The sequence below is a fragment of the Oncorhynchus mykiss genome, chromosome 1 (genome assembly GCF_013265735.2).
Source record: "Oncorhynchus mykiss isolate Arlee chromosome 1, USDA_OmykA_1.1, whole genome shotgun sequence".
NCBI lineage: Eukaryota > Metazoa > Chordata > Actinopteri > Salmoniformes > Salmonidae > Oncorhynchus > Oncorhynchus mykiss.
In genome coordinates, this window is record NC_048565.1 from 18,844,134 (window position 1) to 18,988,312 (window position 144,179).

Consider the following 144,179-nt stretch of genomic DNA (forward strand, 5'->3'; position numbering starts at 1 on the left):
GTCCCCACAAGGATTGAAGAACGAAATGTGTGTGTGTGAATTGTAGGTCCCCACAAGGATTGAAGAACGAAATGTGTGTGTGTGTGAATTGTAGGTCCCCACAAGGATGGAAGAACAAAATGTGTGTGTGTGTGTGTGACAGGGTTGGGCTCAATAGATTAACATGGCGAGGCATTGCTTAACATGACCACGCCCCTGAGTAGGGTACAGATGTGGGGTACTCCCTTTACTCCAATGTTTAATTGTCTACTTTACTCAGAACCTGACTGGCTGTATTATTAGTTGTTTTATCATTACAAACTCAACAAAAATAGAAACGTCCTCTCACTGTCAACAGCGTTTATTTTCAGCAAACTTAACGGTGTGTAAATATTTGTATCAACATAAGGTTCAACAACTGAGACACACTGAGCAAGTTCCACAGACATATCACTAACAGAAATAGAATAATGTGGAATAATGTGTCCCTGAACAAAGGGGGGTCAAAATAAAAAATAACAGTCAGTAGCTGGTGTGGCCAACAGCTGCAGTAAGTACTGCAGTGCATCTCCTCCTCATGGACTGCACCAGATTTGCCAGTTCTTGCTGTGAGATGTTACCCCAATCTTCCACCAAGGCACCTGCAAGTTCCCGGACATTTCTGGGGGGAATGGCCCTAGCCCTCACCCTCCGATCCAACAGGTCCCAGACGTGCTCAATGGGATTGCGATCCCTGATTTTATAACTAGGATGCCAAACATTTCTTGCACACTGTTTTGTTTGAACAATAGTAGGAGAAAGACCACCAAATCAACCCTTACAAAAAAAGATAGCCTGTTTGTAACTGTAGCTGACTGGGGTATTTTGGATGCAGTAATTGCAGTATAACTGCAGTTATTCTGCACTCTAACAGCAATCTTTTTTTGTAAGAAAAGTTTAAACTGCCCAAGGCCTAGGTTAAACGAACCTCTTGGTTTCAGGCTATATGCCGCGATGATGATGATGATGATGATGGAAATATGTGGGCTCTGGTTACTCAATACATTTGTGTGTTCGAAGGACTTAATTCACAGTAAATCGCTAGCTAACACTTCTTTGTAGCTATGTGTATTGCCTGTGTAAACCTGGAAATTCCACCAAGTTGGTGTAGATTTTGCCATAGGCTACTTTGGGCCATTTGGTAGGGTTGTCTGCACAGCTGGTCTCAGGCAAGTGGAAAGTACATATAGGAAGTCCTAAATGCATAAACCGTTCAAGGGCAGGCAAAGACTGGAAGTAGTTACGCGGCATATGTAAGACTAGCGATTATGATCTAGATTAACTTATTTCGCAAGCCAGCCAGTTAACGTCAATTAACCTGAGAAAAAGCTAGATTTAAACAAATGGTGACGTACAGTACCAGTCAAAGGTTTGGACACACCTACTCATTCAAGAGTTTTTCTTTATTTTTACTTTTGTAGAATAATAGTGAAGACATAAAAACTATGAAATAATACACAGAATCATGTAGTAACCAACAAAGTGTTAAACAAATCAAAATATATTTGAGATTCTTCAAATAGCCTTGATGACCGCTTTACAAACTCTTGGCATTCTCTCAACCAGCTTCAGGAGGTAGTTACCTGAAATTCGTTTAAATTAACAGGTGTGCCTTAAGTGAATTTGGGGAATTCCTTTCTTTTCTTAATGCGTTCGAGCCAAGCAGTTGTGTTGTGACAAGGTAGGGGTGGTATACAGAAGATGGCCCTATTTAGTAAAAGACCAAGTCCATATTATGGCAAGAACAGCTCAAATAAGCAAAGAGAAACGACAGTCCATCATTACTTTAAGCCAATAACTTAGAAAGTTTCTTCAAGTGCAGTCGCAAAAACCATCGAGCGCTATAATAAACTGGCTGTCATGAGGACGGCCACATGGAAGGAAGACCCAGAGTTACCTCTGCTGCAGAGGAAAGGTTCATTAGAGTTACCAGCCTCAGAAATTGCAGCCCAAATAAATGCTTAAATGTTCAGAGGAGACTGCGTGAATCAGGCCATCATGGTCGAATTGAAGGACACCAATAATAAGAAGATTTGCTTGGGCCAAAAAACACGAGCAATAGACATTAGACCGGTGGAAATCTGTCCTTTGGTCTGATTAGTCCAAATGTATTTATTTTTTATTCCAACCGCTGTGTCTTTGAGACACAGAGTGGGTGAATGGATGATCTTCGCATGTGTAGTTCCCACCGTGAAGCATGGAGGAAGAGGTGTGGGGCTGGTGGCACTATGTAATTTATTTAGAATTCAAGGCACACTTAACCAGCATGGCCAACGCAGCATTCTGCAGTGATGCACCATCCCACCTGGTTTAGCCTTAGTCCCACTATCATTTGTTTTTCAACAGGACAATGATCCACGCAGCCTGGAGGTATGTTAAAGGCTATTTGAAGGAAGAAGGAGAGTGATAGTGCTGCATCAGATGACCTGGCCTCCACAATCACCCAACCTCAACCCATTGAGATGGTTTGGGATGAGTTGGACCGCAGAGTGAAGGAAAAGCAGCCAGCAAGTGCTCAGTGTATGTGGGAACTCCTTCAAGACTGTTGGAAAAGCCTTCCAGGTGAAGCTGGTTGAGAGAATGCCAAGAGTGTGCAAAGCTGTCATCAAGGCAAAGATGCCTACTTTTGAATCTAAAACATTTTGATTTAACATTTTTTGGGGTTACTACATGATTCTATAGTTTTGATATCTTCACTATTATTTTACAATTTAGAAAATAGTAGAAATAAAGAAAAACCCTTGAATGAGAAGGTGTTAACTTTTGACGGGTACTGTAAGTATAATGCAACAGCTTTACTGTCTGTGTTTGCTGGTCGGGTAACACCTTAGTGGCAGAATACATATCAGGCAAATCATTTGTTGTGACAGCCAAGTATGTTAATAACAACATGTGAAAACGTTTATTGAAACGACAAAGTGTCTGTTTGTTTAGGATGACGCCAAATTTAGGCTAATTACATGGGAGTGATGGGAGGACCCTATGTCTGTACCCTACTCGGGGGTGTAGTCATGTTAATCCACACCTCGCCATGTGTCTCTCTTCCAAATTTTGGAATTTACTCCCATTCAACCATAGATACTCATGAGTTAAAATTTGAATTGACCACACCCACAGGATTCTGTGTTTGAGAGGTAGGATGTAGTGCTATTCAAAGAAATTCCACTCAATCATAGATGGGTTAGCTGTTAACGTCACCAAAGCAATGCTTCCATGGGGAAGTCCATTGGAAGTTGTGATTCTGGATGGCCAGATGGCTGGCTAACAATGACAAACTGCCATGTGGCGAATCATAAGTTGCTCGAATCAGCTAGTTTTATCTTGTTCTTGATACTATGTCCTGTTTTGACTGATTTCATGTCAATGCTAAAATTTGCTAGCTAACCAACAACTGTAACGAACAATGTATTTGAGAGACAACAAGTGCTCATTTTGAAATGTATTTATTTCAATATGCATTGGAGACAAAATATAGTTTACATGTTCTTAAGTCTAAGCCAACCCTGTCTGTTTTGCCCCATAGTTGCGCATGTGTCGGTTTTGTTGCTTAACAACCAACCCGTCTATAGAACATGAGTTTCATTGAATCTAACAGGTCACACTTCCAAAGAATATATAACTTTTCTCAGGAAGCAATGTTCATATACTTTTAACCTTAGTGCTTAGAATATTTGTCCATTTGTCCATCTTTTTGAAGGCTTCAAGGTCAACTTGAGGGTTAAACTAATGCATTCTGAGATGTAGTATTTTTCCCATATTTAATGAAATTTAAAAACTTAGAATTTGCATAAGGTTGTTTTTCTTGATCATTCTTTTTAAGTTAAAACAATATTTTCTATGCTTGTATATAACGTGTTTTTTATGTACAAGATGCACAGTATATTTGTATAGACAGCACCTAATATATACTATAAGAGGCATTTTACTATATTCCATTTCCTTTTTAATTCAAATTGCAATTCTGGATTCTGTTTACTACTTAAATTAGAATTTTATTGAAATTTGAGGCATTTTCAATTCTGAATTGAGCCCACACGTGTGTGTGTGTGTGTGTGTGTGTGAGAGAGGTGTGTGTCTTTGATCGCTTATCTGTCGGTCAATAAAACACTTTTTGATGTGAAACTCCTTTGTAGGCATGCCATGTTTCCTCAAAGTCCATGTGGTGGTGCCATTGTCAAAAACTGATAACAGACGAGTTAGTCATCCACAAGTCATCTACCTTTATCTATGGGTCTATTGTTTTAAACTGGTTTCAGCTTGTATTTACTTTCAACCTACTCAATATTATGTTAATGCTATGTCATGTCTATGACAAGGATACCATTGCTGCATCACAGCTGTACATTTCATTTTATAGTTGCACATACAGTTGGCTAACAACGAGGGCTCACTATCCATTCACATTTGTCATAATATTTTCCACCATTTGTCCCTGATGTTGTTTGACCCCTCAGCCAGGTCCCACATTTCCTGGTTCACCTGTGGCATCAATCTCTTACCCTGGTCTATTTTTTTTCAAATTGGTCATATTAATTATTAATCTGTGATCCATTTAATGCTGCCACGTTAATTATTAATCCCACAGCGGGCTCTTTCAGATCTGAGAAGACAGTAAAAAAGGGACGGTCTCCCCCTTAGGCACTGTGCACAACCCCTGATACTGTGTGGGAGGATGATAGAGCGACACACACACACACACACTGACACACGCATCACAGCCATACAAAACTGAGTTCCCAGCACTCATCAGCGCCTCCACTGTTATGCAACAGCTCAAGAGTAGGAGAGATTAGAGGACAGTAGGAGAGTAAGAGAGAGGAGTAAAAACTACACTTGATGAAATTGTAGTAGGCAGTAATCCTAATTGATCCTGTTCATTACCAGACAGAAGAAATGTTTCATGTGAAGAGCTGATTGTGAGGTGATCAGTTCAGACCCAACACAAAGCACGGATACATTTTACATAACCATTGTGCATTGTCTCTTATTGTAGATAAGGATGACGTCATACATTTCTGTAAATCTAAGTTCCTGAGACATGTTACAGTACTAAAGAAATGTGTGGGGATTTTCCCCCTATTTTGAATTAATATTATACATGTAGGGTAGGCTATGCAATTGGAATTATAAGCAAGCCACACAGCCTAAAACATATTCACTCTTGAATAATATAAACTCTTGTTCAAAGTTATATAGTTACAGTATTTCCAGACATGCTTGCTTAGTTATTCTACCTTTTGATATTTTGAAGTAGTTTCACAGAAATGTCTATACAGATTTCTGCCAGCCAGTCTAGTTTTGAGTTGGGGGAGCAGTATTGAGAATGGGTGGGGATTCATATCATCTTCCCTGAGGCTTAGGAGTGGGGGGGGGGGGGGGGGGGGCTGCGGCAGAGTGGACAGGAAAGGGAGCTCCAGATGTATCCAATCATTGGTCCTCTCTCACCTGACCCAATCATACTAGCCTGACAGACTTTCGGACACATGTTTGGCCATCAAACCTCCACAGGCCACTTTTCACCTGCAGGAAGGTAAGTGCTTTTGGGGACGCTGGCCAGGCAGAGTCCCTGGCTGCCAAAGAGGCCCAGGGTCGGGTTTCATTTCCATGAGTCATGTTTACCTACCTGTTCTACTTTGACTGAGGTCTTGTTTTGTTAAACTATATAGTTTAAGCACTCTGGATTACACTGCACTGATGTTGGTTTAAGTAAATCCAGTTGATACGCCAGCACTTTGTCTCTCATTCCAGAGTGCCTGTCCAACTCAAAGAGAACCTGTTGCTCTGTTGTATGTGGGAGATATATTGGCTGAACACAGTAATGTTGTCACTGTCATGTTTCGTTCTGTTTTCAATCCATTCCAGCAGTGCCTGTATAAATAGTGCTGAGATGGAATCCAAGCTTTCCCTGCCTGGGCCCAGTTCACACAGCAGCTTATATTTGGCCATAACTCCCACTGCACAGTTACAAGGCAGGAGTCCTTGATAGAAAAATGTTTCATCATTCTAAGCGCTTGTCCTTTCATGAAGCCTTGTGAGAGAGACGGCGAGAGAGGATCTACCTACATTTGTGATTGCCAGCTCCAGGAAGAATTTGTTGTCTTTTCTTTGGCTTTGACTAAAACTACAGACGCTCCTGAGTATCCATCACATCTGAAGTTAAGTGTTTGGATTCACTGTGGTGAAAGACAAATACAGGCTTTTTACTTCTTCACGGCAGTATTAGTCATCACAGCCACTGACTCATTCAAGTTATTCTCTTTGACAGGAGAGAAATTTAATGAGCCCCCTGAAAATCACTTCACTCTCCAGGCTCTGAAAGGTTTCTTTTTAATCCACTGAATCTGTTTTTTCATACTTCCAGCAGAGAGAGGCTTGTGAACTTTGATTTCTTTGTGCAGTGTCGCAAGCTGTACTTTTCTCTATCCTCAAAGAATCTGTTCAGATTCTCATTGACACATTGTGATTGAATGTAGCAGGCAAAGTGGTGGTGGTGTTTTTTTTTTTTTTTTTTTTTTTTTTACATCCCTCTGACAATGTTGCAGGGAGAGCTTGTCTTTGGTTTCTGACGTGGGTACTCCCTTGGAAGAAAAAGTGTCCCGCTGACACTCAAAGGAGACCAATTGGTATTCTTGGAGAGACAATGCGGATTGGAGTGGAATCTCATGAGTCACATAGCAGGCACATTTTCATTCTGCAGTCAGTCAGCTGCGTTACAGTAATAATACTTAGCAGATATTACTGTTGGTAAATATGAGGATTTGTATTAGCGTCTAGTCACATTTAGGATTTTAATAAAGGTTTTATGTTTTAATCTTGGAGGGAGTAATGATTGCTATGCTATGCTAGAGATGTGTACAGATCTAGGCTCAGCTTACCTTCCCTAACTTATAACTTTAGCCTTTGGGGGGTAAAATGAGCCGCTGACCTTGGACCCGTCTCGAGGTAACCTCATCCTACTTCCTTAGGGATTAAGACAGGCTGAACCTGAACCTGTCATTCCTGGGTTCTTGTTAAGAAGCTACTGCAGTACTGTCGGGCCCTGGACCGGGCTCATCTGGCTGAGGAAATGCAAAAGATATGAAAGCCTGTGGCCCCCTGACCCATTGTTTATGAGCTGCCACAATGTGTTGAGGCTTCCTCTGAGTCATTGTGGTTTGGCAGGCAACACCCACAGCTTGGAGCTAGCCTCCACAAATGTGCACACGTACGCTATAGCCCATCCTCACATAAACCTCTTGTTTTCTAAATGTGGATTCAGCCGGTAGCTGCAGAGACAGTCCTATCATTGGCTGCTTTGCAGAACTGCAGTGAGTCTCATCACTCCTACATGATGTCATTATTGTATCATGTCACTGGTATCTTAAAGACCCCGTCACCAATTAAAATAGAATCGATGTCCCGTGACATCATAGTTATACTAAGGGATTGCACACCGGTAGCAAGACTCTTCAATGCCTTCATTCAGATGAGAAAATGAAATAATGAAATGTGATAATTTGCATAAAACAGTTCATTGTCTGTCTGCAGTATGTTTTATTATTTCTGCATGATCTGCTGGTGCTAGAAATGCAAAAGGCAAATATGGGTTTCCCATATGTTGTCAGGAATGCATCCAAATAAACATCTGTTATTTCCTCTCTGTACAGTATATAATTAAGAAGGAAGAAAATCCACCATCTGGTTTCAGTGAGTGTGCATCTGTATGACCCAAATCTCTTTTCTCCGTCCCTCTCTCTCGCCCTCCAGACGTCATTATGGACTCCTTCAGTACTAAGAGCCTGGCCCTTCAGGCCCAGAAGAAGCTGATGAGCAAGATGGCCACCAAGAGCATGGCTAACCTCTTCATTGACGACACCAGCAGTGAGGTGCTGGACGAGCTCTACCGCGTTACGAAGGAGTACACGCACAACCGCAAGGAGGCCCAGAAGATCATCAAGAACCTTATCAAGATGGTGGTGAAGCTGGGAGTCCTCTACCGCAACAACCAGTTCAGCGGGGAGGAGCTGGTGCTGGTTGAGAGCTTCAGGTTGATTATGCTATATGATTATATTATGGCTGTAGAGAGCATTAACAGGGTTATAATGGCCTTTGATTAAGGGTTGACAGCCATGGTTGTTGAGGGCTAATTTGCACAGGTTTTTATTCCAGCCCTGATAAAAATAATCATTGTGTTGGGCTTGAACAAAAGCTGTGGTCCTCAGAGAAATTGCATGTGGTTTGCCAGCTACTGTAGTTAAGCCATCATGCATAACAACTCTACTGCGTCCCCTTTCCAGGAAGAAGGTCCACACACTGGCTATGACGGCTGTCAGCTTTCACCAGATCGAGTTCACGTTCGACCGGCGCGTGATGAGCGCCATCCTGAATGAGTGCCGCGAGTTGCTGCACCAGGCCATCAACCGCCACCTGACGGCCAAGAGCCACTCGCGGGTCAACCACGTGTTCAACCACTTTGCCGACTGTGACTTCCTCGCGGCGCTCTACGGGCCGTCTGAGGTGTACCGCGGCCACCTGCAAAGGATCTGTGACGGCGTCAACAAGATGCTGGACGAGGGCAACCTTTGACCTCTCCCCAGGACCTTTTGACCCCTCCCCCTTTAACCTTTTGAGGCATTACCTGGTAGTGTGAAATCCACCACAGGGTTGCCTTATTGGCTTGCATTGTTGTTTTTAAGAGACTGACGTTATGCATATTGTATGTGGACATTTACAGTTGATGTCGGAAGTTTACATACACTTAGGTTGGAGTCATTAAAACTTGTTTTTCAACCGCTCCACAAATTTCTTGTTAACAAATTATAGTTTTGGCAAGTCGGTTAGGACATCTAAGTAATTTTTCCAACAATTGTTTACCGACAGATTATCACTTATAATTCACTGTATCACAATTTCTGTGGGTCAAAAGTTTACATACACTGAGTTGACTGTGCCTTTAAACAGCTTGGACAATTCCAGAAAATGATGTTATGGCTTTAGAAGCTTCTGAATGACTAATTGCCATCATTTGAGTCAATTGGAGGTGCACCTGTGGATGTATTTCAAGGCCTACCTTCAAACTCAGTGCTGCTTTGCTTGACATCATGGGAAAATCAAAAGAAATCAACCAAGACCTCAGGAAAAAGGTTGTGGTTCATCATTGGGAGCAATTTCCAAACGCCTGAAGGTACCACGTTCATCTGTACAAACAATAGTATGCAAGTATAAACACTATGGGACCACGCAGCCATCATATCGCTCAGGAAGGAGACTCGTTCTGTCTCCTAGAGATTAATGTACTTTGGTGCGAAAAGTGCTGTTTGGTCATAATGACCATCGTTATGTTTGGAGGAAAAATGGGGCGCTTGCAAGCTGAAGAACACCATCCAACCGTGAAGCACGGGGGTGGCAGCATCATGTTGTGGGTGTGCTTTGCTGCAGGAGGGACTGGTGCACTTCACAAAATAGATGGTATCATGAGGAGGAAAATTATGTGCGTATGTTGATATTCAACATCTCAAGACCTCAGTCAGGAAGTTAAAGCTTGGTCGCAAAAGGGTCTTCCAAATGGACAATGACCCCAAGCATACTTCCAAAGTTGTGGCAAACTGGTTTAAGGACAAAGTTTAGGTATTGGAGTGGCCATCACAAAGCCCTGACCTCAATCCTATAGAGAATTTGTGGGAAGAACTGAAAAAGTGTGTGAGAGCAAAGAGGCCTACAAACCTGATTCAATTGCACCAGCTCTGTCAGGAGGAATGGGCCAAAATTCATACAACTTATTGTGGGAAGGCTACCCGTAACGTTTGACCCAAGTTAAACAATTTAAAGGCAATGCTACCAAATACTAATTGATTGCATGTAAACTTCTGACCCACTGGGACTGTGATGAAAGAAATAGACGCTGAAATCATTCTCTACTATTATTCTGACATTTCACGTTCTCAAAATAAAGTGGTGATCCTACCTGATCTAAAACAGATTTTTTACCAGGATTAAATGTCAGGAATTGTGATAAACTGAGTTTAAATGTATTTGGCTAAGGTGTATGTTAACTTCCGACTTCAACTGTACTTACTTTTGTGTTTTCTCGTGTGTCCTTCCAACATTACTGTACAACACTGAAGGATGCTTTAGTTAGTCCGAAGTTTCTTCTAGCTTCTTTCTTTAAAGGAAAAACATGGACCTCTCCAGTGAATGTAGAACACAAGCTCTTGTCAATCATTTCTGGACCGAGGACTTCACCAGTGCCTTGGCAATGTCTTTTTTTCCTATATAGACCAAGGGGTGTCTGTTCCCCCTGGCAACAAGGCATGATTCCAACCACAGCGTAAAGGTCGTATGTGTGAGTGGTGAATTGAATGGGCTGAAATGCTTTTAGAGCAAAAGAAAGAGGACAATTATAGATTTTAACCTACTTCAGGACAACTATAAGGGACTCTGTATTTAGAAACAGGAGTGCTACTTGAGGTTAAACAAGCACTGTAGTTTGTTTGTTTGTAATAATAAACATTCTAGTAAAAAATCATGAGCTGATGAACACCCAAAAATATTTGTAGAGGTGCAGAGGTGTTACTTATTTTTATGTAACAGTTCACATAACAGACCAATAATCCAGATTCAGTATCCACATGGCCTCTATATCCTAAGGAAGTCTGTACTGTGTTTGGAACAAAATACCTGTATTGCCTGCTTTGGCCCCAATGACCTGTGTCATTGAGCTGCTGACTCATCAGCTCGTTAACCTCATCTGAGCTGTACTGAACCCACCGCCCAGCAAATACTTTGATTTCTGTAAATGATGTCTCTGCACAGGTGAGAGACTCCATGTACAGTCATGTTAATGACTGGAGGATATGGGAAAGGGAAGTAGCTTCCTACATGAGGTTCTCTTTGTTGGTGAGATCCAGGCTGTTTCGTCACATAGCATAGGGAGAGACCGGGTATTATAGATTAGAGCAGAGACCTAAACAATACCTGATTGTACCTTCCATGATTCCATATAATTAATCCCCTACTCTGTGCCAATAATACAGATAATCCACTTCGCTCCAACACCCCATCCCCCTTTAATGTGATTGAGATCCCCATCTCTGCTTGATGCAAGTCCTATTTGGGGTGAATTTTTTTGTATTTTTTATGAACAATTTAAATTGTTATTTAGAATTATATCCTACTATCCTGCACATAATGTATGTTATGTTTGTTTATCTAGACCTATCTCTGCGTGTTTGTATGGCTGAGCCTGTCTAGGAGACTGTTTGTGCTGTGGCCTCATTTAGTATTCTCAGTGACCGTGTATACCTGTGAGGAGCAGCAGCAGAGTTGTAATGAGCACTGTGTCCTCCAGGATCTACTCTGTCACGGAAACCCTCTTCTGTACTGTAGCAGCTTTGCCAAAGAGGAAAGCAATCTCACAATTGTGAAAATGATATTTTCTAAAGGAACATTACTAAGGAAAACCATATGCACAAGATGATGAATGTCATGTTTTCAAATTTTACATTCCGTTTTTTCCGTACCTTTTGTGTTGTCTCCATTTTGACTTAATTGTTATTTGTTATATCCACCTACGTCTGGGGGAGTTGCAGTAAGTGAATGCTCACAGGACTAGAACATTGAAGTCCCAGAATATTTGAGCTAGTTTAGAACTTAAATGTCAAAGATTCCATTCTTCCCAATATCAACACTTCTCAGGGTTAAGTCTTAGAGAGCTTGTACTCATGAAAAACTTAATGAAACAATTTTACCAATTTGTCTTCATACATTTCAGATAAGCTCACGATTCTTAAGTCATGTTGTATTTTTACCGATGGATTGTGAAATTGGATTGTGATGTATATATTGTTTTAGTGTCCCTTCTCTTTACTAGATATGAGAAATATGTAAATGAATACTCCTTTTTTTTTAAATCAATAAATTCTTTGTCTTTTCTTGATTAAAGCACCAGTCTCTTTCCAGCTCAATGCTAAATTTCAGCAGCTAGATCAGAATGTAATCTGTGTGCGTCTGACCTGGATTGGGTCAGCCAAATCCCTTCCGCCTGGTCAGGACATTGTTAGCCATGTTCCTAAAGTAAACACAAGCCTAACTTCCTGACAAACAATTTTGTTTTTGTGTATTTTTTTTCTTGAACTTAATTTCCAAACGGAAGTGCCCAGGTCAAAGGTAAAGGTGGAGGCCAATAGCGTAGAAATTAAGCGTTTCCACTCAGAATTGACATGGCTACAGTAATTCTTTATATTGGTCAGGATTCAGGAAATGTTCTATCCGCTTGTGAATGGAAAGGTCAAAGCTCAAATCAAGCTCAAATGCCAGCTGTGTGAATTCATTTGTAGCTATTGGTTTTGATCATTTCTGAAAGACAGTGTCAGGATAGATTATCCGATCTAGCTATTTTTGACAAAGAAAGAAATGATTGTAAAGACTTAAATGTACTGGTAAGTGGCCAATCATTTTCTGAATCATCATGATAAGATACATAATGGTCTCTTCGGGGTGGACAGAGGAGATATCGAAGCCTCACAGAAAATGGGTGGCACACACTTCTAAAAGTTTCTATAATACTTGTTTATTTTGTTCAGTCCAGTTGATAATTTTTCTCCCCAGTGTGGCTTGCTTCAATGGTGAGGCTACATTTTTTACTTTGGAACTGCCAGTCCCTGACTTGTTTATCAAAGTGGATATTAATGTAAACTTTAATACATTTTTGTATGAAGCCGCCTTCCATTGGGGCATGACTATAATGTTTACATAATGAGCCAACTACGAAGGAGAAGTGCTGCATCTTAAACAGGAGGCAAGCTGAACACAGGAGGTTGGTGGCACCTTAATTGGGGAGGACGGGCTTGTAGAAATGGCTGGAGCGGAATGTGTGGAATGGTGCCATTCCATTTGTTCCAGAGATTATCATGAGCCATCCTCCCCACAGCAGCCCCTGCTGAACAGTGCAGGCCTGTGAAGACATTAGTCAGTCCACTCACATTCACTCAATCCATGTGTTAAAGAGTCTATCCCAACCCTGTCCCAATTACCAGACACACCACAGGTTGGCATCCATAAAGATAGGTTTTTAAAGGTCCACATCACTCCAAATAATGTTTTCAGACCTCAAAATTGGTTCAATGTGGTGATCATGTCCCACACCATCTGTGATGTAGATCCAGCTATGCCTCAACATCAAATGAATGTGAAAGATGGGCAGCGTCTAATTTTACAGATTTATTCAGTGCTTATTGTTTCTATTTATGGATCAGAATGTGGTATCATTAATCCAGAAAATGGTTTTGCACCAGCAGTATTGTCTCTTATACAGTATACAGGCGAATCTCAGAAATCCACAAAGCTCTTTACTTGATTTTAATGTATTAGGTAAATGGCACAATACACTGTATGGCAACGTTCCAGTTCATTTGCTGAATTGTTCTTGAGTTTCATCTGTTTTTGCACAAATAAAATGAAATATAAATGTACGTAATAATTTCCTTTTTCAGAATCAGACCTGCCTAATTCTAATTTACAACATTTGTTTTTGTGTTTAATCGGCTAAATTACACATTCTGTTAACATATGACCTTGCAATTTGTAGTCTGACATTTCAGATTTACATATTAAGTAGTTTGGTAGTAGTGGACTACTTTTTCAAAGTATATTTTTCTTAAGGGTAGCTTAACTTCTTCCGGTGTAAAGTAATTGGTAGCTCGGTAAACTACAGTGCCTTGCGAAAGTATTCGGCCCACTTGAACTTTGCGACCTTTTGCCACATTTCAGGCTTCAAACATAAAGATATAAAACTGTATTTTTTTGTGAAGAATCAACAACAAGTGGGACACAATCATGAAGTGGAACGACATTTATTGGATATTTCAAACTTTTTTAACAAATCAAAAACTGAAAAATTGGGCGTGCAAAATTATTCAGCCCCCTTAAGTTAATACTTTGTAGCGCCACCTTTTGCTGCGATTACAGCTGTAAGTCGCTTGGGGTATGTCTCTATCAGTTTTTCCCATCGAGAGACTGACATTTTTTCCCATTCCTCCTTTCAAAACAGCTCGAGCTCAGTGAGGTTGGATGGAGAGCATTTGTGAACAGCAGTTTTCAGTTCTTTCCACAGATTCTCGATTGGATTCAGGTCTGGACTTTGACTTGGCCATTCTAACACCTGGATATGTTTATTTTTGAACCATTCCATTGTAGATTTTGCTTTATGTTTTGGATCATTGTCTTGTTGGAAGACAAATCTCCGTCCCAGTCTCAGGTCTTTTGCAGACTCCATCAGGTTTTCTTCCAGAATGGTCCTGTATTTGGCTCCATCCATCTTCCCATCAATTTTAACCATCTTCCCTGTCCCTGCTGAAGAAAAGCAGGCCCAAACCATGATGCTGCCACCACCATGTTTGACAGTGGGGATGGTGTTTTCAGTGTGATGAGCCATGTTGCTTTTACGCCAAACATAACGTTTTGCATTGTTGCCAAAAAGTTCAATTTTGGTTTCATCTGACCAGAGCACCTTCTTCCACATGTTTGGTGTGTCTCCCAGGTGGCTTGTGGCAAACTTTAAACAACACTTTTTATGGGTATCTTTAAGAAATGGCTTTCTTCTTGCCACTCTTCCATAAAGGCCAGATTTGTGCAATATACAACTGATTGTTGTCCTATGGACAGAGTCTCCCACCTCAGCTGTAGATCTCTGCAGTTCATCCAGAGTGATCATGGGCCTCTTGGCTGCATCTCTGATCAGTCTTCTCCTTGTATGAGCTGAAAGTTTAGAGGGACGGCCAGGTCTTGGTAGATTTGCAGTGGTCTGATACTCCTTCCATTTTAATGTTATCGCTTGCACAGTGCTCCTTGGGATGTTTAAAGCTTGGGAAATCTTTTTGTATCCAAATCCGGCTTTAAACTTCTTCACAACAGTATCTCGGACCTGCCTGGTGTGTTCCTTGTTCTTCATGATGCTCTCTGCGCTTTTAACGGACCTCTGAGACTATCACAGTGCAGGTGCATTTATACGGAGACTTGATTACACACAGGTGGATTGTATTTATCATCATTAGTCATTTAGGTCAACATTGGATCATTCAGAGATCCTCACTGAACTCCCGGAGAGAGTTTGCTGCACTGAAAGTAAAGGGGCTGAATAATTTTGCACGCCCAATTTTTCAGTTTTTGATTTGTTAAAAAAGTTTGAAATATCCAATAAATGTCGTTCCACTTCATGATTGTGTCCCACTTGTTGTTGATTCTTCACAAAAAAATACAGTTTTATATCTTTATGTTTGAAGCCTGAAATGTGGCAAAAGGTCGCAAAGTTCAAGGGGGCCGAATACTTTCGCAAGGCACTGTATATATTTTTTAGAGTAGCTTCCCCATCACTGAGTTTCATACATGCTTGAGTTTCTTTTGTCAGTAGATCCAGGGTTAGAAAAGTGCTATATTTGTCATTCATTTGTATTCCCTTCACATCCACAACTCTTTGCCTCATCCTGTATGCTTAAAGAGGCTCTCCCCTCTGGCAAGTGGAGCTATGACAGTTACCTGGGACTTGAAGTCTTTCAAACCCTCTTTTCTCTTGCTCTGGTGAATCCTCTGAGTGCACCTGACTGACGTGTTATTTCAAAGATGAAAGCCGAAAGACATCAAAAGGGAAAACAATGTAAGAAATACACAAGAACAGACTGAAGCATGCTGTTCTTTTACACGGTGGTAAGACCTCATGCTGGACTCAGGAATGCCAGTACTTTAATGAGAATTGAGGGAGTTGACTCACAATGTTTTTTTCCTGCAATGTAGTCAGTCATTCTCTAAGACAGCAAAAAAAATATGTATTTCAATATACTGTATTGCACTTGAAGCATCTCTGCTGTTTAAATGGCTATAGTTCTAAAGTTACCAAAATGCCCTTAGGGGCTTCAGACTGTGACAATACCTTTTTTCACAGAGCTTTGACAACATATGGGGTCTTTCCAGAGGACAATCTCCGCCACACGCTTACATAACGCTGCTTCTGCTTCTCTCTGGCGCTGTGCTGTGTAGACAGAGACAGAAGCTCCACCAGGATATATAGCTAGTCTACTGTGGCTCTGTTACTGTGTAGTGCCTGTAAAGTTGTGGTGGCTCTATAAGGACAGACATTACCATAATGTAATGGATGGAGTGAAGGTCTCCAACTGGGCTCCACCGTACGTCGACTGCTGTTAGACGAGCAACAGCGACAGGTACTTATTATTCCACATTGACTTTCAAATGAGCTACCATTGTGCATTTTCGCAGCCTGGACGTTATTTATGATCCACACACAGTGGGAGGGTGATTGGTTGAAAGCAGAGAGTTTTAGCCAGAGGTATGATGAGTAAAGTCCAGCAAATGAGAGCCCGACAATTCAGGTGTGTGTGTGTCTGTGTGGGAGTGGGGTGGTCAACATCTGAGGACAAAACATATTTTTGGGGATCTGTTTACGTTCACATGAGTGACCTTGGGAACAATAGGGAATGGAGTGATTGTGCAGCAGAAGTGTTCACTGAAACAAAGGAAACAGTCATTGGAAACAGCTGGGGTATTGGAGAGCGTAAGCCATGTTCAAGTAGAGCTTTGGATGGATTAATACAGCCTCCTCTATTACTTCCAGGGTTAGTTGTTATCCACAAAGCAGTGGTCAGCTAAGCACAGGCACTCGAGTTTGAGAAGGAATCTTCTTACCCTGAAATGGGGATTACCCCCCCCCCCCATCACTTTGAGTACATGTATCTATTAGAATATGTCATGGTCTTTCTGCAGTATTTCTCCATTCATTTTCCTATTTTCACTAAAGGGGATTTCTCAGAAGTAGTTTGTTGTGCTGAGTAAGCTCATGGCAAATACTGAAACTGTTCTTCCTGAATGACAGACACTATCAGCGTTCTCAGTGACTGCCATTGTCTCGTTTAGGGTGCATCCAAGGAGGGAGTCGCACAGTGAGTCAAAAGACCCCTAGGAGACATCTCTGGGTTTGTCAGACACATCACAACTAATCCAGACAGTTGCCAAGCCAAGATGGGATTTGAATCAAGCTTCAAATAGCATCTGCCACTGCATAACTGGAACAAATAGAAGTCATAGAAGCAGAAAATAACATGAAACAACAAGAGGTGCCTCAGCTCCATAGGTGACAATACTGTAGTTAACGGGCCGGGACAGGTGTGTTACAGATTGTATCTGCTCAGGGCTTTTATGTCTGTGTAGCTAACTGCTGTATGCTATGGGTGCAGTGTTGTGCACCCACCCCACCCCCTCCTTATCCCCTTCTCGCCCCTTCTGGTATCCCAAGCTGAACAGGAGTAATCAGATGAGAGGCGGAGTGGGGAGGCTCACGTGGGGACACAGCGTCTACCAGGGATTAAAAAACTAAAATCTTGATTGAAGTTCCACTAGTCTCACTCTACAAGCGGGTTAAATGGGAGAGAAAGAGACAGACATACAGAGAGAGAGAGGGGAAGAGGGAGAAAGGTACAGAGGGAGGTACAGCAGTGAGAAGGAGTGGGAGGAATAAAGAGCGAGAAAGGGAGACAGCGCAGTGCTGGGCGGCAGGGGGAATGAGTGTGTGAGAGAGAGAGAGAGAGAGAGGGGGGGGGGGGAAGACAGGAAGCGTGCCACAGCCACTGAGCCAGAGACGCAGGGAGAGGAAGACAGAGAGGCCATGAGCAGCAGAGAGGGCAACAGGGGGAAGCAGTAAGGATCACAGCGTGCGAAGACGGAGAGTGAGGGGGGAGGACCGGGAAGAGAAAGAGAGAAAAAACAAAGGGATACAATCAGAAACAGGCTTGGACAGGAAAGGGGAGCGGGTGGGTGGGGGTCTGATGAGAAATAAGCGGAAGAAAGTTTTCGAGAGAGAGGAAAAGAGCGGGAGAGGGAGAAGTCAATGAGAAAAACATTCCATGTGAATGTCAAGGGCGGGAAGCTGGAGGGACAAAGCTAATTCTTTAAGGAGTCTTCCTCTGTGGCTGCTGGACTGCTTCCGTCATGTTCTCAGACACCAGAGCGCCTGGGGAGCACAGAGGCTTTCAGCACAGCAACCCTCATCTCAACCTCTGGCTCCACAATAGATTCAGGGCCCATCACAGTGACATGGGACTCAATGGGCAGCGCAGGCGGACTGATGCCAACCTTACCTATCCCAACAGAGCCAAAGAGGTAGGCTTTAAATCACAAGAGGTTATCAACAATATACATGGGAAGGAAAGGATGGGTGCCCATTTGAATGGACTGGGATTGGAGGAGCTAGATTTAAGAAGCCAAGTTGGCAGTCCTTCCAGGTGGAGCCAGGTCCCTTCTCCAGAGCCAGGCCTGAGACACAGCGCATCTGTCAGGAACCACTACACAGAACGCTCCTTTGTTTGGAACCACCGCCAGACGTTACCACACCCCTCAGTCAGGAACTACGTTACACCCCCCGCTCCACCAACACAGTTCAAAGGTCAAGACGGCTGTAAAGTGCCTGTTTGTTTGGAGGACCAGCTTTGGGGTTACCCCAGACAGACCTGTCAGAGAAACCTTCATAAATCCAGCTGGGTGGATACAACCACAGCCACACAGGGCTTACCCAGACACCAGAGTTTCGGTTCTACCTTGAGTTCCACCCCAAAAAAAGTCAGAAACATCCAGAGAGACTTGACTAGACCAGTAGGCGGACCAGAGACCAGAAGAGACCAGAAATACTTGACTAAACCTGTGGAGGGTTACAATGGACCCAGCTCTCTGCATGAAGTCATATTCTCTACAGAGGTTCCTCAGAGAAATATGGGAGGTCCCACTCTCCGACCCCAGCAGAGCCCCAGTAAGCCCTGTCCCACCCCAGAGGATGTCCAGACCAGGCCCACCAGCGGCCACCATGGCTCCAGGAGAGGGCCAGGGCTGACTGGGTCGAAGAGGAGCCACCGGAAGGTGGTCCGGGATCAGATCCGGAGAGTGGTGGAGAACCTGGAGGAGGTTCTAGGAGGCCTGAAGGACATCCATCAGGAGATGAAGGAGGTAAAGATGTTTCTGTTTGCCTATAAGTTACAGATAGGGTCTATCTTTGATGGGAGGATTTAAAGCTGTTTCTCGTGCAGAGCTGTGGTGTAGTGGTAACACAGCAGTTCAACACAAACAACACAGAGTTACACATGGATAAACAAACATACAGTCATTAATACAGTAGAAAAAGTCTATATACAGTGCGTGCAAATGAGGTAGAATAAGGGAGGTAAGGCAATAAATAGGCCACAATGGCGAAGTAATTACAATATACCAATTAAACACTGGAATGGTAGATGTGCAGAAGATGAATGTAAAAACAGAGATACTGTGGTGCAAAGGAGTAAGATAAATAAATAAATACAGTATGTGTATCGGCCGTCGTCGGTGGAATAAGGTGAGGACCAATGCGCAGCGTTGTACGTGTTCATCTATTTAATAATGTAAACTGAACAAATCAAATTTATTTATATAGCCCTTCGTACATCAGCTGATATCTCAAAGTGCTGTACAGAAACCCAGCCTAAAACCCCAAACAGCAAGCAATGCAGGTGTAGAAGCACGGTGGCTAGGAAAAACTCCCTAGAAAGGCCAAAACCTAGGAAGAAACCTAGAGAGGAACCAGACTATGTGGGGTGGCCAGTCCTCTTCTGGCTGTGCCGGGTGTAGATTATAACAGAACATGGCCAAGATGTTCAAATGTTCATAAATGACCAGCATTGTAGATGACCTGGAGCCAGTGGGTTTGGCGACAAGTATGAAGAGAGGGCCAGCCAACGAGAGCGTACAGGTCGCAGTGGTGGGTAGTATATGGGGCTTTGGTGACAAAACGGATGGCACTGTGATAGACTACATCCAATTTGTTGAGCCTATTTTAGAAATGTCATTGCCGAAGTCGAGGATCGGTAGGATGGTCAGTTTTACGAGGGTATGTTTGGCAGCATGAGTGAAGGATGCTTTGTTGCGGAATAGGAAGCCAATTCTAGATGTCATTTTGGATTGGAGATGCTTTTTTGGATTGGAGAGTTTACAGTCTAACTAGACGCCTGGGTATTTGTAGTTGTCTACATATTCTAAGTCAGAACCGTCCAGAGTAGTGATGCTGGACGGGCGGGCAGGTGCGGGCAGTGTTCGATTGAAGAGCATGCATTTAGTTTTACTTGCATTTATTACTTGCAATGAAGCTCGTCTGGAGGTTAGTTAACACAGTGTCCAAAGAAGGGCCAGAAGTATAAAGAATGGTGTCATCTGCGTAGAGGTGGATCAGTGAATCACCAGCAGCAAGAGCAACATCATTGAAGTATACAGAGAATAGAGTCGGCCTGAGAATTGAACCATGTGGCACCCCCATAGAGACTGCCAGAGGTCCGGACAACAGGCCCTCCGATTTGACACACTGAACTCTATCAGAGAAGTGAACCAGGCGAGGCAATCATTTGAGAAACCAAGGCTGTCGAGTCTGCCAATAAGAATGTGGTGATTGACTGAGTCGAAAGCCTTGGCCAGGTCGATGAATACGGCTGCACAGTAATGTCTCTCATTGATTGCAGTTATGATATCATTTAGGACCTTGAGCATCGTTGAGGTGCACCCATGACCAGCTCTGAAACCAGATTGCATAGCAGAGAAGGTACGTTGGGATTAAAAAATGGTCAATGATCTGTTTGTTAACTTGGCTTTCGAAGGCAGGGTAGGATAGATGTAGGTCTGTAGCAATTTGGGTCTAGAGTGTCTCCCCTTTGAAGAGGGGGATGACCGCGGCAGCTTTCCAATCTTTGGGGATCTCAGACGATATGAAAGAGGGGTTGAACAAGCTAGTAATAGGGGTTGCAACAATTTCGGCGGCTAGTTTTAGGAAGAGAGGATCCAGATTGTCTAGCCCTGCTGATTTGTAGGGGTCCAGATTTTGCAGCTCTTTCAGAACATCAGCTATCTGGATGTGGGTGAAGGAGAAATGGGGGAGGCTTGGGCAAGTTGCAGTGAGGGGTGCAGGGCTGTTGACCGGGGTAAGGGTAACCAGGTGGAAAGCATGGCCAGCCGTAGAGAAATGCTTATTGAAATTCTCAATTATCGCAGATTTATCGGTGGTGACAGTGTTTCCAAGCCTCAGTGCAGTGGGCAGTTGGGAGGAGGTGCTCTTGTTCTCCATGGACTTTACAGTGTCCCAGAACATTTTGGAGTTAGTGCTACAGGATACAAATTTCTGTTTGAAAAAGCTAGCCTTTGCTTTCCTAACTGCCTGTGTATATTGGTTCCTAACTTCCCTGAAAAGTTGCATGTCGCGGGGGCTATTCGATGCTAATGCAGTACGCCACAGGATGTTTTTGTGCTGGTCGAGGGCAGTGAGGTCTGGAGTGAACCAAGGGCTATATCTGTTCCTGGTTCTACATTTTCTGAAAGGGGCATGCTTATTTAAGATGGCGAGGAAAGCACTTTTAAAGAATAACCAGGCATCCTGTACTGACGGAATGTCAATGTCCTTCTAGGATTCCCAGACCAGGTCGATTAGAAAGGTCTGCTCGTTTAAGTGTTTTAGGGAGCGTTTGACAGTGATGAGGGGTGGTTGTTTGACTGCGGACCCATTACGGACGCAGGCAATGAGGCAGTGATTGCTGAGATCCTGGTTATTCTTTAAAGGTGCTTTCAGCAGAGGTGTATTTGGAGGGCAGGTTGGTTAGGATGATGTTTGCACCTGGTAGATTTGGTGTTGCACCTGGTAGATTCATTGATCATTTGTGTGAGATTGAGAGCATCAAGCTTAGATTGTTGGATGGCCGGGGTATTAAGCATGTCCCAGTTTAGGTCACCTAACAGCACGAGCTCTGAAGATAGATGGGGGGCAATCAGTTTGCATATTCTGTCCACAGAACAGCTGGACAAATGCTATTTGTCACTTGCTTCGAAACAACAGGTTTGGACTAACAGTGAAATGCTTCCGGGCCCTTCCCAACAATGCAGAGAGAAAGAAAATAGAGAAATAATTGAAAAGTAAAACATGTAATAATAAAAGTAGTAATAGATACATAATGAGTAACGATAATATACAAGGAGCATCAGTACCAAGTCGATGTGCAGGTGTACCTTTTGTTCACCTTTTGTTGCCTTACAGCCTGAAATGAAAACACATAAAATCAGACTTTTTATTTACAGACAGTAACCCACAATATCCAAGTGAGAAAAATGAACCCACAATTAAAACAGTAAAATACCCTATTTGGATAAGTGAACACCCCCCTGAGTTAATACTTGGTGGAACCACCTTCTGCTTGAATTACAGCCAAAAGTCTTTTGGAATACGTCTCTAATAACTTTGCACACCTAGACTGTGCAATAGTTGCCCATTCTTCCTTGCAGAATTGTTCAAGCTCAGTCAAATTGCATAGTGACCGCTCTCTTTAAGTCATTCCACAGATTCTCAATGGGATTTAGGTCGGGGCTCTGACTAGGCCACTCAAGGACATTCACCTTCTTGTCCTTCAGCCACTGTACAATTACTTTGGCGGTGTGCTTTGGGTCATTGTCATGTTGAAACGTGAACCACCTTCCCATTTTTAACTTCCTGGCAGAGGGCTGCATGTTCTCAAAAATCTGTTGGTATTTTGCACTGTCCATTTCCCCTTCTATCCCGACAAATGCTCCCTGCTGAAGAGAAACACCCCCTCAACAGGATGCTGCTGTCACGTGTGCTCCCTCTCCGGCCTCTAGGTCACCAGGCTGCTCGTTATGGAGCACACCTGTCAACATCGTTACGCGCATGACACTCACCTGCACTCCATCGCCTCCTTGATTACCTGCCCTTTACATGTCACTCCTTTGGTTCCTTCCCCAGGCGCCATTGTTTCTGTGTCATGTCTGTGCGTTGCCCATGTTTCTTATTTGGTATTATGTTGTGTTTCTTTATTAAAACACATACTCCCCGAACTTGCTTCCCGACTCTCAGAGCACATCGTTACCACTGCCACCACCATGCTTTACTATAGACTTGGTGTTCCTTGGGTGGAACGATGTATTGGGTTTTCGCCAGATATATAGTTTTGCATTCAGGCCAAAAAGTTTAATTTGGTCTCATCTCCCTTTTTTTGAGGAGTGTTTTCTTTCTTGCCACCCTCCCATAGAGGCCAGATTTGTGGAGCTCTTGTGGTATTGTGGTCACATACACACATTGACCAATATTTGCCATAAAGGCCTGAAGCTCCTTCAAAGTCACTATTGGCTTCTTGGTAGCATCTGATCAGTCTCCTCCTTGCCAGGTCATCCAGTTTGGAGGGACGGCCTGATCTCTGCAGGGTCTGGGTGGTGCCATACGCCTTCCACTTCGTAATAATGGTCTTACCTGTGCTCCGAGGGATAGACAAAGCCTTTGAAAGCTTTTCATATCCATCCCCTGACTTGTGCTTTCCACAACTTAATCTCATAGATCTTTTGAAAGTACCGCCCATAATGGATTATTTGCTATGAATTGCACTACTAAGCAGTGGAGTCCTCTATGAACAACTGCTTTTATTCTGAACTAATCAAAGTCACTACAACTGATCACAGATGGAAGCCAATTAGCTTGATTTGTAGTTGGTTATACCTCAGCAAGTTTTCAATTTAAATTCTAAGGGGGGGTTGACTTATCCAAGTAGGGCATTTTACTGTTTTGGGGATTGTTTTTTTCCTATTGATATTGTGGGTTACTGTGTGTAAATAAAGCTGGAAAAAGTATAATTTTATGTATTTTCATTTCAGGCTGTAAGGCAACAAAAGGTGAACATTTTGAAAAGGTGCGGTGACTTTCTATACCCACTGTATAACTAGGAATAAAGTGCTAGATAGTAAACGGTAGGAGCACGGATGTGATGAGTCAAAAAAGTTAGTGCAAAAAGGGTCAATGCAGATAGTCCAGGTAGATATTTGGTTAACTATTTAACTAACTATTTAGCAGTCTTATAGCTTGAGGGTAGAGGCTGTTCAGGGTCCTGTTGGTTCCAGACTTGGTGCATCGGTACCGTTGCCGTGTGATAGCAGAGAGAACAGTCTATGACTTGGGTGGCTGGAGTCTGTGACAATTTTTATGGCTTTCCTCTGACATCGCCTGGTATAGAGGTCCTAGATGACAGGGAGCTCAACAATGATGTACTGGGCTGCCCACACTATCCTCTGTAAAGCCTTGCGGTCGGAAGACGAATCAGTTGCCATACCAAGCGGTGATGTAGCTAGTCAAGATGCTCTCAATGGTGCAGCTGTATAACTTTTTGAGGATCTGAGGGCCCATGACAAATCTTTACAGCCTACTAAGGGAGAAGAGGCGTTGTTGTGCCCTCTTCACAACCGTGTTGGTGTATTTGGACCATGATAGATCCATAGTGATGTGGATGGGGGCGTACTTGGCCATCCGTTTCCTGTAGTCCATGATCAGCTCCTTTGACTTTCTGACGTTGAGGGAAAGGTTGTTGTCCTGGCACGACACTGCCAGGTCTGACCTCCTCCCTATAGGCTGTCTCATCGTCGTCGGTGATCAGGCCTACCACCGTTGTGTTGTCAGCAAACTTAATAATGGGGTTGGAGTCATGCGTAGCCATGTGGTCGTGGGTGAACAGGGAGTACAGGAGGGGACTAAGCACGCACCCCTGAGTGGCCCCCGCGGTGAGTGTCAGTGTGGCGGATGGGTTGTTGCCTACCCTCACCGCTTGGGGGAATCCCATCAGGAAGTCCAGGATCCAGTTACAGAGGGAGGTGTTCAGTCCCAGGGTCTTACTCTTAGTGATGAGCTTGTAGAGCACTATGGTGTTGAATGCTGAGCTGTAGTCAATGAACAGCATTCTCACGTAGGTCTTCCTTTTGTTCAAGTGGGAAACGGCAGTGTGGAGTGCCATACAGATTGCATCATCTGTGGATCTGTTGAGGAGGTATGCGAATTTTAGTGGGTCCAGGGTGTCTGGGATGACGGTGTTGATGTGAGCCTTGACCAGCCTTTCAAAGAATTTCATGATTACAGGTGTGAGTGCTAAGGGGTTATAGTCATTTAGACAGGTTCCCTTGGCATTCTTTAGCACAGGGACTATGGTGGTCTGCTTGAAACATGTATTTATTACAGACTGGGTTAGGGAGATGCTGAAAATATCAGTGAAGACACTTGCCAGCTAGTCGGTGCATGATCTGAGTATGCGTCCTGGTAATCCATTTGGCCCTGCGGCCTTGTGAATGTTAACCTGTTTAAAGTTCTTACATCGGCTACGTAGAGCGTGATCACACAGTCATCCGGGAACAGCTTGTGCTCTTACGCATTGTTCAGTGTTGCGTGCCTCTAAGCGAGCATAGAAAGCATTTAACTTGTCTGGTAGGCTGGCGTCACTGGGCAGCTTGCAGCGGAGTTTCCCTTTGTAACCCGTTTGCAACACTGCCACATCCAACGAGCGTCAGAGTGTGGAGGAAAGGTGATCTAGAGTTATTTTGTCTCTAGTTGCACTGGTGACATGCTAGTAGAAATGAGGTAAGACGGATTTCAGTTTTCCTGCATTAAAATCACCGACCACCAAGAGCGCCACCTCTGGATGAACATTTTCTTGTTTGCTTATGGCCTTATACAGCTCGTTGAGTGCAGTCTTAGTGCCAGGCTCAGTTTGTGGTGGTAAATAAACAGCTACGTAAAATATGGTAAATATTTGGTAAATATTATGGTATACAGCTTATCATGAGGTGTTCTAACTCAGGCAAGCAGAACCTTGAAACCTAATATTAGAGATTGAGCACCAACTACTAATTAACAAAGAGACACACCATCACCCTTGAGTTTACCTTACACTACTGTTCTGTCCTGTCGATACATAGAAAACCAGAGAATATTATCCATGTCCTTGTTCAGCCAAGTTTCCGAGAAACATGGGATTTACAGTTCTTCAGGTTCCGTTGATAGGATAGTCTCGAACGGAGCTTGTCCAGTACCTTCTCCAGTGATTATACATTCGCCAATAGAACAGAGGGTAGAGGTGGATTATTTACTTGTCCGTAGTCAGGGTACCCCGCAAATCAGCCTCTATATTGTCGTCTCTTTCTCTTCCGAGTGTCGGGATTACGGCCTGGTCCGGGGTGAGCAGTATGCCCTCTGCCGCCAACTCATTGAAGTAGAAATCTTCATCCAAATCGAGGTTAGTGATCGCTGTTCTGATGTACAGAAGTTATTTTCGGTCATAGGAAATGATGGTGGGAACATAATGTATAAAAAAGTTACGATCAGCGCAAAGAAACATACAAAATAGCAGAGTTGGTCAGGAGCCCGTAAAATGGCCTTTATACATTCCAACACCATTCTCTTTTGTTGGCAAACAAACTGAAAGGAATACATTCTGCCACTTGTAGTGTGTTGTTTGAACAGGTATAAAGCCAACATTGCCGATTTACTGCCACCTGCAGTTATGGAATTTCTTCTCAAGAGTATATTCATTGGCTGATCCCTCCTGATGACCCGGATGGAATCATATGATCCTTCCTTAACCCATTGGACGTCCCACCCACTTGACTACTTCAAAATGGTGAAAGTCCTCAATCGTGCTGCCCATGCTAATACAGGCTTTTGGCTAGTAGAGGCCTCTATCATTCTCTATGGTTCCATCAAATGAGAAAACCTTCTGGGTAGTGTAACTTCGTCCATTTTTCCCCCCATCTCATTTTAACATTCTGTTATAAAGAGCACATGTTAAACTTAATGAAAAACAAGTTTCCCATCTCAAGAAGTTAATTAAATACAAAAATGAAGTTCCAAATAAAGTTACAGGGTTGACGATTTCTCTATGGAAGCTTGCTGTATGCAACAGGGAGGGGTAATTGAATGCAAACTTTACAAAATGAAATTGTTGAAACATTTCTAGCCTGTCTATCTGTTGGTAACAGGGTTAATGTGCTGTGCTTGATCCGCTCAGTTTCCCATCATCAAAACACCAAACAATGGCCAAAAAGAGTAGAACCAGCTCACTGCTTTTACACTAGGATTTGACTATTAAATGTCCAATGTTTATTTTGAAATAAATATTAAAGCAAAAGTTCAGTTCACGTAACAGGGAGTTTTTTGTATTTTATTTTATTAATCACTAATCACATGAAATAAATAATCATCTTCAGAAATGACCTTGTCAAATCAACAAAATAACTAGGGCTTTACAATGATGGGGAAAACGTTTTTAGGGTTCAGTGGGTTAGAATCTTCTTAGAAGCGGTGAACAGAGGGACATGTTAAAATACTGGATTTGGGCACTTTAGCAAGACTTAATTCATAAAAAAAAAATCTGATGTATTAAATTGACCATGTGGTCTATATTAAAGGGCACAATTTCTATTGGTGCACAATTTCTGCTTAAAATATCAAAGGTACGCAAACAGGCGCTCTTTTCGTGGAACGACCCTGCTATGCTCCATTTACCTAATGTATGCAATGTTTTAAAGTGATGCTTAGCAGCGGTACCCTCTCCTCTCCAGTCCTTCCACCACCAGATGCTGACAGAGGAGCAGCTGGAACCATGCTTTTAATCAATTTATGGAAACGCCTGAGCCCTGGCTCATATTCTCATCCCATAAAAGTGACATGTAAATCGGCCCCTCTCACGTTATCTTGTTGCATTACAGTACTGTATATGGCACTCCTGCCGTGCCAGGGGGAAAGTTCCGCATAAGTGCAGTCCGAGCGCAAGGGTATTCCACAGGGGTATTGCAAATGATAGTAGAACGTTAAATAAATGTATGGAGTAACATCCAGCGATGCTGCTCTTATAGTGTGGTGCAAGGAAAATCTCTTACTGGACCAGGTGGTCAGGGACCTGAAGGAAGACACCAGAGAACTTGAGTAGTTAAGTGAGAAAAACAATTTGCCTAGCAACAGTACGGCCACACACAGCAAAGGCTGAGGCAGATCAAACATTTTCTCCATCTCATTTTCTCGCATCTCTCCAGCCCCATCTCTGACGTGTATCTTAATCTCTTTCACAGGTGGTGCAGCAGATTGAGCTGCTGACCTCGTCCATTGACCTGAGTGAAGGGGAAGCCAGCCCCAGCCTGCCCAGCGACAGTAGCTCCACCTCCAGTGGAGTCGCGATGGGCAGTAGCCATCAGAGGCCAAGAGGCCCAGGGGGTGAGGAGGCCAGACAGGGGGACGCAGCTCTGTCCTCCCTCATCAGGACTAACTCACCCCAGCGTCACAACCCTGCCTCCAGCCCGGTCCGCCTTCCCCACCAACTTGCTCCCAGGCCTCACAGGAGTAGCCCTGTTCGCCCTCCCACCTCTGGTCTGTCCCCCATCAGTACCAACCCACCTCACCCCAACACCCATGATCCCTCAGTCAAGAGCAAGAGTTTACATTACCCCCTCAACCATGCCTCTAACTCTGCTCTCTTTCACATCCTTGGACTTTCCCCCCATGAAATAAGTCCTCCTCCTCACCCCTCTGCTCTCAGTCCTTCTGTCACCTTAGAAACCCAAATAGGGTCACCCATGAGGTCACCTCTCCCTGTCAGCCCACCCAGAGCCCGTAAGACCCAGACCATGGTGGAGGGAGTGAGGACAACATCTGCTAAATCACTGGGGCTAACGCAGGGCCAGACAGTCCCACACGGCCCAGGGAGAGTTCCAGGGCCCAAGGGCCGCAAGCCGCCTCCTTACCCGCACGATGGGCACTTTGATCGGGGGGCAAGTAAAGGCAAGGACCCCAAGAAGGCTCCCCCGTATCCTGTAAAGAGAAGACTGCTCTCAACCACGGTGTGAGAGGGAGGTGGTTGGATTAATGGAGCAACTACCACAGAGCTGAGGGAGCAGAGGGTGATTTAAGGCTCATCAACTTGAGCAGAGCCCACGTTTCCAAGGTGATGAGAGGTGTCTCAGGGTAGGTATATGTCAGCAGAGTTCTGCTGCATTTGTCCTGACACCCTTTCCACCTTTCTGGCTTGGCTCTGACCAAGGATAAGAGACAGGATAAGAGACAGCAACACCTGGCTCGGCGCACTTGTAACTACTAGGGCCCGATGCAGATGCCCACTTAGCAGAATGATGACACAACCAAATAGGGTGAGAGCATCTCTTTGGCGTAGCATGTCTCTTGGCTGACTTGGTCACCCAGTGCTTGGAAGTGTGTCTGGGGGAGATAGGGGAGAGGGGGACAGAGACAGTGGGGCAGCTGGCCATTAGTCCTACCCTTCAAAGGGCCCTTGGTGGTGATTCCTAACCTAACCCTCCTCATCCACAAGCTCCATCTGTTCCCTGTAAATGTCAATCAGGAAATACAGAGGAAGAGAGAGAGAGAGATGGGGGAACGCAGTTCAAACTGGCCGAGAGCATTCACAAGAGAGAAATGATGACGCACTCATCGGGTCGTATCATGGTGCCCATAGTTCAGAATCAATCTGCCTGTATCACAATGGTTGTAACGTGCCATTGCATGTTGTAGATAATTTGTATTTTTAGTTAATTTGATGCCATCTTGTGGACTTGACATGTACTTCAGCAGATACATTTGTACTGGAAACTTAGGGATCTTAGGAATACCTTCCAATGCAATTTTTAGACAAAGTTGGCTATGTTTTCTGATGGGAAGTTAAAGTCAACAGTTATAGTAGTAACAGATGGCCAATAGTAACGACCTGTTCATAAACTGAACAAAAAGATAAATGCAACAATGCAACAATTTCAAAGATTTTACTGAGTTACAGTTCATATAAGGAATTCAGTCGATTGAAATGAATTCATTAGGCCCTAATCTATGGATTTCACATTACTGGGAATGCAGAACTTGGGAGACACATACATCCTTTTTTTTTTCTCAGACAATTTTGTCAACAGATAAAACTAAACCAACCTCATCTTAAAGGTGTTGGTCACAGATACACAACATGAACAAAAGTATGTGGACACCTGTTCGCCGAACGTGTCATTCCAAAATCATGGGCATTAATATGAAGTTGGTCCCCCCTTTGCTGCTAAAACAGCCTCCACTCTTATGGGAAGGCTTTCCACTAGATGTTGGAACAGTGCTGCGGGGGCTTGCTTCCATTCAGCCACAAGAGCATTAGTGAGGTCGGGCACTGATGTTGGGCGATTAGGCCTGGCTCGCAGTCGGCGTTCCAATTCATCCCAATTCATCTGTGCAGGCCAGTTAAGTTCTTCCACACCGATATTGACAAACCATTTCTGTATTGACCTCGCTTTGTGCACGGGGGTAGTGTCATGCTGAAACAGGAAAGGGCCTTTCCCCGAGTTCCCAGTTGTCTTGAACTCATTGAAGTCAGATTTCCCAGTCCAAGTTAAGTTGTTTTGAGCGCAGCACAAATCATGCTTCATTGACAGCATGGCCAATGTTGAATGTTTATCATTTTAAGCTTGGATAAGAGACCCTGAAACCCAGACTTGGGACCACACAGTCACTCCACTGAATAGCAGGCTAGTGATTGCTTTGCAATGCTTGCAGTTAGCCACTGATTCCTTCCAAACCACTCATTGTTGAATTTGCAACTTCCGACTTGTTGTGTAATGTTGATGTCCAATGGTCGATGAGCACCGATACGTTTTATCTATAAATTCTCTTCATTATTTCCCTTCATATGACAAGGATTAAAAAAGATTTGCCAGTAGATTGTCAACTTGATTCAGGATGATGACTGCGAGCTAAGATTTTGAAAGTATGATGTTGACATGATCAGTCCAATCAAAGGTACTGTAGATATAACATGATTTGATGTAATTTTATCTGTGGCCAATGACCTTGAGCCTTCTTGGATGGGCTCTTCTAATGTAACTCTATGGCAGCACACAAGGGGCTTGAATTTTCGAGCTCTACCCTTAGACTCCCCATGAGTGACAGAACACTGAGCCAATCACTACCAACCCCTACGCTACGTAAACTCAGCAAAAAAAGAAACGTCCTCTCACTGTCAACTGTGTTAATTTTCAGCAACCTTAACATGTGTAAATATTTGTATGAACATAACAAGATTCAACAACTGAGACATAAACTGAACAAGTTCCACAGACATGTGACTAACAGAAATGGAATAATGTGTCCCTGAACAAAGGGGGGTCAAAATCAAAAGTAACATTCAGTATCTGGTGTGGCCACGAGCTGCATTAAGTACTGCAGTGCATCTCCTCCTCATGGACTGCACCAGATTTGCCAGTTCTTGCTGTGAGATGTTACCCCACTCTTCCACCAAGGCACCTGCAAGTTCCCAGACATTTCTGGGGGCAATGGCTCTAGCCCTCACCCTCTGATCCAACAGGTCCCAGACGTGCCCAATGGGATTGAGATTAGGGCTCTTCGCTGGCCATGGCAGAATACTGACATTCCTGTCTTGCAGGAAATCACGCACAGAATGAGCAGTATGGCTGGTGGCATTGTCATGCTGGAGGGTCATGTCAGGATGAGCCTGCAGGAAGGGTACCCCATGAGGCAGGAGGATGTCTTCCCTGTAATGCACAGCGTTGAGATTGCCTGCAATGACAACAAGCTCAGTCCGATGATGCTGTGATACACCGCCCCAGACCATGATGGACCATCCACCTCCAAATCGATCCCGCTCCAGAGTACAGGCCTCGGTGTAAACGCTTATTCCTTCGACGATAAACGCGAATCAAACCAACACCCCTGGTGACACAAAACTGCGACTAGTCAGTGAAGAGCACTTTTTGCCAGTCCTGTCTGGTCCAGCGACAGTGGGTTTGTACCCATAGGCGACGTTGTTGCCAGTGATGTCTGGTGAGGACCTGCCTTACAACAGGCCTACAAGCCCTCAGTCCAGCCTCTCTCAGCCTATTGCGGACAGTCTGAGCACTGATGGAGGGATTGTGGTGTAATTCCTGGTGTAACTCGGGCAGTTGTGGTTGCCATCCTGGACTTGTCCCGCAGGTGTGATGTTCGGATGTACCGATCCTGTGCAGGTGCTGTTACACGTGGTCTGCCACTGCAAGGACGATCAGCTTTCTGTCCTGTCTCCCTGTGCGCTGTCTTAGGCGTCTCACAGTACGGACATTGCAATTTATTGCCCTGGCCACATCTGCAGACCTCATGCCTCCTTGTAGCATGCCTAAGGCAGGTTCACACATATGAGCAGGGACCCTGGGCATCTTTCTTTGGTGTTTTTCAGTCAGTAGAAATACCTCTTTAGTGTTCTAAGTTTTCATAACTGTGACCTTAATTGCCTACCGTCTGTAAGCTGTTAGTGTCTTAACGACCTTCCACAGGTGCATGTTCATTAATTGTTTATGGTTCATTGAACAAGCATGGGAAACAGTGTTTAAACCCTTTACAATGAAGATCTGTGAAGTTATTTGGATTTTTACGAATTATCTTTGAAAGACAGGATCCTGAAAAAGGGAGTTTGTTTTCCGCTGAATGCCCCACCACCACAGAAAGCACTGAGCTAGGCTGAAACACCTGCATTTTGGAGCTGCCTTACTCAAGAAAGCAAAAAAGAGACCATGTTTGTATTCGGCTTTATTAACTCAACGATTTTATCATTCTTTTTTTTTACATTGTTTGCAAACGGTCCAAAAACATTATGCACATCGAATTTCGTCTGTGTTATAGCTACATTTTCATATGAAACGTAATAATGTTGGAATCTGCTGGACTGAAAATGTGTGTCCTAATAATATAAAAAAAAGAGCATGAGATCAGCACACAGAACTCTGAAAGTAATCCAAGCTGAAAAGCATCAAACCTGAGCATGGACAGCAGTGTGACATCTTAGCAAGGACATTCTGATCAATTAGCTGTGTCAAAACAAATGAGAACACACATTTCACATTCCCAGACAATATGACTTTTATTGGAGCATCAGTTGCACATTGTGATTTAGAAATCCAAGAAGTAGAAAATAAAATATAAAACAAAACAAGTGCCCGGTGGTATTTCCTTTTGGGAGCCAAGGGACTCCACTATCAACGCTGAGTGAGGGCCTCCTCTAGACAGACAGGGATGAACCTGGTATGTGCTGGCAAGCTAACTATCCTCTACATCAAGGCAATATGTCTCTAATCCTGGTAGGCCAAATAAGCATCTGTTCTAAAGCTCCACCTAGCTTCATTAAGACTGTTGGTAGGAGTGAGAGAGGAGGGAGAAAAACTAAATCAACTGCATTGAATGATGATTGGTTGGTTGAATCAGGTGCTCTATCTAGATCAAAAGAACATAGAAACTGGGGCTCCATGCTCTACATTATCTGTACTAACCATTCACTTGCTTAGAGAAGCAGATTGGAAAAATGTATATATCTTAACGTGCGCACGATGAAGACAAATGATTACTCACATTTCCCTGGCTTAGCATAAGACCAATAAATCCTCTGAACCTATATCTCTCTACACCCGTTAAGATCAGACATCCCAATATGCATTCTCATACAGTATGGAACATAATGAATTTTCCATGTAAAGCCATAATACTCCAAATAAAAAACAATACATTTATTCAACAGCATATTTGTAGACCACCAAGGTCTAAGGCTGTCACTCATTACTGTATCGTCCTTCGTGCTTGAATATCGTCCTTCAATTGCCACTGTTGTCGACATTAGAGCACAATGGCCTGCCTTGAGAGCACGCCTGGATGTCACCATTTGATGATATTACAACAGTCATTCGGATTTCCAGCCAATCAAAGCTCATCGCGTTGTGTCCGGCCAATAATAGTCAGTTTGGAGAGCTCAGCGCGGAACTTCCCATCTTTGTGGGTCACTGGAAGGGTGATGGGAGAGGAAACTAGTTACTACAACATCATAACACAAGTACAACATTCAATGAAAAAACAACATTCAGTAGTAGACAGTGGCATACCATAGCATTGATGATGAATCTATCTACTTTTGTCGCAAACACTTCATTCCAGACAAATAGGTAAAAAACAAGAATAGTTTTGATCTGTTGTGACAGACATATGGGAATGGAGCTCAGTAGTAAGCAGACTAGTCATCTCACCTGTAGAATCCCCCACAGTGAATTCATCTTCCTTCAAAGTCACATCCCTCTGTCCTCCCGCCACAGTCTGGGACTGTGGAGACGATGACGGGGAGAGATGGGAGCAGGGGATTGACGAGAAAAGGGATAACAAACAAGGGGATGAAAGTGTGAATGGAAAAGAGAGAAACTCATCACGACAGAGGCAAGGAGAGTTATAGTGGAGTGACAAGGTCGAGGAGATGTTCTGCTTCTCAGGAGTGCTGGTTATTTTTATCCCAATGTTTAGTGAGTGTTGTTTTTTTCTCTGTCTTTTCACAGGGGACAGTGCCGTCAGGAGGAGAGGTTGAACGGTTCTGTTCTGACGACAGCGTCTGTCTGAGGCTTTGTCCTTGCGAGGGAGGATGGTCAAGAGGCCTGTGGGAGAGCAGTGTATGTGCGGCGATGTGCAAAGCCTCCTCGTCTGACAGACTCCTCAGAACAGTGTTTCCCTGTATGGTGTTTTGGTAAACACTGGTGGGTTGCCATTGATTTGTGTGAAGATGTGGCAATAAACTGCGTCATGACTACAAACATCAGTCTAGTTTACAAAGTAGATCAGAGGGAGATATAAAAAACTTATGGTGGGACAGACACAGCACAGACCGGTTTAGGAACCACTGCCTTAGAACTGTGTGCAACTTACATGTGATGTGACACTAGTCTGAGAGTTGTTTGTACTCTGAACACAGCAGCATTCACTTGGGAGAATAATACATGGTTAAATCTGAATGCAACATGGGTAACAATGTACTCTCTGACTGCAATATAATGTTCTCTCAAATACCTACAGTACCAGTCAAAAGTTTGGACACACCTACTCATTCAAGGTTTTTCTTTATTTTGACTATTTTCTACATTCTACAATAATAGTGAAGACATCAAAACCAAGAAATAACACATATGGAATCATGTAGTGACCAAAACAGTGTTAAACAAATATAAATATATTTTATATTTGAGATTCTTCAAAGTAGCCACCCTTTGCCTTGACAGATTTTGTGCACTCTTGGCATTCTCTCAACCAGCTTCATGAGGTAGTCACCTGGAATGCATTTCAATTAACACGTGTGCCTTGTTAAGTTAATTTGTGGAATTTCTTTCCTTCTTACTGCGTTAGAGCTAAATAGTTGTGTTGTGACAAGGTAGGGGTGGTATACAGAATAGCCCTATTTGGTAAAAGACCAAGTTAATATTATGGCAAGAACAGCTCAAATAAGCAAAGACAAAAGACAGTCCATCATTACTTTAAGACATGAAGGTCAGTCAATTCGGAAAATTTAAATAACTTTCAAAGTTTCTTCAAATGCAGTTGCAAAAACCATCAAGCGCTATGATGAAACTGGCTCTCATGAGGACCGCCACAAGAAAGGAAGACCCAGGGTTACCTCTGCTGCAGAGGATAAGTTCATCAGAGTTACCAGACTCAGAAATTGCAGCTCAAATAAATGCTTCAGAGTTCATGTAACAGAAACATCTCTACATCAACTGTTCAGAGGAGACTGCGTGAATCAGGCCTTCATGGTCAAATTGCTGCAAAGAAACCACTACTAAAGGACACCAATAAGAAGAAGACTTGCTTGGGTCAAGAAACATGAGCAATGGACATTAGACCGGTGGAAATCTCTCTTTTGGTCGGATGAGTCCAAATTTGAAATTTTTGGATCCAACCACTATCGTTGTGAGACGCAGAGTAGGTGAACGGATGATCACCGCATGTGTGGTTCCCACCGCGAAGCATGGAGGAGGTCTGATGGTGTGGGGGTGCTTTGCTGGTGACACTGTCTGTGATATACAGTGTGGCAAAAAAGTATTTAGTCAGCCACCAATTGTGCATGTTCTCCCACTTAAAAATATGAGAAAGGCCTGTACTTTTCATCGTAGGTACACTTCAACTATGACAGACAAAATTAGAATTTTTTTTCCAGAAAATCACATTGTAGGATTTTTAATGAATTTATTTGCAAATGTTGGTGGAAAATAAGTATTTGGTCAATAACAAAAGTTTATCTCAATACTTTGTTGGCAATCAATACTTTGTTGGCAATGACAGAGGTCAAACGTTTTCTGTAAGTCTTTACAAGGTTTTCACACACTGTTGCTGGTATTTTGGCCCATTCCTCCATGCAGATCTCCTCTAGAGCAGTGATGTTTTGGGGCTGTTGCTGGGCAACACGGACTTTCAACTCCCTCCAAAGATTTTCTATGGGGTTGAGATCTGGAGACTGGCTAGGCCACTCCAGGACCTTGAAATGCTTCTTACGAAGCCACTCCTTCGTTGACCGTGCGGTGTGTTTGGGATCATTGTCCTGATGAAAGACCCAGCCACGTTTCATCTTCAATGCCCTTGCTGATGGAAGGAGGTTTTCACTCAAAATCTCACGATACATGGCACCATTCATTCTTTCCTTTACACGGATCAGTCGTCCTGGTCCCTTTGCAGAAAAACAGCCCCAAATCATGATGTTTCCACCCCCATGCTTCACAGTAGGTATGGTGCTCTTTGGATGCAACTCAGCATTCTTTGACCTCCAAACACAACGAGTTGAGTTTTTACCAAAAAGTTATATTTTGGTTTCATCTGACCATATGACATTCTCCCAATCTTCTTCTGGATCATCCAAATGCTCTCTAGCAAACTTCAGACGGGCCTGGACATGTACTGGCTTAAGCAGGGGGACACGTCTGGCACTGCAGGATTTGAGTCGCCGGCGGCATAGTGTGTTACTGATGGTAGGCTTTGTTACTTTGGTCCCAGCTCTCTGCAGGTCATTCACTAGGTCCCCCCGTGTGGTTCTGGGATTTTTGCTCACCGTTCTTGTGATCATTTTGACCCCACGGGGTGAGATCTTGCGTGGAGCCCCAGATCGAGGGAGATTATCTGTGGTCTTGTATGTCTACCATTTCCTAATAATTGCTCCCACAGTTGATTTCTTCAAACCAAGCTGCTTACCTATTGCAGATTCAGTCTTCCCAGCCTGGTGCAGGTCTACAATTTTGTTTCTGGTGTCCTTTGACAGCTCTTCGGTCTTGGCCATAGTGGAGTTTGGAGTGTGACTGTTTGAGGTTGTGGACAGGTGTCTTTTATACTGATAACAAGTTCAAACAGGTGCCATTAATACAGGTAACGAGTGGAGGACAGAGGAGCCTCTTAAAGAAGAAGCTACAGGTCTGTGAGAGCCAGAAATCTTGCTTGTTTGTAGGTGACCAAATACTTATTTTCCACCATAATTTGCAAATAAATTCATTAAAAATCCTACAATGTGATTTTCTGGATTTTTCTTCTAATTTTGTCTGTCATAGTTGAAGTGTACCTATGATGAAAATTACAGGCCTCTCTCATCTTTTTAAGTGGGAGAACTTGCACAATTGGTGGCTGACTAAATACTTTTTTGCCCCACAGTATTTAGAATTCAAGGCACACTTAACCAGCATGGCTACCACAGCATTCTGCAGCGATAAGCCATCCCATCTGGTTTGCGCTTAGTGGGACTATCATTTGTTTTTAAACAGGACAATGACCCAACACACCTCCAGGCTATGTAAGGGCTATTTGAACACGAAGGAGAGTGATGGAGTGCTGCATCAGATGACCTGGCCTCCACAATCACCCAACCTCGACCCAATTGAGATGGTTCGGGATGAGTTGGACCACAGAGTGAAGGAAAAACAGCCAACAAGTGCTCAGCCTATGTGGGAACTCCTTCAAGACAATTGGAAAAGCATTCCAGGTGAAGCTGGTTGACAGAATGTCAAGAGTGTGCAAAGCTGTCGTCAAGGCAAGGGGTAGCTGCTTCAAAGAATATAAAATATATTTTGATTTGTTTAGCACTTTTTTGTTTCTACATGATTCCAGATATGTTATTTCATAGTTTTAATATATTCACTATTATTCTACAATGTAGAAAATAGTTAAAATTAAGAAAAACCTTTGAATGAGTAGCTGTGTCCAAACTTTTGACTGGTACTGTGTGTTGCCATGACAATCTATTTTATCATCTCTACCCATATAAAGCCCTATATTAGCTTTGATTTACAGTTGAAGTCGGAGGTTTACACACACCAAATACATTTAAACTCAGTTTTTCACAATTCCTGACATTTAATCCTAGTAAAAAATTCCCTGTCTTTAGGTCAGGTAGGATCACCACTTTATTTTAAGAATGTGAAATGTCAGAATAATAGCAGAGAGAATGATTTATTTCAGCTTTTATTTATTTCATCACAGTCCCAGTGGGTGAGAAGTTTACATACACTCAATTAGTATTTGGTAGCATTGCCTTTAAATTGTTTAACTTGGGTCAAATGTTTTGGGTAGCCTTACACAAGCTTCCCACAATAGGTTGGGTGAATTTGGGCCCATTTCTCCTGACAGAGCTGGTGTAACTGAGTCAGGTTTGTAGGCCTCATTGCTCACACATGCTTTTTCAGTTCTGCCCAAAAATGTTCTATGGGATTGAGGTCAGAGCTTTGTGATGGCCACTCCAATACCTCGACTTTGTTGTCCTTAAGCCATTTTGCCACAACTTTGGAAGTATGCTTGGGGTCATTGTTCGTTTGGAAGCCCATTTGCGACCAAGCTTTAATTTCCTGACTGATGTCTTGAGATGTTGCTTCAATATATCCACAGAATTTTCTTTCCTCATGATGCCATCTATTTGTGAAGTGAACCAGTCCCTCCTGCAGCAAAGCACCCCCACAACATGATGCTGCCGCCATCCCCTGTGCTTCACTGTTGGGATGGTGTTCTTCGGCTTGCATGCTTCCCCCTTTTTCCTACAAACATAACGATGGTCATTATGGCCAAACAGTTCTATTTTTGTTTCATCAAACCAGAGGACATTTCTCCAAAAAGTACGATCTTTGTCCCATGTGCAGTTGCAAACCGTAGTCTGGCTTTTTTATGGCGGTTTTGGAGCACTGGCTTCTTCCTTGCTGAGTGGCCTTTCAGGTTATGTCAATATAGGACTCGTTTTACTGTGGATATAGATACTTTTGTACCTGTTTCCTTCAGCATCTTCACAAGGTCCTTTGCTGTTGTTCTGGGATTGATTTGCACTTTTTGCACTAAAGTACGTTAATCTCTAGAAGAGAGAACGCGTCTCCTTCAAGAGTCGTGTGACGGCTGCGTGGTCCCAAGGTGTTTATACTTGCGTACTATTGTTTGTACAGATGAACGTGGTACCTTCAAGCGTTTTGGAAATTGTTCCCAAGGATGAACCAGACTTGTGGAGGTCTACAATTTTTTTCTGAGGTCTTGTCTAATTTCTTTTGATTTTGCCATGATGTCAAGGAAAGAGGCACTGAGTTTGAAGGTAGGCCTTGAAATACATCCACAGGTACACCCCCAATTGACTCAAATTATGTAAATTATCTTATCAGAAGCTTCTAAAGCCATGACATACTTTTCTGGAATTTTCCAAGCTGTTTAAAGACACAGTCAACTTAGTGTATGTAAACTTCTGACCCACTGGAATTGTGATACAGTGAATTATAAGTTTAATAATCTGTCTGTAAACAATTGTTGGAAAAATGACTTGTGTCATGCACAAAGTAGATGTCCTAACCAACTTGCCAAAACTATAGTTTGTTAACAAGAAATGTATGGAGTGATTGAAAAACGAGTTTTAATGACTCCAACCTAAGTGTATGTAAACTTCCGTCTTCAACTGTAGCTTGCCAGTTAATCAGGATAAAAACAGACCAAAGTCTAAAAATGTGTAGGTAGGTACATACAGTCAATGTAGAAGACATGTTTTCATTGGGATATGCAGTTCTACATCATTATCACTGAGACAGACAGAAGCGCACTTGAACCAGGAGACCAGCGGAGAAGACGTATGCTGACATTGGACATATACCTTATCTACTTTACACCACAAAACATGTTAGCAAAGATTGTGCTCCAATGCATTATTATGTAGAAATGCTGATAGGAGAGCAAATTACATGACCCATCTGTATATGGTGGATACTTACATATGCACTGGCATACTCAATCTTAGCTCCTTTCAGCTCAGCCTTGAACTGTGTGAAAAACAGGTAGGACTTCCCTTGGGGTCTATCAACAAAGAGGAAGAGAGAAATCAACACAAATGAAGATAGGGATTAAATCACCACTGATGTTTTTATTAGATTTTTTTTATTTCACCTTTATTTAACCAGGTAGGCCAGTTGAGAACAAGTTCTCATTTACAACTGTGACATGGCCAAGATAAAGCACAATTGTTGACTCTGCTGTTAGTTATTCACTAGGCAAAGCCAAGATGAAAAACTGGAACTGATTGACCTGAGATATCTCAGGTGAATGACCACCAAGTGACAGTTGAATGAATAAGTCATTCAGTGTACATGGAAATGTCTGCAGTCTAACTTCGATTGTTCAGTGTGACCTCACACCAGGGATTACAGTTTACCTCCACAAAGAGCAGGAGAACAGACTGTCGTCGTCGCTCAGGCCCACACTCATCAGCCATTGCTGTTAAAACAACATAACATGAAAACATGTTATATTATTATTTTGATTATGTATTCTTTAGGTATGTGAGTAGCATGGCACAGGTTAAAATGTACTTTCTGTTGATCTACTTTGGAATGTACTTTTAAACTGCACACTAGAACCTATGAATCAGTTTACTGCAGGTAGCATATGTTTCAACTCTAGACTAGAATGAAGTGTCCTATTTATTAGGTTGAAACAACCTACACTTAGATCAGGATACAACCTACCTCGTTGGTTCCCCCTTGTGATGCATACGTGAATGAACATTCATATTCTCTCTGTGAAAGTAGGAGGAATTAGTAATCTGCACATTTTTCTTGATGATTAAATTGAGACTGGAATGATCATTAAAAGACAAAACACATTATTTATTTGTAAGCCTAAGTATTTGGAAGTCAAATCGGGTGTTTGGGAGACAAACAATTTATAGCTCATTATTATTTCAAACATCTGCAATTTGTAATACAACGGGGCACTTTATTTTCAATATTTGTGATTTAACATAAAGACAACATGGATTGCGTCTCTGTCGGAAAATGTGGATATATTCTAGACCAATGGTACCTTGTGGTACTCCGGTACTGACGTGTCAACATATCAGAGGTCGTTTCCTCATCATCATGCGACGACCAGAGACTTCAGAAAAAATGTTTTATCTACATAGAGTTTCAATTTGTGAGCGGTGCCATCATGTTTTTGGTTGTTATTTGAATTGGCTACCATATGTGAACAAACAGCAAAATAGTTTGCAGGGAATTATAACGTTACTCGGCAATTCGTATGCATATTTGTGCCACTTACAACCTTACAATGCAACATACACGACTTCACTAGCTGTCTAGTAGTACAATGCTGTTTGTTGGCTGGATGTTGTGGCTAGCTATATTGCTTACCATTTTCTCAGAGAACGTGTGCACCATTCCGCCGGGTTTTACGTTGAATTCCACAGTTTTCGTTTGTTCATCGGCACTAGCCAATGTAACTGTTGACGTTACAACCAACAAAGCAAGAAATGCAAAGTTATTTTGTGCCATTTTGGTCTGCTGCTACTTACCGATAACTCATGCGAGTGCTCTGCCGAGTGTCGTCACAGGGAACTGTGATGAGGGAATTCGTGAAAAACACGTTTTTGCTCTCAAATACGCGAAACTTCCTGATGTTTTCAAATACAAACACATATGTGGTTAAACAGTTTAATTTATTGTTATTTTTCACCCTGCAGAAATCTAAATATCCAATCAGTATCTCTCTGCGATAGTTCATTTTCACCACACGAGGGCGCAATTTTCTAAAAATACTGAGGCTGTTTTCTTGTCTCATCTTGCACTGGTGACTAAGTTGATTGTTCTGAAGTTCATCTACAGGAGAACACACACGTTTCAACCTTTTTGTTTATGGTTATTTATCTATTTTACTTGATTGTTTGTTATTTGATCTCATTGAGATAAAATATTATTGTATTTTAGTGTTTACAAGTCATCGAGAAAACCAAAACACAGTCCACAGGTCAATTATGAATAATTCAACGGTCTTTGCAAGAATTCTACCACTTTTAATATAAACAAATATTTTAAAGTGTTAATGTAAAGAAAATGTTAAAACCAATATTGTGAAAGTAGACTATTCAACATTATGAACCCATCTGCCCTGGTTCTATAGTAATAGGAAATAACAGTGGTATAGCAGTTGACTGTATGTATTTCTGGATCTGCACTGGCCAGCGTCTCTGTTTATTTAAGTCTTGTCTGAGACTTTCATACACTCACCCCTACAAGCCCCTCTCCCTCCACTCTATAGAAGGCCAGCCCGTTTCAGGTTCCTCACGTGCACTGGCTGAAACTGCACTGCTAATTCAGGGATACTTCACTGTGATCTTTGTCCATGATTCATGTGGTGATGACGTATGGCGAGGGCCATAGGATGTGACAGAATGAACGGCAAGAATACAATGCACACTGTGCTTAAGGGTGTAGAAGAACAGTCACTTTCTTATTGCTTTCAAAAGCTAACAATTAGGGTATTTCTAAACAAGTGTATTCCTGTCCAAGCTCAATAACAAACCTGCGTGTCTTCTTCAGCACCCTGCTATGTCTGAGAGAGAGCAAGAGAATGAGCAAGACACAAGGGCAGCACTCACCTGACTCTATGGCCCTCTTCATTGAGCGTATTAGACAGATGGGAGACTTCTTGGCAGACGCTCATTTGTATGCTATAAATGTGGAACAACACTAGTATTTAGGACTGTATATAAACTAAAAATAACAGGATCCTTAGTTTCAGTTCAGTTTGAAGAATTCCCCACCAGCCCCAGCCCCATCCTGCTGGTCTCCCCACCCATCTCCTCTTCCCTGCCCAAAAATAATAGAATAACAGGATTTCACCACGGTAAAAATGACTATAAATGACCCTGATGGCATATTGACTCTTTGGTATTTGCACAGGGACTCTGAAGGAAAAGTACAGGGACATTAATAAGTGCACATTTTTCTATTTCAAACAGGCTACTTGTTAAACTATATTGATGTGCAAATGGGTTTAACCAATAGAATCCCTTGTTCTGCCCAAGTAAACACTCTCTTTTTGAAGCATAAGACACTCAGCTGTTTAACTCTAAAGAAACAAATAAGAAACATTTATTACATTTAAAAATACCATGAGTTCCCAATGTTCCATGTTTTCTAGATATTCTACAAAAAGGTGCAATTCTTTTATTTTTATATTCTTACTGATATGAGTAATAGCCTATTGAAAGCCCAAGCCTATCATAGGTACTGTATACCCATTTAGCCCAAGCCCAAATATTGATTATTTATCTTTGAGGATGTTGTCTGTACATTGACAGTATAGTAACCACTACTGTATGTTTGACCAATGTCTCCCCCAGGTCTGGTCTGCTCTGGGATGGCTGTGTACAGTAAAGTACGTGAAGGATGGATCAGTCCTGCTGCTGATCTCAGCAGTTATCTGGCCTGATTCCTGGCTGACACTGTAGCCGTGAAATTTCTCTGCTCCTCGCCATTACCCAAAGGGCAGGCTGGAACATCCAAACTGTAGCACATTACTGAGACTTAGCACGTTGGGCTCCCTGGGCAAACAACCGGCACCATCGCTCTCTCTCTCTCTGACATTCTGTCACACTTCAATTCACATCAGCACCTCTGTTTTTAGCAAAGATGGCGTGAGCTACAACTGAGAGGCCATTTTTGGATGGAAGATGACAGAAATATCCCTCTGGTGGTTTGTGGACGGAGTTCAAGCATACAGTTAGTTTCCCTATGTACCCATCGAGAGTGAGTAACCCTTATACTTATTCATGTGTTTCTTGAAGGATGGTTTGTTACAAAATAGGGTTAATGATAAAAATAAGTAGCTTTTCACTGTTTCACTAAGGATATGGGGTGATACTAGATGTACTCTGTGACCTCCACATCTTTGAAAGAAGGTTATCATAAATACTACAGAGGTATTTCCTCTTGTCAAGTTCTTAAAGGGGATGTGTTTATTGGTTTTTCATGGTGCAGGTCTTTTCATGGAGCAAGTTAAGCAGTGGCAACAGAGCCATTCCATAGACCATTTGCCTTTAATAAATGAGCTCCATCCAGCTGAACAAATCGGAGCCTCTTTTATTTCCATGGCATGTTTAAGATGACAAGGACATGAGGCAATGTGCTTAACGTGTAGTCCTTTCAATTTAACTCATGCTCAGTATTCCCCTGTTATAAACTCAAGAACAGGCACGACCTGTTACATTACCTCACCCAAATTGTTATCATTAATAATTCTTAGGGTATTCGGAACTCGTTAAACCTTTTCCATTCCTGAATGGGACCCATCAGACAGAGGCTCTGGTTAACACTGCGGCTGAATGTAAACACATTTCAAGAAGCACTTGACATGGAGTTGACACCAGGGGAGTGGGTCCTCTAGACAGCTTTAATGACATACTGACATGGCAAAACACAAGCAAGAGCAGCTTCCACGCTCAAGCCTTTCATTTTTCTTACCCTTTCCAAGAAACACAATGTGCTAAGTTAGATAATTTCATACATTTCTGAGGCATGCCGTGTTTTCTTAAATAATTTAAGAAATCAACTTCTCTGCCCTCAAATGGTTTTGAGCTCAGCTTGAGTTAAACGCACTCCTGCCACCATCATTACGCACACCTGCTTCCCTCATCACACACAACAGTGAATCATTGGACTCACCTGGACTCAATCACCTGTTCTGACGCTGTTCCTGTCCTGTTCCATGTCTGTGCTAATTAAATGTTCACTCTCCATTCCGCGTCTTTCTTTTTCCCAATGCAGTTAAGTCAAAACCACACCCTGTTATTCAGAGGGGCATTCTACAACGCTTTAAGTGCTCTTCAAGTCCAGAAGTGAGTATCACCTGGTGCGAAATTTCAGTCACTGATTAATAACATTTGCCCTGGTATTTCAAGATTGAAAAATATAATAACAATATCTTGGACCAAGCTAGCCATTAATGTTCGTTAACACTCAAAGACAGATTCAATGGCTGTAGCATAGCATATTCACCTGAATGATTAGCTAATAAATATTTGAGGAATTAGGAATAATATGTATATGCTTTTACCTGATAATAGACTACTAATGATAATATAACAACTTCAAATACCTAGCTAGTAATATTAAGTAGCCTACGTTAACTTAGCTGACCTTCAATTTAGGCAATTCAGCAGAGTTCTCTGAGGCATTTTTACAACTCATTGAAACTCTGAAGAAAAAAAAATGGGCAAATGTTACCAAACATGATAATAATAGGCCTGCGTTATGGTAGGCAAATAATTGTTAAATTACACTTTCCATCCTTACCTTGGAAGGTCACTGTCTCTGCGCTGATCGCCTGTGAGTGAGACAACGCTAGCTAGCCAATGGGAACGTAGTAGAACGCCTCTCTGAATAACGGAGCGTGGTTTTGGCTTAACTGCGTTGGTAAAAAGAAAGACTCCGGAGACGTACCTGCTTCTCATCATCAGCGTTGGTTCTTATAAAAGAAACGTTCTCTCACTGTCAACTGTGTTCATTTTCAGCAAACTTAACATGTGTAAATATTTGTATGAACATAACAAGATTCAACAACTGAGACATAAACTGAACAAGTTCCACAGACATGTGACTAACAGAAATGGAATAATGTGTCCCTGAACAAAGGGGGGGTGGGGGTTCAAAATCAAAAGTAACATTCACTATCTGGTGTGGACACGAGCTGTATTAAGTACTGCAGTGCATCTCCTCCTCATGGACTGCACCAGATTTGCCAGTTCTTGCTGTGAGATGTTACCCCACTCTTCCACCAAGGCACCTGCAAGTTCCCGGACATTTCTGGGGGGAATGGCCCTAGCCCTCACCCTCCGATCCAACAGGTCCCAGACGTGCTCAATGGGATTGAGATCCGGGCTCTTTGCTGGCCATGTCAGAACACTGACATTCCTGGCTTGCAGGAATTCACGCACAGAACGAGCAGTATGGCTGGTGGCATTGTCATGCTGGAGGGTCATGTCAGGATGAGCCTGCAGGAAGGGTACCACATGAGGCAGGAGGATGTCTTCCCTGTAACGCACAGCGTTGAGATTGCCTGCAATGACAACAAGCTCAGTACGATGATGCTGTGACACAACGCCCCAGACCATGATGGACCCTCCACCTCCAAATCGGTCCCGCTTCAGAGTACAGGCCTCGATGTAACGCTCATTCCTTCGACAATGAACGCGAATCCGACCATCACCCCTGGTGAAACAAAACCACGACTCGTCAGAAAAGAGCACTTTTTGCCAGTCCTGTCTGGTACATCTGGCCACATCTGCAGTCCTCATGCCTCCTTGCAGCATGCCTAAGGCAGGTTCACGCAGATGAGCAGGGACCCTGGGGATCTTTCTTTGGTGTTTTTCAGAGTCAGCAGAAAGGCCTCTTTAGTGTCCTAAGTTTTCATAACTGTGACCTTAATTGCCTACTGTCTGTAAGCTGTTAGTGTCTTAACGACCGGTCCACAGGTGCATGTTCATGGTTCATTGAACAAGCATAGGAAACAGTGTTTAAACCCTTTACAATGAAGATGTGTTTTGTTATTTGGATTTTTAAGAATTATCTTTTAAAGACAGGGTCCTGAAAAAAAAATGTTTTGTTGTTGTTGCTGAGTTTAGAATAAGGCTCCAGTCATATTTGATATTTTTCAACATTTTTAGGCAAACTTTATTACAAAAGACAAATTCTCAAACTAAGAACTGCTGAAAAACATACAGTATCAATTTTCATTACAAAATAACCAAATATACTGTATATATTTTTAAACCCAGTATATACACTGTTTGACAGTAGCAGTTAGTGTTCTTATGCCTGTTTTAGTAGTTTGAATCTATAAAGGAATGCAAAGAAATCCATGCATTTTATTATCCATCCATAGGAATATATTGTACATATAATCACAAAAATAAAGTACATACGTGTGGCTCATTTCAATAAGCATAAACTTTAGGGTCAGTGCCTGGTTTACTGCATTTATTCTCCATCAAAATAGAAATGGCCTAAAGGAGACAAGAGCACCATTGACTTTCTTGGAATAACCGTCAACTTGGGACACAAAACAAACACATTTGTTTGATTTGAAATGGCCTTTCGAAGACTTCTGTCTATGTTTGCACAGCACCATAGTATACACTTTAGCTTAGCATTATACTACTGTAACTTTGACATACTGTATACAACCTCCGCTGCTTTCATGCAGAACGTGCATGTCTTTATTACAAAGAGGATAACTTGTTTAATACTTACTGTAGCTAAGTACATCACAGCTCACACCTAAGAACATATGCATTGGATGATTTTAAAAAGCCAGAAAGTGCTTAAGGAAAGACAGGTGTCAATACTGACTTCAACAAAAAATATTGATACAAATCCATACATGTTACTCGTCTGGCTTGGTTATCATTGGCAGGCATATGGTAGCAGAAAATGGTCCCCTCCATCAGAGCAATTTAGGGTTAACTCCTGTAGAATCAACACAAACCAATGATAAACAAACACATATTTCACATTCTCACTAATTAAATGTGTATATCAATTATATACAGAAAGTCTTTGTGACTTACCCAGTGATCCTACAGTTCCTGGCATGGACATAGCTTCCTGTGTACCTGATGTCACACTTCACTATGTTGTTTGAGAAATCTGACTCCTGCACTTGCATAGCTGGGTTTACCGTCACCTGAGATACATTGTGAGACAAGACGGGTCAATGACATGTTGCTAGTTTTGCTATATGTTTTGAACAACTGAAAAATGCCAGTGACAAAGAGCTGTATCTATCTGGTTTACAGTGAGCTCCAAAAGTATTGGGACAGTGACACATATTTGTTGTTGTTTTGGCTATGTACTCCAGCACTTTGGATTTGCAATGACACAATAAATATGAGCTTAAAGTGCAGATGGTCAGCTTTAATTTAAGGGTATTTTCCTCAATTTCGGGTGAAACGTTTAGAAATTACAGCACTTTGTGTACATAGTCCACCCATTTAGGAGACCAATATTATGGGGACAAATTCACTTATGTGTATTAAAGTAGTCAAAAGTTTAGTATTTAGTCCCATGTTTCTAGCTCGTAATGATTACATTAAGCTTGTAACCCTACAAACTTGTTGGATGCATTTGCTGTTTGTTTTGGTTGTGTTTCAGATTATTTTGTGCACAATGGAAATGAATGTTGTCACAATATGGGTGTCGTGGGTGTGAAGTCAGGCGCAGGAAACAGAGAGTTCAAGGTAGTGCTCTTTAATGCACACACGGCGAACATGGGCCACCCCACAAAACACTGGGCGCTAAAAAACAAATGCCCCAAACACGGGGACTAAAACAGTCCAGCAAAAACCCACGAACAGGAACAAACACGGGGACTAAAACAGTCCAGCAAAAACCCACGAACAGGAACAGACACGGGGACTAAAACAGTCCAGAAAAAACCCACGAACAGGAACAAACACGTTCGTCTCCAACATACACAAATGTTACAACAAACAATCCCGCACAAAGAAACAGGTGGGCCGGCTGACTAATAAAGGACATCTAATCACCACAAATGCATAACAGGTGTAACCAATAAACAGACAAGGAGGGGGAGGAAAGAATCAGTGGCAGCTAGTAGGCCTGCGACAACGACCACCGAGCGCCACCCGAACGGGAAGAGGAGTCCTGACAAATGTGAAATAATGTATTGTGTCATTTTGTAGTCACTTTTATTGTAAAATAAGAATAGAATATGTTTCTAAACACTTCTACACTAATGTGGATGCTACCATGATTACAGATAGTCATGAATTAATTCTGAATAATGATGACAGACACACAAATATCATAACGCCCAAAAATGCTTACCTCCCCTGTTATTGTAATGGTTAGAGGTTAGCAGGTCTTGGGGGTATGATATTGTGCGTCTGTAACTTTCTCAATCATTATTCACGATTAATTCAGGACTATCCGAATACTAAACTTTTGACTATTTTACTACACATATAAGTGGATTTCCCCCAATACTTTTGGTCCCCTAAAATGAAGGGACTATGTACAAAAAGTGATGTAATTTCTAAACGGTTCACCTGATATGTATGAAAATACCCTCAAATTAAAGCTGACAGTCTGCACTGTAACCTCATAGTCATTGTATCATTTCAAATCCAAAGTGCTGGAGTACAGAGCCAATACTGCCCCAATACTTTTGTAGCGCACTGTATATCTGTCTCTTCCTTAAAGTGGCTATAGTGTTACCTTGAGAATATAGTTTCCTGGTGGCACGTCTGTGATGTCAATCCACTGACAATCAATGTTGGCATTGTAGGTGTCATAGCAACCAGGACCCAATCCCTGTACCAAACATGTGATTAAAAACATATAACAAACTGATTGGTTGATCGATTGATCAATTAAACTATCAGAACCTGTGTGTGTGCTGTGCAGGCGAAGCGTCGGCGGACTCCCGGGTCACAGCTCGTGTCCTCCAGACAGAAGCTGGCCTTGTGTCCCTCTGCCACCTTCCTGCCTGTGATGACATCCAGCAGGTCATAGTTACTGAAGGCCTCCATGCTGTGGTAGTGCTGGTGGCAGCTGTGCCATTCCCATTGGTGTCTGGGTTTGACTGGGAGGAAGTCGGCAGTCCCCTGGTTCTTCACCCTCTGAGGAAACCTCAGTAGAGTCCTGTAGTCGATGTCTCTGACACCTGGTCGATACGCTGACCTTGGGGGAGAGAAATTAAAAATACAAATAACAGACTGTACATAATGACTAGGGTCAGGAGTTTTTCCTGACAATGTCACCTGACCATAACTTTCTTGGTCAGAAAAAACTCCTGGCCCCAATTATTACAGGTAAGAGCATGGACCGTCATTTGAATTATCATTAATGACAGCTTGATAACAAGTTAGTAACAGTTCACGTATTATGCTTTAGAAGACACTGAGGAGGAGGCTTGAGGTGTATTTGGGACAGTTTAACGTTCACCTCAGGAATCCACAGCCTTTCATTTTAAGTTTATTTTACTTGGCAGAGCAGAGATACAGAGGGAAAAATCGAGGTCGGCTGCCAGATTGTATGGTACTGTCATCATACTGTTATTTCCAAATGGGCCAGTGCCAAGGAAGTCTGGTCGACACAACCTGCCTGATGTCTAACACTAATCAAACAAATGACTGTATATGTCAAATATTATTAATTTGTGTAATAATACATTGATGATGCCAATATAAATGTTTTAGTGGTATTGATCTTACACAGTGATATGTGTAATCAATAATAAAACATGAACTCCTACCGTGACAGACAGTTTTCCTCCCCTGCACATCTCAGGGCATACATCTGTACCCGTTGAATATAGGAAGCAGCTTGGATATAGTAGGGGTCAGGGACAAGGTCTGGGAGACCTGGGGAAAAGGAATCACAATCCATCCGTGTTAGCTGTATGATTTACAAGGGTGTGTGAGGGTTGTTGTAACCTACCACATTGTATTTTTATCAACAAGAGAGTCTGAAGTGTTTTATGTTTTGTTTGTAATATTCTGTACTTTTATCTGGATGTAAAAATATGTCTGCATAATGCAATGGCAAATAGCCCTGGGTAAAATAGAACACCCTACTATATAAGATATAGAAAAGCTAGCCTAATTTTCACATACTGTCTACCTTACCGTTCTGAAATAATCTGGTGCCATAGCCTGTTCCCGGTGGAAGACGCACAGGTTCTCTGGTTCTTCCGTTATAAAAAACAGAATTTTGGTGGTTTTTATTTGGGTCCGTGGGATCATCATAATCACCTATCATATTATTACTTTCAACCCTCCTCGGTTGCTGGGGCAGCGAGCGAGTGATGTGCGCCTCCACGCCATTGTTAGAAAGCGCACTCAGCGCAGTTGGAGATGTATTTGATTCTGGAGCTGGAATGCGTCTGGATGAGGGAATAGAATCCGCTGCTTGGGCAATGCGCTGGGCGCGTTGTCTGTTGTCTGCATCCTCGGAATTATTCACGTAGCCAGATGTGGGTGGGTGGGCTGATGCTTCTGGGGTCTCATTTCGCGCTTGGCTCGTGCCCTGATCATGCGCCTTCTCTGCGCTTCTGACCGGTGACACAGAGACCTGTCGCCGAACCGGCAGGCTGACATCAACCCGAGTAGTGTTTCGTCCTCCCCTCGGTATCCCACTGCCTGAGAACTCCTGGAGAGCCCCGGAATCAGTACCGTTGGAAGTGGAACCGGTGCCTCCTTGGGGAGGGGGACGCGCTCCTGGGTATCCCGCCACCGGCACCGTGTCCCTCGGGGTAGGTGGGTGACGTATATAGAAATCATTATTGGTGGTCAGATAGAGCTGAGCAGGTAGTTTCCTCGCCTGTGCCGGTGCGAGATATTCAGACCCCGTGCTGAGTAAACTATACATCCGACCGTTGTTCTCCCATTGGATTCTGTGTCTCCATGGCCCCATTCGCGCACGTAAATGGTGCTGTCCAGTGCTTAAACTAACCAGAACATAAAGCAGGCAAAAAAGTAGAAAATAAAACCTCTCCATGGCAAAAAGTATCGCAACTACACAAAACACTTCGTAAATTTGTCACTTCAGTAAAAATGTAATCTAAGTGATGCTGGGGTACGGGTGATGTTTTGTACACACTTGATTCTGTCAGGGAGTTGCGCACCACATCTCCATAGTGAAATTCAGGTGAACTACTTGGAGTGGTAATGTAGGCACTCACTTTCATATAATTAGTTTGTCTACGCATGCACAGAGAGGGGCAAGGGCTTATTTTACAGACACCATGTTTAACTTAACCGTTTCGTCACCATATCGGGCGTGCTATTACAACTAAGCTATTTGTTCAGTAGGCCTATAAGTACATTTTCCGCATAAGCGGTAGCCCTTTCTCAGAGCACGTTGAGATTTTTTTGCTGAAAATGCAAGATTACATTTTTTTTTTAATTAAGTGGTTTTAGTACAAACAAATGTGTCCCTGATTAGTCATCCAACTTTTTTGTCTATTTATTTTGCGTCATGACGCAATGACCTCTTGGCAATTGGGAACTTCACAACAACTGACTGATAGTCATCATAAGCAATACGTTCTATACGTGGATTAAATTGAAACCTTCATAATAGGGGAATAGAATATGTGTTTTATAATAGGTGCTATTTGCATCATGAAAATAAGCACACATGCAGGTGGCGCGCGCTGCTGCTGCATGGCTCTTTGAGATCCATTCACCCTGTTTATTTTAACGGTAAATGCCACATTGGAAAAGCACACAGTGGGGCGGGCCTTGTATTACCTCACACCACCTCTCTGAAATACAGAACCATGCAGCTGAGGGATAAGAATAGGGGTTATCGAGTTCTGTTTCTCTTTGACTCTCCACTCTGGTCCCCCGATTACCTCACGTCTGCCACCTGATGGCAGTGGGCCTATAGGGAAAGTATTTACTGAGTTTAAAAAACACATTGCGCCTGACCTGGTTAAGGAAAACTACACAATTCCTGCCATACGACCTATCGTCAAGTCTACCGCAGTGTCATTCTAAAGAAGGCTGCATCCGTTGTATAAAAGCAACAGACCACGTTGTTCAACTGGTCACCAGTTATTCTACCTCGAGTTGAATACGAAATAAAGTAGTAAGTAATTAAATAAATAAAGTTTTGTGGTCTATCAAAACACATGCAAACATGTAAAACAAATGTTTTTATTGGCACACTAGATAAAAAGTAGGCATACATGCCTTCAGGTCAAACCAAGTATTTAAAGGTCACAGCAGAGATTTGTAATACAAACATCTGACCATGTAACTTACCTCAACTATGTAGTTTACTTTTTGTGGTTACCATACCTTTCACTTTTTATGTCGTGTTCTTCTGTGCACTCCAATGAAGGATAACAGAGGTGATGTCCGCTGCTCCGAGGACTAATTAAAAAGCGTTGCAAAACCTCCCTTGTACTTCATCCAAACTTGATTTGTTTTCTTTGGAAAGGAAACTACTGGTAAACTCTACAATACATGCGGCTACCAACGTCAGGTGTAGTTCAGCATTAAAGCGCATTGGGACACCAAACCCATCATGGATATACACACAATGGAGTGGCTATACACAAATGCAAGGTGAAGTACATCTCAAATAAAGCTCTATCTTTCGATCTCAATCCATAATGGATTTTATTAACCTTATAATTAACAATCTTATTACTCAACAATAATCCAAACAGCAGGCTAATATTCTACAATTAACTACTAATCCCAATGACAGAACTTGGTTCCAATGTTGCTCATATGAAATGGAACTAACCTACAGTCACATCTTATCAAGCAGCCAAGTAAAAATGGCAAGATAATTATTTATCAATTTTCAAGGGAGTATTGCAAATTGTGCAGAGTAGGGACTCATTTACTTCCAAATGATAATGCCAATGCCAGTCTTTCAGATGGCCAATGCCTATGCTTAAGGTTTTAAATACATGACTTTACCCAGACGTGAACTGTGGTTACATAAGACCGTGAAACTGATTGGTATCTTACTCAATGGCTCATGATGATTTGCCATACACTACATGACCTAACGTATGTGGACACCTACTCGTCGAACATCTCATTCAAAAATCATGGACATTAATATGGAGTTGGTCCCCCATTTGCTGCTATAACAGCCTCCACTCTCATGGGAAGGCTTTCCACTAGATGTTGGACCATTGCTGCAGGGACTTTATTCCATTCAGCCACAAGAGCATTAGTGAGGTTGTTCGCTGATGTTGGTTGATTAGACCTGGCTCGCAGTCGGCGTTCCAATTCATCCCAAAGGTTTTTGATGGGGATGAGGTCAGGGCTCTGTGCAGGCCAGTCAAGTTCTTCCATACCAATCTCGACAAACCATTTCTGTATTGACCTTCTTTGTGCACGGTGGCAATGTCATGCTGAAACAGGAAAGGGCCTTCCCCCGACTGTTGACATAAAGTTGGAAGCACAGAATCGTCTAGCATGTCAGTGTATGCTGTAGCGTTAAGATTTCCCTTCACTGGAAGTAAGGGGCCTAGCCTGAACCATGAAAAACAGACCCTGACCATTATTCCTCCTCCACCAAGTTTACAGTTGGGACTATGCATTGGGGCAGGTAGCATTCTCCTGGCATCCTACAAACCCAGATTTGTCTTTCAGACTGCCAGATGGTGAAGAGTAATTCATCACTCCAGAGTACGCGTTTCCAATGCTACAGAGTCCAATGGCGGCAAGCTTTACACCACTCCAGTTGACACTTGGCATTGAACATAGTGATCTTAGGCTGTGAGTGGCTGCTCGGCCATGGAAACCCTTTTCATGAAGCTCCCGACGAACAGTTTTTGTGCTGACGTTGCTTCGGGAGGCAGGTTGAATTTGCTAGTGAGATTTTTACGCTCTTCACGCTTCAGCGGTCCCATTTTGTGAGCTTGTGTGGCCTACCACTTCAAGGCTGAGCGGTTGTTGCTCCTAGACCCTTCCACTTCACAATAACAGCACTTACAGTTGACTGGGGAAACTCTAGCAGGGCAGAAATTTGACGAACTGACTTGTTGGAAAGGTGGCATCCTTTTATGGTGCCACGTTGAAAGTCACTGAGCTCTTCAGTAAGGCCATTCTACTGCCAATGTTTGTCTATGGCGATTGCGTGGCGGTGTGCTCAATTTTATACACATGTCAGCAACGGGTGTGGCTGAAATAGTCGAATCCACTCATTTGAACGGGTGTCCACATACTTTTGTATATATAGTTTATATCACCATGGAAGTCTTGGATGCTGTCGAACAGTGTGGACTCTTCCTGCCTCAGAGATCTGTTACTGTACACGTCAGATCTGTTACATGAAGCCTTCACGTCAGATCTGTTACAGTGCAGAAATCTTAGAATAGTCTGCAGTGAAGAGTGCTAATTGGCCCTGTCCCATGGTGGTATACAGTTCAGTAAAATACAGTATGAATGCCTGTGTGATATGAATTGCAAGATGAATAGCAAGATGATTATGTAAGCTATTGCACGTGTGCTTACAATGACTCCATGACCACTTCTGTGTGATACTATTTATTAAACAGCTCAGTGTCAATATAACTCATATATCATATGTTGTGCAAGGTGACAGAGGATAGGGACAATAGGTTACCATACCATACGTTTCCATGGAAAGGCAAGTGGGTTATTGTGCGTAATTGTTTCCACTCATTATATACTTAATTGAAAGAGTGTAAAGTGGCTTCATTAGAGCCTCCCCTTCCCCTGCTTTGTCCTCCTCTGATGCATTGTGGCTGGACAAGAGGCAGGCTAGGGAGCTACCTGTCAGTCAGGAGGGTAGCTTCGGGCAACAGGTCAGTTATGCTGTGGATAAGAGCATGGGGGTGTCCATCTTTGTAAAAGTAATATATCTCCTCCCCTGACATTGCGTGAATCCCAGCTCATTATAAACACACAGCCTGCCTATGTCCAGAAGCACTCAGAGCCTTCCAGCAATGTGTCTGTCTTCCAGAGGGCAACCATTGCAGGGTCAGCTGGCTACAACTGGATGCGTGTCAACAGGTTGTTACTACGTAGGTCTCCTACAGGTTCCTCACAGCCCTTCCCTCTGTCAACAGGTTTTATTTAAGGTCATGGTGTCACACCCTGATCTGTTTCACCTGTCTTTGTGATTGTCTCCACCCCCCTCCAGTTGTCACCCATCTTCCCAATTATCCCCTGTGTATTTATACCTGTGTTTTCTGTTCGTCTGTTGCCAGTTTGTCTTGTTTGTCAAGTCAACCAGTGGTTTTGTGTCTCAGCTCCTGATTTTCCCAGTCTCTCTTTTCTCGCCCTCCGGTTTTGACTCTTGCCTGTCCTGACTCTGAGCCCGCCTGCCTGACCACTCTGCCTGCCCCTGAGCCTGCCTGCCTGACCACTCTGCCTGCCCTTGACCCTGAGCCTGCCTGCCGACCACTCTGCCTGACTCTGAGCCCGCCTGCCTGACCACTCTGCCTGCCCCTGAGCCTGCCTGCCTGACCACTCTGCCTGCCCCTGACCCTGAGCCTGCCTGCCGACCACTCTGCCTGACCCTGAGCCTGCCTGCCGACCACTCTGCCTGACTCTGAGCCCGCCTGCCTGACCACTCTGCCTGCCCCTGAGCCTGCCTGCCTGACCACTCTGCCTGCCCCTGACCCTGAGCCTGCCTGCCGACCACTCTGCCTGCCCCTGAGCCTGCCTGCCTGACCACTCTGCCTGCCCCTGAGCCTGCCTGCCGACCTGTACCTTTGCCCCACCTCTGGTTTACTTACCCCTGCCTGCCTTAACCTATATTGCCGGCCCCTGTTAGATTATTAAACCATTGTTAATTCGACGTTGTCTGCATCTGGGTCTTACCTTCATACCTGATACATGGGCTTCAATAGGGCACAGGTTACAGGTAGCATAGCAGGTATAACTCAGGAATGTCACTTTGTTAGATGTGAGAAGTTGCTATAAGAAACTATACTATTACCATGTTCTTACCACTTTATTCTGTGTTGTAAAGTGTTACCATAAATTAAACAAATGATGAAACCAGACAATATTCTATGCAAACAGCTCCTCTTGTCATCTGTAATCAGATATTTACATTTATTTCAAACAAGGTGCAGGTTAACCATTTGTTCAGAATTTTTTTGGGGTACTTCATTGTGGTATAATAACAATGGCTGTTATAATTGTTGACAAGCTTGGTAGCTATAAATGATGATCCGTCTAGAATAAAAATAAACGCACACCTGTTAAGACGAGGTGCTGGCTAGCGGAGTAGAAGTAGAGTCGCACACTCTAGGAGCTCAGATGCAATAATTTAATTACCAACGTTTCGACAGCCAAGCTGTCTTCATCAGGGTATCAAATGATAAATTAATGATGATCCGACCATGGTCATGTAGTGACATTATTAAAACTATACAACTGTCTGTATTGGTGCTTCAATAGCTTAACCATATGCCAAACATCATACCACAAACTATTGGCATGCAGTTTCCCCTTGATTTAATACAGAATGTTGTGTACTGTAGATGCTATTCAGGCACGCATAGAATGATGGATGTACAACAGAGTTTATACACTTTTCCCTCTGAAAAGTTCCTCCAGGAAATTGTCTAGACAGGATTTGTTGTTGCTTAGGTTAAGATTTAATATAGACCTCACTGTAAAGCAGCTTTGAATAATTCAAGCACTGTTACTGTAGGGTGTGTGTGTGGAAACGCTGATTAAAGCTGGCTTATGTACCATGGACATGTGTATATTTCCATGAGATCGGTAGAAATCTTAGCAGGGTCCATGTTGGTGTTGAGAGTACAGTTCACACAACGACACCTATCACGTCCTCACGGTATGGTCTCCAGGTTACACAACACTGCAAGACACTTGGTACGTATTCATATAGGGGACATAACACAACACAAATAGTGTCGTGTCTTTAGTATAATTAAAGGTGAAGACTGTTATTTTATCAAATCAATTCTCTGTAATTATTATTAAGTGATTAAATTAATCATGTAAATGTAATTAACTAGGAAATCGGGCCACCACGAAAAATCTTCAGATTACAAATTTAGAATTTTCCGAATATAACTCTTCAGATATTTTAATATCTGATCAATTACTCTTCTATTAATGAATTATTATTACCTTCCGTCAGTCTAATTTCAAAGAATTCTTGGTTATCTGTACGAATCCAGCCTAAACCATGAATCATCCATACACCAATTGGCTTAATCATTTATTTACTAACTAACTAAATAATCACAAATGAATAAACAAACAAACAGTAGATATTGGTTACTAACAATGATAGTGAAGATTCCCTAGTGGGCTAAACCGATATGACGTCTTGGTGGACAAAGGAAAGGGGGTGTAGACCGATAAAGGAGCGGGAAAGACAAAATGGCTTCACTACACAGTGGATCATTATATTCATTGAAATGCTAATCCTTTGCACATGAACGCTCGCTCATTCGGGAATAATTCTAATAAATATATTTACGCTCATATGTCATTGTTGTCTTCTCTGTTGGAATCGTTGGTTCGTCTGCTGGAGAGTCAGTTCATCAGAGAGTGGATGAAGGTCTATCGGCGGCTCCTGATAGTGTCTGTTGTAATGGGTACGTCAGGCGTCCATTTTTCTTAGAATAGATGTTTCGGCGGTTGCCGGTATTTGCATCCCAGGTTTACATCATTTCTAGCTGCAGACTAGTAATTAGTATCTAAGATTTGCTCTTATTCTGTAGGGATCGATAGTCTCAGAGTTGAACCATTGCCAGCCGTGTAGCCAATGCACCACGTGGTATGGTTTTCTAGTCTCGGTACTCAACTATTTGCAATCACAGCTCACGCTGTGGGTTTGCTTAGTTTGAAGAGGATTTCCTCAGGATGGGTTTTTATTCGTAACAATAGAAAAGGGCGGTTCCATGACGCCTGATCATGTCTGTGCTCATGGGGGCATGGCTGCTGACTAGTGAAACTACAGAGAATTCAATTCTCTCAAATTAAAAGGTTAACATCACGTGACATCATTTCACAAATAGTTTCATCTTTACTCATTGATTTTATAGAAGAATTAGATGCAAACTCCATAATTGAGAAAAGTACACATTCAGAGATATAGTTATGTGTGTTTCCTCTCCTCCATGAAGTCAGTGAGAGAGGGGGAAGCCACGACCTACACTCAGAAAGGGCCACGTCATGACAGTCCCCCCCTGGTGGTTTGGATCTTGTGATTATCCTGCAAGTTACAAATCAACATAAAAATAATGACCATGTGATGTCCTGTTTGTAGATCATCGTTGCAGTCCCCCTCTGGTGGTTGAACTTGGTAGGCTTTCTGAAAGCGGAGCAGTCCACCACAATGATGTCCAGTTGGTGATCGCTGTTGCGGACCCACTCTAGTGGTTTACCTTGGTGGGTTTCCTGGAAGTTGCAAAGTACCACAGGAATGCCAGGGGATGTCCTGGTTGATGATCACCGTTGCGGTTCCCCCCTCTGGTGGTTTACCTTGGTAGGATTTCTGCAAATGGAACAGGCCGCCACAAGGATGGGCAGCGGGTGTCCGGATTGTGATAGCCGTTCCAGAACCGTCGTCTGGTCGTCCAGACTGGAAGATCTGGGCAGTAACAGGCAGATGTTAACAACGCACACACACTCACTAAATATATAATTACATTAATTCCCCAATGAATGGCGTTGTGGCACTAAGTGGTTGTTGTATGGGGACTTTGTTTATGGCTCTATCATTTCTTAAATGTCAAAGGAACTGAACTGACAAGGAATGAAAGCATAAACAAAAAATGTACCAAATATAGTTATTACACCTTAAAAAGTTTTTTTTTCATTTTTACTATTTTTTACATTGTAGAATAATAGTGAAGACATCAAAACTATGAAATAACACGTATGAATCATGTAGTAACCAAAAAAGTGTTAAACAAATCCAAATGTATTACATATTTGAGATTCTTCCCTTTGCCTTGATGACAGCTTTGCACACTCTTGGCATTCTCTCCATCAGCTTCATGAGGAATGTTTTTCCAACAGTTTTGAAGTAGTTCCCACATATGCTGAGCACTTGCTGGCTGCTTTTCCTTCACTCTGCGGTCCAACTCATCCCAAACCATCTCAATTGGGTTGAGGTCGTGTGATTGTGGAAGCCAGGTCATCTGATGCAGCACTCCATCACTCTCCTTCTTCGTTAAATAGCACTTACACAGCCTGGAGGAGTGTTGGGTCATTGTCCTGTTGAAAAACAAATGATAGTCCCACTAAGCGCAAACCGGATGGGATGGCGTATCAATGCAGAATGCTGTGGGAGCCATGCTGGTTAAGTGTGCCTTGAATTCTAAATAAATCACTGACAGTGTTACCAGCAAGGCACCATCACACCTCCTCCATGTTTCATGGTGGGAACCACACACACAGAAATCCACCGTTAATCTACTCTGCGTCTCACAAAGACACGGTGGTTGGAAACAAAAATCTCAAATTTGGACTCATCAGACCAAAGGACAGACTTCCGACGAATGTCCATTGCTCGTGTCAAAAGTTTGGACACACCTAGTCATTCCAGAGTTTTTCTTTATTTTGACTATTTTTCTACATTGTAGACATCAAAACATCAAAACTATGGAACAACACATATAGAATAATGTAGTAACCAAAAAAGTGTTAAACAAATCAAAATATATTTCATATTTGAGATTCTTCAAACTAGCCACCCTTTGCCTTGATGACAGCTTTGCACACTCTTGGCATTCTCTCAACCAGCTTCACCTGGAATGCACTTCCAACAGTCTTGAAGGAGTTCCCACCAAAGGGTGGCTACTTTGAATAATCTAAAATGTAAAATATAATTAGATTTATTTAACACTTTTTTGGTTTCATAGTTTTGATGTCTTCACTATTATTCTACAGTATATAAAATAGTACAAATAAAGAAAAACCCTTGAATGAGTAGAAGTCCAAACATTTGACAGGTACTGTAAATCAAAACATTCAGAACAAAATGTATTGTACCAGTCTTTCATGTAGAAAAAAAATCTGTATTCCATTCTCCACATATGATAGCCTACCAAGGCCATTGCATATGCGTTAGTTCAAAACACCACAATACTTCTCACTACTATGAGTAAACAGATACAGTATTTGTGTTGCGAGTCATACGTGACTGCAATTGTTTTGATAGGACAATGTAATTGGCTGCACTATGTCATTTGCTGAAGGCCATTCTTAATTTAGATCCATGTGTGTGACTGACCAGTGACCAACTCTGCCTCTGTCACTAATACAGCTAAGCTGATGTAACTGACCGTTTTTTTTTTTAACAGAGCCGGGAGGCTCATGTGATACTCGTTAGAGTGGATGTGGACGTGTGTGTCACGACTGTGTATTAATAGCTTTACTTGAACCCCAACAAGCACCTGTTCGGGAAGTCCAGCATTGCTTCAAGTCAACTCAGTGAACACCTGGACACCCTTACTTTTATGGTAATGCAAATGTAACTGTAATTTTCTCAACAAGTTTGATTCAAGTGAAAGCTATCCATACATTCTGAATGTGTGAAATATATGCATTACAGCAATTTGTCAATTAGAAATTGAAGAATACAGGTCACAGAGAGATTGTTGGGTGGAACATTTAATTTTTTTATTTACATGGAAGAATTTACCATCACAATCTAAAGAACAAGGCTAATCTTTGATCCCCATTTTAAGCTTTGCATTTTTTATTTTAAATAAACTACATACAGTATGCTAGCAGACAAATTACCCACTGATCTCTTTCAAATCATCCAGTGTAATAACATATTGTGCTTTTAAAGACTGAAAATATGATTCATATCCTTTTTTGGATGCTCAGGGGTTGCTATCCATGGAGAACATTTACCAAAACAAAATACACTACTGTCAACAAAATCAGTTTACTACCAATGACTTGGAAAAAGTCCCAGTAGTCAACTAAGTGTTAAGAGAATATATTTGTACATTCCACATCATAGTTTTCTGTGTAGAATTTGGTTGAAAGATAGATAGGCACTCAGAAGAACTGACATTCCTTAGAAAAGGGCACAATCCCCAGCAACATTGGGAGACTACAGAAGAACTCCTGCAATTATGTGCCTTGTTTAGGCCTACCTTTTGGTGGGATAGGTATTTCAAAGGCAAAATAAACGTTCCAGTGTTCGGAATGTTTCGTAAACTTTTCTGAAGACATTTTCTTACTCTGTCCTTTGAATATCGGTAACCTCTAGTCCAGCCCATGATCATCTGCACAATACCAGTCCACAGAAAATGTCTATCTTCAATTTTACATGAATCAATGTACAGTAACATTTTGATGGTGGATGGCTTTTCAGAAACATCTAGACATTTCTCATCGTCATACTTGCTATAGAGGTGCATGCCTAGACAGGTAACCAAAAATGCATGAAATTGTACATACTAAATGCACAAAAATGTCAACAGCACACAAAAATCCATCTTGAGTTACATACAGTATTAGGAAGCCAACCTGTCCCCAAATTTACACAGATAGATTCTATGCTAACCATTTAATGACAATCAAATTCAATAGTGCAAAACAACACTTACATTACACTGGCAAAACATCATGTATGTAATTCTTACAAAAATAAAAACTCTAACACTACCTCCCCTTTACCATCCATTAGGTGAGTATCCAATAGAAGATTTACAGCTAGTCTATTGTCTTATAGGACATCTGAAGGGACATTACAGGCTGGCAACATGTTGACATGCTTTGACTGTACCAAAAACAAAGCACAATGGAAAAATTATGTGATTAAATCAAAACATGAATGACTAAAGTAATTTAAACTAAATGCTGTCCTCTTGAAAAAACAGCAAATATCTTGTTGGTCTTACTTTCAGTGTGCCTTCATATTCATGTAAAGACATCATTTGTGCGGCACATCAGAATGTAAGGTACATGGGTTGGTTGGGTACTGAATGATCCACAGATCAATCTAGTAATATGGAACAATGGCATCAAAATGATTCATGCAACGCAGCAGATTAAAAATAAGGCCTGTTTTAGGAGACATTCTGAGGCAAAAACAAAGCAAAGGTGAAGGCATCTGATGTCTCGCAAAGCCTTCTGGTCTACACAAGGAGTAGCATTGCACTAGTGGGTGAAATATAGTTTATTATGCCACAGCATACACCATTGCTGAGCTCTCTGGGAAGCATTGCTTGACTCTCTCTTCCCTCTTCTTCTCCTCTATGATCATATCCTCCTCTCAGCATACACTACATCCTCAAGTCTAGCCTACCATGGTCCCCGCAAGAGCCTCCAACACATCAAACAGGTCTGGTTACCAGCCTGCCTGCTACTGACAGCTTACACCAGTTACAATATGTCCCGTGGAAAATGTTCTACAATATTCCTGTTTTCTTACATGTCCTGTGGAACATTTTCTTCAATATTCTTGTACGTTTTCCTTACATCTTGACTAATGCAAATGGATTTCAATGTCACACTGGTATCTATATTTGAAATGGATACAAAACTCATGGTGGGAACCTGGGGGTTCAAAAGTAACTGCTTCAAGCAGTCGTAAAAATGAAGTAACATATGCAGTCGTACAGTCTTTGTAACAGCGAGAGTACCTGTCGGGACTTTGCCTTCCTTGGAATGTCCTGATGGAACCAGTTGCAACCTAAGATCTTCAGAGGAGTATGTGTGTGTGTGCTGGGGGTCAGGTCAGTTCACATCACGATGGGAAAATCATCATTCTTTCTTCAGCTTGATATTGATAAATTAGGAAGTATTCTTAGACTTGTTGGCCTTCCTCTTGCTTCTTATAAAACATTGTTTTCATGCTCCAAACTTCTTTCAGCAACTGCACAGATTAAAAATGACACTGTCATTAAGAAGGAGGCTAATGATTTAAACTTGTACAAGAACACACTTTTCAACACGGCAGACTAGATTCACTGAGCAGTTCATTCAATACAGCTGGCCTTATTGAAAAATGAGTGGGGCTGCAACATGCATGACCCCTTAACCCCTGAAAGTCCCATGATGACACAGTGAGACACACACACTCTTCACACGTCCACTCATTAGACCTGGCTGTATGCACTTGATAGGTCATTCCTTTATAATAGCATTGTGGGCTGACAGGGTTTGATTCTTAAAAAACTGAGCAAGTGGACATTACGTAACAGTAGACGTTCAAATGGTGCTGGTGGTTAACATCTGTTTAAGTGGTTTAACGACCGCAGAATTATATCTTAGAACTAATTTAATAGGATATCTATGAGCCTGGCTCCTGCCAAAGGCTGCCAGTGGATACCATATGCACAATGTACAGTGTATTTATGAATGCAATGCCCCCTTGTGGTCCCTATGAGAGGAGCAGTGGAGTGTTATGTATTTACCATGAGATGAACATAGAGGAAGAGGTCCTTTTCAGATTCCTTGCTCTGCGATCATTGACTTGGGCCTGCAAATTACATGACTATGAATAAACATGTCTCTGTAACATTGTTTCCCCATCATTCCCTTCTATATTGCTAGTGACAGGAAATATTGCTTGACCATATGGACATGTTGACTACTGCTTGGTCTATACCAGGGATCTCCAACCTTGGTCCCGGAGAGTTACTGGGTATCCAGGCTGAAGAGGGAGTTAAAGATCCCTGGTCTATACGATATTATAAACTGGGAGGTTCAAGCCCTGAATGCTGATTGTCTGACAGCCGTGATATATCAGACCATATACCACGGGTATGACAAAACCTTTATTTTTACTGCTCTAATTACGTTGGTAACCAGTTTATAATAGCAATAAGGCCACTTAGGAGTTTGTGGTATATGGCCAATATAACATGGCTAAGGGTTGTATCCAGGCACTCCACTTTGCGTCCTGCATAAGTACAGCCCTTAGCTGTGGTATATTGGCCATATACCACACCCCCTCGTCCCTTATTGCTTAATTTGGCTATCACACACAGGCCATTGTAGTGCAACTGTCTACTCCCTACCTTTCTGCCTTGGCTGAAGAAGACTCCTGTGGGTTTTCCTGCTGCTGATGTTGCTGCTCCTGCTGCCGCTGTTCCTGCTCCATCCTGTACAGGCAGAGGGACACAATACAGATGTAGGATCTTCATTTGATCACCCTGGAGGAAATTTAAAACTTGTAGTGTATTTGAGGTTTAAAAAGGCTTCTGATGTTTGTAATTTACACTTTGACATGTCAGACATGATTTTCCCCTACAAAAATGTCCATTAAAATAACAGCAAATTGATCAGAAATACAGTGTAGACATTGATAATATAGTAAATGACTATTGTAGCTGGAAACAGCAGATTTTTTTTATAGAATATCTACATAGGCATACAGAGGTCCATTATCAGCAACCATCACTTCCGTGTTCCAATGGCACATTGTGTTAGCTAATCCAAATTTATCATTTTAAAAGGCTAATTGAAAACCCTTTTGCAATTATGTTAGCACAGCTGAAAACTGTTGTACTGATTAGTGTTAAAACCTCTTAAGAATAAGCCCCTTTAAAAAAAAAAATGTGTTGCCTAAAATGACAAATCTAACTGCCTGTCGCTCAGACCCTGAAGCAAGGTTATGCATATTCTTGGTACCATTTGAAAGGAAACACTTTGAAGTTTAGGAAAATGTGAAAGGAATGTGTAGAATATAACACAATAGATCTGGTAAATTATAATACAAAGAAATAAGCAGCCGTTATTTTTTTGATTTTTTTGTACCATCATCTTTGAAATGCAGGAGAAAGGCCATAATGTACTATTATTCCAGCCCAGGTGCAATTTAGATTTTGGCCACCAGATGGGATCAGTGTATATGCAACGTTTTAGATTGATCCAATGAACCATTGCATTTCTGTTCAAATTGTTGTATCAAGACTGACCAAATGTGCCTAATTTGTTGATTAAACACCAGTCTCAACGTCAACAGTGAAGAGGCGACTCCGGGATGCTGGCCTTCTAGGAAAAGTTGCAAAGAAAAAGTCATATCTCAGACTGGCCAATAAAAATAAAAGATTAAAATGGGCAAAAGAACACTGGACAAAGGAACTCTGCCTATAATACCAGCATCCCGGAGTCGTCTCTTCACTGGTGACGTTGAGACTAGTGTTTTGGGGGTACTATTTAATGAAGCTGCCAGTTGAGGACTTGTCTGTTTCTCAAACTAGACATTCCAATGTTCTTGTCGTCTTGCTCAGTTGTGCACCGGGGCCTCCCACTCTTCTTTCTATTCTGGTTACAGACAGTTTGCGCTATTCTGTGAAGGGAGTAGTACACAGCGTTGTATGAGATCTTCAGTTTCTTGGCGATTACACGCATGGAATAGCCTTCATTTCTCAGAACAAGAATAGACTGACGAGTTTCAGAAGAAAGGACTTTGTTTCTGGCCATTTTGAGCCTGTAATCGAACCCACAAATGCTGATGCTCCAGATACTCAACTAGTCTCTAAAGGAGGCCAGTTTTATTGCTTCTTTAAATAGCACAACAGTTTTCAGCTGTGCTAACATAATTGCAAAAGGGTTTTCTAATGATCAATCAGCCTTTTAAATGATAGACTTGGATTAGCTAACACAACGTGCCATTGGAACACAGGAGTGATGGTTGTTGATAATGGGCCTCTGTATGCCTACGTAGATATTCCATAAAAAAATCTGCCATTTCCAGCAACAATAGTCATTTACAACATTAACAATGTTTACACTGTATTTCTGATCCATTTGATGTTATTTTAACAGACAAAAAATGTGCTTTTCTTTCAAAAACAAGGATATTTCTAAGTGACGCCAAACTTTTGAACGGTAGTGTAAATCAAATGTAAATGTATTTTACCTTTCTCTCCGAGCCTTGATCCTCTCCTCCTCAAATCTATAAAAAGAAAGAAAAATCATACGATTCCTATTCCTATCCAAGTCCTTTTCAAGTTGTAATACAGAACCTATCTTAAATGTATTCCTTGGCTGAGAATAACATAATTAACATATCAATTCCCATTTGAAAAACCTTGATATTTAAATGTCTTCTTCTATGACTTCTTTACTGCCTCAAAGTCTCTGCCAGGCATCCACGTCTTTTCACTGAAGGAATAATTATTTGCTTGCAAGTTTACATAATTTATTAGTCTACTCCAGCAAAATTGTAAATCACTGCAAGTCTGTGAATGATGGTGGGAGCCAAGTCTTCAGCTCAGTTACTAACCATGATGGTTGATGATACTTACTGCATTACACATTCTGGGACCTGCACATGTTCCATGGGGACAATCTCTGCCAGCTCATCCAGACTGTGTACATACTGGATCTTATTCATAAACTTCACACTGCAAATAACAACAGGATACAACAACAACAAGTTATATTTATGTTTTGTGTACAACTATAAATTGTCAGTCACAGTGACGATATGTATTCTATAACTGTGTTATTAATGTGTCGTTGTGTTGTGTGGTCACCTGATGAAGGGCCTGGATATGGCCAGCACAGTGCGGATGAACCAGGTGGGATGGGCAATGACCAGAGACTTCAGGTTCTTCCTGAGCCTACAGAGACAACAGATTTAAGCAGTTACATTTTAGTAATTTAGCAGACGCTCTTATCCAGAGCAATTATGGTTCAGTGTCTTGCTCAAGGGCACATCAAAATATTTTTCACCTAGACGGCTCAGGGATTTGAACCAGCAACCTTTTGTTTACTGGCCCAACGCTCTTAAACACTAGGTTACCTGCCGACAGTTGAAATAAGGAAATACAGCTTGGTATGAGTGAATCCCTTTCCCATTGACTGCCAGTAGCTCCATTAACTTTTCTTAAACTCAGTTGATATTTATGTCATGCACGTCCATCCTATGTCAACAGCATGAACAATCAAATTAAAAAAGCTGTTGTTCAGTAGTTAGTATAAAATATAAATATCCTTACCTCCTATCAATCATCTGATAACATTTCTTTAGCCATCCTATGCCTGGCATCTTGCCCCGCGGTGTGGCTCCATTCATGTAGATGATCAAATAGTCCTCAGCCACCAGCATTTCTAGACTGCTAACCACATACCTGAGATGGCAATGTGGAAGGGAAAAATATTGAGGTTCATTTTATTGCTGCCATTGCAAGCACTAACGAAATCTCAATCAGGTTAAATTTTCTGGCAGCGTAAATGTTCAATCCAACATTCCTACATATTGTATGACATGCTCTCTCTGAAGAATGTTTTTTTTATGATAACATTTTGTGCATGATAACCTAGTTTCAAATATCACTACATAGCAAGGCTTTCTGATGGGTGCCTCGTCATATTTTTAATAACACAGTTACTCACAGGAAGAGGTTTTCCATGATGTAGTGGTAATCTGCACAGCTGCTGTCGGGCAGGTAGCAGGCTGAGAACACTATGATGGCATTCAGACCCTCACCATAGTAACCTGCAGGAGGAGAGTAGAGCCTGTTAGTTCATTCTGTTGGTGTCACTATGTTGGATGCACAGCCATTTACAGATGTAAACTCAGTTTGAGATTTAATAATTGGCACCATGTTGGCAGAGAAAGTTCAATGACAATTAAATGTTAATGAGTTTAACTATGTCGAATCGAATTGCAAAAATCACTGAAGCTGGAGATTCATATCTCCCTCTCTAACTTTAAGCACCAGCTGTCAGAGCAACTCACAGATCACTGCAACTGTACATAGCCAATCTGTAAATAGCACATCCAACTACCTCCTCCCCATACTGTTATTTATTTTTTTGCTCCTTTGCACCCCAGTATCTCTGCTTGCACATTCATCTTCTGCACATCTATCACTCCAGTGTTCAATTGCTAAATTGTAATTATTTAGCCACTATGGCCTATTTTTTGCCTTACCTCCCTTATCTTACCTCATTTGCACACACTGTATATATACTTTTCTATTGTGTTATTGACTGTATGTTTGTTTATTCCATGTGTAACTTTGTGTTGTTGTTTGTGTCACACTGCTTTGCTTTATCTTGGCCAGGTCGCAGTTGTAAATGAGAACTTGTTCTCAACTGGCCTACCTGGTTAAATAAAAGTGAAATAAAAAATAAAATAAATACGTATACAGTATCTATGGCTCTGGCTGGATGCTGTTGGCTGGATACTGACCCCCATGGGTGATGACGCGGAGATACGGCCTGATGACCTGCATGTCGATACGATGCTCCTGCTCCCCAATGATCACGGTCCTCCACAGGCGCCCATTACCCCCCGTCCCATCAGCACAGTCTTCCTCCACTCCGTCAGCAGGCCCCGCTTTGGCGATGGCCACCGGGGTATCATCTGGACATACATAGTGGAAAGTTGAAAGGTGTTTATGCTACAATGTGAAGCTAATGTATTTGTATGAGTGAGACAACATTTATTTATTTTATGTCATCCACTTTTGTATTTCTCTTCAGTATCTTAGCTTTTTTGCTGTTTGGCTGTGGACATAAACATTAGTGTACTATGCAGCTATTTGTCTACCAGAATTGGGTGCCAGACCGTTGCTGCGCAGACTACATTTAGCCAAATAACTTAAGGTTAAGGTTGTCTAAAGCAGAAAGACTGGCACCCAGGCTACCAGGCTGGCAACCAGGGCTGAAAGCTGGTACCAGGGCTACCATTAATCCATGCCCCATGAGCCCTACTCACCTTCCCACTCCAGCTCATTGCCATTGGTGATGAACTCCAGAGAGTCGTTGTCGTCGGGGGTGTCGATGTCGTCGACGTTGATGTCTAGGTCGTCGGGCGTATCCAGGAAGTCGTCAGACAGCATGGAACCCTCGCTGTGGTCCAGGGACAGGTTGATATCCGGGGCCACTAACGTACGGCGCTTGCGATGAGTGGACACTACTCCACCTCCGCCACCTCCACTTGCACTAACATTCAGAGAGTTGGGGGGAGCTGCGGCAGAGGAGGTGAGACTCATTAGTAACTGGTAGTGTACACATGTGTAGCATGTGAAAAAAAGGTTTTAAAGCATCAGTGTTTGAGGCAAGGCTTATTGTCATAAAGTAACATATATATATTTTTTAACAGTATCTTTAGTGGCCTTTTTAACAATATAACAGTCATCAGCAAAATATGACAATTGGATAATACCTGTTATTCATAAAGTAATATTGCTGAAGTTACTTACACTGTATGCAGAAACATATGTGGACACCCCGTAAAATTAGTGGATTCGGCTATTTCAGCCACACCCGTTGCTGACAGATGTATAAAATCGAGCACACAGCTATGGAATGTCCATAAACAAACATTGGCAGTAGAATGGCCTTACTGACTTTCAACGTGGCACTGTCATAGGATGCCACTTTTCCAACATGTCAGTTCTTCAAATTTCTGGCCTGCTAGAGCTGCCCTGGTCAACTTTAAGTGGAAATGTCTAGGAGCAAGAATGGCTCAGCCGCGAAGCGGTAGGCCACACAATATCACAGAACAGGAGTGCCGTGTGCTGAAGCGCGTAGTGCATAAAAATCGTCTGTCCTCAGTCGCAACACTCACTTAGCTTCAACAACTGTCTTAATTTTGCTTTGGTAGCAGCTAATGGGGATCCATAATAAATACAAATACAAATACAAATCTGTCAGTCCAACGGACGAATCTGAGTTTGGCGGATGCCAGGAGTACGCTACCTGCCCAATGCATAGTGCCAACTGTAAAGTTTGGTGGAGGAGGATTAATGGTCCTGGGCTGTTTTTGCATGGTTCGGGCTAGGCCCCTTAACTCCAGTGAAGAAAAATCTTAACACTAGAGCAATGACCTTCTAGACGATTCTGTACTTCCTACTTTGTGGCAACAGTTTGGGGAAGGCCCTTTCCTGTTTCAGCATGACAATGCCCCCATGCACAAACCGAGGTAGATACAGAAATGGTTTGTTGAGATCGATGTGGAAGAACTTGACTGGCCTGCACTGAGCCCTGACCTCAACCACAGTGAACACCTTTGGGATTAATTGGAACGCCGACTGCGAGCCAGGCCTAATCGTCCAACATCAGTGCCCAACCTCACTAATGCTCTTGTGGCTGAATGGAAGCAAGTCCCCGCAGCAATGTTCCAACATCTAGTGGAAAGCCTTCCAAGAAGACTGGAGGCTGTTATAGCAACAAAGGGGGATCTCCATATTAATGCCCATGATTTTGGAATGAGATGTTCGACGAGCAGGTGTCCACATACTTTAGGCCATGTAGTGTAAGTTAATTGAGGTACTTAATGCCAGTCACATAGTCTTTTAAAGTTACTCACAGGCTTTGTCATCAGTGAGACCACAGGAAGACTCCATGTCACCGTCTTCAGGAAGTGGTCTGAAAAATCAACACAGAGGCACAGCATTCTGTCAGAGCCACAGCCACACACAATAGCATGACATGACTGAACCCTAAATCCAGCCAGTCAGACTTTATTCAAATAAACCAAACCCCAAATAGTCCTGGAAGCACACTAGTACAGTATCACATCATTGCAGATGGTGCAAAATTAACATATGCCAGCAACCTATTGTTCACCTAATACCTTTTTTGCACTGTTGGTTAAAGCCTGTAAGTAAACATTTCACTGTAAAGTCTACACCTGTTGTATTCGTCGCACGTGACAAATAAACTTTGATTTGATTTGGTTTGAATCATGTCAGTGGGGTTGTCAGTGATCTGGCTCAGCACCACAAAGGGAGCACCGAGAGAGAGGCTGGATGGTTATTAGCATCTCCCCAGGGAGCTCTTTAGATGATAGCACTGCCATGTTGAGAGGAGGGAGGGAGAGGCGGTGGTATGTCAAAACCCCCTGTTCTCTGTATAGGGAGGCAGACACACTGTTAGGTTACCCCTTAACACGAGGTGTAATTTCCCTTGTCACCTATTGTAATGTGAAACAACAAGAAGGAGGAGGGGAATCAATGGTATAATACAGGGAGAAACAACAACAACAACTTCAACCAAATACCAAGAGGCACAGAGGAAATATAAGGTATACAGTTCCACTTTGCTTTGCTGCATAAGCCTAAGATATCCTTTCATCCTAACATCCCAGGGTGAACAGAAAGTCCAGAACAGTGTTGCCAAAACAACATGACTGGCAATAACAAATGACAAGAGCATCCGTTACACTGCATGGTGTCCGACCTAGTGTCCCTGAAGACAGACTACTGCTATCACTACTGACAAGCTCCCATTGTTCAATAACCATTTTCCTACATAAAAAATGAAATCCATGAAGATGAAATTAAATAGGATTGATATCTAACAAAGGGCATTATAATCCGAAATGTCAAGCGGTCAGGCCATATTCTTCTCCTAAAATGACGAGGGCTGAAATAACATATCATAAGAGCTTACCTTATGAAAAAGGTGAAGGATGATTTCAAAGATGATCCAGGCAAATAATTGACTTCACAACCCTAGATCCTATATTATTATGCATTCCCTTATCTCAGTCGATTATAGCGAGCCTCAGGCACATCATCCTTCAGAGCTGCTGCTTTTCTCTTCCTCTTCTTCCCTAAAGCTGACTTGCCACCATTTTCCTGGTGATGCTGTGTTTTTGACTCCTGGCTGCATCACATGACATAGCCCACTGCCATTTAATGAGAGCTGCACATGCTCCCTGCCTCCACTCCCTCAGATAGCAACCTGGACTCAGGGGTAGACGTAACATAGTAAATGTAAATCCGGGACACTCCAATTAGTCTGATATGTTACTTTCGTATGGAACTGTATGTATTAATTTGTGGATGTCCATCATTGATTTCGTATGATATGTAATGACTTTCAAATCGTATGATATGTTATGAATTGCAATTCATACAATATTTTCCAAATTGCAATTCATACAATATGTTATGAATTTGCAAATGTTATTATATGTTACAATATCCAAGTTGTTGTGGCTAACATTAGTTAGGTGGCTAGATAACTAATACTAATGGTAGCTAGGTGGCTAACATTAGCTAGGCTAGGGATTATGGTTAAAAGGTTAAGGTTAGGAGTTAGATTAAATGGTTAAGGTTAGGGTTAGGGGAAGGTTAGCTAGCACACTATGTAGTTGCAAAGTAGCTAATTAGCTAAAATGCTCAAGTTGTCTGTGATTAGATCTTTGGGTTGCTAGACGTTTGCGTTATACATCCACCCCAAACAAACACCCTACTTTTGTTTTTAGTAACCTTCTGTCTTATGTAACATACCAATTGTAACATATCATACTAATTTGTGTGTCCTGGATTTACTTTTACTATATTACGTCTAGTCTATGTGGCCAGGCTGCAGATGGAGAGAGAAAGGATGCTGCCTGGTGTCAGGATGCTCTATCTCTCTCTCTCTATCTATCTCTCTCTCTCTCTCTTTCTCTCTCTCTCTCTCGCACTCTCACTCTTTCACTCTCACGCCTACAGAGCAAGTATCTGATCTCCGTACACCTCATAGGGACAATAAAGGGACATATCACGCCTAAATCAAGTTCTCTTCGTAATTCTTCAGTTATTGGTGGCCAATTAATCTTTATCAATGCAGTGTTTGTGAATGTTTAAGGCACATACTATTGTGATATAGCTATTGTAATTTCAGAGAAGGTTGATTTCAGTAGATGGGGGTATCTGCTGGGTATCCCAGTCTATAATTAGACCAGCTGCACGGGGCTAGCCCACTGGGAAATCCTCAAGCACATTTTGCTGAAGCTGATTATAGTAATTCAGCAACAAACATCACTGCAAACATGAGTCATTGTCATCTACCAGTTGTGATGAAATGCCATCCACCCATCACATCTCCTCAGTACTGATGCCCAGGTGTTCAAAAAAATAAACACAATGCTGAATGCTGATTGGCTGACACAAAATAACTTATTTACTGTTCTAATTACCTTGGTAACCAGTTTATGTAAGGGATAATCAACGAGGGGCTATGTGTTCTGTGGAAAATAATGAACAACGTGGAAGGTGTGTTCCCCGACCTTCCACGGTGTTGCATTATTTTCCAGAGAACACATAGCACCCCGAGTTGATTGTCCCTTTTATATTGTAGCTATAATTTAACATATTTGCCACTATAAATGTTATAATTTGCCAGTGGAAATGTGTTCAACATCCCTGAAGGACTGTAGCTAGCAAGTTTACTAGATAGCGACAGTAGTTGCTATGGTAACCAAACAAATCAACTTGCTAGTTTAGCTAACCAAACCATCCGTCCTAGCTTGCCATTATGAAAATCTACAATGCAAATAATGTTTTCAATTAAACTTTTGCTTTCAAAAGCAACTCAAATATAGAACATGTAAGAATGAACTATAGCCATTGAATTCTACCGTGAAAATATGCCGTGCATTATAGGGAAATAATGCATGCTCTAGAATGCGCTTCAAGCCAATCAGAAACAAGTATTGAACAATGCCATGACAACAAATAGCAATAAGGCACCAGCAATAAGACACCGGTTTGTGGTATATGGCCAATATACCACGGCTAAGGGCTGTTTCCAGGCACGCCGCGTTGCATTATTTCTAAGAACAGCCCTTAGCCGTGGTATATTGGCTATATACCACACCCCCTCAGGCCTTATTGCTTAATTTTAATCCTTGCGGTTACACTTTAGGCTATGTATACTGTTACATACTGTTGGATTACTGCTGTAAGTACAATGTAACGGTGAGTTGTTACAATACTTGACACACAGTAAGAGGTACCCTGTAAAGTACAGCATTATCAAAGTCATCTGACACCCACCTGGGAAAGTCATCATCCTGCCACTCGTCTTTATACTCCATGTTATCCATTCTTACAGTCGCCTCATTCCATGGAGGGGAGGAGAGGGGCCTGTGGCACACAGCGACAGACCATGCATAATTAACTAACCAACAATAATCAATCAATCACTTGTTACAATGGAGCACTTTGAGCTTTGGAAAAGTGCTACATCACAATTATAATGATCACTGATCACCATCACTACTATTATTATATTATCAAATTACCTCAAACCAAATCAAAACAATCCTCAGGTAGGAAGTGCAAGTGGCAACTTCAATAAGCCCATGTTTTGTGTAACACAGATAATTCCTCCGTTATAAGACGTTATAAGACAATAATGAGTTTGTACAAAAGGAACAATGGTACAGTTATTAGGATTTTTATTTCATTTATCGGTATTTATGATTTCAATTGAGAGGCTTAATCTAGGCCACGGGGCGTTTATCCCTCTATGTAGCATGTGAGGAACATGTGACTCAGGTCCCCTTGCAGCTTCACTCAAAGTCAATCACAATGAAGGAATTTCCTAGGTGGAATCCAAGAGTCCAGGAGAAATCAACTCTGAATCCCTCCTCCTCAGCTACTAATCCTCAGCCCAGTTGCCACCTTTTTGATGTGTTCAGGTTTATCCTGTCTGTCTGCCACTAGTTCAAATAGACAGTGACAGGCCTACAGCGTAATAATACTGCCTACAGGTAGCTCAAGATGTGTTAACATCATGTTAGTTAGTGCACCGTAGTGTAATCACTGACATTCTGTTTTTAAGGGAAATTTGTAAGTGTAACATAGGTTTCAGTTTTCATTAGCATCATCCACGGTGTTGAATAAGAATGAGGCAATGTAATGTTATTAAGAGTCAGATACACAGTATAATTACTGCTGAGGTTGTATGGTTCATTGCATTAGAATGGGACCAATGTTGTGATGGAATTGAAGTCCTCCTCTCTTTGTACCTCTTCACTCATGTAGAAAATCAACAAAGTTGGGGGTGTACTGAGTGACATACAGTAAGTTCCCTAGGTCAGCTGTGGACATATTTATAGAAACATATACACTGACGGAGGTCCCCTTAAGTACAGTACCGATCTGTGGGTAAGTGGCAACACTTACTCTGAGAATTCACACAACACAAATACAGAACAAATAAATTAGATAACACTACGATTTGTAAGGCAATGTCCTACACACATCACAATGTTTCAATGATTGTTTACATCATGTTGTTGTCCGGCAATACTTTCAAATGCATTGTAAGATGTACTATGTTTTTATAATGTCTTTGTAAAATCATATTAATTGTCAAAGATAGAGGAGTGGTTAGGTAGGTCAGGCTCTCTATATATAATGTATACATCTACACCATACACACTCTCAGAGGCTATAGGGAAGTGTCCTTTATATCCAAGGGCATAGCAGAATACCCCAGCCATAACCCACAAAACATGTCACTTCGATTGAGTGTGCAACCGTGAGCCTTATTGTGTGGCCAGAATAATTTGCATACCCTCCTACACCCAACTGTCTGTGCCTAGTGAAGTAATACAGTATCCTATCCAAACAAATGAAAAGAGAGCTGGCATGTTATCACGATGGAGGGAAGAAGAAAAACAACTAGCATGAAAGGTACTCAAAGTAATCAATTGCCCGCATCTTTCATTTATAAAACACTATGGATTGTTTTGTGCTCTCACTATAATGTCCATGCACAAATATTTATAGGATCCTAATACTTTAAGGTAAGACACTGACAATGAAATGATGGTACTACTTCTCTGGAGGGCATACAAATGGAGGCTATGCCTGTAGGCAGGAAGGGTATTCAGTATTCTGCCAGGCATTTGAGTAAATTAAGAGGAATTATAGTAGTGTGCAGTATGCACCTGCAAGGAAAATGCAAGAGCAGAATACAATGGAAACATTCCTCTTTTACATTTAATCCTACTGAGTTGATAGACAATGGTTTTCATGAGCTACTATACATTTACCACACACACACACACACACACACACACACACACACACACACACACACACACACACACACACACACACTGTACAAGGAGTGTGTAATAAAGAGGGTAGAGGAAGAACGCAAGGGCATCTGGTCTGAGTGCCCGTAGTACTCACATGGGCAATAAGAGATCCTTTGAATCTCTTTCTTCCGTCCGTCTGTGCGTCCCTGTGCGTCCACCCTCCTTACTCACTGATGTAAAGATTGGACAGCTAGGAATTGTAATCCTCCAGACCAGGGTTGATGCATGGGTCTAGTGAGGCGCCCCCCTCTCTCTCTACATCCCCTGTGTCAAGGCAGCAGCAGCAGGTGTCTGAAGACAGGGGGCAGCTCTGTTCCCTAAAACCCCCTGGCCACCTCTGTTGGGGAAGGAGAATGTGAAAGAGACTGGCCGTGAAGACTGAAGTGACAGGCTCCTTTAGAGTTCCACTCAACCCTTTAAATTGAAGGCATCAATGCTGGTATCATTATGACTGTTTCTGGTTGTCTATTCTGCCCATGTAATTATATTTATACTCTAAATCCTTTTGTGATAATCCCTCCTCTCTCCATCCCATAATAGCTATTTCATCTGTGCCAATTCCTCTTCAGCAGTTATACTGTACTATCCTCTCTGCTCATGTTGGTTTATTCCAGTCCATACTGGGATACTCCTCCTGTTCCTATCTGCCTGGTTATTCTAAAAACACCACAAATATATCAAGTCTCTCTTTGTGTTTTTACTCCATGAGCTGCTGTGAATGGTCCTCTATGCCGACTGTTCCCTGGCAACAGCATCTCTCTCTCTCGCTCTCGCTCTCTCTCTACACTCAACACATCACCTTCCCATCCCCTACCCATACACTCACTTATTCAGTCTCACTCTCTCACTTCAGTTCTCTCCACCAATCATATTCCCCTTTCATCCACACATTTCTCACCCGGCTGCTTATGCTCCACCCATTCTTGTCCTTCCTTCTCCCCTTTTTATGCCCAGCTGCAGTAGTGGACTTTCCCTCTATGGAGCATTCTGCCCTAGGCAGCAGTGGTGGTGGGAGGCGGCCATTCAATGCCAGTGGGACACACCATAAGGTCTATATGTGGCACTTGTCTGACCCTTAATACACGCTTCGTTCACCACTAGTTTAGTTGCATCAGTATGGACCCTGCACAGCTTGTAGATTTTAAACAGAATAGACTATAAATGTTCAGAAGCTTATAGGCCTATACGGATTGAAACTGATTTAAACTAAAACTCATTTGCTCTACACAGTGCACTGATAGGCTACCAACACAACATTTCACCATTCTATTTAGGATGGATATTTGCATGATTCTTACCTCTATACTTCTAATAGCCTACATGTTGCACTTGGTTACGCAAACCACCCGATCTCAGTCGCAGAAGCTACTGTTGGCTACAGCATAGCGGTTTATTATTGCAACAATGTATCGAGAAACTGATACTGTTAGAACAGAATTTCATGCAAACAGAGTAGGCTACACATATATAGCTATAGTTTTAAATGGTGAAATACATTGTCCCAGCGCATCTAGAGTTAAAATGGCAATCTGCAGTTGTTACATCCATTATTTTAGCTTAATTATATATACCCGTCAATTTCTTGAATAACTTCTAATGCCTCATGAGTTTAGTTCAACTGTCGTACCCTATCATAACCCAAAATATATGCTTGTTTTACTCCAATGTTTGTAAACGTAAAAAAAACACAATGGCCTTAAATAATGGTAAAAACTATCATTTTTATATAATAGAGTTCTTGCATCCATAGCTCTGTCTATTCATTTGAGAGTGGTTCCATTTCTCCAGGCCCATCCCTCAAATCAAAACAGAGGCGGCAGCTTTGCTTTGTTATTGTTTTAACTGCGAATTGCTCCTTTAAATGTCGAAGCATGCGCGCGATTGTAGATGACGGACACGTGACAGAAAGTCTGTCCCGGACTCCCAGTACAGTAGATTCCAAGATGGCTGCAAGCAATTATTATGGATTCACGCATGGTGCCGGTCCTCAGTACAGGTAATTACATCGATTCTGGGTATGGGTAGCATGCACTCATCTCGAGTCGTCGTCCCGTCTTATTGCGACGAGTAGCTATGCCTCATTGCTTGTGCGATATTGCAAGCTCGAGGCCTTGGGAGTTCATTGCAATGGATATGCTAGCGAAATAAGGTAGCCAGGCAAGCAGGTCCCAGTCTTACCCGGCTAAGGAGCGCTTTCTTCGCACTTGGAATATAATGAAACCTCAAACTGTCTCATTTAATATGCCAAATATTAGTTATAGAGTTAGCTTGCATACATTATTTGTGTAACAATCAGAAACAACCAGTATCTTACTTTGGCATATTGGCTAGCTATCTTTTTCTCTAGCGGCAGGGACGCACGAATTAGCTGAAAGCGAGTTTCTGGTCAGTTTTATAATTTTGAAACTATCTACCTGTCACGTTTTGGACAAAGTGAATACCATGAATAGAGCCGACAGATCGGATGCAATCCATACTTAATAAAACATTGATCAAATACAAACAGACTGTTTCCTTCTTGAGATTCAATTGACACATGAGCTGAATAGCCGATTTAGAGTAGCAACAATGAGGAAACAGTCGATTGAATTAACATCTTAATAATAATATGGATTTCAGCAAACAGTTATGCAACAGCAGAGGACAAACAGGTAACGTTACACAGTAAAGGTTTAAGAATTTACATTTAAGAATAGACGCATAGCAACTCAAAGGAGTCGAAGGTTCAGGTAAACGCAACTTTTAGATGAGTTGAGGTACTTGGCAACTTCAAAATAAATTAGTCACCAGTCTATAAGAATGTTGCCAACTTATTTTACAGTTAGAACTAGGGATGCACGATATATCGGCAAACATTTGGGGCGGTTACAGCGTTGGACTAGTAACCGAAAGGTTGCAAGATCGAATCCCCGAGGTGACAAGGTAAAAATCTGTCCTTCTGTCCCTGAATAAGGCAGTTAACCCACTGTTCCTAGGCCGGCATTGGAAATAAGAATTTGTTCTTAACTGACTTGCCTAGTTAAATAAAGGCAACAAAAAATATATAGGAATCGTCCTATATTAGCTAAAAATACCAACAAAGGTATCGGCCGATGTCTAGTTTAACGTCCGATGTGCAAAACCGATGTCAAAGCTGACGTGCATACCTATATAACGAAGGTACATGATGTAATGACTCCACGTAAAATTTTGCGCTCTACATGCAAACAGCTTTTCTAAACAATTTATTTATTTTTATTTCACCTTTATTTAACCAGGTAGGCTAGTTGAGAACAAGTTCTCATTTACAACTGCAACCTGGCCAAGATAAAGCATAGCAGTGTGAACAGACAACAACACAGAGTTACACATGGAATAAACAATAAACAAGCCAATAGCGCAATAAACAAGTCAATGACACAGTAGAAAGAAGAAAAAAAAAGTCTATATACATTGTGTGCAAAAGGCATGAGGAGGTAGGCAAATAATTACAATTTTGCAGATTAACACTGGAGTGATAAATGATCAGATGGTCATGTGCAGGTAGAGATACTGGTGTGCAAAAGAGCAGAAAAGTAAATAAATATAAACATTCTGGGGATGAGGTAGGTATAATTGGGTGGGCTATTTACCGATGGACTATGTACAGCTGCAGCGATCGGTTAGCTACTCAGATAGCGGATATTTGAAGTTGGTGAGGGAGATAAAAGTCTCCAACTTCAGCGGTTTTTATTTTTGTATTATTATTATATATTTTTTTGCAATTAGTTCCAGTCACAGGCAGCAGAGAACTGGAAGGAAAGGCGGCCAAATGAGGTGTTGGCTTTAGGGATGATCAGTGAGATACACCTGCTGGAGCGCGTGCTACAGGTGGGTGTTGCCATCGTGACCAGTGAACTAAGGCAGAGCTTTACCTAGCATGGACTTGTAGATGACCTGGAGCCAGTGGGTCTGGCGACGAATATGTAGCGAGGGCCATCCGACTAGAGCATACAGGTCGCAGTGGTGGGTGGTATAAGGTGCTTTAGTAACAAAACGGATGGCACTGTGATAAACTGCATTGGAAGCTATTTTGTAGATGACATTGCCGAAGTCGAGGATCGGTAGGATAGTCAGTTCTACTAGGGTAAGTTTGGCGGCGTGAGCAAAGGAGGCTTTGTTGCGGAATAGAAAGCTGACTCTAGATTTGATTTTAGATTGGAGATGTTTGATATGAGTCTGGAAGGAGAGTTTACAGTCTAGCCAGACACCTAGGTACTTATAGACCCACAATGTCTGCTGATTGAGTAGTCAACAAGTCAAGCAGTCATTTGAAAGTAGAGGTCGACCGATTTGAATCGGAATGGACGATTTAATTAGCACCGATTTCAGGTTTTAATAACATTCGGTAATCAGCATTTTTGGACACCGATTATGGCCGATTACATTGCATTCCACTAGGAGACTGCGTGGCAGGCTGACTACCTGTTACGCGAGTGCAGCAAGGAGCCAAGGTAAGTTTCTAGCTAGCATTAAACTTATCTTATAAAAAACAATCAATCTTAACATAATCACTATTTAACTACACATGGTTGATGATATTACTAGTTTATCTAGCTTGTCCTGCATTGCATATAATCAATGCGGTGCCTGTTAATTTATCATCGAATCACAGCCTACTTTGCCAAACGGGTGATAATTTAACAAGCGCAGTTGTGAAAAAAGCACTGTCATTGCACCAATGTTTACCTAACCATAAACACCAATGCCTTTCTTAAAATCATTACACTGCTCAAAAAATAAAGGGAACACTAAAATCACACATCCTAGACCTGAATGAATGAAATATTCTTATTAAATACTTTTTTCTTTACATAGTTGAATGTGCTGACAACAAAATCACACAAAAATGATCAATGGAAATCAAATTTGTCAACCCATGGAGGTCTGGATTTGGAGTGACACTCAAAATTAAAGTGGAAAACCACACTACAGGCTGATCCAACTTTGATGTAATGTTCTTAAAACAAGTCAAAATGAGGCTCAGTAGTGTGTTTGGCCTCCATGTGCCTGTATGACCTCCCTACAACGCCTGGGCATGCTCCTGATGAGGTGGCGTATGGACTCCTGAGGGATCTCCTCCCAGACCTGGACTAAAGCATCCGCCAACTCCTGGACAGTCTGTGGTGCAACGTGGCGTTGGTGGATGGAGCGAGACATGATGTCCCAGACGTGCTCAATTGGATTCAGGTCTGGGGAACGGGCGGGCCAGTCCATAGCATCAATGCCTTCCTCTTGCAGGGACTGCTGACACACTCCAGCCACATGAGGTCTAGCATTGTCTTGCATTAGGAGGAACCCAGGGCCAACCGCACCAGCATATGGTCTCACAAGGGGTCTGAGGATCTCATCTCGGTACCTAATGGCAGTCAGGCTACCTCTGGCGAGCACATGGAGGGCTGTGCGCCCCCCCCCCAAATAAATGCCACCCCACACCATGACTGACCCACCGCCAAACCGGTCATGCTGGAGGATGTTGCAGGCAGCAGAACGTTCTCCTCCTTTCCTGCATTTGCCAGCAGCTTATCGCTGTGTTTCAAGCATTGCACTGTTTATGACTTCAAGCCTATCAACTCCCGAGATTAGGCTCGCAATACTATAGTGCATATAAGAACATCCAATAGTCAAAGGTACAGTGCCTTGCGAAAGTATTCGGCCCCCTTGAACTTTGCGACCTTTTGCCACATTTCAGGCTTCAAACATAAAGATATAAAACTGTATTTTTTTGTGAAGAATCAACAACAAGTGGGACACAATCATGAAGTGGAACGACATTTATTGGATATTTCTAACTTTTTTAACAAATCAAAAACTGAAAAATTGGGCGTGCAAAATTATTCAGCCCCCTTAAGTTAATACTTTGTAGCGCCACCTTTTGCTGCGATTACAGCTGTAAGTCGCTTGGGGTATGTCTCTATCAGTTTTGCACATCGAGAGACTGAAATTTTTTCCCATTCCTCCTTGCAAAACAGCTCGAGCTCAGTGAGGTTGGATGGAGAGCATTTGTGAACAGCAGTTTTCAGTTCTTTCCACAGATTCTCGATTGGATTCAGGTCTGGACTTTGACTTGGCCATTCTAACACCTGGATATGTTTATTTTTGAACCATTCCATTGTAGTTTTTGCTTTATGTTTTGGATCATTGTCTTGTTGGAAGACAAATCTCCGTCCCAGTCTCAGGTCTTCTGCAGACTCCATCAGGTTTTCTTTCAGAATGGTCCTGTATTTGGCTCCATCCATCTTCCCATCAATTTTAACCATCTTCCCTGTCCATGCTGAAGAAAAGCAGGCCCAAACCATGATGCTGCCACCACCATGTTTGACAGTGGGGATGGTGTGTTCAGCTGTGTTGCTTTTACGCCAAACATAACGTTTTGCATTGTTGCCAAAAAGTTCAATTTTGGTTTCATCTGACCAGAGCACCTTCTTCCACATGTTTGGTGTGTCTCCCAGGTGGCTTGTGGCAAACTTTAAATGACACTTTTTATAGATATCTTTAAGAAATGGCTTTCTTCTTGCCACTCTTCCATAAAGGCCAGATTTGTGCAATATACGACTGATTGTTGTCCTATGGACAGAGTCTCCCACCTCAGCTGTAGATCGCTGCAGTTCATCCAGAGTGATCATGGGCCTCTTGGCTGCATCTCTGATCAGTCTTCTCCTTGTATGAGCTGAAAGTTTAGAGGGACGGACAGGTCTTGGTAGATTTGCAGTGGTCTGATTATTGTTGTTCGCCTATTGAAATTGAACTTCAGTTCATGAAAATAAATAGCTAGCCAGCTACTTAACCCTGTTGCCCAAAGCTAATGTTATAAGCAGCCAGCTAGCTTCATCTGGCTAGTGAGGCTCAACCGGACGGGGTTAGCCTCAATAGTGGAATTGGCAGTTTTCCTTCAAAATTAAAGTATGTCATTGACAGTGATGCAAATGAGTAGAATAGTAGTAGAATTATGCAATACTTTTATTTTGAAGGCCAGTATTGTGGCTAGTTTCTCATAGATGGGTCCGACCACCATTAATCAAATAGGAGCTGTCTTCTAAATTAGGGTTATTTTAGATTACACCTAGCTATATAGTTAGCTAGCTAACTATAGCTACTGAAACAGATGTCGTTTTGCTATCTTTTTTGTGGAAGAACATTGTTTGCATCCATGAGCTAGCTAAGTAAAAAAAAAAAAAATTATGACCAGCTAGACTACTTTACCGGCATCATAGCATATTTATCTATAATTCGTTGTAACATGAAATACGAGTGGTAGTGTAATCAATGTGTAATAACTACGTACAAAATGAATGAAGGCGTTAAATTATTATGTGACGTGCAGTCATATTCAGGTCCTGTTTGGTCTACAAACTTATTTGACAAGTCAAATAGTGTTAAACAGTATATTTTTTGACACGCAAAGACCCAAACAGCGTTCCATAGAAATCCTGGTTGAGAATGAAACAACTGAACAATGAAACAGCACAGCAAGTAAGTGAAGTAAATAGGTTTTGATTATGTTTTACTGGTAATGGGGACATATGTAAATGCCAATAAAATAATAACTTTTTGGTCAGTGTGGTTGGTGTATGTGTGGGTAACCTTAATTTAACTAGGAAAGTCAGTTAAGAACTAATTCTTATTTGCAATGACTGCCTACACCGGCCAAAACCAGACAACGCTGGGCCAATTGTGCGCTGCCCTAATGGGACTCCCAATCTCGTCCAGATGTGATACAGCCTGGAATCAAACCAGGGACTGTAGTGACGCCTCTTGCACTGAAATGCGGTGCCTTAGACCGCTGTGTGTGTGTGTGTGTGTGTTAAGCATTCTTGTACAATTAAATAGTTGAAAGGTCGCAAAAATGTTAAGTATCGGTATCGTATTTTTTGGCAAGGAAAATGTTGGACGTCGGTACCGGCCAAAAATGTATCATTGGTGCATCACTAGTTAGAATACTTTGTTGTCCCACATGATGAAATCGGTGAAGGGACTTTAATTATTTTTTTCTTCCATACAATAGTAGTTCATCACACTGTGCTGGCCGATTTTTGTCCAAACTTGGGTGAATGATGTGTCTTGCCATAGAGGTCCGGCATTTACAAAAATGACACTGATTGACCCAAGATGGGAGCTATAGTAATTACCTGAAATGTTAGTCACATGCAATTTCTCAATTGGCCTGCATCATTTGTGGGGGACAACATGTTTACTGTTGCCTTGTTTTTAACTATCACCATAGATCTTTTTTTTTTTACACTATTCTCTGATGTTTACATGCCAGCCTAGAGCTGCTAGTTGCCAGCTCATTCTACAGCTGTCACTCTCAGTAGATTCTCAGTTGGATTCTTTTTTTAGAATAAATCAGGCTCACTTGACTGTGATGTCACTGCACTCTCCTTTTATAGCTATGAACATTGCTTTCTTTGGTCAGTTCCATTTTGCAATGTCTGCTGCCTTGTGCTGTTGTATACCAGTACAGTACGAGTGAGGAACAGCCTAAACTTTTTCACAGATTTAATTTGTATTTATTCCCCCCATAATCCATTACTTTGATCTTTCCTTGTCCCTCATGAAACAAATCGTGGTTATTCCAGACAAAATGCTGACAAAGATGATTTTAGAAAGGCGGTCTGTTAGCGTCAAAATACATTATAATGATAGGGCTGTTGCTTTATGTTTGCAAGGTCATCCTTTTGGCATTGCATATTCTGCAGAAAATAGATTTTCCATCCTTTAAATGTTAAATGTAGAGTGCTGTAGTCTGCAGTATTGCTTTTATTGTGGGTGGTGATTTCTTATTTCAGTACTCCTCCTTGAGTCATTTTTTAAAACAGACTGATGTTTCAGTAGATAGGTGGCTCAACAATGGCCAGCACTGTCTAAAAACAGGGCAGTGTGTGCTGGAGGCAAATGCATGATGATGTTTAATAGATGGCCTATCTCTGGCCATCTATTAAACATCCTCATGCATTTGCCTACAGCACACACTGCCCTGTTTTTAGACAGTGCTGACCATTGAGCCATATATATATATATATATATACATATATATACATATATATATATATATATATATATATTTATTTATTTATAGGAGTAGATCAGCTTTAATATTGCAGATACATTGTGGGTTCTATCAATGTAATTGGTACCAGTCAAAAGTATGCACACCTACTCATTCAAGGGTTTTTAGTTACACAACTGATTGGCTCAAACACATTAAGAAGGAAAGAAATTCCACAATTGAACTTTTAACAAGGCACACCTGTTAATTAAAATGCATTCCAGGTGACTACCTCATGAAGCTGGTTGAGAGAATGCCAAGAGTGTGCAAAACTGTCATCAAGGCAAAGGTGGCTACTTTGAAGAATCTCAAATACGGCTGGGCGATATGACTGTACATCATGTGACGATAGAAAAACCTCTATCGTTTCATATGCTCTATTTTTTTATTTCATTGTGTCGCAAATCACATTCTTTACGGCAATATTTTGGGCAACGCTTTGCGTTCTTCCACACGTGCCGTGTAAAAGGGAATTTGCAACACAAACAAACATGGAGGAGAGTGAACGTGACACAGAGCACGGAGCTCGTACCTAAAAGAGGGGCTACTTCGGTCACATGGACGTGGTTTAGGTATGAAAAGTCTGACACGGACCAGAAAACCGTCCTCTGCAAAATATGCCGCAGAACGGTCCCGACAATCGGTTCAAACATCACTAACCTATTTTACCACCTACGCAAGAATCATGTGAAACAGTATGGATAGTCTACGGATGAGATGCAAAAAAGTACAGTAGAGTGCTCAAAACAAACCCACGACTCAGGCTTTTGCCCGCGGTACACCATATGGCAAAGAATCACGAAGATGGATGGAGATAATTATAGGCAATTAGAAAGACACCCCCAATAAAGGAGTGGTTCTGCAGGTGGTGACAGACCACTTTTCAGTTCCTATGCTTCCTGGCTGGTGTTTTGGTCACTTTTGAATGCTGCCGGTACTTTCACTCTAGTGGTAGCATGAGACGGAGTCTACAACCCACACAAGTGGCTCAGGTAGTGCAGCTCATCCAGGATGGCACATCAATGCGAGCTGTGGCAAGAAGGTTTGCTGTGTCTGTCAACGTAGTGTCCAGAGCATGGAGGCGCTACCAGGAGACAGGCCAGTACATCAGGAGACGTGGAGGAGGCCGTAGGAGGGCAACAACCCAGCAGCAAGACCGCTACCTCCGCCTTTGTGCAAGGAGGAGCAGGAGGAGCACTGCCAGAGCCCTGCAAAATGACCTCCAGCAGTCCACAAATTTGCATGTGTCTGCTCAAACGGTCAGAAACAGACTCCATGAGGGTGGTATGAGGGCCCAACGTCCACAGGTGGGGGTTGTGCTTACAGCCCAACACCGTGCAGGACGTTTGGCATTTGCCAGAGAACAACAAGATTGGCAAATTCGCCACTGGCGCCCTGTGCTCTTCACAGATGAAAGCAGGTTCACACTGAGCACATGAGACGTGACAGAGTCTGGAGACGCCGTGGAGAACGTTCTGCTGCCTGCAACATCCTCCAGCATGACCGGTTTGGCGGTGGGTCAGTCATGGTGTGCGGTGGCATTTCTTTGGGGGGCCGCACAGCCCTCCATGTGCTCGCCAGAGGTAGCCTGACTGCCATTAGGTACCGAGATGAGATCCTCAGACCCCTTGTGAGACCATATGCTGGTGCGGTTGGCCCTGGGTTCCTCCTAATGCAAGACAATGCTAGACCTCATGTGGCTGGAGTGTGTCAGCAGTTCCTGCAAATGGAAGGCATTGATGCTATGGACTGGCCCGCCCTTTCCCCAGACCTGAATCCAATTGAGCACATCTGGGACATCATGTCTCGCTCCATCCACCAACGCCACGTTGCACCACAGACTGTCCAGGAGTTGGCGGATGCTTTAGTCCAGGTCTGAGAGGAGATCCCTCAGGAGACCATCCGCCACCTCATCAGGAGCATGCCCAGGCGTTGTAGGGAGGTCATACAGGCACGTGGAGGCCACACACACTACTGAGCCTAATTTTGACTTGTTTTAAGGACATTACATCAAAGGTGGATCAGCCTGTAGTGTGGTTTTCCACTTTAATTTTGAGTGTGACTCCAAATCCAGACCTCCATGGGTTGATAAATTTGATTTCCATTGATCATTTTTGTGTGATTTTGTTGTCAGCATATTCAACTATGTAAAGAAAAAAGTATTTAATAAGAATATTTCATTCAGATCTAGGATGTGTTATTTTAGTGTTCCCTTTATTTTTTTGAGCAGTGTATTTTGATTTGCTTACTACACGATTCCATATGTGTTATTTTATAGTTTTGATGTCTTTACTATTATTATACAATGTAGACAATAGTAAAAAATAAAGAAAAATGAGTAGCTCTGTCCAAACTTTTGACTGTTGCTACACACACACACACACACACCCACACACACACACACACACACACACGTGTATCGAGCTCTGAGACAGGATTGTGTCAAGGCACAGATCTGGGGAAGGGTGCCAAAAATTGAATGCAGCATTGAAGTTCCCCAAGAACACAGTGGCCTCCATCATTCTTAAATGGAAGAAGTTTGGAACCACCAAGACTCAGGGAGGTGACCCAAGAACCTGATGGTCATTCTGACAGAGCTCTAGAGTTCCTCTGTGGAGATGGGAGAACCTTCCAGAAGGACAACCATCTCTGCAGCACTCCGCCAATCAGGCCTTTATGGTATTGTGGCCAGACGGAAGCCACTCCTCAATAAACAGCAAATGACAGCTCCGCTTGTAGTTTGCCAAAAGGCACCCAAAGGACTCTGAACAATTTTACTAAGAGTATTATTGATCAATTGACCTATGGCTTTTCAAGTCACCCAGGAGTGCTATTTGCAGAGATCCGAGTAAATGTTGCAATTCTTCAGCTGTTCCTGTACCTGCGACCAAAACAAAGCTACATATGGGCAGTATCAAAACAAGTGATCTAATGATTCTCTAAACAGCTAAATCTGCAGAGCTAGGCAGAGTTTGTCAGTTCATAAACCCTGTGCCATGGAATCCGCTCATCAAATCTCTTTTTGCAACCTGTATGGTGCAGCTGTACTTTTTTTGGTTCTTAAATTCAACTGGTATACTTTATTTTTCACAATTTTCTTTAACCAATTTTGGTCTTTTAATGTAGGGCTGACAGACAAGTTCCTTACCTTCTTTCACGTGCCTCATTCTTCCCTCCATCTTGTCTCTGTCCCCACAGCGTTCAGCCTCCACCAGCCTATGCCCATCCCACCACAGCCAGCTACAATGTCCAGCCGGCCCCTACCGTGGCCCATGCAGTGACTGCCTCCTATGCTCCTGCCCCTGCACAACCAGCCAGGCCTGTTGCCTCTGCCTACCCGGTGGCCTACCAGACCCACGCTACCCCCCCAGACTATGGCTACCGGCAGCCGGACCCCACGCCCCAACCCACCACCACCCCACAGACATACCAGCTACCGATATACACTGAAACGGTAAGTCACAATTCCATTCCTTATCATCCCATTGCATGCTGTTGTCGTGTTTTATCTATTGGCTATTGCAGTGGTTGATCACGATCGACTGGTCGAGCGTCAAGGAATTCCTAGTAGATCACCAAAAATGTCTGTAGAAAAGCCAACGATAAAGGCTTGTGCTCCTTTTTTGTGTGTTGCGCTATTAGCAGTAGGTGCACACGTGTAGCTAGCCCTGCGTTTTGATTATTAATATTATTATTAGCAGTAGCTCGTTGTCTATATTTTAATATCGAGGAATATTTCACTTTCTCTGGTCATAGGAACAACATGAATTTATGCATGAGGCAGATGCGGTGCGACTCGAGTTTCGCCATCAGGTGGAGACGGTGTGCCCTCTCTCTGGTCAGTCTCACCGAGTGGGGAAAAATCGCTTTGAACGGTCATCCAACTCAGAATTCCAAGTCGGAACTTGGGCCTCTTTCTAGAGCTCCGACTTTCCAATCTAAAGATCATTGACCTCCTTTTTATTCCCGAGTTCCCAGTTGTCTTGAAAGCACCATGACCATCAGATGCAGGTACCATCAGTCCAGTAAAATAAAGAAGCTAATTATTAAAATTGATTCTCCGCTGTGCGTAACAAGTGCTACACCAATGATCTATTATGTTATCAAAGCTCGCCTTTTGAAGTATATGGTCTAAGAAGAACAATATTGGCAGACCATGCATATAGCCAATATGATGTGATAATTTATTAGGCCTACTACACAAACCTCATTCCTACAGAACCGTTTTTATTAGGTTAATGTTACAGTTAAGTCGTGTTTTAAAAATCTGTGCGGTAGATCTCGGCTTGCTTGACTCAGAAAAGGTTGGTGACCACTGAGGTATTGTATATAAATGCAAGTACATGGGGAGAATTTTAGATTGTTAAAGTCACAATCTATTTTTCTTACACTTTTCTGCCATCCATGTTCATGCTGTAAAACAACCTTTCAGGATAACTACAGTTACGGACGCCTGCCTGCAGCCACTAGTTATGAGACTAAGCAATACTACCAGACTAGTATAGCTCCAGCCCATCGGACGCCAACAGAAGCTTACTACCAGACAGGTGAGTCATTGCCAACCTTCTTCCCACGCATAATCACACATAAATAGTCCTAACACTCTAATACAAAAGCCACTAATTCATTTGAAATGTTCTCTCGTCTGACAGTACATCGTTTTTACTGTGTTATACACTATTAATTTAAACACCTACATTGTGCAAAAGAACTTGGCTGCTGGTGTACTACAAAAGCCAGTGTATTGAATATCGTTGAATTGGAACCAAGCCTGTTAAACAACACTCTGTGATGCGTTCCTTCCCTTCCCTGTAGGCGTGAAGAGTGGCTACAGTCCAGTCAGCACAGTATACAGCCAGCCGCCACCACCACAGAGGCATGTCACAACTTTAAAGCCTCTGGCCCCTGCCAGCTCAGCGTCCACCAGCTACAACATCTACCCAGTGTCCACCAGTGTACAGCAGCCCCCCATCTCGTCTTACACCCCCTGCTCGTCCTTCAGCTCCACAGCTGGCACCTACTCTGGCAAGAACAAGAACATATCCCCACACAGCCAAGAATCAATCTTTGTGAAATATATATATTTGTCGCAGTGTATGTTTTTACAGTGTGACCCCCCCCCCCCCCCCCACCCTTCTTCCCCGTCTCAACTCTTTTTATTCCTTCTTTTTTTTTACCTCTCAGGCGTCAGCTACTCTACTTATGATTCAAGTGGCTACACTTCCACCCCCTCATACTACCAGCCTGCCCAGCTACCACCTCCTCAGCCCCAGCCGCCCCCGCAGCAGTCCCATCCGCCTCCCAAGCAGCTCACCAGCTCCTCCTGGAGCAATGCGGGCAGCAACATGGTGGCTGCTCCCACGGTCAACGCCTACAAGAAGCCCATGTTCCACCAGAACAAGCTTCAGAAGCCGAAAGCACCGCCCAAGCAACCCCAGCTGCACTACTGCGACATCTGCAAGATCAGCTGTGCTGGACCGCAGGTAGCGGCGCTTTGTGGATGATGCGTTATGAGGGACAGGTTATTTGTCGGCAATGGACATAAGCACTTTAGAGTCAAATGAATGTACAGTATTTTAACATACAACAGTTAAACATGCAAAGTGCCTAAGAAGAGACATACTGTAGCAACACAGGATGTACAGTTTTTTGTTGTTGAAGGTTTGCTTTTGTAGATAAGTTTAATTAACTGTTGTTGAATTGTTTTCTCTGCAGACGTACCGAGAGCACCTCGAGGGCCAGAAGCACAAGAAGAAGGATGCAGCTCTGAAGTCTGGCAGCGCAGGGGGGAGCAACGGGCCCCGGGGGATTCAGACCCAGCTACGCTGTGAACTATGTGACATTGCCTGCACTGGCGTAGACGCGTACGCTGCCCATATCCGAGGGGCCAAGCACCAGAAGGTCAGCACAGCTGCACTGACAGGAGGAGTAACATCAGGCAACTAGCTAGCTAATTGATGCACCATTTAGCTAGCTAATTGATGCACTCTTTAGCTAGCTAATTTGTCTAGATCAGCTCTGTGATAGTTGGTATGTCTTTAGTATAACACTTTTTAATCAGGCATTTATGTGACATCCATTTTATTGTTACTTTTTATTTTATTTAGCCTGTATAGCCCACTCCGTAACAGTTGCCAATGTTTTCCAGTGAGTCCTACGGAGTCCACCTCACAATGTATTATGATGTTTTATTTAGGGCCGGGACGATACTAGTATCACGATACTCGTTAGTATCGTGGCAAGGAAACGAAACACAAAGCAGATTTAACTTCTTTAGGAAAACAGCCCTAATGTTGGAAACAAACATGTTGTCATCCAGAGTCACATGTATTTATTTTCCAAGCTATAGCACAATATTTTACATACAGCAGGTTTTTAAAGGACCAAAGAGTTTGCTCTCCTTCATGTTTTAAATATTGCGATACTGGTATTGTGCATGCCTTAGTTTTATTTCTCTCCCTCTTAACCCTGTGTAGGTGGTGAAGCTCCACACCAAACTAGGCAAACCTATACCTTCAACTGAGCCTGTTTTAGTGAACAATGCTCCAATTATCTCAACGTCGACAGCTGGGAAGACAACCCCTATTGTTACGGCAACTGCTCCGGTAGCGCCACCCAAACTGGTGGTCGTAAACGCCACCAAGGCCCCAGCACCTGTGAAGAAGCCAGTCGCACCCAAAATAACCCTTCTTGGTAAGTCTTCCAAGGAATCAGTGTTTATTAGTTGGAATTATGATATATGTCCTGACAGAATAAACCAATAATGTTTAATTTAAGCAGTAATTTTGGACTCAAACTACAATGCTAAAATGCTCCGTACTTATATTTGGACTTTCTCTTGACAGCCAACAAGTCGGCCACCCCTCCAGTAGCCAAGGAGAATGAAGCCAAGCAGTCAGCAACAGTGTCAAAGAGTGAGACCACGAGTGACGATGAGGACGGGGATGGAGTGGGGAGGCAGGGCGACGTCCAGCCTGTAGGACATGACTATGTGGAGGAGGTAGGAGTTCATTTATTTCTTATTTATTTAATTGATTCACTAACCATGTTGTTAAAGACACTAAGGTATGTTGTATGTTGTAATGCAAGTTTACATTTTTTTCCTCAGGTGCGTAATGATGATGGGAAGGTAATTCGCTTCCACTGTAAACTCTGTGAATGCAGTTTCAATGACCCCAATGCTAAAGACATGCACCTGAAGGGACGCAGACACCGGCTGCAGTACAAGGTAAGAAAATGCATCGTATGTAGTACTATCTTTTCGCAAGATGTTTCTAGAGCTAGCAGCTACGTACTACAATGCACTTATTGTACTGCCGAAATTAATTGTATGTAACTTAGGCATTGAGCCCTGTTGTACAAGCATTATTTCAAGTCACTGCAAAACTAGCGCCACTAGATGGCAGAATTGATTTAGGCAGGATGTAGACATTGCTTGATGTCCTGTAGCCCCCTTGTAATTTGATCATCTGTTGAATTATGTATACCTTGACACATCATATAATCATTTATTTGGATGATGGCTATAGGCCTACCTCTCAGTTGGAAAGCCTGCTACTCACTCACTGGGTGTGTGTTATGTATGTATTTTATGTATGTATATTTGACAGCTCTTGACATTGTTTACTATCCCTTCCATCCCCTCCTGTAGAAGAAGGTGAACCCAGAGCTGCCGGTGGAGATCAAGCCCAGTAATCGGGCCAGAAAGCTGCAAGAGGGCAAACTGAGGAAGCAGAAGGCTGTGCTGAAGAGACAGCGGGATGACGAGCAGCGCTGGCACTTGGAGATGAGGTCAGAGCCAGACGGCAGCTGGCACACAGAGATGAGGTCAGAGCCCTTGCTTAGGCACAGATCTAGGATCAAGCTTACCCTCCCCAAATCCTAGCCTCATCCATTTGGGGCTAAGGTTTGAGCTGTGCTTAGTCATTCTTCCTATGTTTCTTGCTGATGATGCCAGAGGAAGGCAGACAGGGGAACCCCACTTGTGGGTGCTGGGTAAACTCCCCATGCAGTTTTGCAGCCCATGCTGTCACACTGTGGTTCAACCAAAAGGGGAATCCCCTGCCTTCTTCAGTAATAGAAGTAATAGAATATCATGCCTATTCCCCTTTTCAGTACCTTTCCTCCTAATATATTAATAGAATGCCTGCAACATCTAACGTGATGAGAACTCAAATCAAATGTATTTATAAAGCCCTTTTTACGTCAGCAGATGTCAAAGTGCTGTACAGAAACTCAGCCTAAAACCCCAAACAGCAAGCAATGCATATGTAGAAGCACGGTGGCTATGAAAAACTCCTTAGAAAGGCAGGAACCTAGAGAGGAACCAGGCTCTGATGGGTGGTTGTTCCAGGTGGAGATTATAAGAGTACATGGTCATTAAGGCCAGATTGTTCTTCAAGATGTTCAAACGTTCATAGATGACCAGCAGGGTCAAATAATAATCAGTGGTTTTAGAGAGTGCAACAGGTCAGTACCTCCGGAGTAAATGTCAGTTGACTTTTCATAGCAAAGAATTCAGAGGTCGAGACAGCAGGTGCGATAGAGAGTAGAAAACCTCAGGTCTGGGACAAGGTAGCACGTCCGGTGAACAGGTCAGGGTTCCATAGCCGCAGGCAGAACAGTTGAAACTGGAGCAGCAGCACAGCCAGGTGGACTGTGGACAGCCAGGAGTCATCAGGCAGGTAGTTCTGAGGCATGGTCCTAGGGCTCAGGTCCTCTGGTGGGAGAGAGAGAATTAGAGGGAGCATATTTAAATTCACACAGGACACCAGATAAGACAATTACACCATATATACCAGACTGACCCTAGCCCTCCGGTACATAGACTATTGCAGCATAGATACTGGAGGCTGAGATGGGGGGGGTTGAAGGACACTGTGGCCCCGTCCGACGATACCCCCAGACAGGGCCAACCAGGCAGGATATAACCCACCCACTTTGCCAAAGCACAGCCCCCACACCACTAGAGGGATATCAACAGACCACAAACTTACTACCCTGAGACGAGGCTGAGTATAGCCCACGAAGATCTCCTCCACCGCACGAGACTGAGGGGGCACAAAACCGGACACTCAATCATCAAATTGTATTTGTCACATGCGCCGAATACAATACCTTACCTTGAAGTGCTTACTTACGAGCCCTAACCAACAATGCAGTTCAATAAATAGAGTTAAGAAAATATTTACTAAATAAACTTTCAAAAATAAATATCCAAAAGTAACACAAGAAAATGACATAACAATAACTAGGCTATATACAGTGGGGCAAAAAAGTATTTAGTCAGCCACCAATTGTGCAAGTTCTCCCACTTAAAAAGATGAGAGGCCTGTAATTTTAATCAAAGGTACACTTCAACTATGACAGACAAAAGGATAAAAAAAATCCAGATAATCACATTGTAGGATTTTTAATGAATTTATTTGCAAATTATGGTGAAAAATAAGTATTTGGTCACCTACTAACAAGCAAGATTTCTGTCTCTCACAGACCTGTAACGTCTTATTTAAGAGGCTCCTCTGTCCTCCTCTCGTTACCTGTATTAATGGCACCTGTTTGAACTTGTTATCAGTATAAAAGACACCTGTCCACAACCTCAAACAGTCACACTCCAAACTCCACTATGGCCAAGACCAAAGAGCTGTCAAAGGACACCAGAAACAAAATTGTAGACCTGCATGTTACGGTTTTCTTCCTGGGAAGGAGAGGACCAAAATGCAGCGTGGTTATGGTTGAACATCTTTAATAAAGATGATAACGTGAACAATATACATATACAAAACAAGAAAACGTGGAAAAACCGAAACAGTCCTAACTGGTGCAAAACACAGACAGGAAACAATCACCCACAAAATACCTAAAGAATATGGCTGCCTAAATATGGTTCCCAATCAGAGACAACGATAAACACCTGCCTCTGATTGAGAACCACTCTAGGCAACCATAGACTTACCTAGAATACTACACTGAACACAACCACATCAAACTACAAAACCCCTAGACAAGACAAACACATAATCACCCATGTCACACCCTGGCCTAACCACAATAATAAATAAAAAAACATAATACTAAGGCGGGGGGTGACACTGCACCAGGCTGGGAAGACTGAATCTGCAATAGGTAAGCAGCTTGGTTTGAAGAAATCAACTGTGGGAGCAATTATTAGGAAATGGAAGACATACAAGGCCACTGATAACCTTCCTCGGTCTGGGGCTCCACGCAAGATCTCAAAATGATCACAAGAACGGTGAGAAAAAATCCCAGAACCACACAGGGTGACCTAGTGAATGACCTGCAGAGAGCTGGGACCAAAGTAACAAAGCCTACCATCAGTAACACACTACACCGCCAGGGAATCAAATCTTGCAGTGCCAGACATGTCCCCCTGCTTAAGCCAGTACATGTCCAGGCCCGTCATAAGTTTGCTAGAGAGCATTTGGATGATCCAGAAGAAGATTGGGAGAATGCCATATGGTCAGATGAAACCAAAATATAACTTTTCGGTAAAAACTCAACTCGTCGTGTTTGGAGGACAAAGAATGCCGAGTTGCATCCAAATAACACAATACCTACTGTGAAGCATGTGGGTGGAAACATCATGCTTTGGGACTGTTTTTCTGCAAAGGGACCAGGACGATTGATCCGTGTAAAGGAAAGAATGAATGGGGCCATGTATTGTGAGATTTTGAGTGAAAACCTCCTTCCATCTGCAAGGGCATTGAAGATGAAATGTGGCTGCGTCTTTCAGCATGACAATGATCCCAAACACACCGCCCGGGCAACGAAGGAGTGGCTTCGTAAGAAGCATTTCAAGGTCCTGGAGTGGCCAAGCCAGTCTCCAGATCTCAACCCCATAGAAAATCTTTGGAGGGAGTTGAAAGTCCGTGTTGCCCAGCAACAGCCCCAAAACATCACTGCTCTAGAGAAGATCTGCATGGAGGAATGGGCCAAAATACCAGCAACAGTGTGTGAAAACCTTGTGAAGACTTACAGAAAACGTTTGACCTCTGTTATATATGCTTTGTTGGCAATTACAAAGTATTGAGAAACTTTTGTTATTGACCAAATACTTATTTTCCACCATAATTTGCAAATAAATTCATAAAAAATCCTACAATGTGATTTTCTGGATTTTTTTTCTTTTCTTCTCATTTTGTCTGTCATAGTTGAAGTGTACCTATGATGAAAGTTACAGACCTCTCATCTTTTTAAGTGAGAGAACTTGCACAATTGGTGGCTGACTAAATACTTTTTTGCCCCACTGTACATGGGGTATTGGTACCGAGTCAATGTGTTGTGGTACAGGTTAGGACCTACTCAAGAGAAGACTTAAAGTCTGCGTCTCTCACATGGGTAGGCAGACCATTCCATAAAAATTGAGCTCTATAGGAGAAAACCCTACCTCCATCTGTTGCTTAGAAATTCTTGGGACAATATGGAGGCCTGCGTCTTGTGACCGTAACGCAGGTGTAGGTGTTAACGTAGGACCAGATCGGAGAGATGGGTAGGAGCAAGCCCATGTAATGCTTTGTAGGTTAGCAGTAAAACCTTGGAACTCAGCCCTAGCCTTAACAGAAAGCCTATGTAGAGGCTAGCACTGGAGTAATATGATCACGTTTTTTTTTTTGTTCTTGTCAAGAATTTAGCAGCAGTGTTTAGATTTGGATAAGTCATTTTAGGTGAAAATTGGAGAAAAACGGGCTGATCTGTAAGAGGTTTTAACACTAACTTTATTTAGTGCTTTATTTTTTTCATTTTTTTTTTCAACTTTATTAACCAGATAGGCCAGTTGAGAACTTGTTCTCATCTACCACTGCGACCTGGCCAAGATAAACCAAAGCAGTGCGACACAGAGTTACACATGGGATAAACAAAAGTACAGTGTGTGCAAATGTAGTAAGATTAGGGAGGTAAGGCGATAAATAGGCCATAGTGGCAAAATAATTACAATTTAGCAATTAAACACAAGTGACAGATGTGCTGAAGATGAATCTGCAAGTAGAGATACTGGGGTGCAAAGGAGCAAAAAATAAATAACAATATGGGGATGAGGTAGTTGGGTGGGCTATTTATTTGTAATTGTCCACAAGGCAGAATCGTCCAGAGTAGTGATGCTAGATGGGCGGGCGGGTAGAGCAGCAATCGGTTGAAGAGCATGCATTTAGTTTTACTTGCATTTAAGAGCAGTTGGAGGCCACGGAAGGAGTGTTGTATAGTATTGAAGATTGTCTGGAGGTTTGTTAACAGTGTCCAAAGAAGGGCCAGATGTATACAGAATGGTGTCGTCTGCGTAGAGGTGCATCAGAGAATCACCAGCAGCAAGCGCAACATCAGTGATATATACAGAGAAGAGAGTCGGCCCGAGAATTGAACCCTGTGGCACCCCCATAGACTGCCAGAGGTCCGGACAACAGGCCCTCCGATTTGACACACTGAACTCTGTCTGAGAAGTAGTTGGTGAACGATGAAGACGACTGCACAGTACTGTCTTTTATCGATGGCAGTTATGATATCATTTAGGACCTTGAGTGTGGCTGAGGTGCACCCATGACCAGCTCGGAAACCAGATTGCATAGCGGAGAAGGTACAGTGGGATTCGAAATGGTCAGTGATCTGTTTTGTTAACTTGGCTTTTGAAGACTTTAGATAGGCAGGGTAGGATAGATATAGGTCTGTAACAGTTTGGGTCTAGAGTGTCTCCCCCTTTGAAGAGGGGGATGACCGCGGCAGCTTTCTAGTCTTTGGGGATCTCAGACGATACGAAAGAGAGGTTGAACAGGCTAGTAATAGGGGTAATTTTAGAGAGGGTCCAGATTTTTGCAGAACATCAGCTATCTGGATTTGGGTGAAGGAGAAATGGGGAGGCTTGGGAAAGTTGCTGTGAGTGTTGCAGAACTATTGACTGGGGTAGAGGTAGCCAGGTGGAAAGCATGGCCAGCCATATAAAAATGCTTATTGAAATTCTCTATTGTAGATTTATCGGTGGTGACATTGTTTCCAAGCCTCAGTGCAGTGGGCAGCTGGGAGGAGGTGCTCTTATTTTCCATGGACTTTACAGTGGCCCAGAACTTTTTGAAGTTTGTGCTACAGGATGCAAATTTCTGTTTGAAAAAGCTAGCCTTTGCTTTCCCAACTGCCTGTGTATATTGGTTCCTAACTTCCCTGAAAAGTTGCATATTGTGGGGGCTATTCAATGCTAATGCAGAATGCTACAGGATGTTTTTGTGCTGGTCAAGGGCAGTCAGGTCTGGGGTGAACCAAGGGCTATATCTTTTCTTAGTTCTACATGTTTTGAATGGGGCATGCTTATTTAAGATGGTGAGGAAAGCACTTTTAAAGAATACCCAGGCATCCTGTACTGACGGAATGTCAATATCCTTCCAGGATACCCGGGCCCGGTCGATTAGAATGGCCTGCTCGCTGAAGTGTTTTAGGGCGCTTTTTTAATTTTCTTTAAAAAAAAAAACATTTACTCCCTTTTTCTCCCCAATTTTGTGGTATCCAATTGTTAGTAGTCACTGTCTTGTCTCATCACTACAACTCCCGTATGGGCTCAGGAGAGACGAAGGTTGAAAGTCATGCGTCCTCCGAAACACAACCCAACCAAGCCGCACTGCTTCTTAACACAGCGCGCATCCAATCCGGAAGCCAGCTGCACCAATGTGTCGGAGGAAACACCGTACACCTAGCGACCTGGTCAGTGCGCACTGCGCCCGGCCCGCCACAGGAGTCGCTAGTGCGCAATGAGACAAGGATATCCCTACCGGCCAAACCCTCCCTAACCCGGACGGCGTTAGGCCAATTGTGCGTCGCCCCATGGACCTTCTGGTCGCGGCCGGCTGCGACAGAGCCTGTGCTCAAACCCAGAGTCTCTGCTGGCATCTGCGATGCAGTGCCTTAGACCACTGCGCCACGCGGGAGGCTGTTTTATGGTGCTTTTGACAGTGATGAGGGGTGGTCGTTTGCGGTACACAATCGGAGGATATGGAGCCATTTATTATGTTCAACATAGAGCTACTTCCGGTGCTTGGCCTGCCTTTCATTAGTTTAGTTGGAATAGGGTCCGCTATGCAGCTTGAGGGTTTAGATGCTATAACTATTTTTGTGAATGTGTCCAATAGATACAGGATTAAAAACTTGAGTTTCTCCATTGATTCTAGGTCCTGAAAGTTCTGTGCAGACTCAAGACAACTGAGATTTGAGGGAATACGCAGATTGAAAAAGGAGTCTGTAATTTGCTTTCTGTTGATCAAGAAGTTCTCTTGATTCCCCCTGCATAATCTTGCAAACTGCTTTCTAACTGTCTCAAAGATGTTTCCCTATCTCCTGATCAGCATTTTCACCTGACAGAGACGAGTATCTCAGCAGAAAAATCTACCCAGTCAGAATATTTAATAATCCTGTTCTGTATGTGTGTCCTCTGCCAGCCGCTATGAGGAGGACATGTACTGGAGGAGGAGGGAGGAGGAGCAGTTGTACTGGGGGGAGCAGAGGCACATGATGCCCCCCCCTCCACTCATGAGCCGGCCCGGCATGCCAGTTCCCCCCCTACTGGTGAGAATCAATGATTCAATCAATCATTTACATGAACTTGATCAATAGAGAAAAAAACTGGTGTTTTAGCTTTTCTGTTTGTTTCCAGAAGTGGCTAGTTTTAAGAGGGCACCTGGTTTCATTGAGCTCTTCTCTTTTCCCCTTAGCAGCCTGTGCGTCGGCCGGACTCCCCAGACGACCGCCACATCATGGCCAAACACTCCACCATCTACCCTGTGGAGGAGGAGCTGCAGGCGGTGCAGAGGATCGTCTCCCACACTGAGAGAGCCCTCAAACTGGTGTCTGTCTCCCTGCTGGAGAAAGAGCCTCCGTCGGCTGCTCCGTCGGCTGCTCCGTCGGCTGCTCCGTCGGCTGCTCCGTCGGCTGCTCCTTCGGCTGCTACAGAGGCTGATGCTGGAGAGAAAGGGTAAGAGCTGTATGGGTCTGTACTAGTGCACTACATCATTCACACCATGTTCTATACAACACATTTATACTTGAAAGTTCTGTGACGCTGATCCCTCGTGGTGTGGGCCATGGGCATGTAGCCTGATCTGTAGCTTTTTCTTTACTCATTCCTGCTGGTCCTCTGATCCCTGGTGTATAGACCGGACAACCAGGCGGCCCGTATGCTGAAGGGGGTGATGAGGGTGGGCATCCTGGCCAAGGGCCTGCTGCTCCATGGGGATAGGAACGTGGAGCTCATTCTGCTGGCTGCCAAGAAGCCCACCCTCTCTCTGCTGAAGGACATTGCTGAGCAGCTGCCCAAAGAAATGGCGGTAAGACCACAGACAGCTTTCCTTTAGTGGAATCACTGTCTTTTGGGATCCACTGTCTATGTGTTGGAGGTGGGATTTTCTACATACAGTTGGATTACACACCAGAAATATTAATCACATCAATCATTATAAGCAGCCCCCCCCCCCCCCTCATATTTGTTAGGCAAAGTGTCACAACAGAGGAAATCTGATCATTTTAAATACGAACCACAACGCTTGACTTCATGTCGTGAGGTTGTCATCAGGGCTAAAGTGAAAGAAATCGGCACCAACACTGAAGGAGGAACTAATTGGAAGATCACACTGTATCATTAATTATTAAAGGAGAGTGGATACAGATGGACATCAAGGCTATTCAAAACGAAACAGTTAAGGAGAGGACCTATACCAAACAGATTTGGCTTAAAGTAATTGTTTTCATTCAAATACTTTGGCTGCGCTTGATTGAGCTATGAGCTTGTCTGGCACAATGGAAACAATGAAATGGTAAAACAAATCAAATACAAGTGCAAATTCTGCACATCTGGCACTCCAAGCAGGTTTAATTAAATGTTCAAAGCATTTGAAAGAAAACAAATACTTGTTGAGCCCAGGTGTAGATTAAACCTGTGGTGTGTGTTGCATTTCCTTCCTCCCTCCTGAAGTTCTGCTACAATAAGTGTTTCATTAGTAGTGCATTTGACTGATCTTTAGTGCCACTGCCTGGTTATGACACCTGAACCCTACAGAGAGAGTGGGGCTATAGTTAAAATTTACTCCCCTAAGGTTACATAAAGCCATTGATTAAAAACAACATTTGTGCCCGTGTATTGACAACCACCGTCTAAAAAAAAAAATTATAATTCTGCATTTGTCCACTAGCACAAGGTTATCTAAATTGGCCTTTTTAAAAGCTAAATGCAGCTATTAAGAAATTATTTGAATATCTGGGGCCAAATACATTAATCCAGTGCCCTATCAAACTAATCTCCCCTGCCCCCCAGTCCATAAAGATAACCCCCTCTTCTGTAGTGAGTAATCCAGTGTCCTTTTAACCGGCAGCCATTTTCTGAAGATCAGTATGAGGTGAAGGCTCACCCTGAGGAAGCCAACATCGTGATTTTTTCGAGCAAGGAGCCAAAAATGCAGGTCACCATCTCTCTAACCTCGCCACTGATGAGGGAGGACCCTGCCCCTGACAAGGAGGAAAAGGCAGGAGACAAAGCGGCTGAGAAAGGTTAGAGAAGCCAAGCTTTCAGTCCAATAAATGCACTGTGTGTCCCCCAAACCTCAAGCTGAACAAAAAAAAACTAAAATGGGACTTTTAACCAAGCACATAATGACTATTTCATCCAAATGTGGTAGATATCATAGAATAATACTTTTGTTTCTCCCATCCCGGACACCGATGATATGAAGTGAATTGACTCACCATTTTGTTTCTGTCTCTTGTTTTAATTTATCCATTATTTGTAGTACCAGTAGTCGAGTTGTTTTTCACTTTGTCTGATATGGAAATCTAAAGCCGGGCTCTCCGACCTTTCTATGCCATTAAGGTTTTTGTGTATGTTTCTCTAAACATGCCCAGATATGCCCCATGACTGAGCTGAGTACTGAGCTGAGTACTGAGCTATGTGAAGATGATGCCCAGGGTTAAGGGTGCATTTAACACTTTTCTGAAATTAAATAATGACTTTATTTTGTTACCATTGATCGCCATGTCTATTTCTGTCATGTAATTGGTTAATAGTTGCTAAGGGATTTCACAAGGTCCCATGACCTTCCCACACTTCCATCTCTCATGCCTGCTAACTGAAACGGCATTATCAAAGTATTGGTTGACACGGTGTTGGAGTGTAATTCTATCCCCACACAATGGTCTCTATTAAAGTTGGGACGAGATTTATGAATTGATTAGGCTGCGATGCAGTGCAGCACACTGTTAGAACCATTGTGAGATGTAAAACACTCCCTCACCTATTTGAGCTGATTTCACCTTTTTCTATTACTGTATACACTACTTGGAAAACAAATTATATTTCCCATTGCTTAAGTTGTGTTTGGGTTTGTTGATCAGTGTGTCTGCCTGTATCAGCAGACCTAGACAACCATACAGTATGTACATGTATATCCCCCTGTACCAGAGGATCTAACGCAGGGGTGGGCAATGTTTTTTGCTGAAGGGCCACATTGGGATTACCAAATTTTGTGGAGGGACACGCAGATTCTTTTACGGACCGAATTGTTTGTCAAAAGCAATTTACGGGCCTGAAAAATGGCAGTTATTTGAAATATATACACTACCGTTCAAAAGTTTGGGTCATTTAGAAATGTCCTTGTATTTGAAAAACACTTTTTTTGATGTCCATTTAAAATAACAGCAATTTGATCAGAAATACAGTGTAGACATTGTTAATGTGGTAAATTGTAGCTGGAAATGGCTGATTTTTAAAAATGGAATATCTGTACGCCTATGTAGAGGTCCATTATCAGCAACCATCACTCCTGTGTTCCAATGGCACGTTGTATTAGCTAATCGAAGTTTATCGTTTTAAAAGGCTGATTGATCATTAGAAAACCCTTTTGCAATTATGTTAGCACAGCTGGAAACTATTGTTCTGATTTAAAGAAGCAATAAAACTGGACTTCTATAGACTAGTTGAGTATCTGGCGCATCAGCATTTGTGGGTTCGATTACAGGCTCAATGGCCAGAAACAAAGCACTTTCTTCTGAAACTCGTCAGTCTATTCTTGTTCTGAGAAATGAAGGCTATTCCATGCGAGTAATTGCCAAGAAACTGAAGATCTGGTACAACGCTGTGTACTACTCCCTTCACAGAACAGCGCAAACTGTCTCTTACCAGAATAGTAAGAGTAGGAGGCCCCGGTGCACAACTGAGCAAGAGGACAAGTATATTAGACTATCTAGTTTGAGAAACAGACGCCTCACAAGTCCTCAACTAGCAGCTTCATTAAATAGTACCCGCAAAACACCAGTCTCAACAGTGAAGAGGTGACTCTGGGATGCTGGCCTTCTAGGCAGAGATGCAAAGAAAAAGCCATATCTCAGACTGACCAATGAAAAGATTAAGATGGGCAAAAGAACACTGGACAGAGAAACTCTGCCTAGTAGGTCAGCATCCCAGAGTCGCCTCTTCACTGTTGATGTTGAGACTGGTGTTTTGCGGGTACTTTTTAATTAAGTTTTATGGTTATTTCTGATCAATTTGATGTTATTTTAATGGTCAAAAAATGTACTTTTCTTTCAAAAACAAGGACATTTCTAAGTGAAACAACTTTTGAACGGTAGTGTATGTCCGTTTATAATTTCTACTTACTTTCTATCTGGTTTTAGATGCTCGAGTGGCCTGAAGTGTTTTTTTTTTTTTTTACCCCACACACACACACACACATATTTTACTCAAACCTCCATCGGGCAGGATTGAATAGGCTCGTTGGCCAGTTCCGGCCCACGGACTGTAGTTTGTCCACCCCTGCGGTAATGTCTACCACTTTTGCCACAACAGTCTCTAGGAACATGGAAGTATGGAAAGCCCCATGGTACTGCTTACTGTAGCTTATCTTGTGAAATGACTGAGAAGTTACCATTTGGCATTCCATATGTCTACTCAGTTCAATATGTCTGTCTATGGATAAATAGTATGACATGGCAATGAATGCATTAAGAACATCAAGTCCCAAAACAGAATTCCTTGAGTTACCAACTTGAATGCATTGTAGGCACATTGTCTTACCATGGAAAAGATTTGTGGGAAGACAGTCTGACATAATCATTTTGTTGAATTATCCTGTTTGTCATCTTTTGTTAATCAACACATCCAATGCCATCACTTAAATATTTAAATATCTCTCTGTTGTTAATACTGGGCCATAACCCATAAATCTATGTGAAACAGAACTGTAGGTGGCACTGCTGGACAGTCATATGAGTGATCGATCAGTAATCAACGAGCCAGTGTGTCCTTTCTCTCCTACTCTAGGGGTGCCTGAGAAAGACCCTGCTGATGTTCTGAACCAGAACAAGTGCCTGGAATACCTAGCTGCTCTGAGACACGCCAAGTGGTTCCAGGTAAAGACAATATGTACAATGGATCACTTCAAACTAGCTGGAGTCCCGGATCGTGACGATGACAGCAATGGAGTTGGCCAAACGGCACAAACAGATCTGGGACTCAGGCTAACTACAAAGTACTCCAGGCTAGCCTTTGTGTAACACTGTACTGGTGTGTGTGTGTGTGGCATCTACAGGCTCGTGCCAATGGTCTTCAGTCCTGTGTGATCATCATTAGAGTGTTACGGGATCTTTGCCAGCGAGTGCCAACATGGGGCAAGATGTCATCCTGGGTGAGGATGTTCTGTCTCAGTGTTGAGATTTTCTAAGGAAGCTAGTTGATGATAATTGATGTTTTCGATTGTGTGAATTGTGTCTTACGTGGTGTGTGTGTGTGTGTGTGTGTGTGTGTGTCCTTTCCCTGTGTTCAGGCTATGGAGCTGCTGGTAGAGAAGGCCATCAGCAGTGCCACAGGGCCCCTCAGCCCAGGGGAAGCCATGCGTAGGGTCCTGGAATGTATCGCTACTGGCATCCTACTGCCAGGTGAAGGAGTTTTAGTATTCATTAGGCAGGGGGGGATCACCCCACATCTATTAGTTAGGCCAGGGGGGGGATCACCACATATCTATTAGTTAGGCCAGGGGGGGGATCACCACACATCTATTAGTTAAATTACAAATGTAAAAAATAGCTCTGTTTTGACCCACCTGGAGCACCTTTGTTCTCTAGTGCTTTCCACTGGTCATTCAGGGTCCATGGGGAAACTTGCAGTTTGCACTGTACAATGTGCTTTGTCAGTGGTAAACATAGCTCTGAACATGTTAGGCCAGGGGGGTTCACCCCACATCTATTAGTTAGGCCAGGGGGGTTCACCCCGCATCTATTAGTTAGGCCAGGGGGGGGAACACCCCCACATTTATTAGTTAGGCCAGGGGGGGGATCACCCCCACATCTATTAGTTAGGCCAGGGGGGTTCACCCCACGTCTATTAGTTAGGCCAGGGGGGTTCACCCCACGTCTATTAGTTAGGCCAGGGGGGGTTCACCCCACATCTATTAGTTAGGCCAGGGGGGGTTCACCCCACATCTATTAGTTAGGCCAGGGGGGGTTCACCCCCACATCTATTAGTTAGGCCAGGGGGGGGTTCACCCCCACATCTATTAGTTAGGCAGGGTGGGATCACCCCCACATCCATTAGTTAGGCCAGGGGGGTTCACCCCACATCCATTAGTTAGGCCAGGGGGGTTCACCCCCACATCTATTAGTTAGGCCAGGGGGGTTCACCCCACATCTATTAGTTAGGCCAGGGGGGTTCACCCCACATCCATTAGTTAGGCCAGGGGGGTTCACCCCCACATCTATTTGTTAGGCCAGGGGGGTTCACCCCACATCCATTAGTTAGGCCAGGGGGGTTCACCCCACATCTATTAGTTAGGCCAGGGGGGGGGAAACACCCCCACATCTATTAGTTAGGCCAGGGGGGGGATCACCCCCACATCTATTAGTTAGGCCAGGGGGGATCACCCCACATCTATATGTTAGGCCAGGGGGGGTTTACCCCACATCTATTAGTTAGGCCAGGGGGTGTTTACCCCACATCTATTAGTTAGGCCAGGGGGGGGATCACCCCACATCTATTAGTTAGGCCAGGGGGGGGTTTACCCCACATCTATTAGATATGCAGGGTGGGATCACCCCCACATCTATTAGTTAGGCCAGGTTCACCCCACATATATTAGTTAGGCCAGGGGGATTCACCCCACATCTATTAGTTAGGCCAGGGGGGGTTTACCCCACATCTATTAGTTAGGCAGGGTGGGATCACCCCCACATCTATTAGTTAGGCCAGGTTCACCCCACATCTATTTGTTAGGCCGGGGGGGGGGGATCACCCCCACATCATATTGATCCCGTGTGGCTCAGTTGGTAGAGCATGGCTTGCAATGGCAGGGTTGCGGGTTTGATACATACCCCTAGGGGACCAGTACGAAAATGTATGCACTACTGGAAGTCGCTCCGGATAAGAGTGTCTGCTAAATTACAAATGTAAAAAATAGCTCTGTTTTGACCCACTTGGAGCACCTTTGTTCTCTAGTGCTTTCCACTGGTCATTCAGGGTCCATGGGGAAACTTGCAGTTTGCTCCGTACAATGTGCTTTGTCAGTGGTAAACATAGCTCTGAACATGAACTAAGTTGTACAAAGAGGTGGTATGTAAACAGTGAGTGGAACAATCTAAATAATGTGGCAGTAGGATGTGTGTGTGATAGATATATATTATATCTATCTCTTACTCACACACACACACACACACACAGAGAGAGTACCAGTCAAAAGTTTGGACACCTACTCATTCCAGAGTTTTTCTTTATATTTACTATTTTCTACATTGTAGAATAATAGTGAAGACATCAAAACTATGAAATAACACATATGGAATCATGTAGTAACCAAAAAAGTGTTAAACAAATCAGTGTGTGTGTGTACTGATTTTGTGTTCCTCTTTCTTAGACGGTCCTGGGCTGCTGGACCCCTGTGAGAAACACCAAACCGATGCTCTGTGGAGCATGACCAAACAAGCCAGGGAAGACATTACTGCCAGCGCACAGGTATGCTCACTACCACACTCTCACCATGTGATTGGTATAATCAACTTTAACATTTGGTGGTCTACCATCTTAGACTGGGAAACTGTGCTGCGTACAGAAGACATTGAATATGAATTTCTGTCAAGAAATCATGGATAAGGTGTGTGTGTGTGTGTACACACACACAACCTTTAAACCCCCTATGTTTCTTTGCGACTCCTCTTTCAATCTCACTGAGATCGCTTCTAATATTGAGTTGCAACCTCTTGAGCTTTTGCCCTCAGAACAGCCTCAATTCGTCAGAGCATGGACTCTACAAGGTGTCAAATGTTCCACAGGGATTCTGGTCCATGTTAACTCCAATGCTTCCCACAGTTGTGTCAAGTTGGCTAGATGTCCTTTGGGTGGTGGACCATTCTTGATACACATGGGAAACTGTTGAGCATGAAAAAACCAACAGCGTTGCAGTTCTTGATACAAACCGGTGCGCCTGGCTGGCACCTACTAACATACTCTGTTCAAAGGCACTTACATTACTCTTGCCTATTCACCCTCTGAATGGCACACACAATTATTGTCTAAATTGTCTACAGGCTTAAAAATCTTTCTTTAACCTGTCTCCTCCCCTTAATCTACACTGATTTAACAAGTGACATCAATCAAGGGATCATAGCGTTGACCTGGATTCACTTGGTCAGTCTGTCATGGAAAGAGCAGGTGTTAAAGTTTTGTACACTCATATCCCTCTAACTTAAACCCCTAGTCATTATGCTAGCTCTAATTACACTCCATTCGTCTTTGATTTTTACCCATTGATATGTGTGACAATGGAATGTGTTTGAAGTCCACTGATCCTCGTCTCTGATTCCAGCATGCTCTGCGACTGCTGGCGTTCCGTCAGATCCACAAGGTTCTGGGGATGGATTCCCTGCCGGCGTCCAAGGCCAGCGCTCGGAACCGTAAGCGCAGAAGGGACGGGAGCGAGACAGGGGAGGGGGAGGTCAAGAAAGACAAGAAGGAGGATACAGAAGAGGTGGATGCTTGATCTCTGACAGAGCAGTGTTAGCTTGGATGGCAGTCTGGTTTTGCTTCTAATGTTGGCATGATAATGATAGAGTAAAACAAACATATCAGCACCCAGGCTATAGCAGGTTAGTCGTCTATACTGGCAGAATGTCACATCCTTTACATTTATTTTTAATTTTCAGAATCTATATGAATATAACTGACTTAGTTGTAACTTGTATGTCTCCACTAGAAGGAATGGGATAGGAAAGGTAAAGATGATTTACTCTTAAAATTGTGCTGAAAATTGGCTTTAACGTCAGACTGACTTACTGAGGTTTCTAGGAGCTAATGACTGATAGTCTGGTCCCAGATCTGTATGTGCTTCATGACAACAATCATAAGAGGAGTTTGCTAAAGCACATACTGATCTGGAACCAGGCTAAATGATTGCATCATTCCATTTCCAGAATATTTGCCCACTCAACTTCTGAAGCCCTCCCATTTACAGTACTTGTACCAACCACTGTTCCTTACATTGTTTTGTATGTACTGTAAGGACTTTTCCCCCCTGCTTTTCTTATTGAAGAGAAGATGTAATCATTTACTGTACAGGCCAGTTATATACTGAAGACTGCAGGAGTTACTAATTTAGGTACATATATTGGGTTTATTTTCATCCTGCCCACAGCTGGCAGCACCCAAATAATCATCACTTCAGAGCGCAGCTGCACAGGACCAGATCGTAATGCCCATGGTCAATTTGGTTTGACATTTGATATCGCTATGGGGTTAGTTAGGGACCTTCAGTAAATTACACAATGTACATGGGACAACATTTAAAAATATCAATAGCTCCAAATTTCAATGACTTGACATCAAACCAACTATACATTTTAGAAATGAATATACAAATATTGAAATAATTTAAAGAGAACAGGTGTGCAACATGAAGTTATTGTCTCATTTACATTGTGTAATTTATTGACAGTCCCTAACTAGCTCCACAGACAGGCAATCCAAAGTCAACCCAATTTTGCCACAGTTGCACACCAGGCGGCTGAAGCGACTTGGTGAAAGATGTTGGCTAACTTACTAGCAAGACTACTTCGAGACATGGTTAGACTGGTTCAAGTTATCTAGAAGGGTGAGTGAATGTAACTGTACTGTTTTGGCATAGTAAAAGTACAAATACTTCCCATGTTCAAACACAAGACGAGTAACCCACATCAAAGCACGCCTCCGAAACCGTTCTGTCGCATTTCCTAATGAGACTTGAAACCAAGTTCAGCCCCCCTTTAAAGACCGACATTAGTACATTAAAGTAAGTTTTTTTAAAATGTACAGTTCATTGTGCCAAAATTGCAGGCAATGACAAATAAAATGCTAAAGCTGTAAAGAGCCACTCTGAAAACAGCGCTTTGAAAAGCACTCTCTCTGTGTAGTCTAAAGATGTCTATAAATTTGTCAGACACCTGAAAAAAAAAAATCTGCATTTTTGAAGATGTGATTGATTGCACCACAAAACGCTTTTAAGGAAATCACAGGGTTATAGAATGTTTTGTTTAAGAGGAGTTGACAGATAGCTCCTATGTTGCACAGTCTGTCTAGCATGCTATGAGAATAAAGTTCTTATGAAATGAGTTATTATATGCAGCCATATTCTTTGCATTTAAAAATCTGTCTTTTGTGGAGTGTGTTTGGAGATTTCATATAATTAATTGATTGGATTTACATAGCGCTTTTACATATAGCTGAAGTTGGAAGTTTACATACACCTAAGCAAAATTCATTTAAACTCAGTTTTTCACAATTCCTGACATTTAATCCTAGTAATAATTCCCTCTTAGGATCACCACCTTATTTTAAGAATATGAAATGTCAGAATAATAGTAGAGAAAGTTATTTATTTCAGCTTTTATTTATTTCGTCACATTCCCAGTGGGTCAGAAGTTTACATACACTCAATTAGTATTTGGTAGCATTGCCTTTAAATTGTTTTTAACTTTGGTCATATGTTTCGGGTAGCCTTCCACAAGCTTCCCACAATAAGTTGGGTGAATTTTGGCCCATTCCTCCTGACAGAACTGGTGTAACTGAGTCAGGTTTGTAGGCCTCCTTGCTTGCACACGCCTTTTCAGTTCTGCCCACACATTTTCTATGTGATTGAGGTCAGGGCTTCGTGATGGCCACTCCAATACCTTGACTTTGTTGTCCTTTAAGCCATTTTGCCAAAACTTTGGAAGTATGATTGGTGTCATTGTCCGTTTGGAAGACCCATTTGCGACCAAGTTATAACTTCCTGACTGATGTTGCTTCAATATATTCACATAATTTTCCTCCTCATGATGCCATCTATTTTGTGAAGTGCACCAATCCCTCTTGTAGCAAAGCACCCTCACAACGTGATGCTGCCACCCCCGTGCTTCATGGTTGGAATGGTGTTCTTCGGCTTGCAAGCGTACCCCTTTTCCTCCAAACATAACGATCATTATGGCCAAACAATTATATTTTTGTTTCATCAGACCAGAGGACATTTCTCCAAAAAGTACGATCTTAGTCCCTATGTGCAGTTGCAAACCGTAGTCTGGCTTTTTTTTATTGCGGTTTTGGAGCAGTGGCTTCTTCCTTGCTGAGTGTCCTTTCAGGTTATGTCGATTATATGACTCGTTTTACTGTGGATATAGATACTTTTTTACCTGTTTCCTCCAGCATCTTCACATGGTCCTTTGCTGCTGTTCTCGGATTGATTTGAACTTTTCGCACCAAAGTACGTTCATCTCCAGGAGACCGAATGCGTCTCCTTCCTGAGTCGTGTGACGGCTGCGTGGTCCCATGGTATTTATACTTGGGTACTATTGTTTGTACAGATGAACGTGGTACCTTCAGGCGTTTTGGAAATTGCTCCCAAGGATGAACCAGACTTGTGGAGGTCTACAATTTTTTATCTGAGGTCTTGGCTGATTTCTTTTGATTTTCCCATGTCGTCAAGCAAAGAGGCACTGAGTTTGAAGGTAGGCCTTGAAATACATCCACAGGTACACCTCCAATTGACTCAAATTATGTAAATTAGCCTATCAGAAGCTTCTAAAGCCATGACATTTTATGGAATTTTCTGAGCTGTTTAAAGGCACAGTCAACTTAGTGTATGCAAACTTCTGACCCACTGGAATACTGATACAGTGAATTATAAGTGAAATAATCTGTCTGTAAACAATTGTTGTAAAAATTACTTGTCATGCACAAAGTAGATGTCCTAACCGACTTGCTAAAACTATAGTTTGGTCACATGAAATTTGTGGAGTGATTTGAAAAACGAGTTTTAATGACTCCAACCTAAGTGTATGTTAACTTCTGACTTCAACTGTAGTTAGGGGGAAGCTCACCTTATCCACAACCAATGTGTGACACCCACTTGGGTGATGCACAGTAACCGATTTGGGCCAGAATGCTCACCACACATCAGGTGGAGAGGCGAGGAGGAGTGATATGGGCTGACAGTTCTAAAAGGGGAACATTGTAATAAATCAATACTGTATCATGCAATATTTTGAACATCTTATCATTGTGATGAATGAGGAAAAATGCAGATATCTTTGAATTAAGGTTTTTGTAAAAAAACGGGGAAAAAACGCTTTTGATGTCTTTATTTTCAAAGAGCATCTTCACAATAGCCATTTTAATTAACTGTTTTGTCTTTGGATCATGTTGCAATCAACTTCTTGTTAAAAGGTGAGTTAATGTTGCTGTAATATTATTTGAACGTCTTTGTAGTGCTGCCTAAAACCAAGGATGAATATTAAAGACATAACTCATGTATACTTTTCTCATTGTGTGAATGAATAATTTATTATTTTTGACGGAACTGGCGCCCTACGAACCTTTTAAAATGTGTTGCCAGTCATGTCACTGAAAAAATTGTCAGCACTTCCACATATCTTAGAACACCCCTCTGGCTTATTGAATATTCATGATAGGAAAGGGGGCGATGAGATGGGCTATTGTGAGTGATGATGAATAATAGTGTATGAAGCGCTGTCTAGTATTCGAAGATGCGTCTGCTTAGCGTCTGCTTAACCTTTCCGTTCTTGACGTCTGACCTAAGGAAGAAGTAAGCAGTTATCTCTACCTCGATTTCCTTTTCTACGGAATAGCCTGTAATGAATCGCAGCGATTGGTTACCCACTCGAAACTGCAATGATAAATGTAACATGTCGTACAAATGCAGCGTTATAGGTAAGTGACAGTTTCAGCTGTGTTATTGCTTCAACTGTCTTCTCATTGTCAGTAAATAGTGTTAGTTCACGTGTCTATTGACTGGTCACCAAAAAACTGTATCCTCTTAGCGCTCTGATCACATCTGTCCTTGGACCACATTAGGCAACATTTTGCTACATTGCTGAGCCACAGGTATACAGACTGCCACTGCCAAATGATGCCCCACCCTCAGTCGTCTGTTAATGCTGTTGCCTACTTAGTTGTTTCCTTTCTTTTAATAATTATATTGAACTGATAATTCAAAAAGGGCTTATTTTTTCAGGAATGTATATATTTTAATGACAGGGAAATGAGCAGTGGTAGCCCACTGCACATAAGTTGTCAACTACGTGAAATTAACAAAAAATCAGTGGTGACTTACTTAAGTAAAAATACTTAAGTACTTAAGTAAAAATAGTTTAAAGTACTACTTAACTCGTTTTTGGGGGTATCTGTACTTTAACTATTTATATTTTTGACAACTACTTTTACTTCACTAACGTAACATTCCTAAAGAAAATAATGTACTTTTTGCTCCAAACAATTTCCCTGACATCCAAAAGTACTCGTTACATTTTGAATGGCTAGCAGGACAGGAAAAGTGTCAAATTCATGCACTTATCAAGAGAACATCCCTGGTCATCTATTGCCTCTGATCTTGTAGACTCATTAAGCACAAATGCTTCGTTTGTAAATTATGCCTGAGTGTTGGAGTGTGCCCTTGGTTAGCCGTAAATAATAAAACAAGAAAACGGTGCAGGGAATTTGAAATGATTGATACTTTTACTTTTGATACTTAAATTATTTGGTGTTAAATATACTTTTGACTTTTACACGAGTAATGTTCTATTAAGATATCTTTTACTTTTACTCAAGTATGACAATTGGGTACTTTTTCCACCACTGCAAAAAATGTCACCATGACTACACTGCATTTAGATAAAAAATAATTGTGTGAAAAAAATACAAAATGCCCTTATGTTGATGACCTTTTGCAAATCCATTCAGTTTTCCACGTTGATTCAAGGTCATCACGATACAAAAAAAAAAAAATGATGATGTGGAAACAACGTTCATTCAACCATTTTTTTCCCCAGTGGGAGGCTACTGTTACTCTTAAATAACATATTGTTTATTTAGCCTACTATTATTGCTAGACTTGTGTAGAATGTTTTCCATATGAGGTTTTGCATAATGTGCTCTCCTTAAACAGGTGTTCTCTTTACTTATGAATTTACATCCACCCAGGCATATTCCAATCTTGAGGATGGCAACGGTATGTATCCATTCTATGTTCGGGTCACTACAGGGTCACTCACTGGGAGATAAAAGCCATCTTTCTATCAGGACACGAGCTTCTTTATCTGTTAGTAGTGTGATTCATTACCGCCTGAGAAATAACTTATCGTAATTCATAATGTACAATCACCAGTGTCTGAACAAAAATTAAGTAATAAGGCACGAGGACGTGTGGTATATGGCCAATATACCACGACTAAGGGCTATTCTTAAGTGCGACGCATCGCGGAGTGCCTAGACACAGCCCTTAGCGGTGGTACTGTATATTGGCCATATACCACAAACCCCCGTGGTGCCTTATTGCTATTATAAACTGGTAATCAATGTAATTGGGGCTGTAAAAATACATGTTTTGCCATACCCGTGGTATACGGTCTGATATACCACGGCTGTCAGCCAATCAGCCTTCAGGGTTCAAACCACCCAGTTTATAAAGTTTGTTAAATGTAGTGTACACATTTCAGAGAAATGTCCTAATTTTAGAATTTTGAACCAACCGATGCTGTAAATGTCAAAGTTCTTTCACAGGCCTTTGCATTTTTGACCTCTCCCTTACAGAAGTGTTTGGTGTTTGGCACACAATGTGTTGCCAAGAGTGACCACAGCCAGCCCAAAACTGGTGAATTGGCCTATCGCAAAGGAGACATCGTCACTATTATGAGAACAGGAATGGTACGTAATGATTTATAGCAAGGTTCCCTACAGGCCGAATTTGGCGCACAGGCAATTTTATTTTGCCCCACAAGTTTTCTGAGCAAAAAAAGACTGTAAAAACACCAGCAAATAAGCTCCATGATATTTTTATTTAGGTAATCTGTTCCAAAATATTCCCATGCATAATAGAGAGAGATATGTGATCGTATACAAATGTAAGCACATTTACAATGTACTTTTCTAAAATAAAAATAAAAACTTGCCCATGATCTTTGTGCACTGTCTGCTTTGGTGGGGGCTCTATAAATATAATTGAACTGAACTGAGATAAAAAATGTATCTATTTGCATGATTCTACTGAAAGCTGTTCTGGTGCTGTTTTCTAGGGGAAAGAACATTACAAGGCCAGACACAACACCACAGGAGAGGAAGGACTCATCTCTGCCACCAACATGCGAGAGCGAGAGGCCATTCGTGTCGACCCCAGTCTCAGTCTCATGCCGTAAGTCTATTTAAGGCTATCAGTCTGGATTTCATTATGTTTCCTTTATCCCCAGTCACATGACTGACCACCATGTATATTGTGCAATTTAGGCATTTGTGTTTTTTTTCTGTTTCCTTTTTGTTCTTCTCCATAATATCCACACTGTCTTCCACTGAAGGACTGATATGTACACTTCCTCATCGTGCCATTTTTTTGTACTAGCAGTTTATGATATAATTTAGATGGGGATTTTTTTTTCCAGTTATGTAAGCTTAGAGCTATTTAAAAAAGAATATGTAATCTTTATTCTGCTAGGCAAGTCAGTTAAGAACAAATTCCTATTTATAATAACGGCCTGGTAAAAGGCCTCCTGCGGGGACTGGGATTTAAAAATATATATATACAGTGCCTTGCGAAAGTATTCGGCCCCCTTGAACTTTGCGACCTTTTGCCACATTTCAGGCTTCAAACATAAAACTGTATTTTTTTTGTGAAGAATCAACAACAAGTGGGACACAATCATGAAGTGGAACGACATTTATTGGATATTTCAAACTTTTTTAACAAATCAAAAACTGAAAAATTGGGCGTGCAAAATTATTCAGCCCCTTTACTTTCAGTGCAGCAAACTCTCTCCAGAAGTTCAGTGAGGATCTCTGAATGATCCAATGTTGACCTAAATGACTAATGATGATAAATACAATCCACCTGTGTGTAATCAAGTCTCCGTATAAATGCACCTGCACTGTGATAGTCTCAGAGGTCCGTTAAAAGCGCAGAGAGCATCATGAAGAACAAGGAACACACCAGGCAGGTCCGAGATACTGTTGTGAAGAAGTTTAAAGCCGGATTTGGATACAAAAAGATTTCCCAAGCTTTAAACATCCCAGGGAGCACTGTGCAAGCGATAATATTGAAATGGAAGGGGTATCAGACCACTGCAAATCTACCAAGACCTGGCCGTCCCTCTAAACTTTCAGCTCATACAATGAGAAGACTGATCAGAGATGCAGCCAAGAGGCCCATGATCACTCTGGATGAACTGCAGAGATCTACAGCTGAGGTGGGAGACTCTGTCCATAGGACAACAATCAGTCGTATATTGCACAAATCTGGCCTTTATGGAAGAGTGGCAAGAAGAAAGCCATTTCTTAAAGATATCCATAAAACGTGTCGTTTAAAGTTTGCCACAAGCCACCTGGGAGACACACCAAACATGTGGAAGAAGGTGCTCTGGTCAGATGAAACCAAAATTGAACTTTTTGGCAACAATGCAAAACGTTATGTTTGGCGTAAAAGCAACACAGCTGAACACACCATCCCCACTGTCAAACATGGTGGTGGCAGCATCATGGTTTGGGCCTGCTTTTCTTCAGCAGAGACAGTGAAGATGGTTAAAATTGATGGGAAGATGGATGGAGCCAAATACAGGACCATTCTGGAAGAAAACCTGATGATGTCTGCAAAAGACCTGAGACTGGGACGGAGATTTGTCTTCCAACAAGACAATGATCCAAAACATAAATCAAAATCTACAATGGAATGGTTCAAAAATAAACATATCCAGGTGTTAGAATGGCCAAGTCAAAGTCCAGACCTGAATCCAATCGAGAATCTGTGGAAAGAACTGAAAACTGCTGTTCACAAATGCTCTCCATCCAACCTCACTGAGCTCGAGCAGTTTTGCAAGGAGGAATGGGAAAAAATGTCAGTCTCTCGATGTGCAAAACTGATAGAGACATACCCCAAGCGACTTACAGCTGTAATCGCAGCAAAAGGTGGCGCTACAAAGTATTAACTTAAGGGGGCTGAATAATTTTGCACGCCCAATTTTTCAGTTTTTGATTTGTTAAAAAAGTTTGAAATATCCAATAAATGTCGTTCCACTACATGATTGTGTCCCACTTGTTGTTGATTCTTCACAAAAAAATACAGTTTTATATCTTTATGTTTGAAGCCTGAAATGTGGCAAAAGGTCGCAAAGTTCAAGGGGGCCGAATACTTTCGCAAGGCACTGTATATTTTTTAAATACAGGACTAAACACACATCACGAGTAGAGAGACAACACTATATAAAGAGAGACCAATGACAACAACATAGCTTGGTAGCAACACAACATTACAACAACATGGTAGCAACACAACATGGTAGCAGCACAAACCATGGCACAAACATTATTGGGCACAGACAATAGCACAATGGGCAAGAAGGTAGAGACAACAATACATCACGCAAAGCAGCCATATAACTGTCAGTAAGAGTGTCAATGATTGAGTCTTTGAATAAAGAGATTGAGATAACTGTCAAGTTTGAGTATTTGTTGCAGGTTGTTCCAGTCACTAGCTGCAGCAAACTGAAAAGATGTGAGACCCGGGGATGTGTGTGCTTTGGGGACCTTTAACAGAATATGACTGGCAGAACGGTTGTTATACGTGGAGAATGAGGGCTGCAGTAAATATCTCAGATAGGGGGGAGTGAGACCTAAGAGGGTTTTATATAGCTAGGGCCAGGTGATTTCCTGAACATGTGACTTGACCAGAACAAAATCCTTAGCCCTGTGCAATACACTTTGTGGAATGTCTCTTTATTAATTGCTTCTACTAATAATTTTTTGGTCCATGTCAGCTGGTCCAATGGGAAGATCTCAGGTCCCGAGGCGGTGTCCAAGCTGCGGCCTGTAGAGGATGGCCTGTTCCTGGTGTGGGAGTCCATCCGCCACCCTGGTGATTATGTGCTCTGTGTCGGCTACTCCAGCCAGGTCATCCACTACCGAGTCATGTACCAGCACAGCAAACTGACCATCGACAACACCCAGTACTTCTACAACCTCATAGACATGATAGAGGTGAGGCGGAGATGGATTTGTTATTTAGTTTGTAGTCAAATGCTTGATGTAGTCAATTAGTGCTAGGAATATGGGAACAAATACTACACTTTTTTCTACTTTAATACACTATATGTGAATTTGTCCAAATATTTATGACTTCTTCAAATGGGGGGGACTAGATACATGGAGTGCTTTCATTTCTAAAAGGTAAAACAGATATGTATAAAAAATACCCACAAAGGTGACATTCTGTACTATCAAATTGTATTTGTCACATGCTTGGTAAACAACAGGTGTAGACAAACAGTGAAATGCTTACTTACGGGTCCTTTTCCAACAATGCAGATTGAATAACAATAAGGAGTAAAAATAACATGGCTGCGGTTGAAGTCGGAAGTTTACACACACCAAATGTTTCACAATTCCTGACATTTAATCCAAGTAAAAATTCCCTGTCTTTAGGCCAGTTAGGATCACCACTTTATTTTAAGAATGTGAAATGTCAGAATAATAGTAGAGCTTTTTTAAAAATTTTATCACATTCCCAGTGGGTCAGAAGTTTACATAGACTCAATTAGTATTTGGTAGCATTGCCTTTAAATGGTTTAACTTGGGTCAAATGTTTCTGGTAGGCTTCCACAAGCTTCCTACAATAAGTTGGGTGAATTTTGGCCCATTCCTCCTGACAGAGCTGGTGTAACTGAGTCAGGTTTGTAATGCCTCCTTGCTCGCACACTCTTTTTCAGTTCTGCCCACACATTTTCTATAGGATTGAGGTCAGGGCTTTGTGATGGCCGCTCCAATACCTGGACTTTGTTGTCCTTAAGCCATTTTGTCACAATTTTGGAAGTATGCTTGGGGTCATTGTCCATTTGGAAGACCCATTTGCGACCAAGCTTTGAGTTCCTGACTGATGTCTTTAGATGTTGCTTCAATTTATCCACATAATTTTCCTCCTCATGATGCCATCTATTTTGTGAAGTGCATCAGTCCCTCCTGCAGCAAAGCACCCCCACAACATGATGCTGCCACCTCTGTGCTTCACGGTTGGGATGGTGTTTTTCGGCTTGCAAGCCTTCCCCTTTTTCCTCCAAACAAAACAACGGTCATTATGGCCAAAAAGTTATATTTTTGTTTCATCAGACAAGAGGACCTTTCTCCAAAAAGCATGATCTTTGTCCCCATGTGCAGTTGCAAACCGGAGTGTGGCTTTTTTTATGGTGGTTTTGGAGCAGTGGCTTCTTCCTTGAGGAGCGGCCTTTCAGGTTATGTCAATATAGGACTCGTTTTACTGTGGATATAGATACTTTTGTACCTGTTTCCTCCAGCATCTTCACAAGGTCCTTTACTGTTGTTCTGGGATTGATTTGCACTTTTCGCACCAAAGTACGTTCATCTCTAGGAGACAGAACACAACTCCTTCCTGAGTGGTATGACGGCTGCATGGTCCCATGTTGTTTATACTTGCGTATTATTGTTTGTACAGATGAACATGGTACCTTCAGGTGTCAGGAAATTGATCCCACAAGGATGAACCAGATTTGTAGAGGTCTACAATTTTTTTCTGAGATCTTGGCTGATTTCTTTTCCTTTTTCCAACAATTGTTGGCTGATTTCTTTTGATTTTTCCAACAATTGTTTACAGACAGATTATTTCACTTATAATTCACTGTATCACAATTCTAGTGGGTCAGAAGTTTGCATACACTAAGTTGACTGTGCCTTTAAACAGCTCGGAAAAATCCAGAAAATTATGTCATGGCTTTAGAAGGTTCTAATTGGCTAACAGACATCAATTGGAGGTGTATCTGTGGATGTATTTCCAGGCCTACCGTCAAACTCATCGCCTCTTTGCTTGACATCATAGAAAACTGTTGAGTATGAAAAACCCAGAAGCGTTGCAGTTCTCGACACAAACCGGTGCGCCTGGCAGATACTACCATACCCTGTTCAAAGATACTTAAATCTTTTGTCTTGCCCATTCACCCGTCTTTCGGATGGGATGTTAAACGGGTGTCCTGACTCTCTAAGGTCATTAAAAGATCCCATGGCACATATCGTAAGAGTAGGGGTGTTAACCCCGGTGTCCTGGCGATATTCCCAATCTGGCCCTCATACCATCATGGTCACCTAATAATCCCCAGTTTACAATTGGCTCATTCATCCCCCTCCTCTCCCCTGTAACTATTCCCCAGGTCATTGCTGCAAATGAGAACGTGTTCTCAGTCAATTTACCTGGTAAAATAACAGATAAATAAAAAATGAATGTGTATGTGATTATTTTAATGAAGGTGATGCCAAAGAAAAATGTCCAAAAAGTTTTATTCTATTCTGTTACGGCAGTATGCGAATTAGAGTGGGTCCAATTTACTATAGGCAGGTTACCTTGGCATTCTTGGGCATGAGGACTATGCTGTTCTGCTTGAAACAAGTTGGTATTACAGACCGGGTTAGGGATAGGTTGAAAATGTCAGTGAACACACTTGCCAGCTGGGTAGCGCATGCTCTGATTAAGCGCTCTGGTATTCATTCTGGCCCCACAGCCTTACGAATGTGTTTAACCTGTTTAAAGTTCTTACTCACATCGGCCTCATAGTAAACATTTGATCTCAAATAAAAAATGCTAGATTATACACTGCCCTACCAAGCAAAAAGGCAGTAACTGCTCATAGTGTGGAACTGAGAAAAATTGCTTTTATTTACCTTGGTTTCACAGTAACTTTATGCAGTTACTGCTAACATGACCCCCATTTTCTCAAAAACACAATACAATAGAGGCAGGATACTTGTCCAAATCAAAGTTTATTTGTCACGTGCGCCGAATACAACAGGTGTAGATCTTACAGTGAAATGCTTACTTACAGGCTCTAACCAACAGTGCAATTTAAGTTGAAAAATAACAGTAGCGAGGCTATTTAAAAAAAATATATATATATATTTCACCTTTATTTAACCAGGTAGGCAAGTTGAGAACAAGTTCTCATTTACAATTGCGACCTGGCCAAGATAAAGCAAAGCAGTTCGACACATACAACGACACAGAGTTACACATGGAGTAAAACAAACATACAGTCAATAATACAGTATAAACAAGTCTATATACGATGTGAGCAAATGAGGTGAGATAAGGGAGGTAAAGGCAAAAAGGCCATGGTGGCAAAGTAAATACAATATAGCAAGTAAAACACTGGAATGGTAGATTTGCAATGGGAGAATGTGCAAAGTAGAAATAAAAAATAATGGGGTGCAAAGGAGCAAAATAAATTAATTAATTAAATACAGTAGGGAAAGAGGTAGTTGTTTGGGCTAAATTATAGGTGGGCTATGTACAGGTGCAGTAATCTGTGAGCTGCTCTGACAGTTGGTGCTTAAAGCTAGTGAGGGAGATAAGTGTTTCCAGTTTCAGAGATTTTTGTAGTTCGTTCCAGTCATTGGCAGCAGAGAACTGGAAGGAGAGGCGGCCAAAGAAATAATTGGTTTTGGGGGTGACTAGAGAGATATACCTGCTGGAGCGTGTGCTACAGCTGGGAGATGCAATGGTGACCAGCGAGCTGAGATAAGGGGGGACTTTACCTAGCAGGGTCTTGTAGATGACATGGAGCCAGTGGGTTTGGCGACGAGTATGAAGCGAGGGCCAGCCAACGAGAGCGTACAGGTCGCAATGGTGGGTAGTATATGGGGCTTTGGTGACAAAACGGATTGCACTGTGATAGACTGCATCCAATTTGTTGAGTAGGGTATTGGAGGCTATTTTGTAAATGACATCACCAAAGTCGAGGATTGGTAGGATGGTCAGTTTTACAAGGGTATGTTTGGCAGCATGAGTGAAGGATGCTATAACAGTAGTGAGGCTATATACAGGCACCGGTTAGTCAGATGAATTGAGGTAGTATGTACATGTAGATATGGTTAATGTGACTATGCATATATTATAAACAGAGAGTAGCAGTAGCGTAAAAGAGGGGTTGGTGGGTGGTGGGTGGCAGGACACAATGCAGATAGTCCGGGTAGCCAATGTGTGGGGGCACCGTTTAGTCGGGCTAATTGAGGTAGTATGCATATGAGTGACTATGCATATATGGTAAACAGAAAGAGGGGTTGGGGGGGCACATATATTTAAGCATGTATTTAATGTAGCAAAAATGACAACTCATTTTTGACCAAATGAGCAGTTACTGCCTTTTTGCTTGGTAGGGTAGTATAGTAGAGTCACATTTAAAAGGGGAGTGTATGAAAATACAGGATTTCCATACAAATGTCTTGCCTACATCTTTATACTGAGGAGCTAATGTTCATAATCAGCCTCTATATGGAAAAATAATCACTCAGAATTGTATTTGAACCTAACCACGGCAAACTGTCACCCATAGAAAGTAACTGTCATTAATTGCTTACAGTTTAAAAGAAAGGTCTGTTTCCTGTGAGCTATTGGAAGCACAGTCATTAGGGAGTTTGGAGATACGGGTGACTGTAAAGGCTAAAGATGCCTCACCACTCCCTTATCTGTGGAGCACAGAAGTCTTTAGTCTTGACTTATCTGTGGAGCACAGAAGTCTTTAGTCCTGACTTATCTGTGGAGCACAGAAGTCTTTAGTCCTGACTTATCTGTGGAGCACAGAAGTCTTTAGTCTTGACTTATCTGTGGAGCACAGAAGTCTTTAGTCTTGACTTATCTGTGGAGCACAGAAGTCTTTAGTCCTGACTTATCTGTGGAGCACAGAAGTCTTTAGTCCTGACTTATCTGTGGAGCACAGAAGTCTTTAGTCCTGACTCCTATCGCTGAAAATAAAGGGAGAATCCAGCTGCTTCCTGACACGCAGGACTATTGGATTTGTAAAAAATGCATTTGTTGTGTACAGTTCCCCTTACCATCATTCTGTTCTTAAAATACCGTAAGCTGTCACAAACTGACCCGCTCTCTGGACTGGATGGTTCTGGAGGTCCCGTGGGTCTCCACTTAGTTGGGGGAGAAATGCTTTTTAGTTTTTATGCCCCCAGCTGATGGAATAGCCTTCAGGCCACCTTGAAGCTAGACTCACTGGTCTCATTGGAAAGTTTAGATCAAGTTTTAAGGGAGGTGATATGTGAGAGTTCTGTTTGATTTGATTATTCTTGTTGTATTGGTATTGTTATTTTACATTATGTTGTTACATTTTGTGTATATTCATGTTCACAGGGCTCCCTTGTAAATGAGAACCTGGTCTCAATGGGGACCCACCCTGTATAAATAAAGGTTAATAATAATAATGGCCATCTTTGCAGTTCCACTCCAAGCACAAGGGAGCTATCGCCACCAAACTTCTGAAGCCCAAAGATAAGGAGGGCACCAAGTCAGCTGAGTTGGAACTGTCTAAAAGTAAGGGCTTGGTCTTTACACTCTCATGATGTGTCAGAGTTGGCCTCCTTAAGGCTCGGAGAACCCTTCCTGGGTGAGGGGGATGAAGGGTATTATGTATGTGAGAGGATGTGGTGGTGGGGTGTTAATGTGACTTTTTTTAGAAGTGAGAGTGATAAATATAAAAGCTACCTGTTTTTTTTAGAAGTGAGAGAGAGAAAAAAATATACAGTTTTAGATTGGTATCTCTGTGTGTGTCACAGCGGGATGGCTGCTGGACATCAGGAAGCTGACCTATCGGAGAGGGGGAGTTTGGAGGTGAGGCTGCAATTTCCTTGATTGTTTTTTTTAAATAAGCCGGTAAACCATTGTAACCTTGAATTGAACCCTGATTCTGTTACAGATTTAATTTGGTCTTGTTTTGTTGTCCCTTCGCGGTGTTTGAAGGAGACTACATTGGCCAGAAGGTGGCAGTAAAGAACATCAAATGTGATGTAACGGCACAGGCATTCTTAGAAGAGACCACTGTTATGACGTGAGTCCAGAGTGGCGACACAGTTTCTTAATTAACTTGGAGTAACGACTGTCTGACCTTTGTTCCTTTCTTTTTTTCATTTAATTGTTTTGATCTGTTTTTGATCTGATTACGAACTTTCCACTAGGAAACTGCAGCATAAGAACCTGGTGCGGTTGTTGGGGGTGATCGTAGACAATGGACTGCACATCGTCACAGAGCTCATGGCCAAGGTTCTGCTGCCGTGACTTCAGTACCGTCAATCTGTCATCACAGTCAATCAAGACTAACTAACAGACTAGGAGTAGGCTTAATCTCAGTCCAGGAGACAAGCCCTAACAGCTTGTTGATGCAAAACAATTATCTGTAACAAACAAACAATTAGGACTATCTACTCAAATCTAATTCAGATTACACAACTGTTATCCAACTGTATTATGTGTGTTGCAGGGTAATCTGGTGAACTTCCTCCGGACGAGGGGCCGTTTTGTCATTAGCACTGGCCAGCTTCTACGTTTTGCACTGTGAGGCCCCACCACAGACCCAGGCGGTATTTGATAGAATTTCGTGGCCCTGCCCGCCTGTGGGGAAATCAACCTAGGTTACCCCATTGGCCCACAGCAAAAAAACGGACATTTTTCAAACACAATTTTCTTGTTATCGGCTTGTTTTAGTCAATTACAAAATTACATTTAAGAAAAGTGCAGCATGTCTAAAGACTACTTTTCAATATTACCTGCTCCCGAGGCAACCGTAGGATTGGAGTTTTGACCTGATTACATGTACATTGAACAACACAGCAGCTTTTCAGCATGTTTTGTTACTTCTGTATACAGTGCATTCTGAAAGTATTCTGACCCCTTGACTTTTTCCACATTTTGTTACGTTACAACCTTATTCTAAAATGTATTAATTATTTTATTTTCTCATCAATCTACACACAATACCCCATCATGACAAAGTGAAAACAGGTTTTTAGAAATTCCTGCAAATGTATAAAATAAAATAACAATTAAATACCTTACTTATGTAAATGTAATATTTACATGAATACTTATGTAAATGTAATATTTCAGTTTTATATTTGTAATACATTTGCAAACATTTCTAAAAAACTGTTTTTGCTTTGTCATTATGTGGTATTGTGTGTATATTGATGAGGGAAAAACAACAATTTAATCAATTTTAGAATAAGGCTGTAACGTAACAAAATGTGGAAAAAGGGAAGGGGTCTGAATACTTTCCGAATGCACTAACTAAACATTGACGATGAAGTTGGCTCTTTTACAATGGCGGTCAATGGGAAAGAATGTGTTTCACCTAATTTTGTGGGCGTGGTCGTAGGGAATTGCTTCTTATGACATGAAAATTGACTCTGAGTATATAATTTAATATAACTTTATATGTTATACATTAAAACATTGCCACATTACCAACTTTACTGAAAGACTCTTTTTAAGAGAGTCTTTATTAGAAGCTTTGCATTTCTGTGTATTTCAGTAAGAGTGTGTATATGTGTGTGTTCAGAGATGTGTGCGAGGGCATGGAGTACCTGGAGTCTAAGAGGTTGGTTCACAGAGACCTAGCTGCCCATAACATCCTGGTCTCCAACGAAGGCGTGGCCAAAGTCAGTGACTTTGGGTTGACCAAGGTGGACTGCAAGGCCTCGGACAACGCTAAACTACCAGTCAAATGGACAGCCCCTGAGGCCCTGAAGAAAGAGGTAGGATCATGTTTACCTCTAACATCTAGTGTTTATCATGCTTACTGTACAGACATGTTTATTATAAAATATGAATTAGGTGGGTGCTTATCTGTCCTATTTCACAAGTGTGTATTAATGCAAATGTGTGAATTGTAAAAGTTTTTTTTGCATATCCCAACTCCCGCTGAGACACCTTCGGAGTGTTGGAGAAATTAGCGCTAAGTGCCTTGCTCAAGGGCACGTCGACAGATTTGTCGGCTAAGGGATTCAAACTTTCGGTTACTGACGCCCACTTTACAGACTTAACAGTATGTGTAATTCATCTAAATTGTTTGTGAACTATAAGGTTTGGAGTCTGTTTTTTTAGCCTATGTGGCTATTACACAGTAACTATCATGTCGAGCAGCCATCAGTGGAATTTTGTCATTGAATTGCTTTTGTGGTCATGTGTGATTGTCCTGCAGAAATTCTCCATGCGGTCAGACGTATGGAGCTATGGTGTTCTCCTCTGGGAAACGTTCTCCTACGGTCGACAGCCCTACCCCAAGATGGTGAGTCCTGACTTTACTGATCTTTATGAACAGTGATGTATAGTTCTGAGTTACTGGCACAACAATGCAACAGAAATTAGTGTGTGAAAAAAATTTGAACGGCTGCTTTGAAAATTATTATCAAGGCAGTCTGACCCAGTTGCTCACTTGCTTATTATGGTGGTGCAATGCGTTGAATGATGGCATGCCATAGCTCTCTGTGCTTCATGGAAGCTGCAAGGTCCTCTGTTCTCAGCAGGTGTTCCAGAGGTCTTTGCCCGTGAGAGGTGAGCCACAGTACAATAAAGCTTACTGATGCTGTTCTCAGGATGCTTGCTACAGCGTCCAGTGCCCTTATCTTACCGCTGATCAGTGGCAACCCAGTAGTTTTTACTAACTGAAAACACCATTGACATTCTGGCACCAGTGCGTCTCTCCAAATGACCATAATCTCAGGTTACATAAAACGCCTGATCTATTAGGGCAGGTCATGGAAAATGGGGTTTGTTTGACCCTTATCCCTCTATGACCCATTATCCAGTTTACGTCAGCAGTGCTTTATCCACTGATAGACTTATGCTACTGAAACTAAATAAACTTCCCCTAAGATTAAAGGCAGGTTAGTGCGTCAGGACATGGATTTGCCCCGGACTCATTTGATCTGTCCTGAATAGGAGTCGGGGGTGAAATTTGAGCATTCATAAGATGGGGTTCTTCTATGTGTAGTCATGATGTTGTACCAGTAGATGACCCCATGAGTAGGTTTTTATTTCTTTCCCATGGTGTCACATACTGTAATTTGGCCCAGACCTCTGTTTATATAGCACTATATTTTAATTGACACTCATTGTCGATATGTGTTCAATTGAAGAGACACACTTCAGTCTTAGTGAAGCAGCGCCGATTAACAAACTCTGCTGTGATCAGAGGGCAGTTAACTGGAGTGAAACGGAAGGGCGTGTGTATTTATTTATTTACTCCATACTTAAAATCCCCTTTTTCCATGCTGTATCTGTTTGTAGGGAGTCTGTTACTCCCCCCACAGGTATGTAAAGCAGAGAATCAAAGCAATGGCACTAACCAGGTAATAACAGCAGAGATAAACAAGGATTAGTGCTTGTAGGCCGCGTTTCTAAGGCAACAGCTCCTGATGGCAGCCAGCCAAAAAGAAGAGCGAAGGGGAGGGGTGGGGATGTGAGAGAGAGTGTGAGTGTGTGTACTTGCGTCCTTTTGTGCGTATTTTGTGTTTGTACATGGGGGGAGGGAGATTATGGTACTTACACTCTCCTGTGACACACAGTCTCACTGTCAACCCCTTGTACCCATCTAGCCCTGTCCCTGTTTGCCTGGTAGGTCAGGGGGGGATATAGGGACAGCCTGGGGGGGATCAGCTAGAATGACTTAGAGCATGCTTAGTGTCTAACCATATAATTAGAATGAGTGAGTTGTACTGTACTTGTTTAATCCAGGTGATTAACATACAGATACAGTATGTAGGCTGAACGTTTGACCTTTTATTTTATGTCCACTTAAAAGTGATTTGACCCATTAAGAGGGGGTGGCATTATCTCATGCGCCATCTCTTTTTCTGTCTTTCTCCTATTCTATCTCCTTCCTCGTCTCCCTCAGTCTGTGAAGGAGCGGGTGGAGCAGGGTTACCGTATGGATGCTCCAGCGGAGTGCCCCCCCTGTGTCTACGCCCTGATGAGGGGCTACTGGGAGGCCGAGCCCAAGAAAAGGCCCTCCTTTCATAAACTACAGGAGAAGATAGAGAGAGAGCTGACCAAACACAGCCCTGGGCCTTCCTGCTGAGGTCACCTCAATAATCCTATTCAAATAACTATTGTTCTTTGTTCAGAGCTGCCTGGAGATGGACAGTAACCCGGGACAGGTGGACCGAAGTGAGCCTGAACCCACAGAAGGCTGGTCAGGGTTGGATCTACTGGTAGTGACTCATAAAGAGGCTGAACATTGGTTGATTTTGCGAAGGGAACATGCAGCATACATCTTTCTTAGATCATCAATGAGCCTTTATGCACACTCACTATGACTCCATACTAGAGGTCGACCGATTATGATTTTTCAACACCGATACCGAATATTGGAGGACCAAAAAAGCCGATGACGATTAATCGGCCGATTTGTATTTATTTATTTGTAATAATGACAATTACAACAATACTGAATGAACACTTATTTTAACTTAATATAATACATCAATAAAATCAATTTAGCCTCAAGTAAATAATGAAACATGTTCAATTTGGTTTAAATAATGCAAAAACAAAGTGTTGGAGAAGAAAGTAAAAGTGCAATATGTGCTATGTAAGAAAGCTAACGTTTCAGTTCCTTGCTCAGAACATGAGAACATATGAAAGCTGTTGGTTCCTTTTAACATGAGTCTTCAATATTCCCAGGTAAGAAGTTTTAGGTTGTAGTTATTATAGGAATTATAGGACTATTTCCCTCTATACCATTTGTATTTCATTAACCTTTGACATTTGGATGTTCTTATAGGCACTTTAGTATTGCCAGTGTAACAGTATAGCTTCTGTCCCTCTCCTCGCTCCTCCCTGGGCTCGAACCAGCAACACAACGACAACAGCCACCATCGAAGCAGCGTTACCCATGCAGAGCAAGGGAAACAACCACAGGCTCAGAGCGAGTGACGGCGCTAACTAGCTAGCCATTTCACTTCGGTTACACCAGCCTCATCTCGGGAGTTGATAGGCTTGAAGTCATAAACAGCGCAATGCTTGACGCACAACGAAGAGCTGCTTGCAAAATGCACAAAAGTGCTGTTTGAATGAATGTTTACCACCTGCTTCTGCCTACCACCGCTCAGTCAGATACTTAGATACTTGCAAGCTCAGTCAGATTATACGCAACGCAGGACATGCTAGATAATAGTAATAGTAGTAATATCATCAACCATGTGTAGTTAACTAGTGATTATGATTTTTATACGTTTTTTATAAGATTAGTTTAATGCTAGCTAGCAACTTACCTTGGCTTACTGCATTCGCGTAACAGGCAGTCTCCTTGTGGAGTGCAACGAGAGAGAGGCAGGTCGTTATTGCGTTGGACTAGTTAACTGTAAGGTTGCAAGATTGGATCCCCGAGCTGACAAGGTGAAAATCTGTCATTCTGCCCCTGAACGAGGCAGTTAACCCACCGTTCCTAGGCAGTCATTGAAAATAAGAATGTGTTCTTAACTGACTTGTCTAGTTAAATAAAGGAATAAAAAATATATTTAAAAAATCGTCAAATCTGCGCCCAAAAATACAGATTTCCGATTGTTATGAAAACTTGAAATCGGCCCTAATTAATCGGGCATTCCGATTAATCGGTCGACCTCTACTCCATACTATAAACAGCAGTGGAATGTGGACATGGGTTTCTCTATGGCAGAATCACTGTCTAAAGAAATCATCTTTGCAACAAACTCCAGCCATCAGAACTAACTGTACAAAAACAAAACTATGTAGTGCCTTCAGAAAGTATTCATACCTTGACTATATTTTGTTAAGCCTGAATTAAAAATGGATTAAATAAATAAAATATCTCCCATCTACACTCTACCCCATAATGACAAAGTGAAAACATGTTTTTAGACATTTTTGCAAATGTATTGAAAATTAAGTACAGAAATACAGTAAGCTCCAAAAGTATTGGGACAATGACACATGTTCTGTTATTTTGGCTCTGTACTCCAGCATTTTGGATTTGAAAGGATACAATGACTATGAGGTTAAAGTGCAGACTGTCAGCTTTAATTTGAGGGTATTTTCATCCATATCGGGTGAACTGTTTAGAAATTGCAGAACTTTTTGTACATAGTCCACCATTTTAGGGGTCCAAAGGTTTTGGGACAAATTCACCATGATTACAGATAATCCTGAATAAATCGTGAATAATGATGAGTGAGAAAGTTACAAAGGCATAAGTATAATCCGTAATCATGGTAGCATCCATATTAATGTAGAAGTGTTTAGAAACATTATATTCTTATTTACAATAAAAGTGACTCCGAAATGGCACAATACATGATTTACCATTTATTTCTATTGGGCACAAAATAATCTGAAACACAACCAAAACAAACTGCAAATGCATCCAACAAGTGTGTACAGTCACAGGCTTAATGTAGTTATTGTGTGCTAGGAATATGGGACCAAATACTTAACTTTCAACTACTTTAATACACATAAGTGAATTTGTCTACACTTGTTGTATTCAGCGCATGTGACAAATAAAATTTTAATTGACATTTAGAGCCCATTGTATCTAATTTACATAGGTATTCACACCCCTAAGTTAATACATGTTACAATCACATTTGGCTGCAATTACAATTGCGAGTCTTTCTGGGTAAGTCTCTAAGAGCTTTGCACACCTGGATTGAACAATTTTTACACATTATTATTTTAAAAATTCTTCAAGCTCTGTCAAGTTTGTTGTTGATCATTGCTAGACAGCTATTTTTAAGTCTTGCCATAGATTAGAACTAGGTCACTCAGGGATGTTCAATGTCATCTTGGTAAGCAACTCGAGTCTATATTTGGCATTGTGTTTTAGGTTATTGTCCTGCTGAAAGGTGAATTTGTCTCTCAGTATCTGTTGGAAAGCAGACTGAACCAGGTTTTCCTGTAGGATTTTGCCTGTGCTTAGATTTATTCCTTTTATTTTTTATCCTAAAAAACAGGGCGGCAGGTAGCCTAGTGGTTAGAGTGTTGAGCCAGTAACCGAAAGGTTGCTAGATCGAATCCTCGAGCTGACAAGGTAAAAATCTGTCGTTCTGCCTCTGAACAAGGCAGTTAACCCACTGTTCCCCAGGCGCCGAAGACGTGGATGTCGATTAAGGCAGCCCCCGCACCTCTGATACAGAGGGGTTGGGTTAAACGCAGACGACACTTTTCAGTTGAATACATTGTTGTACAATTTCCCCTTTTGGAATATTTTTATTCTGTACAGGCTTCCTTCTTTTCACTGTCATTATGGAGTCACTACTAATGTTGTTGATCCATCCTCAATTTTCTCCTATTACAGCCATTAAACTCTGCAACTGTTTTAAAGTCACCATTGTCCTCATGAGCGGTTTCTTTCCTCTCCAGCAACTGAGTTAGGAAGGATGTCTGTATCTTTGTAGTGGCTGGGTGTATTGATACACCATCCAAAGTGTAATTAATAGCTTGATCATGCTCAAAGTGATATTCAATGTTCAATGCTTTTTCAGTGTTCCCACTTATCTGAATTGTCCTTGTTTGACTATCCTTGTGAAGACCTCTGGTCCGCACAAGGATAGTAATACCAAAAACACATAGACACCCTCTAAATGGCTACAGTATATATTCATGCATCTTGATTTTCTTAAAGAAAAAGCTTAGGGTGGTAGGTAGTTTAGCGGTTAAGAGCGTTGGGCCAGTAACCGAAAGGTTGATGGTTCATATCCCTGAGCCGGCAAGGTGGAGAAATCGGCCGTTCTGCCGCCGATGACGTAGATTAAGGCAACTTCCATCGCATCTCGGATTCTGAGGTGTTGGGTTAAACGCGGAAGACACATTTTGGTTGAATACATTCAGTTGTACAACTTCCCCTTTTGGAATATTTTTATTCTGTACAGGCTTCCTTCTTTTCACTGTCATTATGCAGCTGACTAAGTATCCCTTTCTCCGTAGAGCTTTTTTATCAAAATCGTTTAATGTATGTTGAATTTGTGCGATGAAGGATGCAGGATATTATATTAAGTCACAACCTTGTTTTTTTAATGGAATGAACTTCTGTAAGTAAGAGTCCTTACACTTATTTCTATTTGTGGTAATAGAGGGAGCCACTCAGCGCGACATATCTCCACACCCCTATTCGGTTTCCTGTGTGACATATTTGTTATCTTGTTATTTTTCTTTCATCGAGAAGGACAGAGAGAAAATGAGAGAGAGAGATGGAAAAATGCTTAATGCTTATTAAATCCCAGATCACCCGTATCTGCTTGTTTTGGACCGTAATTGTCCAGCAATATGCCCTGTGACTCAGCTTAATACGTGAAATATTGAATGCTATTGCTGATATTAGTAAGGAATTACAAAGCTGACCTCAGTTTGACTGTGTACAGGCTCTGAGGAGTTGCACGTTATTGGAAGGGAATATACTTAATTTTTAGTTCATTTGCCATGAATGTAGTACGCCTATACCCCATAAAACCAGTCCTCAGTCAGACAGAGTAACTCATCAGGTGTTTGTCTTTCTGGCTGTCTGTCCATCCGTACAGATTGAGTCATGATCCGCTCCCATCACATCACCATAGAGCCTGTGTGTGGATTTGCTTTGTTTCTCTAAAGTGTTTATTTCTTGAAATATTTAAAATCATCCAAATTAATGTAAAAATAATAGAAAAGGAACATTTAGAACACATTTATGTGGCATTTGTTGGTATTGAAGAAGGAATTGTTTGAATATCTGTCGGTAAATTTTGGAGAATCCGAACAGAGTATTGGCCACTCCTGGTACAGTAGAGGTGAAATTTCTTAAACACTTTCATTAAACTGGATCACATTTACATGCACTCATGTTCTTGCCAACTCACTACTGTCATTGTCTGTTTTGGGTTACAGTAGAACAATGAGTGGGAGTTTGTTTACATGTGGTCTGACAGACATGTCTCATTAGAAATATGTCAATGTTTTATGCACCCAAGGTGACAATATTACTTATGTCACTATAATAACATATTCATTACTGGCTCTAACAATAAGACAAGAGAAGTCTGGTGCTAGAGAGGTCAGAGTGGAAGCGGGTTTTATTTTTTTATTTTGAGCGAGTGTTTTAACCACGTAATGGTTGAATGCCACTGTTTTTACATACTAATGAGACCATGTTGGCGTTTGACTTGTAGTTAACTGGATCATTGAAGAGTGATGTTGGCCAAGCCTTTCTTGGACTGACCCATTGACAATATTGGCCAACGCTGAGCTTAACTGAAGGCTGATTTACCGAAAGGTTGCTGGTGCGAATACCCGAGTAGACAAGGTGAAAATCTGTTGTGCAAAGCACTTAACACTAATTTGCTCCATTGTTGTTTTTTGCCTTTCTGAAGTTCCTTGGGAAATAGAGATCATGTTGGCCAAGCCCGTTTTGGAATTCTAGTTGACTGGGCTAGATCATGTTGACCACACATGGGCTGGAACTGGTAGAGGGGGCGATAAAAAGTGTTGGGCCAACATGGAGAAAATCCCCTGGATGTCTACTATGCCTGGGCTGGGCTGCCAGCATAGTTCTGGAAGCAGTAGGCCACAACCAGAAGGGCATTGGTATCATTATTGGCTATTAATTAAGCAGGCATAGTTATCAGCCCAGGCTCTTTAAGCTACTCTGAAATCTGTCTGCAACAAGGCACTAAAGTAATACTTCAAATAATGTGTCAAAGTGTTATGTTTGGGGCAAATCCAAATATAACCCATTGCTGAGTACCACTCTCCATATTTTAAAGCATATAGTGGAGGCTGCTTCATGTTATGGGTATGCTTGTAATCGTTAAGGGCTGGGGAATTTCAGGATAAAAAAGTAAACAGAATGGATCTAATCACAGGAAAAATACCTAGAGAAAAACCTGGTCCAGTCTGCTTTCCACCAGACACTGGGGGATGATAAATTCATGTGTGAATACAGTGCCTTCAGAAAGTTTTCATACCCATTGACTTATTCCACATTTTGTTGGGTTACAGCCTGGATTCAAAATTGATTAAATAGATTTTTTCTCTCATCCATCTACACAAAATACCTCAAAGTGAAAGTGAAATCATGTTTTATTTATTTTTTGCATATTTATTGAAAATAAAATACATAAATATCTAATTTACATATGTATTCACACCTGAGTCACTGGTTCAAATGTTCACATCCTTAAGGTCGCCGGTTCAAATATCTGAGCTGACAAGGTGGAAAATCTGTCGATGTGCCCTTGAGCAAGGCACTTAACCCTAATTTGCCGTAGGGGCGCTATACTACTATGGCTGACCCTTGTAAAACAACACATTTCACTGCACCTATCCGGTGTATGTGACAATAAAACATAGTTTCCAGGCTTACAGTTAAAATGGAGACTGCTCTTTTGACATTTTCTAAGCTGCTCTGAAATATTTTTGATCCCCTCCCCATGCTCTGTTGGATCATACTGAAAGAGATACTGGGGTGAGTTCTCTTTGAGTGTATAGCTTTAGAAAGGTAATGTGATATTGTAATTTTAACAAGTTCCTATAAATGCTCGTATTACTTACTTAGCCACTCATCCTGTATGTTTCTTTCTTTTTTCTTAAGGGGTGGATCAGTTTAATATTGTGGAAAGAATGTTGCTTCCATCACTGTAATTGTCTGCTATGAACAACGAGTGTAGACACAGGTAACTACACATAGACAATAACCCACAAAATACCCAATGAATATGGCTACCTAAATATGGTCCCCAATCAAAGACAACGATAAACAGCTGCCTCTGATTGAGAACCAATCTAGGCAACCATAGACATTTAAACACATACACTAGTAAAAACCCATAAACATACAAAAAACCCTAGACAATACAAAAACTACACAAAACCACCCTAGTCACACCCTGACCTAACCAAATAATAAAGAAAACAAAGATAACTAAGGTCAGGGCGTGACAGTACCCCCCGAAAGGTGCGGACTCCCGGCCGCAAACCTAAACCTATATGAGAGGGTCTGGGTGGGCATCTAACCTTGGTGGCGGCTTTGGTTCTGGACGCCGCCCCCCCTTCTTTACTCAGAGTCCGCTTTTGTATCACTGACCCGTGGATCATCGTTGGAGGCTCTGGATTGTGAATCCTCGCCGTAGGCCCCGGACTGGGGACCCTCGCTGTGTGGACCGTCGCTGGAGACCCCGGACTGGGGACCGTCGCCGGAGACCCCGGGCTGGGGACCGCCGCCGGACCGAGGGAGGTTATCAGTGGTCTTGTATGTCTTCCATTTCCTAATAATTGCTCCCACAGTTGATTTCTTCAAACCAAGCTGCTTACCTATTGCAGATTCAGTCTTCCCAGCCTGGTGCAGTGTCACCCCCCGCCTTAGTATTATGTTTTTTTTTTATTATTGTGGTTAGGCCAGGGTGTGACATGGGTGATTATGTGTTTTTCTTGTCTAGGGGTTTTGTAGTTTGATGTGGTTGTGTTCAGTGTAGTATTCTAGGTAAGTCTATGGTTGCCTAGAGTGGTTCTCAATCAGAGGCAGGTGTTTATCGTTGTCTCTGATTGGGAACCATATTTAGGCAGCCATATTCTTTAGGTATTTCGTGGGTGATTGTTTCCTGTCTCTGTGTTTTGCACCAGTTAGGACTGTTTCGGTTTTCCACGGTTTCTTGTTTTGTATATGTATATTGTTCACGTTATCATCTTTATTAAAGATGTTCAACCATAACCACGCTGCATTTTGGTCCTCCTCTCCTTCCCAGGAAGAAAATCGTAACAGAATCACCCACCCCAACAGGACCAAGCGGCGTGGTAACGGGCAGCAGCAACAGCGGCCAAAGACACAGGACTCTTGGACATGGGAGGAAATCCTCAACGGGAGAGGACCCTGGGCTAAACCAGGGGAGTGTAGCCGCCCCAAGGTGCAGCAGGAGAAGCGGCAACAGGAGCAGCTCAAAGAGGAATGGACATGGGAGGACGCATTGGACGGTAAAGGACCCTGGGCTCAGCCAGGAGAATATCGCGAGGAGCTGGAGGCAGCGACGGCGGAGAGGCGCTGGTATGAGGAGGCAGCACGGCGACGTGGATGGAAGCCCGAGAGTCAGCCCCAAAAATGTCTTGGGTGGGGGCACACAGGGAGTATGGCGAAGCCAGGTAGGAGACCTGCGCCAACTTCCTGTGCTTACCGGGGGGCTAGAGAGACCGGGCAGGCACCGTGTCATGCTGTGGAGCGCATGGTGTCCCCAGTGCGGATGCATAGCCGGTACATACCAGCTCCTCGGATCGGCCGGGCTAGAGTGGGCATCGAGCCAGGTGCCATGAAGCCGGCTCTACGCATCTGGTCTCCAGTGCGTCTCCTTGGGCCGGCATACATGGCACCAACCTTACGCATGGTGTCTCCGGTTCGCCTGCACAGCCCAGTGCGGGCTATTCCACCTCGCCGCACTGGCAGGGCGACCGGGAGCATTCAACCAGGTAGGGTCGGGCAGGCTCGGTGCTCAAGAGCTCCAGTGCGCCTGCACGGTCCGGTCTATCCAGTACCACCTCCACGCATCAGCCCTCAGGTGGCAGCTCCCCGCACTCGCCCTGAGGTGCGTGTCCTCGGCCCAGTACCACCAGTGCCAGCACCACGCACCAGGCCTACAGTGCGCTTCGCCTGTCCAGCGCTGCCAGAGCCTTCCTCCTCTCCAGCGCTAGTAGAGTCTCCCGCCTGTCCAGAGCTGCTAGAGTCTCCCGCCTGTCCAGAGCTGCTAGAGTCTCCCGCCTGTCCAGAGCTGCTAGAGTCTCCCGCCTGTCCAGAGCTGCTAGTCAGCCAGGATCTGCCAGTCAGCCAGGATCCACCAGAGCCGCCAGGTCAGCCAGGATCTGCCAGGTCAGCCAGGATCTGCCAGGTCAGCCAGGATCTGCCAGGTCAGCCAGGATCTGCCAGGTCAGCCAGGATCTGCCAGGTCAGCCAGGATCTGCCAGGTCAGCCAGGATCTGCCAGAGCCGTCAACCTGCCTGAGCTACCCCTCAGTCCTGAGCTACCCCTCAGTCCTGAGCTACCTCAGTCCGGAGCTGCCCCTCAGTCCAGTGGGGCCCTCTGTTAGGGTTCTTAGGCCAAGGTCAGTGGCGAGGTTCGCCACTCTAAGGACGCTAAGAAAGCGGACTAAGACTATTTTGGAGTGGGGTCCACGTCCCGCGCCAGAACCGCCACCGTGGATAGACGCCCACCCAGACCCTCCCCTATGGGTTTAGGTGTGCGGCTGGGAGTCCGCACCTTTGGGGGTACTGTCACGCCCTGGCCTTAGTATATTTTTTATTTTTGTGGTTAGGCCAGAGTGTGACATGGGTGATTATGTGTTTGTCTTGTCTAGGGGTTTTGTATTTTGATGGGGTTGTGTTCAGTGTAGTATTCTAGGTAAGTCCATGGTTGCCTAGAGTGGTTCTCAATCAAAGGCAGGTGTTTATTGTCTCTGATTGGGAACCATATTTAGACAGCCATATTCTTTAGGTATTTTGTGGGTGATTGTTTCCTGTCTCTGTGTTTTGCACCAGTTAGGACTGTTTCGGTTTTTCCACATTTTCTTGTTTTGTATATGTATATTGTTCACGTTATCATCTTTATTAAAGATGTTCAACCATAACCACGCTGCATTTTGGTCCTCCTCTCCTTCCCAGGAAGAAAACCGTAACATGCAGGTCTACAATTTTGTTTCTGGTGTCCTTTGACAGCTCTTTGGTCTTGGCCATAGTGGAGTTTGGAGTGTGACTGTTTGAGGTTGTGGACAGGTGTCTTTTATACTGATAACAAGTTCAAACAGGTGCCATTAATACAGGTAATGAGTGGACGACAGATGAGCCTCTTAAAGAAGAAGTTACAGGTCTGTGAGAGCCAGAAATCTTGTTTGTTTGTAGGTGACCAAATACTTATTTTCCACCATAATTTGCAAATTCATTAAATCCTACAATGTGATTATCTGGATTTTTTTTCTCCTTTTGTCTGTCATAGTTGAAGCGTACCTATGATGAAAATTACAGGCCTCATCTTTTTAAGTGGGAGAACTTGCACAATTGGTGGCTGACTAAGTACTTTTTTGCCCCACTGTAGCTGTACCATTATATTTGAGTTGCTACTAAGTAAACCTCCAATTGGTCCCCGCTATTCCATCCTCTAAAAGCCCTCCTCATCCCGAGTTGGGTTGTCATCACAACGCCCGGCAGACCACCCCCGACCCCCGTATCCCATAGTCCTGTAAATACTGGGATCCATCCTTCGAAAAGAGCACACAGTGCCATTTACAGAACAGAAGTAGATCAACTGCGAAATGCACTTCCCTCACCTCGATTTGTATTATATATATAGCCATCAAAATATATATTTTAAGAATCCTGTTTCTTATTTTCCATAATTAGCTATTAATATTTGTAGTAATGTAGGCAATTTATGAAAATGATTTTACCTTCCACCAGTTTGCCATTATCAAAATTACATTATCCTCTATTCATCTATTGTTTCTAACATATTTTACTCCTTCGCAACAGTTGTGGGATACACCCACACACTCATACACACTAAACCATTTCCCCCCACACAACCATAGGCTCACATTCTCAACAGTTGCACCATCCCAGAGCCCAACTCAAAGGTCTTGATTTACAAATGCATTTACAGTTGCAGCTGTATGAGAAGGCCTGCAAAAAACAAATGATCAGAAATTGAGAGATTTTATTTACCATTTTTATTTTATTAACCATTGTCACGTCCTAGATGATGGAGGTCAAATGTACACCTTTTCCCTGAAACACCCACAACACGGGCCCCCGTATTGGCAATGTTCCCAAGCATCTCCATGCAGTCAGACTTTTGATTTTGTGCCACAATAATATACCCCCTCTCTGAATGTCCGAGTGTGACCCCCTCCCCATGGGTTACTGCAGCTAGTGTTGCCAGCACTGCCACTGCCCGGGTGGGGGAACCCGGGCAGACTGCACCCGACTCAAAATGGCAGGAGGAAGTTGAACTAAGTGCTAACTGTGAGGTGACGCTCTTGTCCGAGTAGTCGTGGTCAGCTTTTCCGAAAGGAGGGCGGGGCAGGGCCTTATATGCGTCGCGGAAGTTAGAATAGCAGTGATCCAAGGTTTTTCCAGCCCTGGTTGCGCAATCGTTATGCTGATAAAATTTAGAGAGTCTTGTTTTTAGACCCTGGGTCTCGACCCCGCCCTGTGCAACTGGGTACTGGACTTCCTGACGGGCCGCCCCCAGGTGGTGAGGGTAGGCAACAACATTTCCACCCCGCTGATCCTCAACACTGGGGCCCCACAAGGGTGCGTTCTGAGCCCTCTCCTGTACTCCCTGTTCACCCACGACTGCGTGGCCACGCACGCCTCCAACTCAATCATCAAGTTTGCGGACGACACAACAGTGGTAGGCTTGATTACCAACAACGACGAGACGGCCTACAGGGAGGAGGTGAGGGCCCTCGGAGTGTGGTGTCAGGAAAATAACCTCACACTCAACGTCAACAAAACTAAGGAGATGATTGTGGACTTCAGGAAACAGCAGAGGGAACACCCCCCTATCCACATCGATGGAACAGTAGTGGAGAGGGTAGTAAGTTTTAAGTTCCTCGGCGTACACATCAAAGACAAACTGAATTGGTCCACCCACACAGACAGCATCGTGAAGAAGGCGCAGCAGTGCCTCTTCAACCTCAGGAGGCTGAAGACATTTGGCTTGTCACCAAAAGCACTCACAAACTTCTACAGATGCACAATCGAGAGCATCCTGTCGGGCTGTATCACCGCCTGGTACGGCAACTGCTCCGCCCACAACCGTAAGGCTCTCCAGAGGGAAGTGAGGTCTGCACAATGCATCACCGGGGGCAAACTACCTGCCCTCCAGGATACCTACACCACCCGATGTCACAGGAAGGCCATAAAGATCATCAAGGACAACAACCCCCCGAGCCACTGCCTGTTCACCCCGCTATCATCCAGAAGGCGAGGTCAGTACAGGTGCATCAAAGCTGGGACCAAGAGACTGAAAAACAGCTTATATCTCAAGGCCATCAGACTGTTAAACAGCCACCACTAACATTGAGTGGCTGCTGCCAACACACTAACTCAACTCCAGCCACTTTAATAATGGGAATTGATGGGAAATGATCTAAAATATATCACTAGCCACTTTAAACAATGCTACCTAATATAATGTTTACATACCCTACATTATTAATCTCATATGTATATGTATATACTGTACTCTATATCATCTACTGCATCTTTATGTAATACATATATCACTAGCCACTTTAACTATGCCACTTTGTTTACATACTCATCTCATATGTATATACTGCACCCAATACCATCTACTGTATCTTGCCTATGCCGCTCTGTACCATCACTCATTCATATATCTTTATGTACATATTCTTTATCCCCTTACACTTGTGTCTATAAGGTAGTAGTTTTGGAATTGTTAGCTAGATTACTTGTTGGTTATTACTGCATTGTCGGAACTAGAAGCACAAGCATTTCGCTACACTCGCATTAACATCTGCTAACCATGTGTATGTGACAAATAAAATTTGATTTGATTTGATACATCAGAAAGATTTCCCCTTCCAACTTCATCAGGATGCCAAACCAGAATAGTTAACACAGAGTGAACCGAGAGTCAGTTACTGGATTTCAAAGTGTTTTTCTTTCATCAAAAGTACCTGCGGAACCCAATCAAAGCTCTCCTGGCCTCAGGTTATTTGTCAACTGGCCTGTGTGATTGCTAATTAGGGCCAGAGCCAGTTGATTGTGAAAGCTTCCTACCACAGAGCCTTGGTTTACATCAGCTAGCTACACTCTGAGGACACACGCTACAGGCTGGACACAGTAACACAATAACATTGCTTACACAGTGGGTGGTGGAGTACAACAGTAATTAAATTATGAAACAAGGGATCAGGGGCAGTCTTTACCTCACTTATTCCTGACTGACGTTAGTCATGCTTGTCTGGTAACGGGACTTGAGGCATCAGTGGTTGATTTCTGTCACTATGGTACTTTAGAAACACTGCTAGTCTTAATCCGTTTACAATATCAGGCTGTTTCTGGAAGTCAGAGACTCCTAGAGAAAATGCTCTTGGGTAAATTTTGTGGCTAACATTTTTAGTAAATTGGTTGAAAGTCATCAGCAAGTGTATTCTACCTAGTAATTTAGAATATGGTCAGTTGAGGTTCACACTGTATATTGTAATTCTTTGCTGCTCAGACAGGTAAAAGTCTCTTCATTGGGGGAAATTTGAATAAATTGTTGAGGCCTTCACATTTTCTCAAATTCTTGGAATGATATGCAAAAATCCCACAGATCCCACAGAATGATTAATGAAAAACTGAATATGTTAAAGACCCAGGTCCTATATGACCCATTTTATGCCACGTGAGATTAAGAGAGATGGAGACTCTTGGCATGATTTTGATAATTGTGTCTTCTGATCTGGGCCAGGATGCCTAATCCCATGAGGGAGTTCCTGTAATCCAGAACCATAAAGCCAGTCCAGAAGAAAATGATCACACCAGCACCATTATAACAATGGTGACAATTTGAGCTCCTGTTTAACCAAGATTCAAATGACCCCCTATTCTCTAGTGCACTTCTTGGTCGAAAGTAGTGCACTATATGGGGAATAGGTTGCCATGGCATTGAGATTGAGCCTTGGTGAGCCAAAGTTCTAAAACATGCAGATTTGTCCTATGACTGATCCTAGATCAGATTTTAATGGACTGCAGAGACCCATTAATGGCCACTAATCTGTTCTGCAACACTAGGGTTGTGTGTTTGAGTCTGTATGGGCCATAGTTCTACACTGAAGCATCTAAAAGACTACTATAACTTGAATAATTAGATTTGGTTTAATCCAGGTTAAAACTACAGGGCCAGATGTATACAAAATGGTTAGTGTCTGGTGAGAGAGTTAGTGTCTGGTGTTTTGGGCCTCATAAATGTATCCCTTTAATGGCTTTAGGGTAATGGTTACAAGTGATGTGTAAACTGTCAATAGGGCCTGGATAATCCCCTGGTCTGGTCACATGACATGGTCAGGAGAAACACAGTGCCCTATAGTTTATGACGATAGTCATGATTCTACAATACTGCTGCTGTGTAAAATGCCTCCACACAGCACTGTACACTTGGAGACTAATATCAAAGAGTATTATCGATAATGACTTAAGAGACTCAGAGACTTACTGTACTTGTTGATTTGGGTAATTTGTAAGTAGAGTGTAACAGCCGGTGTTAGAGAAGGTCAGACACAGGAAACAAAGGGTCAGGGGCCTAATTTATAACCTTTGTGCACATTTTTCACTTTCCGCCCCATACATACTGGGAAAGTATTCAGACCCCTTGACTTTTTTCACATTTTTTTACAGTACAGCCTTATTCTAAAATTGATTAGATTCCCTCCCAAAGATTGGAAAGCTGCCGCGGTCATCCCCCTCTTCACAGGGGGAGACACTCTAGACCCAAACTGTTATAGACCTGTATCCATCCTGCCCTGCCTTTCTAAAATCTAAAATCAAAAGCTAAGTTAATAAACAGATCACCGACCATTTCAAATCCCACCATACCTTCTTCACTATGCAATCTGGTTTCCGAGCTGGTCATGGATGCACCTCAACCATGCTCAAGGTCCTAAATGATATCATAACCGCCATCAATAAAAGACAGTACTGTGCAGCCGTCTTCATCGACCTGGCCAAGGCTTTCGACTCTGTCAATCATCGCATTCTTATCTGCAGACTCAATAGCCTTGGCTTCTCAAATGACTGCCTCACCTGGTTCACCAACTACTTCTCAGATAGAGTTCAGTGTGTCAAATCGGAGGGCCTGTTGCCCGGATCTCTGGCAGGCTCTACGGGGGTGCCACAGGGTTCAATTCTCGGGCCGACAATTTTCTCTGTATATATCAATGATGTCGCTCATGCTGCTGGTGATTCTCTGATCCACATCTACGCAGACGAAACCATTCTGTATACATCTGGCCCTTCTTTGGACACTGTGTTAACAAACCTCCAAACGAGCTTCAACGCCATACAACACTCCTTCTGTGGCCTCCAACTGCTTTTAAATGCTAGTAAAACTAAGTGCATGCTCTTCAACCGATTGCTTCCCGCACCCTCCCGCCCGACCAGCATCACTACTCCGGGCGGTTCTGACATAGAATATATCTAGGTGTCTGGTTAGACTGTAAACTCTCCTTCCAGACTCACATTAAGCATCTCCAATACAAAATTAAATCTAGAATCGGCTTCCTATTTCGCAACAAAGCCTCCTCCTCTCATTCCGCCAAACATACCCTCGTAAAACTAACTATCCTACCAATCCTTGACTTCCGCAATGTCATTTACAAAATAGCCTCCAACACTCTACTCAGCAAACTGGATCTAGTCTATAACAGTGCCATCCGTTTTATCACCAAAGCCCCATATACTACCCACCACTGCGACCTGTATGCTCTCGTTGGCTGGCCCTCACTACATATCCATCGCCAAACCCACTGGCTCCAGGCCATCTATAAGTCTTTGCTAGGTAAAGCCCCGCCTTATATCAGCTCACTGGTCACCATAGCAACACCCACCTGTAGCACACGCTCCAGTAGGTATATTGCACTGGTCATCCCCAAAGCCAACACTTCCTTTGGCCGCCTTTCCTTCCAGTTTTCTGCTACCATTGACTGGAACGAATTGCAAAAATCTCTGAAGCTAGAGTCTTATATCTCCCTCTCTAACTTTAAACATCAGCTGTCAGAGCAGTTTACCGATCACTGTACCTGTACACAGCCAATCTGTAAATAGCACACCCAACTACCTCATCCCCATATTATTACTTACCCTCTTGCTCTTTTGCACCCCAGTATATCTACTTGCACATCATCATCTGTACATCTATCACTCCAGTATTAATGCTAAATTGTAATTATTTTTGCCTCTATGGCCTATTTATTGCCTACCTCCCTACTCTTCTACATTTGCACATACTGTACATAGATTTTTCTATTTTTATTTTCTTTTGAATTATTGACTGTACGTTTGTTTATGTGTAACTCTGTGTTGTTGTTTTTGTCGCACTGCTTTGCTTTATCCTGGCCAGGTCGCAGTTGTAAATGAGAACTTGTTCTCAGCTGTCCTCTCTGGGATAGGCAGGACGCAAATGTCTCACCTGGCCAATTGCCAGGAAAAATGCAGAGCGCCAAATAAAATAAAAATGCTATTAAATTCAAACTTTCATTAAATCACACATGTACGATACCAAATTAAAGCTACACTCGTTGTAAATCCAGCCAACATGTCAGATTTCAAAAAGGGATTTCGGCGAAAGCATAAGAAGCTATTATCTGATGATAGCACAACAGTAAAAAAAGAGACAATAGCATATTTCATCCCTGCAGGCACCACACAAAACGCAGAAATAAAATATAAATCATGCCTTTGACGAGCTTCTTTTGTTGGCACACCAATATGTCCCATAAACATCACAAATGGTCCTTTTGTTAGATTAATTCCGTCGATATATATCCAAAATGTCAATTTATTTGGAGCGTTTGATCCAGAAAAAAACAGCATCC

General features: G+C 42.5%; 6 protein-coding genes and 1 pseudogene across 14 annotated transcripts in view; 4 read left to right on the top strand and 3 right to left on the bottom strand.

Annotated features, from left to right (window-relative positions):
* The window catches only part of tnfaip8l1 (tumor necrosis factor, alpha-induced protein 8-like 1), an 11,757-nt gene extending 2,936 nt beyond the window's left edge, over positions 1 to 8,821 (top strand). Inside the window, exons 2-3 of the mRNA XM_021576627.2 lie at positions 7,765 to 8,044; positions 8,295 to 8,821. Coding sequence (XP_021432302.1) covers positions 7,773 to 8,044; positions 8,295 to 8,583 — 561 coding nt within the window. The 5' untranslated portion in view covers positions 7,765 to 7,772 and the 3' untranslated portion in view covers positions 8,584 to 8,821. The remainder of the gene's footprint in view (positions 1 to 7,764; positions 8,045 to 8,294) is intronic.
* A 6,997-nt stretch (positions 8,822 to 15,818) lies between these two features.
* On the top strand, positions 15,819 to 34,784 carry LOC110499562. Of its 2 annotated transcripts, XM_021576724.2 has the most exons (3): positions 16,845 to 18,996; positions 27,943 to 28,831; positions 34,213 to 34,776. In XM_021576724.2, exons 1-2 carry the CDS (start codon positions 17,989 to 17,991, stop codon positions 28,711 to 28,713), a joined length of 1,779 nt encoding a protein of 592 aa, XP_021432399.2. In that variant the 5' UTR covers positions 16,845 to 17,988; the 3' UTR covers positions 28,714 to 28,831; positions 34,213 to 34,776. The 2 variants fall into 2 exon arrangements, 1 of the variants encoding a protein (XP_021432399.2); XR_002469995.2 differs by lacking the exons at positions 16,845 to 18,996; positions 27,943 to 28,831 and adding an exon at positions 15,819 to 16,208 and having other exon boundaries at positions 34,213 to 34,784.
* mydgf (myeloid-derived growth factor) lies at positions 32,414 to 44,774 on the bottom strand. 3 transcript variants are annotated; one of them, XM_036961058.1, is made up of 8 exons: positions 44,638 to 44,774; positions 42,570 to 42,641; positions 41,326 to 41,414; positions 40,660 to 40,710; positions 40,347 to 40,408; positions 39,910 to 39,991; positions 33,913 to 33,985; positions 32,414 to 33,672 (listed from the first exon to the last, which is right to left on the bottom strand). In XM_036961058.1, the coding sequence occupies exons 2-8, from the start codon at positions 42,589 to 42,591 to the stop codon at positions 33,593 to 33,595; spliced, it is 459 nt and encodes a 152-aa protein (XP_036816953.1). In that variant the 5' UTR covers positions 42,592 to 42,641; positions 44,638 to 44,774; the 3' UTR covers positions 32,414 to 33,592. The 3 variants fall into 3 exon arrangements, with proteins under 3 accessions (XP_036816953.1, XP_036816982.1, XP_021432464.1); XM_036961087.1 differs by lacking the exons at positions 42,570 to 42,641; positions 44,638 to 44,774 and adding an exon at positions 41,487 to 41,505; XM_021576789.2 differs by lacking the exons at positions 42,570 to 42,641; positions 44,638 to 44,774 and having other exon boundaries at positions 41,326 to 41,546.
* A 1,912-nt stretch (positions 44,775 to 46,686) lies between these two features.
* Positions 46,687 to 51,637, bottom strand: LOC110499862 (protein-lysine 6-oxidase). Its single transcript, XM_021576954.2, has 6 exons — positions 50,622 to 51,637; positions 50,249 to 50,357; positions 49,380 to 49,674; positions 49,210 to 49,305; positions 47,541 to 47,656; positions 46,687 to 47,439 (listed from the first exon to the last, which is right to left on the bottom strand). Exons 1-6 carry the CDS (start codon positions 51,490 to 51,492, stop codon positions 47,433 to 47,435), a joined length of 1,494 nt encoding a protein of 497 aa, XP_021432629.2. The 5' UTR covers positions 51,493 to 51,637; the 3' UTR covers positions 46,687 to 47,432.
* Positions 51,638 to 61,081: 9,444 nt separating this feature from the next.
* On the bottom strand, positions 61,082 to 77,013 carry LOC110499955 (caytaxin). Of its 3 annotated transcripts, XM_021577057.2 has the most exons (13): positions 76,337 to 77,013; positions 74,186 to 74,275; positions 70,723 to 70,781; positions 69,127 to 69,378; positions 68,599 to 68,772; positions 67,797 to 67,899; positions 67,400 to 67,531; positions 66,935 to 67,021; positions 66,704 to 66,802; positions 66,316 to 66,351; positions 64,469 to 64,552; positions 63,863 to 63,927; positions 61,082 to 63,321 (listed from the first exon to the last, which is right to left on the bottom strand). In XM_021577057.2, coding segments are annotated over exons 1-12 (1,152 nt in total). In that variant the 5' UTR covers positions 76,339 to 77,013; the 3' UTR covers positions 61,082 to 63,321; positions 63,863 to 63,893. The 3 variants fall into 3 exon arrangements, with proteins under 3 accessions (XP_021432732.1, XP_036817209.1, XP_021432883.1); XM_036961314.1 differs by lacking the exon at positions 74,186 to 74,275; XM_021577208.2 differs by lacking the exons at positions 74,186 to 74,275; positions 76,337 to 77,013 and adding an exon at positions 71,808 to 72,040.
* Positions 77,014 to 78,124: 1,111 nt separating this feature from the next.
* LOC110500115 (zinc finger RNA-binding protein) lies at positions 78,125 to 109,912 on the top strand. 4 transcript variants are annotated; one of them, XM_036961390.1, is made up of 19 exons: positions 78,125 to 78,238; positions 88,508 to 88,763; positions 89,742 to 89,856; positions 90,125 to 90,334; positions 90,494 to 90,792; positions 91,025 to 91,210; positions 91,786 to 92,002; positions 92,155 to 92,309; positions 92,418 to 92,537; positions 92,961 to 93,136; positions 99,742 to 99,868; positions 100,015 to 100,274; positions 100,455 to 100,626; positions 101,668 to 101,842; positions 104,607 to 104,695; positions 104,875 to 104,970; positions 105,109 to 105,220; positions 107,188 to 107,285; positions 108,136 to 109,912. In XM_036961390.1, the coding sequence occupies exons 1-19, from the start codon at positions 78,186 to 78,188 to the stop codon at positions 108,307 to 108,309; spliced, it is 3,090 nt and encodes a 1,029-aa protein (XP_036817285.1). In that variant the 5' UTR covers positions 78,125 to 78,185; the 3' UTR covers positions 108,310 to 109,912. The 4 variants fall into 4 exon arrangements, with proteins under 4 accessions (XP_036817285.1, XP_036817334.1, XP_036817381.1 ...); XM_036961439.1 differs by having other exon boundaries at positions 100,018 to 100,274; XM_036961486.1 differs by having other exon boundaries at positions 92,961 to 93,100.
* Positions 109,913 to 113,793: 3,881 nt separating this feature from the next.
* On the top strand, positions 113,794 to 128,053 carry LOC110500236 (annotated as a pseudogene).
* Positions 128,054 to 144,179: the final 16,126 nt, after the last annotated feature.

Excerpts from the sequence above, each read along its gene's own strand:
- mydgf (XM_021576789.2), bottom strand. The coding sequence starts at position 41,466 with ATGGCACAAAATAACTTTGCATTTCTTGCTTTGTTGGTTGTAACGTCA. Across the intron at positions 40,711-41,325 it reads ACACGTTCTCTGAGAAAATG|AGAGAATATGAATGTTCATT; the intron begins GTAAGCAATATA and ends CTACTTTCACAG. Across the intron at positions 40,409-40,659 it reads CACAAGGGGGAACCAACGAG|CAATGGCTGATGAGTGTGGG; the intron begins GTAGGTTGTATC and ends TTGTTTTAACAG.
- LOC110499955 (XM_021577057.2), bottom strand. Across the intron at positions 68,773-69,126 it reads CAATGAGCTGGAGTGGGAAG|ATGATACCCCGGTGGCCATC; the intron begins GTGAGTAGGGCT and ends ATGTATGTCCAG. Across the intron at positions 67,532-67,796 it reads ATCATGGAAAACCTCTTCCT|GTATGTGGTTAGCAGTCTAG; the intron begins GTGAGTAACTGT and ends TTGCCATCTCAG.
- LOC110500115 (XM_036961390.1), top strand. The coding sequence starts at position 78,186 with ATGGCTGCAAGCAATTATTATGGATTCACGCATGGTGCCGGTCCTCAG. Across the intron at positions 92,003-92,154 it reads ACCCAAAATAACCCTTCTTG|CCAACAAGTCGGCCACCCCT; the intron begins GTAAGTCTTCCA and ends TTCTCTTGACAG. Across the intron at positions 104,971-105,108 it reads GGGGCAAGATGTCATCCTGG|GCTATGGAGCTGCTGGTAGA; the intron begins GTGAGGATGTTC and ends CCCTGTGTTCAG.
- LOC110499862 (XM_021576954.2), bottom strand. The coding sequence starts at position 51,492 with ATGGAGAGGTTTTATTTTCTACTTTTTTGCCTGCTTTATGTTCTGGTT. Across the intron at positions 50,358-50,621 it reads CACCAGATTATTTCAGAACG|GTCTCCCAGACCTTGTCCCT; the intron begins GTAAGGTAGACA and ends CCTTTTCCCCAG. Across the intron at positions 47,657-49,209 it reads CAGGAAACTATATTCTCAAG|GTGACGGTAAACCCAGCTAT; the intron begins GTAACACTATAG and ends AATGTATCTCAG.
- LOC110499562 (XM_021576724.2), top strand. The coding sequence starts at position 17,989 with ATGTTCTCAGACACCAGAGCGCCTGGGGAGCACAGAGGCTTTCAGCAC. Across the intron at positions 18,997-27,942 it reads TCCATCAGGAGATGAAGGAG|GTGGTGCAGCAGATTGAGCT; the intron begins GTAAAGATGTTT and ends TCTCTTTCACAG.